This window comes from Tachysurus fulvidraco, chromosome 5, assembly GCF_022655615.1.
Source record: "Tachysurus fulvidraco isolate hzauxx_2018 chromosome 5, HZAU_PFXX_2.0, whole genome shotgun sequence".
In the NCBI taxonomy this organism is placed as follows: domain Eukaryota; kingdom Metazoa; phylum Chordata; class Actinopteri; order Siluriformes; family Bagridae; genus Tachysurus; species Tachysurus fulvidraco.
In genome coordinates, this window is record NC_062522.1 from 26894247 (window position 1) to 27038425 (window position 144179).

Here is a 144179-nt window from a genome sequence, read left to right on the forward strand (position 1 = left end):
ACTAATGATCTTTTGGTTGAAGGAGCAGAAATCCGCTCATCCAGACTCTTAAGACATTGTTAAGTACTTGAATTGTACATCAACACCACTGGCTTCAACAACAAGCAGGAGTGAGATCTTTTCAGCTATGAATTATTAATGACACATGCATTGTTCTGTAATATATCCTTGCAACATTTAAAAATAATCATTAAAGGTTTAAAAGTCATTTAGTCCCAAACATGGTAGTCTTTATAAAGAAGTGAAGAAAAAGTCAAGACCCAAACATGGTAGTCTTTATAAAGAAGTGAAAAATCACTAACAAGTAAACTACCGTAAGCTACAACCATAAGAAGCTACTTACAGTTCTAGTTGACCGAGAGATTGTCCGTTTTTTTTTTTTTTAAAGCTTTCAAAAGGATTTAATAAAATATGACATCATTTCCAGAGTGACACTTTAGTAGCATCGATGTGACGCATCGTGGGATTTTTAGTGAGCACATGTTTCAGCGCTTGAAGGAGTTTGGAACTACTTTGGAGATTTGTGAACTGACAAACTGCTTAAAAAAAAAAAAGAAACAACAAAAAGACTGTTTTGTAAATGAACGGAAAATGAAATCATTTTTCTTTCATTTTTAATTAGTTAAATTTTGTAACTAAATTTGAGATTAAACCCTGGTCTACAAGTAAAGGTTATGCAAAACGTTGGCCAGTGAACTGACTAAACATGTTGAAAGATATTAGAGGATTATTTCTTAGATTCTTAGATGGAGCTGGAGCTGCCAGGTAAGAGGTCAAGAGGAAGGACAAAGAGGAGATGTATGGATGTGTTAAATAATTACATGAAGGTAATTGGTGTGAGAGTAGAGGATGCCGAGGATAGAGTTAGGTGGAAACAGATGATCTCATTCTCCATACGTTAACCAATGAATAACAAACGTCTGAGACATTTTTAACGTTATTTTGCAAAATGTTTTAATTAAACAAGTGTATTTCCAACATACTGGACATCGGTACGGTGCTTAGTAAATTCCTCCTATATGCACCGAAGTTTAAATAGACACACATTTAAATAAAAATGCTCTTACATTCAGACAAATACTTTTAAAAAGCTGGGAAATTAAACAGGCTGTACAGAATAAGCTCTCTTGTACTTATACGAGATACCCATAAGGATATAGTATGACTCGGGCTTGTGGTTAGTTCTGGGTTGGAATAATGTCGATTATTAAACTTAACGAGTGCGTGGCACATTTGGCTGAGTGTTTGACATTCATCACATCTCAAACAGACCTCCCTTGTGTGAGTCCATGCATCTGTGTGTGTGTGTGTGTGTGTCCATCCAGCAGGGGGCAGTCAGTACCTGTATGTCACAAATTGGCTTTTTTTTTGGCAACGTGTAGATAAATAGTCCTGTAACTCCTTTGACACACACTGCCATGTAAAGGCTAAAAATATTCCCTATTGTATCGACAAATTTTATTATAAAAAACAATTAAATTAAAAGGCTACATCTTGTGAACTTAAGTATAAGCTGTGTAAAATCTGAACTGAAACTTCAGTAACAAAAGTGTGCATCACTTATTATCTCTCAGCAGATTACTTACCAGGTATTGGCATGTCAAGAACAGGATATATGAAGAAGAAGTAAACAGGAAATAACAACAATTCAAAAATAAGGGACGACGTCACTGCCCGTCTGCTTGTGTTGGCACGCTGTTGCCCACTTGCTGGCGAGAAATGACCACCAAGTAGACCAGTAAGGATGCTTGGCTCAGAGTGAGGTCTATTTAGGTTGTCAAGGCTCATTTTTGGCTGGAAGGTCACTGCAGGGGTTTGACAAGGTAGAGCTTGTCTCCCTGCTCACTGGTAAAAATGGGGGCTTTCTTGTAGTGCTCCACGAGCTCGTCCAAAGTGTTGAAACGCCGCTGGCCGATGCAGTACATGCCCTCACTGCACTGTACCTTGAAGTGCTTGTTCTTGCCTGATGCCTTCAAGGAGATGGAGTAATCATTTGGCTGAAGGAAGACACACAGAAAAAGACTGCACCATGAACATCACTGAAAAAATATGTTGAAAGTATAGAAAGCAAAGATTTCCAATTTGTTTCCTTTTTCTTTATAGTTCTGCATTCTGTATGTTTTGTTCCTCTCATAAACTCAACGTGGGTTACTGAGAACAGACGAGTATGTGATTATATCATGTTACTTAAAATATTAAAAGCAACAAGTTCTACTTGAGCTGATCAATAAAGCCTTCTATTATAATCTTAGCAGTGCAGTAACAAAACAACATGCATATTCAAAGAATATTCAAGAATATTAAGCTCTAATCTCCCCGCTTACTCACAGAGGACTCGCTGTCACGCACTAGGAAGTCTCCCTCGGCTCCCTTCTCGTTTAGCGTGCATTCGGCCTGGTGCCGTGTCACGCCACCGTAGTACCACTTCTTCCCTGCGAATCTGCCTGTGCGTGCGGGGCCTGGATGCTGCAAAGAATGGGCCGTGAAACTGCTGGCCCCTCCTTCCTGTGCCAGCCCATCTTTCAGTGCCGTCACATAGTTTTTGGGCACGAGGCCCACTTGGCCTTGACTGTTTTTACACCTCCACCACTCAGGGTCATTCTCTGGCTTCTCCAACACATCCATGATTTCTCCTTTTTCAAAATTCAGCTCTTCCTCCGAAGCTGAGCTGAAGGGGTAAAGTGTCTGCACCTTGTGCAATGATTGTGAGCAATGCTTGTCACCTGTACCCGCATCTTCCTCCTCCTCCTCCTCCTCATATTCCTCCTCCTCCTGGACATAGTTGGATGGGAACCAGCCGGCTCGGCCGTCACTGCAGCGGCCGCGCCACCAGCCGTCGCTGCATTTCTCCAACACCAGAAGGCGAGCGCCCTTTGCCAGGCTCAGTTCATCCTCACGCTCTGCCGCATACGCAAACTTGGCCACTGCTGCTGTGTGCTGCTCGTAGATGTGCTCCGCTCCCGCGCCGACGCCGTTCGCTGGACACTCGGCCTCCGTGCTTGGCTTCCGCTTAGTCCTACCCAGACCTGCAATCATAATCCTTTCATAAGTCCATGTTACGAAACAAAATAGAAGTAAAACACCGTCATCTAATACAACACAACAGAAATCAAATAACATGTTGAACTACAACAAATAAAAAAACTGATTTTTACCACAAAAAAAATGAAGCCTCGTCCTTGCCTCTATTCACGCTAACATCTGGGGGTAAACCTGATAATCACTGCATCACACTTTACTAGCAGGGTTTTAGACAGCTTGAAGCATTTGTTTACAGCTCGGTTCGACTATAATGTTTATTCTATACACATTAGGTTATAGATGTAAAAATGGGTGGAACATTTATCTGTGGAATTGGATTTAAATCTTTAAATATAGTTGTGTCCCTTTTGTTGTTTTAGATTCATATAAATCATTAAACGTTAAAATTTGACCATAAGAAGGGTTTCCTATAACACTGTGTCTGTTAAAAGTGCTGGTTTTCTCAATCTACATTAGGATTTTAGGTAAAAAACTAATATTTTAACAAGTAAATATCTTATCTTAGAAAAAGAAAATGTAAGAGCAGTAATGAGAAAAGCTGAAATTTGCAAACTGAGTTACTGTGTAACTCACATAACCAGCATTTGCACTGCCGGTCTCGCATAAACAAGCGCACACCATGACAAGCTCTATTTTTAACCAGTAGATGAATATACGTCTGATGTTCTGTCTGCAGTTAGATGCTTCTGTAGAATGTAGCACGGCGTCAGGAGAAGGTTTTCACTCGTTCACACACACACCAAAGTAATCCAAGTTTTTTATGTGCGTTGGTCTACACACATCTCTCATCCGACTAACCACAACACACAGTCTGTCTTTATCAGCAATCCTCCATTCAGTTACAACAGTTACCGCTCTCTCATTTGTGTAGCACACTGGGTTTATAGCAGCACAGAAAGGTCAGATACTGTATTTTAATAAGAAAGAGAATGATAAGTAATATCACCTTCCCTGAATTTGAATCGTGTAAAGGTTTTCTTGTAACATCACATAGTTAAAGGAAAAAGTCATTCCATTTGACATCGCAAAGATTTTACTCATCATTGGTCACTGACTTTTGGGCTCATTATTGACTTATAATTGACTAATCACATGACTAATGATTACTCTCTGACTGATCACTGGCTTCGTTATTAACCTATAATTGACTGACCAATGACTGCTCTTTGATTATCGGCTGATCACTGACTCATCTGATCATTAATCACTGACCGATCTTTAACCGCTCACGAATTTCGATTCACTTTATTTGTATAGAGCTTTTAACAAAACAAATTGTCTCAGAGCAGCTTTACAGATTTACAGAAAAAAAAAAATAAAAAAAATACTGTGTCTCTAACGTTGATCCCTAATGAGCAAGCCTGAGGTGATGGGGCACGGAAAAATGTAACTAGAGTTGGTAGAAATGTAGGTAGGTAGGTAGGTAGTACAGGTACATAGCAACAATATGCATTTTAACATCTACCAGAAGTGCAAATAGTGCAAAAAACGTGCAAAGGAACAAGTGCAGATATAAATATTTAAATATACGTACAACAATAAAAGCTATGGCAGGTAGAATGTGCATAAGAATAGTATGTGCATAGGAATATATGCTAGTTGTATAGGCAGTACACTGTCCAATAAAAATAGAATTATAAATACAGATGAAAATGATTTAAATGTAAATAATGTCCTTTCTATAACAGTTTATATTTGAGTGAAATTGTGCAACCAAGAGCTCCTGAGGAATTAGCAGGTCAGGATCATTTCTAACTTCAGTATAAACTTAACACCGATTCCTTCCTGCCGAAGTCTTCAGGTGTTCAGTGATGAAGATCCGAGCACAATGATGACAGACGCAACAGCAGTTCACATCTACACAAATGACAGAGCTGTTGGAAGAGCTTGGCTTGTTCAGATAACAGCACATATATTTCACCAGTGTAGAATTTTCTTTGAATGGACCAGTATATAGGTCTGATTTTATACAGCTTACACAACTATTATGGCTCTTTGCGTCTTACGGCTGTTACAGGATGTAAGGACACAGGTTTCATCTAGTTTATACTAGATAACTAGGATGTTAAGATTCAAGATGGCAGCACACTACAAGATGCAGCTGTGGTTAGTTACAACCAGGAATAAACAGATTGTAATGAGGTTATTAGGAATGACTTGTCGTTTACTATTTCCCCTTTACGGTTCCCTTGACTAACATTATTTAATGCTGTAATTAACATAAAAATCCTTGTACATCAACACTGCACAAGCAAGTAACAATCGTAGCAACTGTTCTTTTTTTTAAAACCAGATATTGTACAGTTGCAGTAACCAATATTCTTACTTTCAGGTAGTAAAACGTATCCCTCAGTCCTTCAGGCTGTTTTGACAAGCCCGTTATCACAACATCCTCAGCTTCCTTCTTTTGAGACGTTCTTCTGCTCAACATGGTGGTAAAAAGGTGTTCTTTTTAAGTTACTTTAGCCTTCATCACTCATCAACTAGGTCTTTGCACCCACAGAACTGCTTTGTGTTTCTATGGACCATTCTGTATAAACTCTATAGAGCGTAAATAAACTCTATATTGTGTTTGTCTATATAATCTCAGATCAGCAGTTTCTTCACTTCTATTCTCTACCCTGTCTGGTACTTACAATCATGCCACATTCAGAGACACCAAGATCCCCCTTTTCTCCCAATAGGATATTTTATATGCACATTACCCAAAGGACTGTTTGATTAGTTAACTGTGTGACATAAACAGGGTTATAAGGTGTTCCTAATAAAATGGCCTGTGAGCGTATATACATTGTTATAAATGGTATGTGTGTATATGGAACGGAGAGAAATCATATTTCAAGGCATTCTCTTCAGCATCATTTATCTGACATCAGGTGTCAATATAGCATTGTCCGTGTGTTTGGATAAATGAATCTATTACTTAGATTCAGGACATTTTCTGTCTTTTATTATGTGATCCTGAGAAATCCAAATCTTGTTAAACCACTGACTTTAGAAGTGAACTGATGGAATTAACACAATAAATCTGACTGACAGTAATTCTGTTTCAGCTCAGTCTAAGCTCCTCATCATTTCAGATGTAGTTTGTATTTGTTATGCCCTTCTTTTCTGGCTTAGAAGGATTAAATATCTGATCGATGCTGTCCTTTATCCTTCTCTGATAAAAAACCGGATTCATTGAAATACCGGGCATGAGACAGAATTTTGTTGTGTGAAACATTGCAATAGAAAATCCTGAGATGAATTTAGCTTCTGTATCACAATAATTCAGTTTAACGTTCATTATGAGTTCTATCTCTTCTTACACACTAGGTGGCAGCATCAGAGGTTGTAGCGTAAACAAAGACTACAGAGTCTGTGGTGACTGTGAATCTAACTGTCTCTAAACATGATTAATTAATCATGCAAAAAGGTTAAGCTAATCAGAAGGAAGCCTTTTAATGGCACAATGACCTGGAATGACCGTGATGTGAAACATCAGATAAAAGTGCTGAGATATAGGCACAATCTACAGACAAATAATCTTTCCATATTGATAATGTTGCCATGAAATACATTTCTAACATAAAAAAAATAAGAAATTAGAATCACACATGGCTTACAATACGGTGTATTAATACTGCAGTCGTCATTTCAAAACAATTTTAAATGAGTTTATTTGTCAACAAGGTGAAGCTTGTAGGTCACATACTGTCACCTTGATGTACGTCTCATGCCTATTTGATACGAAAACAAATTCAGACAGAATTATAATTGTAATTAAAATATCGTTTTGAATGTAAATTTGTACATAAAGCTGTATCAGAATTGTTTTGTATACAGCCAGAGACTGGAACTCTCTGGAAGTCTCTACTGTTTAATTAGTTTAAAAAGAAAATCTGATTAAATATTACACAAACCTTGCCACATTATCATAAAGCATAAATATTTATAACCTTGTTTTTGTCTTTGTGATGCACTGATTCAATATTTTCCTAAAAACAGGAGGAATGGAGACCCCACCTGAGGCCCTGTGCATCTGTTGTGTTTTGGACTCGGACTCTCGCTCTGTGGTTCCACACAAGCAAACTGAACAGATGACACTCAGAGGGAGACAGAAGCTCTTTCTTTCCCTTCTTCCCTTCTTTATTTTTCTCAGCAAGGTTATAATTTGGTTTTAACCTGGACCTTTTTTCTAGATAGTGATTTCTGTCATTTTTCCTCCAAACAATATAACGTACTGGTGTGGTTATCAGGTAAGGTTAGTTATTTAAACCTGACGTGAGACGAACATGTGACACAAACAGGTCGAACTTCAGGCAGTGATGAGTAATCAAGTCGTGAAAACACAGCAGAAGTTCACTCATGACTCACTTAGCTAGGTCAGAACAAATCCCTAAACACAATCAGGTGAACATATAAGCCACTGTCTGATTATCATAATGGCAGCAGAAAGGTTTTCATGTTACTTAAGATATTGTGTATTGAGACACAAGAGGCCGCCTGACTCACTGCTGGACACACGACCGGGTGCAAGTTAAGTCTGCGTACAACTTTATAAACTAGTAAGATGCCATTACATAGAACATACGTTTTAAAAAAGTGTCATAAGTGTTGAAGAAGCAGCCTTTATTTCATCACATATGCATTACAGCACAGTGAAAATATTTCTTCATGTATCCTCACAACACTCCTGGAGCAGCGAAGGCTAGGGGCCTTGCTCAAGGGCCCAAGAGTGGCAGCTTGCCAGTGCTGGGGCTTGAACCCTAATTCTCAGATCAACAACCCAGAGCCTTAACCGCTTGAGCTACCACTGCCCTAGGTTAACATATAGAAACCTGGCCAGACATAAGGCAGGACTAGGCTTGGAGAGTTGGATATCAGCATATGATTTTGAGGTTACTGTATAATTTCAGATCTACAAAAACCATCATCAAAATCATTTGGGTATGATTACTTTCTAAATCTGCTTTGGTTATGTAAAATGGTTTCTTAAAAAAAATTCTTATGAAGGTATTGCAATCTGACTTCAGCATAATTGGAACTATTCAAGATTAAAAGATCAAAGAAAATATTCAAAGTTAAAGGAAATTTGAACATCTAAGAGAGAGAGCGAAAGGATGAGAGAGAGAGAGTGCGAGAGCGAAAGAGTGAGTGCGAAAGTGAGCGCGAGTGCGAGAGTGAGAGTGAAAGTGAGAGCGAGTGCGAGGGTGAGAGTGAAAGTGAGAGCGAGTGCGAGAGTGAGAGTGAAAGTGAGAGCGAGTGCGAGAGTGAGAGCGAGTGCGAGAGTGAGAGCGAGTGCGAGAGTGAGAGCGAAAGTGAGAATGAGTGCGAGAGTGAGAGTGAAAGTGAGAGCGAGTGCGAGAGTGAGAGCGAGTGCGAGAGTGAGAGCGAGTGCGAGAGTGAGAGTGAGAGCGAGTGCGAGAGTGAAAGTGAGAGCGAGCGAAAGTGAGAGCGAGTGCGAGAGTGAAAGTGAGAGCGAGCGAAAGTGAGAGCGAGTGCGAGAGTGAGAGCGAAAGTGAGAATGAGTGCGAGAGTGAGAGTGAAAGTGAGAGCGAGAGTGAGAGCGAGTGCGAGAGTGAGAGCGAGTGCGAGAGTGAGAGTGAAAGTGAGAGCGAGTGCGAGAGTGAAAGTGAGAGCGAGCGAAAGTGAGAGCGAGTGCAAGAGTGAAAGTGAGAGCGAGTGCGAGCGAAAGTGAGAGCGAGAGCGAGTGTGAGAGCGAGTGCGAGTGCGAGCGAAAGTGAGAGCGAGAGTGAGAGCGAGAGCGAGAGTGAAAGTGAGTGCGAGAGTGAGAGTGAAAGTGAGAGCGAGCGAAAGTGAGAGCGAGTGCGAGAGTGAGAGCGAGTGTGAAAGTGAGAGCGAGTGAGAGAGTGAGAGCGAAAGTGAGAGCGAGAGTGAAAGTGAGAGCGAGCGAAAGTGAGAGCGAGTGCGAGAGTGAGAGCGAGTGCGAGAGTGAAAGTGAGAGCGAGTGAGAGCGAAAGTGAGAGCGAGAGTGAAAGTGAGAGCGAGCGAAAGTGAGAGCGAGTGCGAGAGTGAGAGCGAGTGCGAGAGTGAGAGCGAAAGTGAGAGCGAGTGCGAGAGTGAGAGCGAAAGTGAGAGCGAGTGCGAGAGTGAGAGCGAGTGCGAGAGTGAGAGCGAAAGTGAGAGCGAAAGTGAGAGCGAGTGCGAGAGTGAGAGCGAAAGTGAGAGCGAGTGCGAGACTGAGAGCGAGTGCGAGAGTGAGAGCGAAAGTGAGAGCGAAAGTGAGAGCCAGTGCGAGAGTGAGAGCGAAAGTGAGAGCGAGTGCGAGAGTGAGAGCGAGTGCGAGAGTGAAAGTGAGAGCGAGTGAGAGAGTGAGAGCGAAAGTGAGAGCGAGAGTGAAAGTGAGAGCGAGCGAAAGTGAGAGCGAAAGTGAGAGCGGCCGAAAGTGAGCACACTTTCAGAAATGTGTGCCTAATACCATTTATATCTGTAAAATCAAAGAACTGAAAGACTTGACCTTTCTTTCCCGTGTCAGATGATTTAATAAAAAATACTACTACATAAACTACTTTAATAGTTTGTTTTTTTAGTTGACAGAGAAAGTGACTGACTTTTGAGGGAGTTAACAGGGAGGTTAACAGAGAACATTTAAGCTGTAGTCTGGATTTTTCATTCTCACATTTTTACATTCTCAATTCAGTCAAATAAATCAATTTTTATTATTTTGATCAAATGTAATCTATTAACATTGTATTTTATGTTCTGCAACAACTCTGGATGCTGTAGTTTTACTGTTTTCTGTGGTATTTTTAGTAAAAATATATTTTAAGTAAATTAAGCCATTTTGAGGTTTGTTCCAGCACCCCGTTGGATTCATTTTGAGATTCAAATGCATTTTTTTAAAACCATAATTTAAAATAATTTTGAGGTAGTGGATAGAAACACAAAAAATATTTTGCAAGTGCACACAAAGTATGATTTTGAATACAAAAATTGTCTCACTGTCTAAATACTTATGTACCTGACTGTCTATGTTTTAAAGCATTTAACTTTAATCTTATTGAAAAAAAGAATTTGATTTAAAGTCAGTTAATCCGATTTGATTTAAATTGTATGTAAATAAAATGTCATAGTTCATATTCAAATCCTTTGGTCAGCATCCAAGCTCCATATCTCTACAGGTCTCTGCATGACTCTGTTCACATTTATCTTCCTTTTCCTGTCTGATGCATCGCTTCCAACACTGATTTATTGTCTATGTCCAGAGCAGCCAAGATTGTAGACCTGAGGCTAGTGATCTAATTAAAAGGAAATGATGAATCCAGTTCGAGTTTATTTGGCATTGTAATGTGATTGTGAGTATATGTACATGTTCACTGAGTCTGCTGCTATATTCAAGTGCTAAAACACTGTCACTGAGTATTTAGGACCATCGATGCTGGAGGTCTCTACATGACACAACAAGACGTCGCTGTGGTTTTCAGAGACGTTCAGCAAATTACAAGCATTCTTTTAACAACAAAACATGTTCTTCACTCAAGTGAATCCTTGTGCTGTTATTGCTTTTGTGGGTTAAAGGCCATGCTGAAGGGCCCAGCATTGGCAGCTTGGTTGTCTTGGGATTTGAACTTATATCCTTCTGTATCAGTCGGTCAGTTTGAATCTACTGCCACAGCTGGGCCTGTGAGCACTTAACCCTCAATTGCACAGCTGTAAAAAAATGAGATTTTAAACAAACAAACAAACAAACAAACAAACAAACAAATAAGGCATCCGCAAAAAAAAAAAAAAAAAAAAGCTGAGCTGCCAATCCTATTCACCTTATTAAACCATTATTTGGCATTTATTGTGATTCATTGGACATGCTTTGTTAAAGGTGTATCTAGACAGCATACTGAAGCCTGGATTAAAGCTTCGTGTTTACACATCAGAGGACTGGCTCATGGTTGTGTCACATGCTAGAGAGAGAATCTCAGCAGTACTTCAGCTCTCCCTAGTTTAACAAAATCCCATCAGCTAAAAGCCAGACAGAAATCTGACATGAAAAAGGATATTTTTAATCTAGAATTTGTCTGCATTATGTAGTCTAATCCCAGCTTTTCGGACAGCTCGTGCTATTATTTAGTCGTAAAAAAAAATCTTCATTCAATCCATCGACTGCTCTGTGTGATTAAATGAGCTCAGTAATTCATTTTACTTTACAATAAAATAGTTTCTCTTTAATTAGTTTAGCCTCCTACCTCCACACCCTTTGTTCTAAACGGTCCTTCAAGGGCAACAACGCACTGATTCTACAGAGATGCATTTCATGAGGGCTTCATTAAGCAAGATTATGACAAATAATGACCGGTAATTAAAAACCAACAATTGCTGTGCAGGTAATTGAGCAATCAATAAAGCTTACCCAGAGTGTCCTTGAGGTTCTTCACCAGCGAGCCTTTCTTCAGGCTGTTTTTTCTCTCCACATAATTAGATGGCACGTAGCCTGTGCGGTTGGCAACGTTGCGGACGCGCCACCACGTTTTCGAGTCGTCTAGCAGCCAGAGGCGCTCGTTCTTCCGGATGTCAAGTTCCTGCTCCTGCTGTGCCGAGTAGTCCCACTTTGCAATCACAATCACCTCCTCTGACATCTTTCATGGAGTCACGCTGAAGATGGAAGAAGTACGGTTAATTCCAGGAAACAGTACATAGAAAAGCCATTAGCATGTACACTATGATCTCTAAATAAGAATATGAACTGCTAGACAGCCCACGAGCACCTGTATCCTTAGCCACCAAACCTAAAGAGCCCAGTTGTTTGTCATCTATTGCAAGCCTGGGTAATTGGCCATGTATGAGCAGTGACACAGATTCGGGAATCGTGACAGCAGGAGGTAAGTGTTGTCTGCCTGAGAAAGGGCAGATACCACTTGCTTAGTTACATACACACATGACACCACAGTTTACTCTACAATCACATGCCTAAAATTAACATCTCATTTATTAAACTTTTTCCTGGTTCCACTTAATCCCTGTAAACAAACAGTTGAGATAGCTTTAGATGTTAAAAAACAAACAAACAAACAAAAAAAAAACAGATCCATGGCCAGAAAAAGAGAAACTGAAAGAGAAAGCAGAATGTGATGCAGAGAGAGAAAGAGAGAGAGAGAGAGAGAGAGAGAGAGAGAGAGAGAGAGAGAGAGAGAGAGAGAGAGAGAAAGCAACAGATGAACCAAATGCCTCTGACAAGAGCTGGCTGATTGAGACGAGGCAATGGAGTGTGATGGGGCCGTGCCACACTTCCTGCCTCAGGGATTCTTACTCACACTGCTACCCAATTGCACTGACAAGAGCAATACGCAAAGTGAGCACTGGGGAGTACAGGAACAGCGGTCAATGCAGGGTCTCCTGCACAGAACATGGCCACTTTGCAGCCCAGCTCTCCTTCCCTCTCTCCCATCATCCCTTTGTGTCTGTCTCGCTCTCTTCCAGTTGGCCCAGCACAGCAGATAATCTGCCAGTCACTGAGCATCACGCCAATGCTGAAGCAGGCTGGCAGGATTATGAAGATTTGAGGGACAACCGTCAAAGACTTCGTGCTTTCTTGCCACTTCTAAAATAAGCAAATCAGTATTTTAACCATGTATATAAAATGCAGCTTTCACACTGGCACTGTAGTGTGAAACAGGGCACGTTTGGAAAGGAAAATTGGTAAAATAAAGGGCAGGACAAGGAAGTTGACCAGGGAGTGGGCCAGGAAACACTCACACTGAGGTACTGAACCCAAGACTGTAGGAGGTGGTCTCGGTTGCACTGGAACTGTGACACGATTCCTGTAAATGTGAACGCAACTCATACTTGGTTCTGCACTTATTCAGGAAGTAAATAAACTGTGTTTTTGCTGATACTGACATCATTAGCTGATACTGACATCATTAGCTGATACTGACATCATTAGCTGATAATGACATCATTAGTTTCCTCAACACATGTATAGCATGAGTGATGGGAATGCTGAGGAACACAGATGAAGTGATGTGCCTTACTGTGCAAAATAGCACCAAAATAATAAGGTGTTCTGACAGAATAAGTGAAACCAGGCCAGGAACAATCACACTTGAAATTACACCACAGCAAAAATGCTTTCCACCTCAGAGTTCGAATCCCAACAACGCCACAACCGCACGTGGACAAAGAAGCAAAGCATGCTGCGCTTTCTGGATGTGAGCTATGATGTTAATTTCTCCACTGTGACACTAGATAAACATAGGCATCGCTGGGCTCTTATATCTGGCAGAGGGTAAATAGAATGTTTGTGAGTGTGTGAAGCGTCGTGCACAGAAGCACAAGCTGATCGATTCAAAACGTCTGTCTCAAAGACTAACTGCTCATTTGAGATCATCCTCATTTTCAACCTGAGCAGCTCCAGCTGTCATATAAACTAATATTATAAAATAATATCTTCTGACAGACTAGGAAGATGAAATATGTATAGAAATGTGCAATACAGAGAAGCGCTAAAGGCTTGGAAAACTCTGAACATGACTCGTTCCAGCAGGGACATCAGTGCTTCCACTGCATATATATACTAATGAATAATAGTCCCCGAAAAACTCAAGTTATGTTATGAGGCCAGTTAGTGCAGCTCTAACAGTAAGTGCCACCCCAATGCCAAGTGCTGAGCTAATAATGGCTATACTTAAGTTAAGTGCAGTGAATTCATTTTCTTCGAGATGAGCATCTGAGACTACGTTTCACTCCAGACTTAAATTGCCCTGAAACTTTTCTATTTAGGCTGATGTGCACCATTCACATTGAAAGCTGCTGAAAATACAGAGGAAATGGCTTCAGCTTCATGTCTATTTGCAGTAATGGTGGTGCTTACAACAAACAAACTTTTGTTTGAGGCACTTTTCCAGAACCAGTATCTCGCTCTGATTGCCTTGCTTTCTAAATATAGCACATGCCATTAGACAGCTGTAATGACAAGTCATTAGCTTCTTCATTGTCTACTGCTGACAAAAACAAGTCGTTGCTGTGATATCGATACAGTTTGCAAAATGATTTACAAATTTAAAAAATGTGATTAAATGAATAAATAAATTTGACAAACATAAATATTTTCCTGTAAGGCTAAAGAGATGATACCTAAACAAAGAGCACCGTGAGGACCAAGAATCTGTATGTCATGACTAAAGACCATCTCCCACCTTTGGGGAGTAAACAAGTAAAGAATCCAATAGCAAAACAACCAAGAGAGGTAAGGTATAGGTGGAGGTATAGGTGTAGGTGGAGTTGCAGGGATTGGCATCTTATATGGGAGATGCCATTTCAGGACAACCTGAGCCATGACACTCCATAAAACCAGGAGTGGCAGGAAAAAAATCTATTACTATAAGTTCATAGTTGAGTAAAATCTAAACAAAAGCAATCAGGGATTTTGGAGTTTAGAGTTTAAAGTGAGAGATCTTATGAGAGCTGTGTACAGAAAAATGCCCTCATGCATCAATGACCTGAAACAACATTGTAAAGAAGAGTAGATGAAATTTTCACCAAAACAATGAGAGACTGATAAAAGTTTACTTCAAATTATTGTTGCTAGAGCTGGTTAATTAGCAAAATAATGCACTAATGATCCCTAGAGGAACTGGAAAACTGTAGAAAACATTAGAGTGCTGGACTACTATTCGGCTGGTTTTAAGTTCAACGAACTGCACTACATTTAAATGAACTACATTTGGTTGATGCTGCTGATCACCGTGAGTACACCATCCCCATGAGGAAGTACGATGGTGGTGTGAAGATGCAAGTGAAAATTCATCAAAATCAGTGAAACGAAAAAGCATGGTGGTGGCCGCATCAGCAGGGACTGGTCAACGGCTCAGGGACGATGGCAAGGCTGATTTAGTCGAATCGAGATGCTATTATTATTAGAAACACTACAGCATCCTTGTCCTCCTCCACCTTAGTCTCATTACTGCTCAACAAGCATTTTTCATGGGAACCATCTCTGACCTTGTTGTTCTTTAAAGGCAGATGTTTCTGTTTAGTTCACAGCCACCCATAATCACCCCTGCAGCTGGAAAACAGGATCGGACTGAGGGCACGAGAGAGCAATTTTGTTTCCGCAAATAAGAATCCCACGACATTCAGCCAAGCTTGTGCTGGGATCTGTTAAGCATAGATTAAGCCCACATGAAAGCATATCTAAGAAATTATCCTATCAAACTAACCCTTTTTCCTTCATCTTTACATCCCTTCTTTCTGTACCTAATACAACGGGATACAATGGAGAACGGTGCTGTGAGCTGGTTTTTCACCAATAAAAAAAAATGGAAAAAAATGGAGCTAGGAGTAAAAATGGATTTGAAATAAATAGTTTTTTCAAACTGCTCCATTTTACAAGATGTGCATCGTGAACCATCGCGTGTTTGAAAGCCGCTTTGAGACAGAGAAAGAGCTCATTAAGAGTCTGTCAGATATAAGCATGAGAAGATCGGTATGATATAATAACCACGACTCACTAATCCTCCTTATCCTCATTGTTCTCAAGTGAAAATGAATACCTCTATCAGTCTTTCTGTCTCTGAGTTGAAAGAGTAAATAAGCTGAATGAAAGGAGAACCGAATGATGTCTTTTTGATTCATTTTGTTTTAGCAAGCCAGAAGAATTGCACTGAAGAGAATTAATGTCTTTATTTTTTCTTATCATTTTACAAAAAAACGTAGACAGCTGTACTTGGGTCTATACTTAAAATTATCCTTCTTTATATTTACTTAAAGATGAAAAAAAACAACCTTTAATAAATACACGCTTCAGATTGTCACTGTGCAGCAATTTATAAACCAATAATCCAGTATATTGAGGCCATATTATATATTAGTCTGGGAAACAGTTTGTAGTTACTCAGCAGTGCAGATGGAAGACAATGCTCTACATGATCATACACGTTAGATTAAATGGTATGTATTGCTAACAAGTTGGGCACATTTTATTATTACTTATTATCACAGTACAGTTAAATTCTCAAATCTGAATGGTCAGAAGTTCCAGACAGTACTTCCAGCTGCAACATAAGTGTTTATGAACTCTTTTTACCAGTGGACAAAAAAATCGCTGTCTGTATAGTTGTGTTCATATTCAGCGTTGAATTTCTTTCCAATGTGCTGCTTAATGGCTCATATGAATGTAGACATGCCAGGTTAAAAGAATTTGTATTCTTTCATGTAGCCTATTAGAGCTATATATTCATAGAAAAGTTCCCCAAACGAAAAAATATCTTGTTCTTGTTCATAGTAATCTAAAATTTAAAGATGTTTTTTTATCACCCACTAAAATCCCAGCAAAGGGAATATCATCTCATATTGAACAGCAGTGTCTTGATCCCTTTTATATCACACTTGCTGTGAGAAAATAATTCATTTCTTTATACTGGATGGAATTAAGTGCCATAAGTTGATCTGAAGGCTAGTGTACCGGTAAAAACTGTTAATGCACTCATTCTTAATAGGTTATTCCCTCTATAGCAGTAGCTCATACACAGGTTTTAATCTAAGAGTAATAATAAACTGTTTTGATGTGGTAAAGTTTTCTTTCAGGTGATGTTTGTGTAAGGTTTATGTAAGGGGTCTCAGTACTTCCCAGCACAAGAAAGTCTACAAGAAATTCTGTCCTGAAGACTTTCTTGTGCTGGGAAGTACTGAGACCCCTTACATAAACCTTACACAAACATCACCTGAAAGAAAACTTTACCACATCAAAACGTATAATCTTTGATGTGGTAAAGTTTTCTTTCAGGTGATGTTTGTGTAAGGTTTATGTAAGGGGTCTCAGTACTTCCCAGCACAAGAAAGTCTTCAGGACAGAATTTCTTAGTAAAATTGTTTCCTTCTTTCTTATCTTTTTTTTTGGAAAAAGAGAGAAAGAGAGAGAGAACTTAAATAAGGGTGAGGTATTGACTGTTTATTGTTTGCTCAAAACAGGAACATAATTTTTCATATACGTTCCACAACAGTAAATTCTGCTATAAGCTGTCAATGAATCTGACATAACATTTATTGATAAGTGAAAATTATTATAGTCAGAAAAATCAGTGTGGTGTAAATACAATGTCGTGCTGGATCACATACCAGCATGGTTCCTCAGACATTACTACTCTTTAGCCTAGTCATTAGTCATCAGGTGACTGGGCCACTGAAACTAGCGGAGTAATTAGTCGTGATTAGTCACGTCTGGCTTGCTCATTAAAGAAAATGGTTAGAGATATATAGTAACAATGTGAATTGTTAAAAGCACTATACAAATAAACTGAATTAGTCCTCTAACTGGTCCTGTAGTCTTGTTAAAAATAGCATAGTTCGTCCATCCGTGAACATAATGCAGTTTAGTTAGATTACTGTCTGCTAGCCAACATTAGTCAGAGGTAGTGTGGGTTTTGTAGTTATTTGTTCAGTGCTTTATTCTACAGTGGATAACCCTGACCGAATATTATGTAATAATGAGTATCATTTCATTATTCATTATAGCACAATTTTATCACCATAATTCGACATGTTTTTGAGCAAATCCTGTAGGTTTTGGGGCTCTGTTATGTGATCAGACCTGTGTAACACTGCATTTACACAAGTACTGAGTTTTAAATGCACCTATTGCAAACTGTTACCCAAATAAAAATGTAAACACTTAAGTTTAGGAGTACCTTACGAATGTGTGTTTGTATGTGCGTGTTTTGGTTTCAGAGAGACAAACGAGGTTCAGACCCAGTCTCAATATTAGTGGTGTCAGTTTTCAGTACTGAGAGCCAGACTGAGCCATGTGACTCGAGCCCCTTGTGACCCAGTTGCTGGGAAAGGTTTAACCCGAAGGCAAAGAGAGTGAGAGGGCAAGGATGAGGGAGTGAGAAAAAGAAATAAGGGGGGGGGGGGGGGTTTGGAGGGAGATTGGGGGCAACATGGGGAGATAGATGCAACACGCAGGAAGTTAGAGTAATGAACCATCTGATACTGAGAAAGTGACAGAGGAAGAAGGGAGAAGTGAAGGAACAAGTGAAGTGTCACACAACTGACATATTGACTTTGCCAAAGCCTGTTGTTTGTCAAATTCTAAATATATTTGATTCTTCACCCCCCTGTTTCATACAGCAGGTCCAAAACACTACAGACAATTTGAGTATGAAATAGTCAAGAGAATATTTAATACCAGTGCTGTTATAGTTATCAAAAAGAGTCCTGTTTTTTATATCATAAGGACTGGCTTCCTCTTCTGCTAGCCCACTGAGGTATATATCCTATGATGCAGTTAGTTCTCCCCCAAGTGTGTTGAGTCCTGTGATGCTGAGATGTGTTTGGAAAGGACATAGTAGAAAGCTTATTCTGATGCAACAGAATTAAATCTTATAGCTATAATTCCACGTTACCGTAAGACAGCACATGTAACATAACAATAAAGTTTCCATTTGAACTTTGTTGGTTCCTTTATGAAATAAAAGCAGAAAAACATGATTTATAATTTTTTTTTACATCACAAAACCCTGAAATTTTAACAGTCACTGGAAAAAAGAAAGTACACCCTGCTTCAGTTTTATGTTTTTATTTATCAGGGCCTTAATATCTATTGTGTGATCCCCAGAAACTTCTAGAAACAAGAAATAATCTCTGATGACAAATAAATAAATAAATAAATAAATAATTAAAAAAAAAATAATAATAATAATAATAAAAAAAAAAACATTCAAAAAAAGCATACTTAGAAATCAGATAGAGAAAAACTAAAGTTCATGCTAATCCACAATAAATAATAGCTTAATTTGCAGTCAAGTGTTGTGGATTAAATGCACAATATTAAATAAGTGAGCAGAAAGTATGAGGATCTCTATTAAAGCAGAGCTTTTAGTGTTCTGCAGCATTCAGGTATGTGTTTACATCATGTCAAGTAAGGACATCAGCCATGACATCACCCCAGAGAAGCAAAGATTGCTGCTCATCAATCTGTGCAGGGTTATAAGGCCATCTAAAAACAACCAATCTACAGTGAGTGAGTGTACAAATGAAGAGCATTCAAGACGGCTAATCTTCCCTGCATTGAGTAACTCAGGTTTGCAGAAATGCATCTGAACAAATCACTAAAACCCTGGAACAATATCCTCTAGACTAATTAGACCTGGGTAACAACAGTGCCATGTTTGTTGTGATACACTTTTTTTTGGTTTATACCAAACACCTCATACATGGTGGTAGATTCAGGCTTATTTTGCATCCATATGGCCTGGGAATCTTACAGTCATTGAGACAACAATGATCCCCACAGGACACCAATCCCAAAAACACTAGGAAGTTAACATGTGATTGTCTGAAGAAGTAAAAATATGAAGGCCAAATCAAAAGTCCAGGTCTTAACCTCATTGAGGTGCTGTGGTGAGATCTTAAGAGAGCTGTGTACAGAAAAATGCCCTCATGCATCAATGAACCAAAACAACATTGTAAAGAACAGTGGATGAAATTTTCTCCAAAACAATGAGAGACTGATAAAAGTTTACTTCAATTTATTGTTTCTAGAGCTGGTTAATTATGGAATAAAAACACTGTCAATAATAATCCTATGTAATTCAAAGCATTTGTGTGTAAATTTTAATTTTGCGAAGTTGTATCCCCAAATCTACGGCCACGACAGTTTACAGATACGAGATTTTGCGTGTTTTTTCAAATACAACTCCAAAATGTACGACTATGACAGTTTACACACACAACGCTTGTTTTCACAACACCTCTTTTTCACACACGAAAACGGTCTGCGAAACAACTGTCAAAAATACGTCATCACGTTCACAGGCATTCACAGGTGAGGGAAGATAAATCGATTCCACGAAGTGTGCATGCGCCCCGCCCTCTTTTAAACCACTGGCTCCGAAATTCACACACCGTTTTCGTTGTGAAAACAAGCGTTGTGTGTGAAAAATGTCATAGTCGTACCTTTTGGGATCCAACTCCGCAAAATTAAAATTTACACACAAATGCTTTCTATTACCTACGACTATTATTGACAGTGTTTTTATTCCATAGTTAATTGGCAAAATATTGCACCCAACGATCCCTAGTGGAACTGGAAAACTGTAGAAAACATTATTCCTTTACTGACAGATATTATGTTAGAACAAAAACAATCCTGGACAATCCTGTCCAAACTACGTATATTCAAGACAAGACAATCAATTAAAGCAAGTGAGATCCCTAACTAGTAATGATTACACCTATAGTCAACTCCAAGACATGATAAGAGGATAAAGAACAAACAAAAAAAAGCACACACACACACACCCACACACACACACCCACACACACACACACACACATACCTGAACTTTCCGAAGTGGAATGCATGGCAGGCTAACACTTGTCTGTAAACATCAGTCTCTTTATACCTGGTACTTTAAGAAAAAAAAAACTACAAAAATAAACATTCCAGATTCACCATGACTGCATTCACAAACTGCAATGAGAAACATACAAGGACGAAGCTTGACTCATGAACTATTTTTCTCCCTGCTGAAAATGTTGTAGCTTGTAATATTTCACACATTTTCTCAGCTTAAAATAAAATAAATAAAAACAGCCAGTGCCATCTGTAGCCTCAAAACAATGGCACACACAAATCCCTAATTTCTACATGGTGTGTGTGTGTGAGGGGGATGGTTCCAGGATTTGGGGAATTGTGACAAATTAAAAAAATTAGATAATGCTTTCATAGTATACTGGTATTAAAGATTTGCCAAAAGATAACATGTCAAACTTGACTGCCATTGTGGAGCTTCTACAAGATCAGTTAATGCTACAATCTGTCAGAAAAGCTCATCATACCTTGGTGTATAATGTAATCAGTATATCAAACAGTAAAAAAACAGTAAAAATGTCTCCAGTGAAACTCTCTTAAAGCTAAAACCTTTCCACTGCCAAATATGTTCTGCTTTATTAACATGGTGTGGTAGGAGTCAAATCTTTTCCTCAAGCTTGTTAGATTTTCACTGTAGCAGCTTCACACATACAAGCATTCAATGTAGTTTCTGCTAATACAAATGAGTCAATTATTAACATTACAACTTGTATGTGTTAGCACCTGAGGCACTTTGCTAAAGCAAGCTGCCAAGTTATTAGCATAACTACTAATAAAACAAACTGCAACAGTGTTATAGATGGCGCAGTGATAAGATTACAGCTCTTACTGTTTAGTCACCTAATGTAAAGCATCAAGAACATTTTTAACACAATAACACAAGCTACAACAGGTTTCATTTACTGTATCACTACTTCACAGTGTTAGCTTCGCTAGCAGAAGGATGATATTCTGCTGTTGATTATATTCCCTCTAAATTGTTAGCAGAGGGAATATTTCCCTCCATTTTTTTGTGAAATAGATTTCATACTCTAAAATTCTCAAAGTTTCTCTGCCTTTCTTTACTATACACTAGAGACCAAACATTCTCCTCTGTGTTTAGCTCATCCGGCCATCCTAAACCCACTCTCACAAATCCCAGAAGCCCTAGTTGTACTGTCACGCCCCTCAGATGTTGTGTTTCTCAGAAGCTAGAACCACAGGAGCAACCGTCTTTGTAGCAACTGCACGAAACGTCAGTCATGTTGATCGAAGCCAAAATTCATGGAGCGGCAGCTGACAGAGTGAATAAGACCGAGAGAGATGAATGAACACAGAAATCATCAGGAGGGAAACAGATGGAGATAGCTCAAGCGAGTCTTGTGAACAAACAAAAAAGGAAAGCGCAAAAAATGAAGCCTGGTGCTCTGAGCTTAGCATCTGATTCACACACAGCTGTCAGAGAAAAGTGATCTTTTCCCTTTTGTTCACTCCAGATATAAATAACTCCAAGAACACACACACACACACAAAGATTTAATTGCCTCCACTGGGTCATTATCTAATCCATAGTGTTATTCACTTAATCCAGAGTATAATCATGTCAGCATTAGAAACTTCACACGATTCATCAAACACCAGTGTGTATGACATGATGCCATGCAGTGTTTCTCCATCAGCTGTCTTCTGTGAGACATCTTGTTAAGGCTGTGCTGATTATCTGAACATAATTTATAACAATACCAGGCTATTATTTTATTTCTGTCTAGGATATATATATATATATATATATATATATATATATATATATATATATATATATATATATATATATATATATATAAAAATAAAAGAATGAAGCCAACTGTAAAACTAGCCATTATGATACCCAAAGTGACACAACTTAGTGAAAGATTTAAACAAATAATCCATCGGTGGATTCACACCTTCACAACCGAATACATTCCTTAACGTTCATCATAACCCTTAATTATGCAGTTGGCAAACAGCCAATTAGATGCTTACAAAGTGGTTCCTCTGTCCTAAACTGAGAAAATCCAGCGGAAAGGCTTTCAGAATAAAGCTTCCTAAACAGCCTACCTGATTACCAAAGGGGCCTACAGAGTCTCAGAGCCAAAATTTACAAAATCTCATCATCTCTTACCATCTAAACTTACACATTCATGTATTCTTATTGCATGCAGGAAATAACAGGCAGACCAGACAGAACAAAAATGTCTAATTCAGATGTTTAAGTACTTGAAATCCAAATCGTCCCCTCTGGTTACTTGTTCCTAGCATTGTGCCTCTGCTCATTTCCATATTTTTGATCAAAAGTTCCTCAGGAGTGAGTGTCAGTCTTGGTTAAAGTCATTAACCACCTCCAACATCCACACCATCTGCTTTGCCTGTAGCTTTGATTTATGTTTTTATTCTTGGTCAAAATTTACCTGTCTAACATTACAAGCTAAGTGTTTCTTTTTGTTTGTTTGTTTTTTACTTTTTGTAGTTTGACAAAACAGAAACGAAGACAGATTTCATAAGGAGAATTTAGCAGACTCACATTATTTAGGAATCTAATATAGTTCCCAAGAAAAAGAATGGTTTGCGGTTTTCCAGGATTTCACTACCACTTGTCAGGAAGTAAATAAACCAGCAGGCTTGTCAGGATTTACTGGAGTATATTGTGAAATCCTATACTAAGTTAAGTATAGTTGAACTATATTAAGTGACGAATTTGAGTTAAACCAGATCATTTTTGATTAAAAAAAAAAAGTGTAAACCAACAGGAGAGTAGTGGAGCTCTGTATAAAATACACTGTACATAGCATTATTAATATTGACACGCTAGATATTCAGGATGGCTTTTCCCTTGAATCTGAAATTCAAATCAAAGCTATACCATTAAACAAGGCAAAAATATACACACACAAATCTGACAGAAAAAGGTGCATTAGGTTTCATTTCCAAAACTATATCTGTTCAAATAAAGTTATGAGGCTACCGTATGTTTATCATTACAGTAACTGCATCTTCTTATACTGAACCCTGCGGCATTGAAATGTAGGTTACTGCAATAATGAATGTCTGTTTGGAATAAAGAATTCTCAGCACAGGTGAAGTTAAGGTATTAGCTGCACGGAAACATCTAGTATTGCGTGTTCCATTCAGATAGGGAAAGAACAAGGTTGGTGTGTACAAGGTTAGTCTCATGTGTGTGTCTGTTCTCATAACATCACCTGAAGGAGCATGGAACATCTGACAAAGCATCAAGGGTATGTCACAATTCATGCATAGGATGATTTGTAGTTTTCCAGCTTTGTAGACTAGTGGCACAGTTCTGTCATATCTATCAGAGATCAGCTCGTGGTGCAACTTCTAAGAAGAGATCCCAAGCTTGTCTGTGGATTTTATGCCAGCGATTAATCCATAACCGGACTTAAAGTGAAGCAAACAACTGCACTCCCCCTGGACGTTGTGGCTTGGAAAAACCTACCGATGTTACAAAATTGCTACGATAATATTTCTAGCTTGAATTGCTTTTCTCTCTGAACACTTCAATAAAGAGTGTGCGTAGTCGCCTACTTCTGGTGAATGGAAAAGGCAGCATGACAAACATAAAAGTGCAGAGATTAATGTTTCAGATTCATTTTGATTTATTTACCCACAGTAATTTTACGTCTTATTGCACGTATTTACGTCTACATGGTGTCACATTAAAGGCACAGTTACTCTCTAAATAATTAATGTAGGATATCTGAGATTGAGTGACAAATTGATAGACAAACTGTTGGCTTTATTATTAGCAGACATCAAATAGACAGTTGTTCCCAGTGACCAATCACTGATCACCCCTGTGCCCAACAACCAATCACTGGTCAACACTGTTCCCAGCAATTAGATCAAAGGGTTCAAACACTGGTCAAATTGTCTCCAACACCGAATCTCTGATCACTATTTTTTCAACAATGTATCATTGTTCACCCAATATCCAAGAGAACCATCTCTGATCTCCACTGTTCCTGTTGACTAGTTCTCACTGTCCCCAACAACCAACCAATCACAGATCACCATTGCTTCCAACGACCAACACTAATTACAACTGTTGTCAACAACCAATCACAGGTCCCCTTTTACCCCTTTTCCACCAAAAAGAACCAGGTGCTGGTTTAGAGCTAGCACTGGTGCTGGCTCTGGTCCAAGTTAGGCTCTGGCTCCGAACCAGCACTCAAACTGCCTCGGTGGAAAAGGGGCAATCACTGATCACTATTTTAGGTCTCCCACACACTTGTTTCTTGGCTACATTACAGTTATAACTGAGAGGACTTAATTCCAACTGTTTTCCTCATACAGAACACATTTTGATAAGCAAACAACTGCACTGACTTATTGAGTTCTCTTGTCTATTTAGCTACTTTCCCCTGAAAAGGGTTGGCAATGCTGCTGTCAGATTTTTTGTGGTTGGCAAGACACGTCGTGTTTGGTGTAAAATGCTATTTGTGAAAGAGATAAAAAGACAGAGAGACAAGGACACAGCATGAGACACAGCATGAGATATGCAGCGATTGCGTCACTCATTAACTGCACTGAGACTTTAACATTCATGCAGTATTCTGGTTACACACTTACATACACACATACACTTCTGGTTTCCTTGTTTGTTCCATTCACTTCTTGTCTCTTTTCTCCTCACACTTGAGTTTTCTCAGTTGTGCGCCGAGTGATCCATCAGCGGTTGAGTACTTTCCTAATAATGAGCTTACAAAACATCCATCATGGCCAAGAAACCCAGTGAAGGAGTGACGTGAGGGCAGAGTCTGGGGATAGGAATCAAGGAGAAACTGGAGCTGGGAGCTACACTTTGTATTCCAATCTGACTGCAATCAGCAAAAACGGATGTTTAAAAATGATCACTGTGTTCTCTTCACAGGATGAATGTGTGTTTATTTGCATATTTTTGTATTGTAGAAGATGACCAAAAGTCCTCACTATGATCACTATTGATAACATAATACAAGATAGGAATCTCAGACCGTTCGTACCCTGTGGGTTGGTCCTTGCACAAAAAACAGGTTTGTATTCTTAAATTGAAAATGCAGCTTTTATAATAAAAAAATAAAATAAAATAAAAAATAAAAAAAAATCACAGATTTATTTATTGGCTAGATTTTCTTAGAGCCTCATTCAAAAGTTGCGATACAACTTGGAGTTGTTTCAGGATTCAAGATGATTATTGTCAGTTGCACAGAAATCAAAGTGGATTTGACCGTACAAAGAGATTCTTCACACACACACACACACACACACACACACACACACACACACACACACACACACACACACACACACACACACACACACACACAAAATAAACCCTGAGTTAATAATTAAGGTGAATTGTTTGCCAAACAGTGTAACAGTCAGTGGGGGTTGTGGGGAGTAAGTTAGTGTTTCAAGCATTTTACAGGATTCTGATAGCATGTGGATAGAAACAGTGCTTTTTTGAGGAAAACTACTTGAATTGATGAAACTGCTAATACAGTATATTATAAATTGTAACAGACGGTAAAAATAAAATACATGAAAATAGACGCATTATTCTTAGTACAACTCAAAAGATCCACACTAACATTATTAGTCCTCAGAAAGAAATGAGCAAAGTGAAATGGAAAGCTATTTTCCTGTGCATTAGTCACTGTAACAAAGATAACTGGTTCCTTGGATCTCCTGCTTACAGGCTCTGTGGCCAGTAGCACAAAAGATGTAGGAAACTTTGCATCTCCAAAGTGGCATGTGTTTTTCCTTAATTCTAAAAATAGTTGGATACCTTTCGTTTGAGTTTTGTTAATGAAGACATCAGTATGTACCAAACCGAGACTGGGTGTGACTGGAATATTTTATCTAAGCTTTATCAGCGCTGCATACTGTACATCCTCCTTTCGGTTTCCTGATCGACAAGATTTTTGTTCTCGTAACACCTCATAGGATGAGTTTTAATACCCATGGTACAAATTTGAGAATTAAAACTCATAGGATGAATTTTAATACTCATGGGTACAAATTTGAGAGTGAATATAAAAGTTGTTAAAATGTATGGCAATAGAAACATCACACTTTTTCGCATGATTACTTCGGTTTATGTGGGTTATGTTAAATGTCGTCTTTTTCTTTTCCAGCTAGGTATAACACACCTTCATTTTCACACTGAGTATGAGGATTTCCCATAACTTTACTGAAATACGTAACCTGTGTAAAAAACGTCGACCCCTGTAAGTTAAAACCTATGTTATGCAGTTATGTTGTCTAGAAGACACAGCAGAAAGTAGGTAGTGCAGATACAAGCAAGTTCTGTGTAAACACTGGAGAGAAATATGCACAATTTCTAACTTTTCTTTTTAATGTCCAGTAAAAGCAAGTAAAGTCATGATACTGAGTAACTAAGATACTGAGTCACTCCTTAGTTTGTACTTTTGCACCCTGTCATACCTACAGTCTAAAGGGCAGGGGGACAAAAGAGTACCTCAGTCTTGCAGTAGACCATGACAGAGACAACAGTCTGGTGGGTGTTGTCCAGGATAGAAAGCAGACTTCATGCATCAGGATCAGGTAAACATTCACAATACCTGTAGATATTCATAAATGGTGCCCTGAGTAACAACTGTCAAATCGTACAACATACAGTTCACTCCAGCTGCAAACTCTTAATCAAGCCAAAAAAACATTTCTGGTCTTTTGAGGCTCTTTACAGTTCACAGGCATTATACAATATGGATTTCCTCAAGAACATGGCACACTTGCTGAAAATCACACAACCATTTCAGAGCTCTACAGCTATAAGTGCATCTCAACCAGAAAATCATGTCTGTACTTTCCTAATACAATGATCTATAAAAGGGGTCATCATTTACTGTCTTAGAGAGCGAATTCAAGCGCAATTTGATGATTTTTCCCTGCTCAGAGACACCTGAATCAACTCACCAGTTAATTACACAACTTAGTAGTTAAGTGCCACTTAAGCCTTTCAAGTGAAACCAAAGTAGCTTGAAAGGTAACTGGAACAATTTCAAAAACTTTTACTCACACAGTTGTACATTCTCTTCATGTCGCACAGGTATTTTTAGTCGATCACGACATTAGTGCGCTAAAACGTGCTCGTCACTAAGCAACATACAATCACAGAGGATCTTATTCATCAAAGCAGCATCAGTCAAATCTGTCTGTCAAGCACGCACACACAAATTCTCCCAACAGTTTCCTTGTTCGACGATTTAATCTTTGGCATCGATGAGATGAAGCTTGTGTTTGGTCGGAGTGCATGTAAATCCGAGCATATTATTTAAACTAGCAGAAAGATTCCATCAAAATCAGTATCAGCATCATGGCTGTTTATTCGCTGGCTGCTTTTCAGAGTGTGATTAAATTTGTCGGTCATTTGTTTATATGAATTTATGTTCTGTTCTTTTGTTCAGGAGGAAAACATAAGCATGAGCATGCCTAAACATTTAGATATAAAGATTTAATTAACTCTGATTTTGGGTTAAATCTGACCTATAAAATGGTTCAACTCAGAACCTGAATATGGACTTAAGTACTGTAAAAAAAAAAAAAAAAAAAAAAAAAAAAAACACACTTTTTTAGCTTCTTCTACAGCAAGAAATTTATTTTACCTACTGTCTATTTACTTCTTTTTGCAGATAGTTTTGCATGAATTACGAGGTTTTAGAAAACACCTTCCATGCACAAACCTATGCAGCAAGTTCCCTGGGACGTAAAAAGAATGTAAGACCCGAGGCTTTGTGAACTTGATTCAAAGTGACTCGTTACAACTGATGACCTTTTCTCCAAAAGAAAATCATGATGCACAGTAGCCATGTAAACTGAAGATATATAGATATGCAAACTGGACGTCTGACAAAGTGAAGAAAGGGGTTTACAGAAAAGAGGTTATTAAAGAAACGTTTCCACACCTGTGACATTGTAATAGTAATTAATGTCTGTGCACAAATAGTAAAAGAGTTTCTCAGCTCATAAGTGATGCACTGACTTGGCTGGATACAGCAGCATGGGGAAGACAAAAGAACTGGCAATGAACCTGTGTAATAAGGTAGTTGAACTTTATAAAGTAGGAAAAGGATATAAAAAAGATTTTATATCTTTTTTTTTATATCTCTTATATCTACACTTGAAAATGCCAGTCAGTACTGTTCTACTGTTCTACCTGACTCTGATAAAGACGTAGAAAATAAGAAGTTCTGTTCATACTAAGCAACGGTCAGGTAGACGAAGGAAGATTTCACCCACTACTGCCAGAAGAATTGTTCAGGATGTAAAGAAAAACTTTACAAACAACTTTGAGAGAAAAACAAGCTGCTTTGGATAAAAGTGCTGGTGTTGTTTTTAAGAAGGTAGTTAAACACAAATTACCTGTATGGACGAGTTGTTAGGAGAAAGCTGTTACTGTGCCCATGCCACAAAAAGGCCCACCTTCGGTACACCAGACAGCACTTGGACAAGCCTCACAGCTTCTGGAGCGAAGTCATTTGGGACCAAAACTCAACTTTATAGGTCACAACCAATAAACACTATGTTTAGAGAGGAGTCAACAAGGCCTACAGTGAAAAGTACACCATGGAGGTGGATATCAAGTTTTGGGGCTGTGTGAGCTCCGGTGCCACAGGGAAGTAAAAATTGATGGCAAGATGAATACAGCATGCTATCAGAAAATACAGGCAGAAAATTTGCATTCTACAGTATGAAAGCTGCACATGGGACGCTCTTGGATGTTCCATCATGACAGTGATCCAAAGCACAAGGCAAAGTTGACCTTTGAGTGGCTACAGCAGAAAAAGTTGAAGGTTCTGGAGGCCATCACAGTCTCCTCACCTGGATATCTTTCAGTCACTTTGGGGAGATCTCAAACATGCAGTTTTTACAAGACAACCAAAAAATTACAGGAACTGGAGTCATTTTGCCAAGAGGAATGAGCAGCTATACCACCTGAGAGAATTAAGGACCTCATTCACAATTATTTCTAAAGACTGCATGCCAACATTGATGCTAAAGAGGGCAATACACCATAGTAAGAACAATGATTATTTCCTGATTGTCGTTTTTGTTATGTTTTGTTTGACGATTGTGCCATTCTGTTATGCTTGTATATTAACTTCAGTCCTATAAGAAATAAAATGAATAAGTTTTGCCCTCTCACTAGAGTTTTCTTTTAAAAAAAAAAAAGGCACACATCTTGCAAATTCTCCCAAGGTATGCAAACTTTTGAGCACTACTGTATATACAGCCTCACGTATAACAGCTGACAACCAACCTGCTAACAGAAGCTTGCGCTACACATGACCGATCTGTGAAACAGAACGGACACCACAGATTTCTGTACGAAGCACTGCACAATAGGGCTGTTAAAACACATCTCACGTATATCCAAATACCATTCAAATCAACAAGAAAAGGGGATAAAGAGCTCATGTCTCACTTTAACACAAATCTAAATCAGATTCCAAATCAAAGAACTAGTGAACTAAATAAGAATTGTGATGTAATCCCTGAACTGGTGCTTTGAAACTGATGGTAAATAACTGGAATTTGGTTGCTATTTGTTTTTAAATTGACATCGTGGCTACTTAACAACAATGAAGTTTAAACTTTAGTGTAAAATGAGACCAATTCCAAACGTCTGAAGCCAATAGCCATCTGAAGGAGCCAATTAAACACAAACATACAACTGAACATGATCCTGACTTTTGTGAGTCATATTGTTGCAAGTCAGGTCAATGAACTGCCCTTTTCCTCTCATGTTGCTAACGTGACTCGCTCATGTCGGTTTCTTCTCTACAACATTAGAAGGATTCGGCCATTTTTATCCACACAGACTGCTCAGGTACTTGTTCAGTCTCTTGTCATTTCTAGACTGGATTACTGCAATGCACTGCTGGCAGGTCTACCTATGAACGCAATCCGTTCTCTGCAAATGATCCAAAATGCAGCTGCCCGGCTTGTTTTCAACCTGCCAAAGTTCTTGCATACCACCCCGCTGCTGCGATCCCTCCACTGGCTTCCGGTAGCTGCACGCATCCGATTCAAAACACTGATGCTGGCCTACAAAGCCAAAAATGGATTAGCTCCCTCTTACCTCAAAGCCCTCATCATTCCTCGCACTGCACCCCGCAACCTCCGATCTACCAGCACTGCTCGACTGGTTCCACCATTTCTCAGAGTAAGAGGCAAGTATACTACAAGACTCTTCTCTGTTCTGGGACCAAGGTGGTGGAATGAACTTCCCCAGAGGTCCGGACAGCTGAGTCACTGGCTATTTTCAAGCGGCGATTGAAGACCTACTTATTCAGGAAACACTTCAACTAGCACTTCTTTCCTTATCTTTTGCATTTAAAAAAAAAAAAAAAAGAAAAAAAAAAAAACTTTGACAATTTTTCATTGTAACTTTGAACAAATGTTTTAAACTCATGGTATCTTAAGTTTGTAACCTAGTGAACCAGCATTAATGTATTCAATATTAAAGATTTAAGCACTTATGTACGTCGCTCTGGATAAGGGCGTCTGCCAAATGCTGTAAATGTAAATGTAAATGTAAGAAGCTTTTATTGTCATATCAACCATATATAGCTGACGCAGTACACAGTGAAATGAGACAACGCTCCTCCAGAACCCTGGTGCTACACAGAACAACACAGAGCTAAGGACTTAAAGTATGTTTATGTAATCGTGTGTAAGTACAAAACACTACAGGACAAATACACAAAATTGCGTTGAACAGTGTGTATACTGTACATTACATAGTGCAAAAATAGAGGAATCTGAACAAAGAGGTTTCTAGTAAACATATACACAATTGTGGAGTAGCAGCAGTTGGAAAATGGAAAACGGGGCAAACAACTTTTTTTTTAGTTTTCATCCAGAAGTATTGGAACGTCGAGGCTAATTTAATTTTGTTATACCCTGCTAACAGTTGGATTTGAGATTAAAAAAAGATAAATGGATCCGAATTTCAGCTTTCGTTTCCTGATAGTTACATCTGCTCTAGATTATGTTACACAGGAATTTCTTGCTACTCAGGTGTGCCCTGTGAAACTGATTGTTCAAGCAATTAATAGCTCTAAATGTCTCTACTCTTTGTTTGATTCCTGGGTTTCACTTATAACGCCTGCATTTATTGTTTAAAGAATAAACTAACATGAATACCAGAGAGCTGCCTATGGTACAGAAGCAAGCTTCTGTAGTAGAAAGGTTAAGGTGAAGGGGAGAACAATCCAATGTTCACAAAAAAGCAAAAATATAGAGGTAACCCAAGATGTAACCCATCAGCATTGAGAATTGGATTGAAATTGAACTACAGAGCCAAGATGAACCTTTACGATGGGAAGGCCAAAGTGTGGCCAGAGGATCTGCTCATGATTCACAACATGCAAGCTAACTGGAAAAGCATGGTGGTTTTAGTGTCTCAGGGATCACTTGGCTTCTTCAGGAGAAGGATCACTAATCATTATAATGTAACTCATGAAAGTAACAGCAAAATGAATTCAGAAGTCTACAGAGACACATTCTGTGAGACAATTTACAGAGAAAGGCATCCAGTCCACTGGGATAAACATCATCATGCAGCAAGACAATGACAAAAACAAAACAAAGGACTTCAACAAAGGAAAAGGTTTTCAGTGGGAAAACATCAGTGGACCATGGACATGACTGACAACGTCATTAACAGAGTCTAACCAAAATCCCTGTTTTCATTCATGACTTACTGTTCCTATACCAAAGGGCCATGCTCACCAAAGGGCCATGGTCTCAGTTATTAGTGACATCTAGAATATCAGTCATTTACAGCAAAAACAAAATAATTGGCCTTGCAGTTCCATACTATCTGAGGGTTTCTTTACACTCCCACTGCCAAGCTGTGGGAAACTTAATGCTTTTTATCTGCAAAGTGATTCCTTTTCAAACACCCTCATAGTCCCACAGAATAATTGGTTTAATTTGGTTCTGTCACTCACATCACCTGAAGAGGCAGCAGCACTCAGTGTCTCCCTGTGAGTCTTTAACTGTAATAAATCTCAGCAAAGCTCTTTCAATTAGCAAGCAAATAAAGTAGGTTGGCTTGATGCTGTGTGTTCATTACACACCACACTTATCACCCACAAAGCAAAACAGAATAGCAATACCTGGGTCCTTTGATTTGGGATTTGGTATGAGGTGGAGTTTTGGATCGTCTGAGCCAGAGTTTCAGATCCCTTAGGAATGTTAGAATTCACTTGCCAGTGGTGGAGATAAATGGCCGTAGGTTCAGGATGATGTGTCTAAAAAGGTGTACCATGTGCTTTATAGCCAACACTATGCAGTATGTAATAACTGATATTTTGTAGGACGGTAATATCTCCAACTGAACTCTAATTAAAAATAGAAAAGAAAATCTGCAGCTGACTTTCAATCCTTAATCAGAATATCAGCAAGCCTGTGTCCACTTTGGCCTCCACCTTTCCTAAACTCCCCAGAGTGGAACTTATGGTGCTTTATGTTCTGAGATGCTTTTCTCCTCACTAGCTCTTACTAAAATGGTTGTTTAAGTTATCATAGCCATCCTGTCAGCTCCCATCCAGTCATCCAGTCTGAACTCACGTTGCTGCCACATTATTGAATGAATATGAAAGAGCACCTAATAAAAGTGGCAGGCATGTTTTTTTATATACTGTATACGAACACTGATTATATAAGCATAGGCAGAAACACCAGGACTACCACAGAATAGATCATTTTTGTGTGATGGATAGCACTAAACTTATTTGTAGCTCATACTTTTAATGTACCATTTGTGTTAATTGTCCTCTAGCCTATCATCAGTGCCACTTGTGCCCGCAGAATTGCTGTCAGCTGGATATTTTTGGTCGATGGACTGCTTTTGACCTAGCAGAGGCCTTCGCTGTGCTAAGAATGGTTCATCATCTAAATAGCATTGCCAGTGGTGGTCCTTTTCCACTGGTGAATGGGGTTGAAGAGAGCTGGCAAATTGTGCACAGTAGAATATTGACTACAGTGAACAGACATATACCTACAAAATGGATATTAATACAAAATGAATAATAAGTACCTGATAAAATGCCCAAATAGTGTAGACTCAAGACATGTGAATCAAATACATTTGCATACATTACTGCAAATACATTTTGTTTTTAATCTCCAGAACATGCATTTTTATGTATTATCAATTTGTACATTTTTAAGTTATTAATTCAAAATAAAAGGAGACCTGTTTCCAGGACTAGTTATGGGGGGGGGGGGGGGGGGTGTGCCTCCTTCATTTAAACGTTTTTTTATTTATCAGATCAAATATGTCGACCAGATAATCAGCTGTGGTGACCCCAAACAGGGAGCAGCCAAAAGAACATCATCATTTATCAGGACCTAAATAACAATTGTGTAGCCTTCACCAATTAAAAAAAAAAAATACACACCCACTTTAATAGGAACAGCTGTACACTTGCTCATTTATTCAGTTATCCAATCAGCTGATGTTATGTTTACTGACAATGGTGGGAACTGCATAAAATTGTGATTTATGCCCTGTAAAATACATTGAAATGAAGAAGGGTGTACTTTATTTTTCCCATGAGAGCAGATTAAATACCCTTGTAAAATAAAGAAAAGGGTATTTGGTTCCTGCCCACATGGGAACTCCACGTCATCCCTGAATCTTTTTGAACAGAGAACTGTTTATTCAGAGGCTTTCCGCTATTTCGACAATACTGTCTTTTAAAATAAATGAGGAGCAACACGTGGCTTTCAGTTCACTTTAATAGGCCTATAATTTGTCCCCTAACTGAAACTTCCAGTAGTGTCTATTTTTAGTAAGAGTCATTCTTTTTTCCTGGCACTGAGTAGGCACTCTAGCCTGATTAAATATTGAGGCACTATTTTCCCCAGATGGTTAATAAAAGATGCATCAGCCACACATGCTGAGCAGCTCATCACTCCACACCCCCAGCTAATGGATTCACATGGTCTATGGATTTCTACAAAGTGGGAATACAGATACAATATGAGAATGTGCACATTGAGGGCAATTTTGTACAATACGATCAATTCCACTGTAATTTAGTTGGTTTCTTGACTAAAGAGCTTGTAAAACGTAACCTCAACATCAGCTGAAATCAAAACAGACATTTTCCAACCTTGTCATCTCAGATTGAGTTAACCTGATTAAAATAAGCAATTCTTTTTTGTAAGTAATCTTTCAATAACTTCCACCACATTGAAGGGTCTCTGTCACCTCACCATCCTCCACACTCCAGCTCTAGTTCAACAAAAACGCTGAGTCAGGTCCTGGCTAGCAGGTAGCTAGCTACACCAGCAGGATTTTCATCTTTCTCTTCTCTCATGTGGTTTGCAATCTCTCTCTTCTCTCATGTGGAAATGCTGCAGGAGAAGCATCTATATCCCCTGTATCACTTTCATAAGGCAAAAAACTAAACCCTCACTGGGCAAAACCAAACTAAAAATCCCATGTTATATTTCCTGCCATTGTGATTCCTGATCAAATTGTATGGATGGATGTTCACCAATCCAGCACTTCTAGAAAGTAGAAAGCTGAGAGGAAACTGAATCAACTCGGTATCTTGTATCGATGTCTGAAGCCACATGAAGCATCTTACCTATTAAAAAACTTTTCAAATAAATGATTTTAAATAGTAACTCACTTCCTTCCTTTTCACTTACCTTGCTGAATCACTCGCTATTTTAAATTAGATTTAAGCAAAATATTTTCTTTTATCCCGGATCGAATCGGCCAGGAAACGCTGCAAATGATGCGTGTGTACATTTCTTTACATTTTTATCTATTTCTTACAAACAGAAAGGTCAGATTACTGGCCATTAACGTCACATACCAGTAAGCCACAGTGATACACCAGACCTTTTGGTTCCTTCTTTTTTTTAAGTCTTTTTTTAAACCCTGGGAGCCTATTCTGATTTAAGATAAAAAAAAAAAAAGAATAATTCATAGGATGGTGTGTGAGCTTGATTACATTTAAATGTTAATTACACCTTGTGTATGTAATATAATCTGTACTTTAAAACACAATGCTCAATTTATTATGCAGCCTGAATGAATTATTCGATATGAATGCATCAAACGCTACAATACACTGTTTCTTTTCAGCCTTATTTTCAGAGGTCTTCGTTATGGAGCCGTACCATAGCAATGTCATGTTTGCAGTAAGCTCTATTAACCCATGGAAAAGTGGTCACACGTTATACAAACTACGCAAAAGGACATATCTCTCTGCCTTTAACCAATCAGGCATTTGAAGTTATAAACATCAGTTCATTAGTGCACCTCTGCACAGGATGCTTACCCATAAACCTGTCTTTGCACTTCCATATCAAACACTGACTCCCAGTTTCAGGACACTACTTCTGCTTTTAAGGGAAGACAAATTAAGGGCCCATGCAATGCCTCCGAAAGAGGTGCATTTAAATTTACAGCAGTTATTGTTTTACACAGTAACAAGTCATTCACATACAATCATCGGAGGTTAAAAACGCAACAAAATTTAACAAAGAAAAATCTAATTTTATAATTGTTAGTACAGACCATGTAAGGAGATCTTTAATATTTTTGGCATGCAGTTTCAGAGCTTTGTAACAGACAGTAAACTTTCCAAAACAAGATGGTATTTAGGAGAGAAATGCCTTAAGTGGCTCTATAACATAAAAAGCTGTATCATTTCTGTTATATATATGTTATATATATGTAATGATATAACGCAACTGAACATGTCTTGTGTGTGACATCAAATTAAAAAAATAAATAAAAGCTGTGATATAGGTAAACAGCAGCTTAGTAGTTAATACGTTTGCCCCTCGCTACCAGGTATGGGGTACGACTCCTGACTCTGCAAGGAGTTCAGAGTCTCCCAGTGCCTCAAGGGTTTCATCTGGGTAGATATGGTAGATATGTGTGAGATTGTGCCCTGTGACGGGTTAACACCCTGTTCAGGGTGTCCTCTGCCTCGTACCCTTTAATCACCTGGGACAGGATCCAGGTTCCCCACAACTCTGGGTCGGATAAGAGATTTACGCATCTCATAATTCTATCTGTAAAAGAAACCTCACACCTATCTGGTGCCCTTAAGAACCATCAAGTCCACTAGTCACTGAGGAGTCTGGAGTCTGTTTCCACCACGTTTCACCTGACTGCCCCTACAGTCGCACGCGCACAAATTCATCCCGGTTTCTTGCTTGTACCGAACGGTCACAGAGCGAAAGGTAAATAACCGACGGTCTTTCACACAAACCGTACACGTTAAACCCCGGCTGTCCCGCCATTGACGACATACAAGCGTAGTTTTTCTGAACTGTGTCAAAACTTTTAGTATTAACAGAAATAAAGCGTCTTAAATCGCCTTATAAAGATGCTGCGATCTTATACGTGAAAAGCACAAAAACCCTACAACTAGAAAAGGTGCTTCGTGTTACAATCCGCTCAACGGGTTTAATATTCGTTATAAAAATCGATAATTAGGACGGCAGACGATTGTTTAGTTACAAACAGCCCCGCAGCGTCGATCTGCTATTGTACTGCTGTAGCTACTAACGTTAGCTACCGCGCGCGCGAGGCTACACAAAGCCGTTCCCTTTTATCTGATCAATATACAGCCGGCAAAGCGAATAAACAACGTATGTCAATCTCGCTTGCGTGAGATAAAACTTTGTAGATTTTATTTGCGTTCGACACAGATCGCACTTTAAATCCCGTCCACTGTCCCGCCAATGCACCTCGTATTAAAGCTGGCGCGCTCGCGCACACGCACAGAGCAGCCGCAGGACAACTTTCCAGCTCGCTGCTATTAGCTAACGTCAGTCTCACCTTTAAGCTCGAGCGGCTTTCGAGCGACAGCGAATATTCAGCGGCTGTGAAGTTCCTGCTCTGCTGCGGATCCTCAACATGCGAGAGTTTTATTGTGAGAATACGTGGCGCTTGTGTTCCCGGTGTTATCCGCAGGCCTCCCGGGACACGTTCCGTCCTCTAAACCTCATCTGCTGTTTCTTCTGCTGCTGCTCCTTCGCCGAGGGCTGCGGCGTGACGTCATCGCCGCCCGGACAGGACCGTCACGCGCAATGTTCAAGCATCAAAACACAAACCACGAAAAGCGACTTTTAATGAACGTGTAGTATTTTATATACGGCAAGTGCTTGGCTGTGTGCATTGCTTGATATCAGAAATGTCTTTAAATAATCATAGCTAAAGTTGGACTTAAAGCTAATTTTAATAAATCATTACCGTCCTCACTTTATCACTAGGTGACACTGAGACTGACTGAAAGACAGACAGACAGACAGAATGACTGACTGAAAGACAGATAGATAGATAGACAAAGACAGACAGACAGATAGACAGAAAGATAGATTACATTCCAATCTATGTAAACAGTTCTGAGCAGTAAAATGACTGAGCTTTGTATAAGATTTTTCAATTGTGTTAAAACAGATTTTTTTTCTTATATTACCACCGGATAACATTCTAATAAGGGATCTCCAGAAATCTGCCCATCCTGTTAAGTGATAATTATGGCAAGACATTTTGAATCTCTTAGCACCATTAGCATCATTATTCAGAGCTGCATCAAGGAGACTGGGAGCTTCTATTACACAGCCAGATGCACTAATAATGCTTTGATTTATGAATATGAATGCAGCTTACGAATCCCTGAATTATGAAAGAGCAACCATAATACAACCTGCTGTTGTGATGCATCATTTATATGCATTTAGTCTGATTATGTTGTGATTTGAATGCGAGTCAGTTTAGAATAATATTTAGATCAAACCTAGCTGTCATCCCCACAGCCAATGCTAACTAAGTGTTAAACCCTTGTCATAAAAATAGACCAACTCTGACTGCAAGAGGGATAGGACAAGTTGGTCATATTTACCAGACTTTCGGCAATTTGTTGATCATATCTATTAAACTTTAATTAACCCTTGTAATTTAAAGTAGTAGTAGCGCCATTAGGTTTCCCACATCTCAGTGTGGGATAAGTTGTAAACAAGATTGATGGACGGTTTGGTTTTGGTACATCTACTTCTACCTGTAAAGGAACCTCACACATTCAAACACAGCTCTCCCACCACTGACAACTTATAAGCGTATCTTCTCCAAACTATGTCAACACAGTATTGTGGCAAAAAATATATAGATATAGATAAATACGTAGAAGCAACCTCAGTTCTATGCCAAACTACTTAAAGGTTTGAAGACTGTGAGAGACCCACTGCTGGGGAATGTAGCCCACAGATAAACAGAGCTCTCACATTATCCTGCTCAGGTGTATGGTAAATCCTGAGTATGGCAGGAACACTTCAGGGCACCATGCACACACCCAAATGGACATTTATCAATCAATCAATCAATCAATCAATCAATCAATCAATCAATCACTCTCTTTCTTTCTCTCACCACACACATACTGTAACCTCAGCTTTGGATTGAACCATCAACCGTGTGAGGACTCTCTAAAGTGTCAATACTACACACTGTTCCACTGTATCTAATCTCAAAATGCATACTGATGCAACTTGTTAAATAATCATTCACTTAATAATCAAGTGGCAATGCAATCAGATCCCTTTTAATATCCAGATTATTTTCATTTTCACTATATTTATAATGGATTCTCATATGTATTTCAAAACTCTTCCCTTTGCTTAATGTTTGAGGTGTTATATTCCTCACTATCCCATGATAAACATGTTTGTTTGTCCCACCCACACCCATCATTACCTCCCAAACCTGTTTCAATTTGGATAATCCAAATGTCAATAAACATTTGTCAACCAATCCATAATCCATTTGAATTTTGTCCCATAAACTTGCAGCACCCCCTGCTGTCTACATACCACACAACAATATTCAAAGGATCCAGAGTTTGAACATAACTCAGACAAGAAAGCACCATATAGTATTAAAATAAATATGTTTATATCATTTATTAAAACTAATAGTCCATGTGCAAAATGCTGCTGTTGCAAGTGTCTCAAGTTCCATGAGAAGAAAAAGATTGTTTCCTTCCACGATGGTTCTACAATTCTTTATCATCTTATGGTTTCAGGTCCAATGTTCATTACACAGTAACAACCTCCAGGCATAAATTTAGCTCTCTTAAGCGGTCATCTCTGGGCCAGCTCCAGTTTTGTTTCAGATGCAGGCAGTGCATCGATGACTTCCCCGCACATGAACTGATCCTGAAAAAGAAATAATAGTTCTAATCAGTTGTGACCTTAGTACTGTAAGGATTTATCTGAATTGGAGATGAGATGAATTCTTGAGGGAAATAATGATGATTCTTTGACATACTAAACAGACTTTATGTTAAAATTAGAATGAATAGGTAAAACTAGGTAGAATCAATCTGGACCCCACATACCCGGCCATCTCCCTTTTTAAACTACGTATAGGGGAGTGAAATCTCAGTGGTTAGGATGTTGCCCTACTTATCAGTAAGGCTGGCTGTGTGTTCAAATCCCACCAAATGCCACCCCTGGGCCCTAAAGCAAGGATCTTAACCCTGCTTTATTTGTCGCATATACATTACAGCACAGTAAAATTCTTTCTTTACTTATCCCAACTTGGAGGTCGGCAAAACATGGCATCCCTGAAAGAGAGGGTTAAGGGCCTTGCTCAAGGGCCCCAACAGTGGCAGCTTGCCAGTGCAGGGGCTTGAACCCCAATACTCCAATCAACAAAGCAATGCCTTAACCGCTTGGGCAACCACTGCCCACTATATGGAAAGGTAAATATTTGCCCTTTGTCCAGAGCTACAGAGCACTAAGCACCAGGACATCCAGGCAGAAGTACAGTTTCTTCCCACAGGCTATTCATCTGCTAAACAATTAACCAGTCTATGAACTCCCCTAGTGCAGTATTGTAAAAATCTGAGAACTTACACCAGAGAAGAACTGCTTAACATCGGGCAGTTCACTCCAGACACTTTTTCACAAACCCGTACATTTTTTTTGGAACTCTTAGATGGAGGAGCAGCTGCTCTCTATGGTACGGGCGCTAGTGAATCTACAACAGAGGGGATTTAGAACTGCGTTCCCATCGATTCACCTGGCGAACGTTCATTTTGAAAACTGATATTTAATACTAAGTCCACAAAATGATTGTCAATGTTAATATGAAGATGTTTGAAGTGTCAGAAAAAGGTTAGCAAATTATACTGCTAAAAAATCGGAAGATGTCTTGATTGAGACAGTTGCTATGCAAGTTCATTCAAGGTGGAAGAATTATTTTCTGGTTGATGAACTATACTTGCTCACCAGCCTGTTATATACAATTTCCATCATTTAGCCCATGTGTTAATGATGATAAATAAACTAGCCCTAGGAAACAACCGTGGAAATGTTCACTTTGAGATTTATTATTATATAATCTATATAGAAAAAGTGTACTAACCATTATAAAATGTCAATTTGAGACAGCCAGAAACAATAAAACACTCAGAACTACTTGCCTTGTCATAAATTACTTTAACAATCAGCGAGCAGCTTGGACAGGTGGCCACCTCCTCACCATTCTCCAAATCCTCCTGTAAAATGATTTATTTCTTTATAAAATTCTTTAGTTACTTGTGAAAAAGCATCTGGTAGATATAGCATATTGAAGATTCAAGAGAATACCAATGCCCAAAATCGATAAGTGGTCTATTGCTCAGTCTACACTATATATGACTAAATGTTTGTGAATGTCTGACACAGTGCCCATCACACCCGTATTGTTGAACCGAGCTTGTTGAACATCCCAATTCATTTTTAGTCCCTCATTTATACTTACCAAAACTGCCAGACACAGGAACAGTTTCTTTCCCCAGGCAATCACCGTGATTAACAACTCACCATAATTATATTCCCTGCTTTACATCTACAAGTACTGCATTATCAGAACTGTCAGTCATCACATTATCATATGTTACACACTACTGCTGCTGCATATTGTACAAAAGCATAATATTACACAATACTGTTATTTGCACTAACATGTACTTCTCACACTTTATGTACATAACTGTCACTGATCAGTCATATATTCTGTATTCATATTTAATACTCATACTGTCTATTGTATCACATCTGCATTGTCTTGTATAGTCTGTATTATCTTGTCTTGTATAGTAGAGTGTTATTTATGTCTGTACTTTTGAGAGTCACAAACAGCTGGAACCAAATTCCTTGTGCGTGTCAACACGCATGGCCAATAAACCTGATTCGCTGTTATATTAAGCGTTTCACCTGATTTTGGAATGTGGCTGAGGGGATTTGACCATAAGAGCATTAGGATTTAGGGATCTCACGTGAGACACTTGGCCCACGTGAGACATAAATTACTTTAACAGCCAGCATTCCAGTTCGTCCAATACAAAGGTGTATAGTGGGGTGGAAGCCAGGGCTCTGTGAAGGAGACTCTACTACTCCAACCTTGAAAACATGTCTTCATGGACCTCTCTTTGTGTATAAGGACAGTGTCATGCTGGAGCATGTATTGGTCCCTTAGTTACAGAGAAGGGAACATCTAAACAGTTTGGGAAGATCCACTATCGATGTGTGATCGTCAGGTGTCCACAATCTTTTGGGCATATAATCAATCAATCAATCTTCCTGTTTATACTTGTACCAACCGGAAGGACAACATGTTCTTTAATAAACACATGAGGAATTTAAGAGAATCTTTAGCGCTAAAGTAGTTAAGACAGCATCTGGGAGTAAACTGAAGGGAATACTAGTGATAGTGTTATTAATCTTCATCATGCCTTACCTTCGTGATAGCAAATCGGTCTCCACAGGGACACGGGAAGTAATACGTTTCTGTTTCTTCGTCGTATTCGAAGTCTTCGATTTCGACTTCGTCGTGAAACACCGACATTTTAAAGTCTAGTTCTTACGGCTTAAAAATGTCTTACTACTCAAGAGGCTTGTGTATCACGCGGCTTCGGCACTAAATGTCGCAGACATATGACGTAAGAGCATTTGTCGCTAAGCGCTGCTGTATTCGGCCGCTAGAGGCTAATGTTTGCTAATAACAAATCAACAATGTTGGTGGTTCTGGGGTCTGTGATATTTTTAACATTTCCTACAGTGGTGGAAATCACAGCAAATATCACATTTATTTATTTATTTATTAATTATTAATTATTATTATTATTTATTATTTATTATTATTATTATTATTATTATTATTATTATTATTATTATTATTATTATTATTATATTTTGGGATCGAATCACCAACGTGGACTCGGAAAGCTCTATGGCTCTAATGTATTATTTAACTATTTAAATTATTTTTTCTTAAATAAATTTGCAGTAACAGGGTCAGAGGAGTGCAAAACCCTGAGAACAGCTGGTATAACGTACTAAAATATATAACAAAGCTGGTCCAGAACTGTGAGGTTTACAACTTAGCATTGAATTAGCTGTGTGACTTAAAATATTAAAATATTAAATTATGTTTTATTATTTTTTTATACTACTACTACTACTACTACTACTACTAATAATAATAATAATGATAATAATAATAGTAATTATTATTATCATTATTATTATTATGCATTTATTATATTATTATGTACATTTATAATAATAATAATAATAATAATAATAATAATAATAATAATAATATGAAGAAGAAGAAAATAAATTAAAGAATCACTATTTACAGTAAGAATCTAAGAAAACATGCAATTAACTATCCACAATATGAGTTAATGTTTGTTTGCTTGTTTATTTGTTTGTTTGTTTAATGCAGAACAGTGTCTGCATTTTTCACATATGCACATAAACAATTAACAATACTGAATATAATATGTTTGGCTCATTTGTATGTGCTACTGTATTTTAGAAAGAGATAATATAATTGCAGTGGGGCTTACTATTTGGTCAAGAATGTTTTAAGATTAATTAGGTCTTTATATTTTAGTTGAAGTATTAAAATTCATTCATTCATTCATTCATTCATTCATTCATTCATTCATTCATCTCAATTAACCTGGAGCAGTAGATCTGGAGGCAAACCTGGACACAAGGTAGGAGAATTCACCCCTGCTCATCTGACATTTATGATCATTGTGATAATAAAAAGTTTAATAAGTGTTTTATAATTAATTATTTGATTAATTGACCTGATTAACCAGTTAACTGACTCATTTGGAAACCTACAGCATGTTGTTTTGCTCAGAACAAAGACTGTAAAGATGTTATTTTTTTAATCTTACTGGTTTAGAACACTCAATGCCTCAGTGTTAAGAATTCTCAGGAAATAAATAAAACTGATGACGTCGATGTGGACCATTTTCCATTTGAAAATAAGAAATTTTCAGCCTTTTAACTGGTTTTTGTATATGTGAGAGAGGGTTAAATTATATTACCAAAATATAACATACTTAACAGAGAAAATTAGGTTAAGAATAAAATCAAATAAAGCACTAACATCTCACTGTCTATGACCTGCTTTTCCTCAACATTCTAAGAACTAAAGAAATTTTCAACAACACATTCAGTGCACTGCCAAGCAACAGAAAAAACACACACACACACACACACACACACACACACACACACACACACACACACACACACACACACACACACACACACAGAGAGAGAGTTTAACATATTGCTCAATTAATGGTCTAAAGGTTTCTATATCTGCATTTTACTTGTTATTACAGTCTTTATTTATTCATATATTTGGTTGGACCACTGACTTATTAAACCTCCATAATAATAAAACAGTCTGCACAGTTCATTGACCTGAAGCTAAATTCACTAAGAATGCTAACCACCCTTTCACCCCAACCTGGTCTGGGCATTATTATGCTCATCAATCAGATACCAAGCAAGATGGGGCACATGATCTAGATTCCTGGAGGTATTTGTCAGGAAGGGTCCACTGAAAATGGCTAGTTATGGACCATGGACCAATCAACTACACAGTGAAGCATGATGGTGGTAGCATCACGTTGTGAGGGCAAGATAGATGCAACAAATACAGGGCTAATTTGAGAAGAAAATGTGTTTTGGCCTTCAAAATTCTTCCAACATATCAACATACTGCAAAATATACAGTGCAGTGTCTCAAATCCAAGAACCTGTGAATGCTCAGTATGCCTGAATCCAATTGAGAACCTGTGCCAAGAACAGAGGGTCTCCATCAACTGAATAAACAAAAATATCAGAATCCAGATATACAATATAATTATCCTTTAAATACAAATATTTTGCACATTCAAATGTAATCATATGAAGTAAATCAATTTTTTCAGACCCAATTAAAACCACTTAAATCCTAGATATTAACACCACAAAATGTGCAAAAGTTCAAGGGGATGAATTCTTAAGGCTTGACTGGAGTTGACGATGGCCATCTGATCCATACACCAGCTGTTCTTTTATGAGGGGCTCCCTTGTGAAAGCAGAGGCTGGACGACTGGAAAGTGGACGTCATCAGCATAGTGGTCAGGACACCCAGTACCTACCATAACATGCCACTCGATGACAAGCATTTAAAGATGTTCTCCTGATTTCTGGGTATCAGTGTTAAGTGTATCAGTTTTTAAGTTATTCAGGAGATACTCACTGCCCATAGTGGTCACATTTGGGTTCAAGTAGCTGTTTTTTGTTGTCTCAGAAACTGCAGATCCAACAAAGAATTGTTAAAAAAATTTCCAGAAAAGGATAACTATATGAATAATGTATTTATTGCAAATACAGTCATACTTCACCTTGTAAATGTGAACAAGAAGCTATCCAGTTAATTCTCACCTCCAAAGAACCACAGTTAAATACAGACATGATGACATACAGTATCTTTATTGTAGCTATGTGTCTTCCGATCATTGTTTACTGCAGACCTCAATTTGGTTGATTGAAATAAAAATATATGTTCTACTGTACATGATTGCATGCTGCCAAGCCTGTTAAAAACCCCTGCTATGCCTGCCATATAGTTTGTCTGATTCTGATTTTGATTCTGCTCAAGGATCTTAAATGCTATTTGTAGAGGGCCAGTGTGACTGCAGGCTTTTGATCCAAACAAACAGAAGTCACACTTCATTAGTTGTAGTTCCAAATTGGTCAAGAATATTCCTCCAGAATGGGCTTCTTTGAACAGTTCGCTTTGTCAATGTTAGTCAGAGACATTCCTGTGCGTAAGGAGTGACCCAATGGCGCACATAGAAATGGGTAGCCAAATTAAACCGAATTACAGACAAGCTGTGGTTCTTTAAAGATAACAGTCAGTAATTGCATGAAAGGCTCTAGAAACATGGATGGATATGTACAGTACAGCTTGTTCTTGATCTGTGACCAAAAAAGTGGGTTTAGTTCAGGGGGACTACTGTTGACCTTTTCAGCTTCTCATTTGCTGCAATGCTAAACAAAGAGCTTTAGCTGCCTCATGTAGACAGCTGCTGAACTTATCTGAGGCCTTATCTCTGGGCAGAACTAGTCTCTTATGACTAGTACAAATTTCCATGAGAAAAGGTACAAATAGCAAATACTAGGAGATGAGGCTTTTATACAGCATCGTTCAATTGATATGTAATGAAATCACTGTCACTTGTTTGGATTCCAACTATTTTTGCAGGAGATCAACTTGTTCTAGCTAAGAGAAAAGAGAAATGGCTATAAGAAGCAACAGCCATAAGAAATCGAAGGATGTGATTATTAATAAAGACTAAAACTTCATTTGTTTAAGTTAACCTTAAGTTGTTTTTTTAAAAAACTTTTTACCTTAAAGACACAAGGCTGTATAATTTGACTGCTTTGCCCATATCTTCAAGATACTGTACACAGATGGCTTTTGTGTTGTCACCTGAGCCTCTGTTTAATTTATGATACTTATTATTGAGCAAGTATTTGGATTTCTGTTGAGTGGAATATCTTTTATTTTTTTCATGCAAAGCTTAAAGAAGTGGATTTGATTGTATACTATTCCAGCTAAGAGTGAAAATGTGTTACACATTCAAATAACAATTATAAATTTGTAATTATTTATGTTTATGATCCCTTGGATTCCCCCTGAATACATATTGTCCCAGTGGATGTCATGTGTTAATTGACAGGGGATGGGTGGGTTCTACAGGAACTACAGGAAAATATTGGCACGCATGATATGTGAGAGAGGTCATAGCCTGGGGGAACTTGATAATGGTGGCTTCCCAGATTAGCCTCTGATCCTTCCATTAGACTATGAAGAACACCGTCAAAGCTGCATTGCTCAATAAATTTGAATATAAGCTCTGTTACAGCATATTGAACTCTTAAAATAATTAAAGTCCAGGTGATTTTTATTTGGTGTTTTTTAGACTGGAGGTTTTATATTTATATACAATTAAACTCATTAGTCTTGTCATGTATTTTCATATTCTCTGTATTCAACTCTATTGCAAAAAGTGAGTTGTCATTATGTTCATGAATTTTATGTAATTATTAGACTTTGAAGGTCTCTTAATTGTCAAGACAATGTTTAGTGCATACAGGAACTTTTTTCTTTTCTTTTCTTTTCTTTTTTTTTCCTATGCCTCTTATTCCTGAAGTGTTAGAAGAATAAACACATCCTCATGCACATATGATGATCTTAAGCGAACAATATTCATTAGAAATATACACTGGGGATTTGCACATGCATGTGTGTTATCACATCATTTGTTAGCAGATACATGCAGCATGTTAGTTCACTTTGTATGTATTAATGGTGTATTTATAGTTAGTTGCTAATGTAAAATTGCCATCCCCATCACGCCACTGCCCTGTGTGCAGGGGGAGTAATCCAATAAAGAGGAGAGACAGAATTGCCCCTCTGTTTCTTCCTCAGATACTAAAGGCAAAGCAAGAAAGGAACTGAGCACAACTGAGAACAGCATCAAACACAGGTATGTACTCTTCGCTTCTCTTCTCTTCTCTTTTCTTTTTTATACTCATCTCTTCTCTCATTGTGTCTCTTCTCTTGTCTTCTCTTCAACAGGTTGTGCTGCATTACTATGCAGCCCGTTACTCTTTATTACAAAAGAGATTGAATGATTTTGTTCCCTGTAGTTTAAACAATTTCTAACAATTTCCACACCACTGTTTACAAGGCTGCACAATAATGGCCAATTAAGTCTGTTTTTAAAGGTGAAAAATCGTTTTTGGACACTTTCTGTAGGCTTGTTGAGTATGATGTTACTCATTTGCTTAAGAACGAGACCATACAATGTCTATGATAATTTGTCTAAAACAGAAAGGGATGCCTTAATTGAATTAAAAAAATGACAGTTCTGTGGTGGTACACCCTGCAGATAAAGGTGGTGCAATTATATTACAAAGTGCACCATTAAATTTATTGGAGCAGTTTTTCAGTGTGCGGGCTTCTTCTGTTGTTTTTTCGTTTATTATTTGTTGCCCAGCACCTGTACCCTAACATTTTTGGGGTTTTTGGATGTGCAGTCCTCCTCCCAAGCGATTAAAGGTGATTTTGACATTTATTAATCAGTAATCAATGTAATTAAACAGAGATGCAGGATGCAGGTGAACCAATCCTCTTCTAAATTGTTTAAATCAGAGCATTGTTTACTTGCATAAATTTGTTTCATACTGAGCACCAGTAGCTGTGTCTGACTTTTTTATTTTTTATCTAATACAGATCAGAGAATCTATTTTGCAGCAGCAGTAAGATCTGATGAATTTTCTCTAATCAGTTTGACTCTCAACCCTGACAGTCTGTCATATAATTCTCTGTTACAGTGAAGGTTTCGTAAATGGTATTTACAGTTTGTTACGTTGACAATGGACATACTGTGTAGATGAATGAAAGGTCCTGTATGCACACTCTAAATTTAGCTTAAACTCTAATTGGCAAGGTAAAAGGGCAAGATTTTGTAATGCTTCAGATCCAGAGAAAAAAATGTCTTGTCAAAGAAGTCTATACTTTTTGTCTATAAAATTATACCTATTTTTGTGTGTAGACAAAAGACTTTAGGGCTTATATGCAAGCCAGGCTTATGTTAACATATGCATCTGATTTTTCTTGCTGCTTTATGAAATTACATCCAACTAAATGCCTATTGCTTCAGCTAGCATCTTGATTCATCCTGTAAATAAAAATAAACAGAATCCTCTTGAATTTTTGTTAAGATTATTTTTAGAAACTGAATTCAGAATTGCCAATTTCAAATTTACAACCCTGTGCTGGGTTTTAATGAATAATGCTCTAATTTACAAACCACCACTAAAAATATTCTGCATCTATCCTTCAAAATCATTTTGGGGGAAAAATAAAGCACCATATAGTTCATGTTTGTTGTGTAATTGTAACTGTTTTTATTTTTTTGCTTGTTTGTGTTAGCTATAATTGGACCCAAAATGGCAGAACATTATGACTGTCACTATTGCAAGGAGTCCCTGATTGGGAAGAAGTATGTTCTGCGAGAAGAAAACCCTTACTGTGTGAAGTGCTACAACAGCCTTTACTCCAACACCTGCAATCAGTGTAAGAAACCCATTGGCTGTGACAGCAGGGTGAGTTGATCATAAAACACATAAGATTTAATTCTGACACTTGTATTCTCTTTGGGATTCTCTTTAAATTTAAACAAACAGCAGAACAATGACCCATGATAGAGGTGAATACTATGAAGTTTTTAAGGCTCTGGGTTGTTGATTGGAGGATTAGGGTTCAAACCCCAGCATGGGCAAGCTGCCATTGTTGGGCCCTTGAGCAAGGCCCTTAACCCTCTCTGCACCAGTGGTGCTGAATTGTGGCTGACCTTGTGCTCTGACCCCAATCTCCAAGGTGGGATATTTGAAGAAAGAATTTCACTGTGCTGTAATGTATATGTGAAAAATAAAGGTTTCTATTCTATTTAGAATGTCAGGCAGACAAATCCAAAATGTAGACAGGAAACAAGTGAAGTCTTACAAACCTACAAACAGCAGGGGCAGCTATAATCCAAATCCAAAGCACATGAATAACTTAATAGAACAAGATTATAAGACAGAAGAGCAACACAGAACAGAATGGGTTGATGGCGTCAGGTGGTAAAACTTTGAGCAATACTTTGCTCCAAACATAGAAACTTGAGGCTTCAAATACACAAACTACTTAAGGGGTGAACTGAAAACAATCAGGAAACTTATAGGACATATCCAAGGACAATACAGGGGAGGAGACAGGACATGAACAGGAGAAATGAACATAAAATTCCATAAAACAATAATTCACAGTATACTAACACAGAGACTAAACCTGTACCAAGTTGAGTGTACCAAGATAATACTCTCTCTCTCTCTCTGTATATATATATATATATATATATATATATATATATATATATATATATATATATATATATATATATATATATTATATATATATATATAATTTCTAAGGTAAATGTATTACAAGTACTTTACTGGTTATTGTAAATATAAAAAAAAATATTAAATATAAATATTAAATTAAATACACTTTATATTTCAAAGGCTAAGACTCTAGGCTTATAAGGCTTAGGTCAATGTAAGGTGGTATGGGCTAAATTAAATCACTAGCCCATGGATATAACCCACTTAGCTTGGGAGTTCCGAAGGATTTAGCCTGGAAATAAGTAGCCCTAGTATAAAATTTGTTATTCTCTGGAGTGTGTGTGTGTGTGTGTGTGTGTGTGTCTTCTTTCTCCTCAGGCTCCTGGTATTAAGGTCAAATTACAGCATAATTAACCTGCAGTGGAGTCATTTAGTCTGACCAGAGTCCTTGGCCTCTTTAACCACCACATCCCTCATACGGCAACCAAAACTCCCCAGCTCACACTGCTAGACCTCAGTCCAGCGATATATTATGTACAAGCACACCCTCGAGCTCATTTGGTCATATCGGCAAATAAATGAAGTTTTTTTCAAGTCACAAGGTTGTGCTTGTGCTGTGTATTCACAGGATAAGACTAATCCTGGATAAAATACCCTCAAGTACCAACAAACACAGCCTAATGACCTGCCATGATGCCATCATGAACCTTATGGTCAGATAATTCATGTAAAATGATTTTGTGTGTACAAATCCATACATTATATTCAGTATTGCTAATAATTGAGATATTTTAAATTTACACTGTACCATTGTGACATAGGCAAGGATCAATAGGACATCCACTGCTGAGAAGTGTAATAACAAAAAGTCTTTTACTTTAGATCTTCAGCAATTATGTAAATTTAACAACCTGTTTGGTTTTGTCCCACATAGGATCTTTCCTACAAGGACCTCCACTGGCATAGCGACTGCTTCCAGTGCTTTAAGTGTAGACGCTCCTTAGCGGACAAACCGTTCTCCACCAAGGATGAGCAGATGCTCTGCACCGAGTGCTACGCCAGCGAGTATTCATCTAAGTGCCATGAGTGCAAGAAGACCATCATGCCTGGTGAGAAAACAAACAACTTTGTCTGAGTAAAATGCCACATATGTATTTGTGAAAAATATAATATCATTCTGATTGGTTAGAAGGTGTTTATTAAATAAAGAATAACACACCAAAGGTCTGAAATTATATTAAGATAATCATGGAGATGGTAATATTTACATTTACAGCATTTGGCAGACACCCTTCTCCAAAAGTGCTTTGAAGTCTGTATCAATGAATATATTAACATACATTAACATACATTAACTCTGGTTCACTAGGTTACAAACTTAGGATACAATCAACCAAAAACTCTCTTCATGTTTTTTAATATATTGTCATTCACGTGCTTAGGATTAGATAAGATCTGTTTGTATTAAAAGCAGAAAGATTGTAGAGCAGAAAAATGTACATTTCCGTTTGTTTCATCTAGTCTTCATCTGTAAGATAAGTAATTTCACTTTACTATTTTCTTCCTCAAGGAGCTGTAAAAGATATCAGTATGGAGGGGGGTGGCTCAAGACACCTTACCCTCAGACTTGAGTTTCAGTTTTCTATTCACCTCTAGACATATTGATTTCCTTTTTTTGATTGTTATAAATAACTGGACTCTCTGGGGGTGGGGTTACATCATATTGTGATGTTTTATTCCTCTTATCACAGCAGTTGGTAATTAATGAGTAGCAGATCATGCTTTTTATTATTTTACAGTAAGATTTAGTTCCTGTTTTTACTAACTTTATAACAGCTACAAACTGTCCTCTCTACCAGTCCTCCTTTGTACAAAGTACTCTGTCCAAAATGTTACAAAATGCTGACACCTTCAGGACATTTGTGTCATAGACGGTCCACCAATGGATGTACCAAACTATGGATGCAAAAATATTCCTGTGTTTTATTCTTTAATACATGAAAACAGTCAGAGATTGCAAAGTATAGGGAGAATAAAACACTCGAAAAACTTCAGGGTGGTAACATGTCCCTCCATTTTGTTGTTTATTATTTTTCTATAACACCATGTCCTGTCATGTTTTATTAATTAGTTATTATTATTATTATTATTATTATTATTATTATTATTATTATTATTATTATTATTATTATTATTATTATTTATTAATATATTGAATGTTCTGTAGGGTGGATACTGATTAAATAAAATCACTTTTTCAGGTTCAAGGAAAATGGAGCACAAGGGCAACAGCTGGCATGAGAAATGCTTCTCCTGCCAGCGTTGCCAGCAGCCAATTGGCACCAAGAGCTTCATCCCAAAAGATGACAGGAACTACTGTGTCCCCTGTTACGAGAAGCAGTTTGCTCTCCAGTGTGTGCAGTGCAAAAAGGTGACACTATCCCACGATAGTGCCAAATGGCTGCTGAACTATAAACCCCAGCATGTCAACATGTTTTAACCACTATCACCTGTGTCTCATCTCACCTTTTAGCTTCTTGTTTTCAGTGACTTTGCATGACACCATCATAAAAACAAGAGTGTACTAAACTAGAGTCCATTATAAGTCCATTATAATGGGATTCTATTGTTCCCATTATAAATTCTATGAATTGTTTGTTTGATTGATTAAACTGATTTCATTAAATGAAAGCTTTCATTAACCAAAAGGCAAGACAAAAGACAATAAAAATAGGTTCTATAATACACAGTATTGTAACATTGCAAATGAATGTTGTACATCATTCCTGGAACCTGCATACAAAACATCCTTCTCCATACTTTAACACAACATACCCTACAAATAAAATATCACATCATAAATTTACACTCCATTTTTGTGTTTCTCTTAGCCGATCACCGCTGGAGGTGTGACCTACCATGAGCAGCCGTGGCATAAAGATTGCTTCCTGTGCACAGGCTGCAAGGAGCAGTTGGCTGGCCAGCGCTTTACTTCTTGTGATGACTTTCCTTACTGCCTCGGCTGTTTCTGCAACCTTTACGCTAAGAAGTGTGCCTCCTGTACCACCCCTATCAGTGGTATTTATTTATTTATTTATAAATGTCCTCTGGAATCACTTAAAAAGCCAGGGCTCCTGCACATAAGAAATTCATTCACAAATTATAACAACAATTTAAATAAACAAAATTGGCAGAATTATTTTATCTTATGAACTTCAATCTCAGCTATATTACTGGAGTTAGTGTCAAACAGATGTCCTGCTGAACTTTATGGCTTTCGACCTTTCTGTCAAATTTGACTGAATAAGCAAGAGAAACATCTTTCAAAACAATTATATCTTTCCTGAAGGCATGGTGGCTTTAGTGTGTTTGCTTCACACCTAGGGGGTCTGAGGCTCAAATCCAGGTGTATTCTGTTTTTCTCCCCTAGTCCAAAGACATGCATGGTAGGCTACAGACATCTCTATATTGCAGTGCTTATTTTGTCTGCCATGGCAAATCATGGCTCCCTTAAAGCAAAAGAATACTACATGTAAAAGTAAAAATATCTATATTTTTATATAAAAAAAAAACCCTGCTTGCACATCCTCCTTGTTTTCCATTCATTCAGCAAGATTCTTGTGAAACATTATGACTATGTTTATGGCTATGTTCTTAACTAGTAGCATTACAACACTGTGAAGCATAATATTTGAGATAATGCAATTGATGTACAAATATGAATATTCATCTATCCTGAAAACTACAGGTCTGGGTGGCAGCAAGTATATTTCCTTTGAGGAGCGTCAGTGGCATCATGACTGCTTCAGTTGTACAAAGTGCGCTGTGTCCTTGGTGGGTCGTGGCTTCCTGACTGAGAGAGACAATATCCTGTGTCCTGAATGTGGCAAAGACATCTGAGCACAGACCATCTGAGCAGCTGACAGCATGAAAGAGTAGGCAATTGATGTCATATGACTATTTTAATATAACCAGCCTTAAATTTTGTCAAACTTTTTGCTGACATATTCTGACATTCAATCTGTAAGTGATTCATGTGTATTTTATATTTAACAAGATACGCCATTATATCATTATGATAGTAGAAGGGGGAAATTCATCAGGCTGGTTAAGCAACCCAAAGTAGTACATGCTTTGTGAAAGGCTTCATGCTGACAATTGTAAGACTATTTTAATTGAAGATATGTTAGATTTCTATTCTTAACACTAAAATAAACTAATAGCATGATTCTGTAATTGTTTATCTGCCGACTCAAGCAGCATCTGTATGTAATGGATGTAAATAAAATAGTCCAAAATGCACTAAAGTGTTTCATGTAAAAAGTCTTCATTATCATAAGTGTTGAAGATTTTTGTGAAATATTGCAGCACACTGTGCATCACTGACGACTACTGATGTTATGCTGGGTCATGGAGCTTCAAAATGTGTTTCGAGAAGCTAGGCCACTTCAGGAGAAGCTCTGACTTTTTTCACTGATGATGAATTTAAGGGTTTATTTATTAAATACTATCCAGATATATAGACCAAACACACAACATACCTCCACTTCACTGTATTATTGTATGCACTGTATGCAATTGATCATGTTTTCAATCAAAAGTAATGAAAGAAAAGCAAAATACTGCACAATAAAAAGATTTACATTATAATCATGGGCTATATCAAATATTATAATGATCAACACAATAATAATGATTTATAATAATTAATTTCTTATATAATTCTTTGACATTTCATCCTATCATCAACCAACATCAATCTCTCTGTGTCTCTCTCTCACATGCGCCCGCACACACACACACACACACACACACACACACACACACACACACACACACACACACACACACACACACACACACACCAATCATATTTAAGAATCCATCAGTCCAGAAGTACAATCTCCATCCATTCTACTGTATATAAATCAGCTTTTATCCTACTGGGTTGTGGGGAACTCGGTGCCTAATCCACAAGACTCAGGGCACAGGATGCTAGTCTGTCATGGTGCACAATCAAACACACACCACAGACAATTTAGAGATGCCAGTTAGCCTACAATGCATGGGGCAAGTCATGGCCTAATGCTTAGAGAGTCTGACTCGTTATCCTAAGGTTGTGGGTTTCAGTCTCAGGCCGGCCACGACTGAGGTGCCCTTGAGCAAGGCACTGAATATCTCTCTCTCTCTCTCTCTCTCTCTCTCTCTCTCTCTCTCTCTCTCTCTCTCCCCAACTGCTCCCCGGGCACCGCAGCATAAATGGCTGCCCACTGCTCCGGGTGTGTGTTCACGGTGTGTGTGTGTTCACTGCTGTGTGTGCACTTTGGATGGGTTAAATGCAGAGAACAAATCCTGAGTATGGGTCACCGTACTTAGCCGTATGTCACTTCACTACTGTCACTACTACTGTCACAGACACACACACACACACACACACACACACACACACACACACACACACACACACACACACACACACACACACACACACACACACACACACACACACAAGCAGGATGTTTACTGAATGAATTTGAATGAACAGGATGTGAATGAATGTGATGTCTGGCGCCATCTGGTGGTGAACATAGAAATGGAAAAACTGGCATTTATAACTGATCAGCTAACATTATTTACTGAATAAATGATTTCTATAACATGTTTGCAAATATTTTTAAACATAAAATAATTATTTAAAGGCAGCTCATGTGGTTATGTTTATTATGAGTTACATGAGTAAACAGAATGAGTTAAGTTTCATAGAGATATATAAGCGCTATACATAGGTTTAATAGTTTGTTATCCTTCTTGGATAGCACACACACGCACGCACACACACACACACACACACACACACACACACACACACACACACACACACACACACACACACACACACACACACACACACACACACACACACACACACACACACAGTGGTGCAAATACTGACCACCAGATGGCACCCTTTCTCAATTATTACACTTCTCTTGTTATCTTTCTTGGATAACAAACTGCAAAGAAAAAGTCTGCAAATTAAAAGTGCAAAGATTTCTCGAAATTTGGCAAAATTAGGTCAATAAATATTAAATAGTTGGAGCAGAATACAATTTTTAAATTTTTTTTATTACTTGAGCCTGTGCCTTATTCCCACCCCAGAACATATGGTGCTTAAAATAGTGTTGATGAAACAGCTGATGAAAGCTGATTGGGTAATAAGTTGCATGTTTAATTAATTAAAGGTAATCGTAAACAAATCTACTCATACCTTTGCACATAGATGCACCATGCCATATTTCAGCTTGATCTATATACGGTTCCTGGAGAAACTCTAGTTCAGCCTCACTCATATGCATGGCCACACCCCCTACTTTGCATATGACGTCACATTCACCTACTGTGTTATAAGGTACAAGGAACCTGTGGAAGAATTTATTTGTAGAATTCACGGTTCATGTAGTTATGTAAACGCTGGTGCTCTTTCCTGAGGAGAAGGTGGAAGCACTTACCTGTTGACCGGGTTTCATTGCTTTCATAGCACGTATTAAAGGAATAATAATAATAATAATAATAATAATAATAATAATAATAATAATAATAATAATAATAATGTTATTATTATTATTATTATTATTATTATTATTATTATTATTATTATTATTTGTGAAAGGTTTTGTTTAAGAATACGAGTCACGTGACCGGATAAAGTTTCAACGTGCCACCGGAAAATCCTCTCTGGCAATAAGCAAGCAGAAGATTTGCGTTTCCACCCATATTCCGACGTTCGCGTGTAAACTGACTGTCAGTGCAAGAGGCGTTGTTTGTCGGAATAGAGGTGGGAAGAAGTAAGGCAGCCGTGGGAAGAGTGGTGAACAGTGAAGTGAACGGAGAGGCCGAGGGCCGTTCGCATCATCTCCTAAAACAACGGCTGTGGCTGGTGGGGTATGTGGTCATTTTCTCTCTTGTGATTCGTCTCTTTCTTGTAGTTACACGCTGACTTATTTACACTGACGTTTATTCAGTTAAAATACTATTATGAGGCTAGTAGGCTAGTAGCAGGCTAGTGTTTTGGTAGCTAGCTGGCTAGTGGTTAGCGAGCTGCTTTACAACTCCTGAGCTGTGCCGAAGTGTCAGTGAGTTAAAGCTAGACGGGATACGGAGGAATAGAGCTGGCGATGAGGGGGTAAGATGGAGAAAAGTGCCCACATGCTACAGGTTGATGTATTCTGATGTATATTGTTGGACAGCAGGTGATCTAGTTGTAGCAGGCTAGTTGGCTTTAGCTATCCAGCAGTAGAGCGTAAGGATGCACCGATCTGATATCGGGACAGTTATTGGCAGAAAACAGGTCGATATTTCTGTATCGCATGATTGGGACAATGGAGATCTGACATTAAATAAAAGAAACGGTTTCATGACACATCAGGTTTACATGACCTGGTTGAGTGTTGGAGATCAGGATTATATCAAAAATGGAAAAAGTCTGTACTGACTGTACTGCTTCAGACCTGATCTGATCTTAGTGTCTGACTAAAAGCATCTATTTAAAAAGTGAAGTGTTGTGGATGTGCTTTGATTTTCAGTTCCTGTTTCTCTTCACTTATTTTCTCGTTCCTCTGCTTTTTATTCCCTTCTGAATCCGGGCCTTTCAGTACTCATCTTTTTCAGGGTGCTGTTTGTTTGGTTGTTTTTGTATTCGTTTTCTTTTGCACATCTTTAAAATCTTAAAAATGTTTAGTCATGCGAATGTGTACTTCTACTCTTCTTTCGTTTTCTATGTGTTTACACTCCATGTTTTCATAGTGATGGATTCTGTAAATCTTTCTCTCTGATTTGTTTGAGAGAAACAACTGAGCCTGTTCACAGACCTGAATCCAGACTCCAACACTGTTTCCTGTTTGTTTATTTGACACAGAATAATCAACGATACTCCAGAAAACTTAAGGACAATTAAAACTTTTAAATTTTAAAGTTAGCAGTCTGATTGGCTGTTTAGTGCACATTAGTTTTAAGTCTTTATGTATCTCTGTTTATTCTTATAAGAATAGAAATAAGAACTGTTAAAAAGATCACTTTTAAGCACTTTCTTCTCATGGTCTGTGTAGATGTGAAAGGCAGCATGAGCGTGAAGGCCTTCGAGCTGGTGCCCGCTGTGGATCGGGAGCAGTTGGCTGGCGAGAAGAAGCATGTCGGTGTTGAGTGCATCGAATGCTGTGGCCAGCACCTGTATGTGGGCACCAATGATGGCTTCATCCATCACTTCCTGTTGGAGGAGCACACCACAGCTAAGGGCTTTCTGTCCTTCAGCTCACAGAAGCTCCTACACAAACAGCTAGGCCTCAAAAAGCCGCCATCTGTGCTAAAAGCTGCCTCGGCCCTGGAGCGCCTCATCGTCTTGTGCGACGGTGTCATCTTGCTGGTGGATATGGTCACTCTGGAACCCGTGGCATCTGGAGGGACCAAACTTAAAGGTGTTACAGTGTTCTGTGTTAACGAGAACCCGGTGAGAGCCGAGCCTTTCTGTGTGGAGATGGCGGTGGCGTCTGTGCGGCGCCGTGCTGTACACATTTGCACTGTGCATGAGGACCGTGTCCAGATCCTGAAGGAAGTAGCCACTCCTGATCAGCCATGCGATCTCAGTGTGGACGGCTACTTCCTGTGCCTGGCACTTCCCACACGGTATGTGATTCTGAACTACAGCTCGGGGGCATCGCAGGACCTATTCCCCTATGACAGCGAGGACAGGAAGCCCATTGTCAAAAGGATTGGCAGGGAAGAGTTTCTCCTGGCTGCACCAGGTGGCCTCGGTGAGTTTAATCCTGAAATATAAAGAAAAAAATCACTGACTGATTTTTCAGGAGCTATCAGGGGAGTCCACAAGCTTTCAAGGGATCTGAGCCTGTTCACATGGAATTTCTGACCGTAACGGATACATGAATAATTAATCACTTAATTTCTACATATGATTAACAAGCATGTGATGGCAAGCACTTTGATTTGGATTGTAGGCAGCAGCATTAGCTTGAAAGTTAACACTTTGGAACCCTATCTGATTGAGAGAGCTCGACTGTCAGTCTCTATAAATAATGATAAGGCAAATTGTCACTGGTGCCACTTTCAGCAGGTTGTCGAACAGCATTGTGGGTAATGTGGGAAACTGTAAGTGGACGTAGACCGACATAACAACAAACGGCTTGGAGTTTTATTCTAAAATACATATTTGACCCCATTGAATATCAAATATTTCATATAAATATTTATACCGAAGTCATTTAGAGTGTATGCTCTTTTAAATGATTATATATTTAATGGTATAGCTTAATGAAAGCCTGTGTTTATTCCATTCTATTCGGTCAAAATGTTTAAAATTTATTCTACGTCGAAGCATTTATTAAAGAAGCACTCTGTCAAATGATGAATCACACTTGTCATGTTCTCTCTCTCTCTCTATGTCTCTCACAGGGATGTTTGCTAACGCTGAGGGCATCTCCCAGCGTGCCCCAGTCAAGTGGTCGGAGAACGTGATTGGTGCAGCTGTGTGTTTCCCGTACGTGGTGGCTCTGGATGACGGCTTCATAACAGTTCACAGCATGCTGGATCAGCAGCTCAAACAGACAGTCTCCTTCAGAGAAGGACACATCCTACAGGACTTTGAAGGTTAGGAATCCATTTTTTTTGTGTCTGCTCCTGAACATGTTATACTCTAGACTCATGCGATATAACAAATCTATGTGAATTGGCACTGCCATGAAGTACAATAATATTTCATTTGATTATATTATTTTGCCAGACCTGGCAACCTGAAAGATGCCCAAAAGCAGACTTTTTTTTTCTATAAAATGAAGGATGAGCTGATTATCCTCAGGAATGATGCACAGGTGTTTATTTATTTGTTTATTGGCAGAAGCAGGTAAAAGCACAGAACTTTGATATAAAAGGATTAAATAGGCCTACAACGAAGTGTCACTAATAACAATTAAGCGGAAGCTTGAGGAAAGGCCATGTATTTTTCACAGCATACTGCATAATGTCTTTACTTTAGTTATCTGTTCTGGATGAGTAATCATTTCTCAGGAGAAGGGAAAAGTAATGTTTCACAAGCCTTCTGTAATCCGTTACTCTATAAACGCACTTGTTAATTAGTTTCCCCCTAATATTAATTTATACTAATGCAGTACAGCGATTCATTAATGTTAACAGCTTCTCTCAAGAGGAGCCTAAATACTGCAGCGACGTCATGAAAGTGTTGCTTTTATTCAGTACAGATACTCGGTCGAGTTCCTGATAATGGCGTCTAATAAAAGAATGAAGCATCCACTATGTACCCAGGCTTCTTTCTTAGCATTAAGTGCTGTGGCTTTTAGGACAAGACTTGACACATGCAGTGAAAGTGTTTTAGGCCCTTATGGGACTTTTGCTTTTAAGGGTGTCACCGCTGCTTCAGGAGGTGTGTATCGATTTCACCATAGTGCTGCAGCGAGTTTCCGTGTAGAATTGATCGATTATGTACAGAGAGAGAGAGAAAGGGAGGGAGAGAGATGGACAATGCTGCAGATACACACTGCATTATTAACACACACTTGAATAAGAATTTACTAGTACGCTCAAATCATGGATTTAGAAATCATCTACATGTAAATCAGTGGCCAGTCGTTCGTACAGGCACCAGCATCGTATCTACTCTCAGAATCTCCAGTCAACAAATGGTGACCTACTTTGAGCTTGTTTTTCTCTCTCTGATTATTCTTGGCCCTCTGTTGTGCCAATCATGGAATACTGTTCCTGTCATGTTCATGATATAAAGCTGCAAGATTTAAGGCTCAACATTTAAGGTTTAGATGTCTTTAACGTTCAGGTCACGCCAGATAGGTTCATCTTTGTGCAGTCGGTCCTGTAGTTTCCTAAAGTTCAGCAAAGAATTTCAAAATGCTTGTGTGTCCTAAACGGCTCAAACACACCAAATGTAATTTCGCTGAATACAAAAATCAATATTATACCACAATGCTGTTGAGTTCTCAATTCTGATTGGTCAGAAGATCTGAGACATTTTGGCCAGTTTTAACACATTATCATTTCTATTGTATCAGCACTCACAAGGTCATGTAGCACATACACACCACATAAATGAATGTTTCTTTATAATATTCATTTCTAAAAAATAAATAAGGTCATAAGGAAAATTCATATCCATATAAAATGAACGTGTTGTGTATTTATTCTGAATTCGTTCCTTGCTACCAGCTGCTTTGTTCGAGCAGTGCTTACCTCTTACAAGTTATAACAATTCTTCTTTTTCACTTTAATCCCTGTGTCCTTCACTGAGCATTACCATGTAATAAGATAATTATAGAGTGTTTAGTTCAGTAGGGAGGTTTGCACAGATTAATATGACACAGCATGGATACAGCAGTATTCTAAGAAAGGCAATGCTTTATGTAAACGAACGACTCATTCTTGGCTCACATCCATTTGAGCGTGAATAATGCTTTATTCAGAGCCAGTTAAAAAGACCAGAACGCTTACAGTTTTGCACTACAGTGTTCGCATACTATAGGATGTAACTTGGCGCTTAGCTTAAAGCTCGACGGTACTCCTTTGGTGTTCTGTAATGCAGCAACGTATGAAAATTATATAAATACGTTAATATTTTGAGATTTATGTTTGTGGGATAGACGTTTTTTTTCTTTTAAGGATAAAACAAACAGGTTTGTTTCCAAAAAAAAAGGAAAATACAGACTCGTTTTCTTTGGATTGTAGCAACAAGGATATAAAAAGGGGGATCTAGCTAGTACAAGATACTACAGCCCAAATGAATTCAACAGTTCTTCAGAAGGAATCCTATTTCCACCAAGCTGCCACTGCTGGACCCCTGAGCAAGGCCTTTAACCCTCAATTGCTCAGTTGTATAAAAATAAGATAAAATGTAAGTTACTCAGGATAAGAGAATCTACCAAATGCCATAAATGTAAATGCTAGGGCTTTAGAGTTGGTTACTCAGCTGTTTAGACATCATGAGGAAGTTAATTCCATCATCTTGCTGCATACCTTCCTTGTACCATGAGAGATGTAGGTACCCTCTGGGATTTAACCTCACAAACACATCCCAGTATTTCGAGTGGACTGGTTATTCTAAATGGCTCTAGTGTTGGCTGCGTGAGGAATAAACCACCACTGGGCATGTTACTAAAGAACATTTTATTCATTTCATTACATTAAATGCTCTGGAACATCCATGACGAAAAGTTAGCTACTGTTATCACTTATGTCATAGCAGCAATGACACTTTTATTTTCTTCTTGCTTGACGTGACAATATTCAGAATTTTTTCTCTGCGTTTAACCCATCCAAAGTGCACACACACAGCAGTGAACACACACCCGAAGCAGTGGGCAGCCATTTGTGCTGCGGCACCCGGGGAGCAGTTGGGGGTTCTGTGCCTTGCTCAAGGGCACCTCAGTCGTGGCCAGCCCGAGACTCGAACCCACAACATTAGGGTTAGGAGTTAGACTCTCTAACCATTAGGCCACGACTTCCAAAACCTGTGTCTGTGATGCATCCACCATAGTCAAAGTCCCAGTGAGGGATCTTACTTTAGAAATTAAAATATAGTAAAACAATTGCATTAATATAACCCTGTGAATTGAATTATAACCAGCACCACTGTCAGAGCCGTCACTATGGGACATTTATCACCACTTTCTCACCAATCCGATTTGAAAATGGCATTGTGATAGAATTTACAATGATCAAATTAGATTAGTGAGCTCATTAGTGCTATCTCATTATGTCTCGTATAATCTCTCTCTCTCTCACACACTCTCTCTCTCTCTCTCTCTCTCTCTCTCTCTCTCTCACACACACACTCTCTCTCTCCCGCTCTCTCTCAAATAGTGTTATCCTTGATCTAAGACACTACGACTTCTTAGGCTCCCTGTACATTCTTATTAGTTTTGTTTTGGTTCTCTGTGGTGGAATGTGAATTTCAATTCAGTTCAAATCAATTTACTTGTATATAGTTTTTAACAATGGAGAATGGAAAGAAAAATACATAGAATAAAAATGACAGTTTCAAATTAAAAGGCCTATTTATTCCTATCATTTATCCCTAATGAGCAAGCCTGAGGCAACAAGTCACTTTAAAACCGGGAAGTTTGTCATGCAGAAACACGTTGCATTAATATTCTCTCTAAGGATTGTAACTCTGATAAAATGTCATCTAAAGCAATTTTTTTTAATACGCAAAAATCTGTACAGTGCCGGTGTCTCCTTGCACTGAGAAATTCCAGAGAATAACGGAGTATTGCTCAAGTTCTGCACCATGGGATGGAGACGATGCTAATACTGATGTGTGAAAAAATAGCTTAGTCTAAATAGCTTAGAAAATTAAACAGGCATGTGTGTATGTAAGGAGATGGTGTATCTGTAGCAAATAGTGTAAACAGTGGTTCTTTTAAATAAAGAATATTTAAAAAAAAAAAAAAAAACTCAGTTTATGGAGTGATGTCAAATCAGCACAGTTTATAGTACATTTTATTTATGGAAATAGCTTCTGTCAAATGTCACGAGGTCGAAACTCTAAATAATTCCACCCGGTAAATTAATGCTTAGGGTGGATTAATACAGCATTATATTTTTTACTTGAACTTTTTGTATGTTTTTTCAAACCTGTGCCAAGTCCATATGTCTGAAGTAGGGCTGGGGCGATATGGCTGAAAACTGTATCACGATATCAGTGTTTCATATCGGTCGAGATCGATAATTATTGATATTTTTATGACCCATTTAAAATAAGGACCAGGAGAAAAAAATATTACATTTAAACATTTTTATTTTACACTTAACCTTCCTCTGATCATAATCCCTTCAGTTATTAAGACAGAAATGTCAACAACCAGGAAAACTCAAATAAATAAAATGTTAACATAAGACTAAAGTCACAAAAACACTTAACAATTATCTCTTAACATTTAAGGTGCAAAGTGAAAGAAAATGTAAGAAATGCTTAATAAAATAGTGCAAAGTGTTAAATATAAACAGAGAAACCTGAGAATTTAGTGCAAGTTTAGTGCTATTGTATGAAGTTCACTAGCTGTTCACCTTCTGGTGAATAAAGTGGTTAATAATATGTGCAGTGTTTTGTAAACATAAATAAAACTGAGGTAGAATGAGATTAGGGCTGTAGCTATCGAATATTTTAGTAGTCAAGTATTCTACCGAAAATTTCATCGAGTTATCAGATAAAATGTATTTTTGCTTAATTAAAGAGCAATATTACATTTACAAGAGAAAATAAGACGGGTCTCTTAAAATGAACAACTAATTGGTTTCTTTTTTTAGAATTTTTTTTAAATGCATAGTATGCAATGCATACAATATTACAAATAAACATTTAGATATTACCCATTGTTTCTCTGTCTGTACTTGTACTGTGAACAATGACAAAGTTGACTGAGAAGAATTAAGTACATTTAAGTGCCAAACATTCTGGGATTTAAATGAATCCTTTTCTGAGATGCAAAAACAAAAAATTAATTACTTTCAAATTACTTTTTTAAAGTATCAAAACTAAAGGCATACATTAAAATAAATAAATAAATAATAGAAAAAACACTGCCTTTAAGTCACACAAATTAACTTCAGAACTAAAAGATTTTAAATCTACAGCTCAGGCATAACATAAGCCTTTACTGTCTTCTTGGAATGATTTGTGGTAATTAAAAGGCAAAATCATGGACAGGACCTTGGAACTAGAGGCCATGCATGGTTTCACACAGAGTGCTTTAAGTATATATAAGCATGGACGACGTGCTGTTGTGGTATGCCAGCTCGATCTTGCATAAAATTTTGGTGTCCACTTTTGCCATTTAATAATACCATAACTTTTGCCTTCTATGTAGTCATATAATATAAAACTCTTCTTGTTTTAAATTCTCACTGAGGGATAAAACCCCTAAAGATGAAATCCTAGAACCGCCCCTGGTCTTATGCCTACCAAAAATCACTGAAATTTTATTTACTTCAATCACTTAAGTACATTAAATATCAGAAAACTACTTTTGATACTTAAGTACAGTATATATCAGATACTTTAAGACTTTTACTTGAGTAATGTTCTAAAAGGTAACTTTCACTTCTACCAAAGTCTTTTTCTAGTACGATACTTGTACTTTTACTCAAGTATTGCTTTCTAGTACTTTATACAACACTGAGAGTTACCAAAGGAATTGTTTCTGCCCTAACTGAGACACATCTGTAATATAAAAAACAAACCAGATACAGTATAGTAACATTGTCTGATATATAAAACCTTCAGAAATATGAAATAGTAGCTGACTTTTCCTATTTTATTTACAATTTCCTTGCTTGCTGCGGCGTTCATTTTCTGCTTATCAGGGTTTTTTTTTTTTTACACTTTTTGGTCACTTCATGCGTTTTCTGTGATCCGATAGCTATCCGATCGTAAAAAGACCAGGTCTAAATGCCCTCCGAAACGGTTTCGAGACGGATATAAATCCGATCGCTTAAACCACTTCAGGAGGTGGTCTGGGACGCATTTCAGATGAAACTGGACAGGTGTAAATGCATGTGGTTGTTCAAGCCACATAAGTCCGTGCTATACTCCTCCCAAAGAGAAGTACGTGACTCGCGTGTCGTGCATCGTGCCAGAAACAAATCTGTTTTCACACCAGCGCTGGCTCCGATCTTTCACCCAGGTGTCTTGTTGGGTCTTAAAATGCACTGCTGCTGCCAGCGAAAATGCAGCAAACAGTAAATGCTGTTTTTTGTAGCAACCGCATACACCAAAGCGTGGTCCATTACCCCGGAAATGAGGTAAAATATATTTGCATTTTGGGCGGGAGTAGAAAGATCGGATTGATATCCGATTCGCCAGGACGCATTTATGTGGCCTAATGTAAATGGATTTCTTTTTAAGAAATCAGATAGCTATCGGATCAGAGAAAACACATGAAGTGACCAGGTGTACAAAGGCCCTCAGTCGCCGGTTACTGAAGGAGAATCTAGCACACCAGCACGAGACAACAATATGGCGCAACCAAACTTGATACTGTTACATGATTGGCTGTTAACGTGTGGCTCCCTATGTTGCTAGGTTACCAGAGAGTGAGTGAATTTGTTAATGCAACATTTTTTATCGCTATCTTTCACGTGTCTATCGGGATACATATCGTTATCATTTTATCGCCCAGCCCTAGTCTGAAGCGATATTTGAACCTTAATTTGTGACGAGCTCAGACCTACTCCAAGTGCTGACTGTTTATCTTAGCATTTAAGTTTTTTGTCTTCTATGTGTGAAGTATTTGAAGACAAGGCCAGAAAGGATAGAATGAGATGGTTTGGATATGTACAGAGGAGGGAGATGCTGAAGATAGAGTTAGGTGGAAAGTAAGGTGATTCCCTGTGGTGACCCCTAATGGGAAAAGCCAAAAGTAGAAGAAGATGATATAAAAAAAAAATAGTGGCAAATTTGTTGACTCAGCAGTTTAATAGCTTTTAGGGCATGAAGGTTTTTTTAGATTCTTAAACTCTGACTACATTTGGAAACCATGAAGCGACAGATGGTGATGATAAACTGCTGGAGAAAGAAAGAATTTACAGTTAATGTAAGGTCTGTCTCGTTTGTTTGCCTTCACAAGGAGTTGCTTGACCTCCTCATGGTATCATAATTCTCCTAGAATTTTATTTTATTTTATTTTTTTTTATTTTACAGTTGCATGCAGTATGCACTTTTAACACTTGACTTATGCTCATACACTAGAGATGGTATGTGCCCTATAAAAGTGTCTTGTGGCCATGACACCCACATGAGCTCCTTAAAACTCACATTGCAGCTGTAGTCCCTCGTTTTCTGTTATCACAACCTCGTTTCTGTGAGGATTTAGGCCTTTAGTTGCATATGCACAAGCACTAAGGGTAAAAATATGACTTACTTTATCATATCGGATTCAGATCAGGGCTTCATGCTTTGCTTTTACTTTGTTGTTATAAGCCATTTTGTTACGATTTTGGACGTAGGCTTAGGATCTTTACCTTGCTAGAAGATTCAGTATAAAATTTCTGCCTGATGGCTTATGCTTTTCCTTCAGAATTTCTAGCTAATCCTCCTCCCTCATGATGCCATCTATTTTCTGAAGTGCACAAACTCCCTTTTCCAAGAATGTTTCAGTTGAGCTAGTTTAGTCCACTTTGGAGTAGGAGGCTTCTTCGTTGTGTCTTTCAGGACATGACAATGTAGGTCTTTCTTAATAATAGATGTAAATACTTTGGTATTTTATATCTCCAACTCTTTTGTTATTGTCTTGGGGTACAGTTGAACCCTTTGGACCAAAGTTTGTTCATTCCAGTGTGTTAAATTGGGTCTCTTTCCCAAACGATAAGTGTTCTCAAGGCCAAAATGCACTGGCTTTAAAGCACATGCCCTTATTCACAAATTTACTCCCAGTTTAACTTCTAATTATGACAGTTGACAAATCAGAATGAATTACATAGAGTTCTAGAAGTTTCCTGTTTATAGAGACAGTAAACCTGGTCTAGGTATACATATAGTGAATTTTATAATATAGTCAAATCTTTGTTTAATTTAGGGTAGGTGTATGTAAACATTTGCTCGCAACCATCCAAAGCAACATACTAGTCAGGGTCATTTGTTAGGCAGTGTAAATTATGTGCATATTTTAGTTGAGATCAATTGTGAACTTGGGAACTACTATACGGCAGTGTCGGGGAACCAGAACAGATTATTTCTGCTATTTCTATTTCCAGTGTTTTAGAGGACATACTGTAGGGTTATATTTAATTGGATACCAAAATACTTCCACTTTAGACCACCTCCACGTCCGGTTGAAGTCCAAGTATGAATATTGTGTGCATTTAGCATTAAAGTTTCTAAAAATGTATTTATTTTTACTTGTAATGGTTGCAAAGTAGTTTTACAGAAATGTAAAAATTCCAGATATTTTATAAACAGATGCACATTCTGTCACTTTTTTACTGGTAGTCATTATGAACCAGATAACTGTTCACCATACCTTATGATGTGAGCTTGTTCTAGTTAGCCTAGAAAATGTATTTCTTTTCAGTAATCTGGTGCTGAAAATTGAGCATTCGTTGTAGTTGCTCATCTTGTTTGGCCGTAACTGAGCTAAGTTTGTGTGAATAACTAGCAAAAACATTTCTCTCCTACCCATTTACAGGAAAAGTGTTGTTGGCTTCCACAAAAGCAGTGTTTGTGCTGGTGCCTCTGCCTCTGGAGCGACAGATCCAGGACCTGTTGGCAGGACATCGAGTGGAGGAGGCACTGACCCTGACCGAAGGTGCACAGAGAAACATTCCTAAAGACAAGTTTCAGGTACTACTGTTTAAATGTTCAGCATCACATTGAGAGATTGCATGCTTGTCTGAGATATTGGCTTGGTTATTGGATAAAGACTGTGCTTGTTTTTATTTCCAGATATTGCACAGAAGGATTCTCCAGCAGGCAGGATTCATCCAGTTCGGCCAGCTTCAGTTTGCTGAAGCTAAAGAGCATTTTAGGTGAATGCATCATTTTCGTCCTGTAATTAACGCAGTTAGCTGCCACTTCGGGGCCCAGATGTTCCAAAATCGACTAAATGCAGTTCATTAACTGCTCCCTTAATCGTCTCTCCCCCAGTGCACCTGACCCAAATGGCTGTGTGCTTAATGAGGGGGACATAAACTTCTCTGATAGCTGAATAAATGGGCCACAGGATGTTTCTGTGATTACAAATTCAGGATCATGTCACAGATGCTGCAAGAACGCTTTTTTTTCTCACAGCGTTTTAATAGCGCTTTAATATTTAATGCTTTCCACTTAATGTAGAGATGGAGATGGAAAGTGTTATGAGCAAAATAATAATGTAAAAAGCTCTTCTGCACCAGCGGCGTTGACTGTGTTTCAATCAAACTGGCATTTGAATAATTAATGGCCTGAGCTAAAACACGTGAAAAGTGTGACACACCTGGTCTTAATATCACCTTCTCACCATCACTACATTGTTAATGTATGAAAAATTCTAATTTCTTAATTATCTCTCAAATTCTTAATCAATTCCCATTGCACTGTGGTGTTCGTATTCTAGCCAGAAGCCATTTTTAGAACAGGTTTTTTTGTTTAATGAGAAGTGGCCCATCATAGATAAGGAGTAAAGCATGACATGAGTGCGTGGTTATAGGACAATAATCCCTGATGGATTGTGATCAGTGTGATGACACGATCTGATAGATTTTCTCCCCTGAAAGCATGTGTTTTTAATTCTCTTAGAAGAACCAAGAATAACATTTTTGTCATTAAAGAGCAAACTGTATTTTCAGAAGGGAAAAATATTAGCGATCCATTCGATATGATACAATCATCCTAAAGTTTACACACTAGATGGTAGAGCTAGATGGTTAAAACTAAATAGTGTAGATGTCTATCATAAAAGTCTGTGTTCTTTAGATTGCAGTATTATAAAGCTGTGATTTGCCTTGGAAAAAAGGTTAAAATGTTTCTATGTTGAGTCTGTAAACACTTTTTCCAACTCGGTTGCAGTAATGCAAAGATGTCATGTAAAGAGTGCTGAAAAGAAATTTGCAGTTACGGCTTACTACCTATTGCTAGAGGGTCCCTTTATAGAAGTGCCACATAAAACTAGTTGCTACAAAATCTTTGCGTTCATTGAGGAATCAAACAGTAGTACAGAAATTTAAATTTAAGGTTAGTAGTTAGGAGAACGATATGAACTGTGCATTTCTCCTGTGTTTTGATCAGAAAGGGACAACTAGACGTCCGTGAGCTGATCTCGCTGTGCCCGCTGCTGCTGCCTGCCTCATCGTCCTTCACACGGTGTCATCCGCCACTGCATGAGTTTGCCGATCTTAACCATCTGGCGCAGGGAGATCAGGAGAAGGTGCAACGCTGCAAGCGCTTCCTTATCAGCTACCTGCGTGAGGTGCGTGCCAGCGAGAGTGCCAATGGATTCAGGCAGGATGTGGACACTGCGCTGCTGAAGCTTTATGCTGAGTCGGGTCACAAGGGCTTGCTGGAGCTACTGGACTCCGACAACTCTTGCCTGCTGGCCGACAGCGCACCCTGGTTGGAGAAACACCACAGGTCAGGAGACTTTACATGAGTGAAACATTTATATTCATGAAATGACTTTTATTCATGTGCCTCAGTAATGATCATTATTAAAAACTGGAAATCCACAGCTTACATCTAAATCGAAAACCTACATTCCCTGGATGGTGTTGATTTGTTGCCTTGCAGATGAAATGTTCATACATCAGCCACCAGAAGCGTAAGCTGTAGCTATACCATCATAAACTGAACGTCTGTTATTTACACTCAGCTCCAGGTTCAGGTGATTTGATTTTTAGGTTTATCCATCCATCCATCCATCCATTTTCTACCGCTTATCCGTGGCCAGGTCGCGGGGGCAGCAGTCTAAGCAGGGACACCCAGACTTCCCTCTCCCCAGACACTTCCTCCAGCTCTTCCGGGGGAATACCGAGGCGTTCCCAGGCCAGCCGAGAGACATAGTCCCTCCAGCGTGTCCTAGGTCTTCCCGGGGGCCTCCTCCCGGTTGGACATGCCCGGAACACCTCCCCAGGGAGGCGTCCAGGAGGCATCCGAAACAGATGCCCGAGCCACCTCAGCTGACCCCTCTCAATGTGGAGGAGCAGCGGCTCTACTCTGAGCTCCTCCCGAGTGACTGAGCTCCTCACCCTATCTCTAAGGGAGCGCCCAGCCACCCTGCGGAGGAAACTCATTTCGGCCGCCTGTATCCGGGATCTTGTCCTTTCGGTCATGACCCAAAGCTCATGACCATAGGTGAGGGTAGGAACGATCGACTGGTAAATAGAGAGCTTCGCCTTGCGGCTCAGCTCTTTCTTCACCACAACAGATCGGTATATCCAACGCATCACTGCAGAAGATACACCAATCCGCCTGTATTGGTCTCCCGCTCCATCCTTCCATCACTTGTGAACAGGACCCCAAGATACTTAAACTCCTCCACTTGAGGCAGGAGCTCTCCACCAACCTGAAGGGGGCAAACCACCCTTTTCCGGCTGAGAACCATGGCGTCGGACTTGGAGGTGCTGATTCTCATCCCCGCCGCTTCACACTCGGCTGCAAACCGTCCCAGTGCATGCTGAAGGTCCTGATTTGAAGAAGCCAACAGGACAACATCATCTGCAAAAAGCAGAGACGAAATCCTGTGGTCCCCAAACCGGACTCCCTCCGGCCCCCGACTGCGCCTAGAAATCCTGTCCATATAAATAATGAACAGGACCGGTGACAAAGGGCAGCCCTGCCGGAGTCCATCATGCACCGGGAACAAGTCTGACTTACTGCCGGCAATGCGAACCAAACTCCTGCTCCGGTCATATAGGGCCTGGACAGCCCTTAGCAGAGGGCCCCGAACCCCATACTCCCAGAGCACCCCCCACAGGTCACCACGAGGGACACAGTCAAATGCCTTCTCCAGATCCACAAAACACATGTGGACTGGTTGGGTAAACTCCCATGAACCCTCCAGCAACCTGGTGAGGGTATAGAGATGGTCCAGTGTTCCACGACCAGGACGAAACCCGCATTGTTCCTCCTGAATCCAAGGTTCGACTATCAGCCGAATTCTCCTCTCCAGTACCCTGGCATAGACTTTTCCGGGGAGGCTGAGGAGTGTGATCCCACAGTAGTTGGAACACACCCGACGGTCCCCCTTCTTAAACAGAGGGACGACCACCCCAGTCTGCCAGTCCAGAGGCACTGTCCCCAACCGCCACGCGATGTTGCAGAGGCGTTTCTCATCCACCCCCGGTGCCTTGCCACCGAGGAGCTTCTCAACTACCTCAGTGACCTCAGCTTGGGGGATCGACGAGTCCACAACCAAGCCCTCCGCCTCTGCTTCCTCAATGGAAGACATGTTGGAAGTACTCTTTCCACCGTCCGAGGATGTCACCAGTTGAAGTCAGCAGATTCCCACTCCCACTGTAAACAGTGTGAGCAGGGCACTGCTTCCCCCTCCTGAGGCGCCGGATGGTTTGCCAGAATTTCTTCGAGGCCAACCGATAGTCCTTCTCCATGGCCTCACCGAACTCCTCCCAGACCCGAGTTTTTGCCACTGCAACCACCCGGGCTGAAGCTCGCTTGGCCCTCCGGTAACTATCAGCTGCCTCCGGAGTCCCCCTAGCCAACCAGGCTCGATAGGACTCCTTCTTCAGCTTGACGGCATCCCTTACTTCCAAGGTCCACCACCGGGTTCGGGGATTGCCGCCACGACAGGCACCGGAGACCTTACGGCCACAGCTCCGTGCGGCTGCATCAACAATGGAGGTGGAGAACATGGTCCACTCGGACTCGTCTCCAACCTCCCTCGGGATCTGGTTGAAGCTCTACCGGAGGTGAGAGTTGAAGATCTCTCTGACAGGAGACTCTGCTAAAAGTTCCCAGCGGACCCTCACAGTACGTTTGGGTCTGCCAAGTCTGTCCAACTTCCTCCCCTGCCATCAGACCCAACTCACCACCAGGTGGTGATCAGTTGACAGCTCCGCCCCTCTCTTTACCCGAGTATCCAAGACATACGACCGGAGGTCAGATGAAACAACTACAAAGTCGATCATCGACTTCCGATCTAGGGTGTCCTGGTGCCATGTGTACTGATGGACACCCTTATGCTTGAACATGGTGTTCGTTATGGACAAACTGTGACTAGCACAGAAGTCCAATAACAGAACACCACTCGGGTTCAGTTCGGGGGGGCGTTCCTCCCAATCACGCCCCTCCAGGTGTCACTGTCGCTGCCCACGTGAGCGTTGAAGTCCCCCAGTAGAATGACTGAGTCCCCGGTCGGGGCACTTTCTAGCACCCCTCCCAGAGATGCCAAGAAGGTCGGGTACTCTACACTGCCATTTGGCCCATAAGCACAAATAACAGTGAGAGACCTCTCCCGACCCGAAGGCGCAGGGAAACGACCCACCGGGGTGAACTCCAACACATGGCTGCTGAGCTGCGGGGCTATGAGCAAGCCCACACCAGCCCGCCGCCTCTCACCGAGGGCAACTCCAGAGTAGTAGAGAGTCCAGCCTCTCTCAAGGAGTTGGGTTCCAGAGCCCAAGCTGTGCGTGGAGGTGAGCCCAACTATCTCTATTCGGTATCTCTCAACCTCCCGCACCAGCTCAGGATCCTTCCCCCCCAGTGAGGTGACATTCCATGTCCCTAGAGGTCCGGAGATTGGGTCGCCGAGGCTCCCGCCTTCGACTGCCACCCAATCCACATTGCACCAGCCCCTTACGGTTTCTCCTGCAGGTGGTGGGCCCACAGGAGAATTTTTTTTTTTTTTAGGTTTATTGTTGGGTAAAAGAAAAGACTTTCTTTTGAATTTCCTCTGGATAATTTGTTGTAGTATCTATTGATTGTATTGAATGCTACGATATTCTACATATCTCTTACTGTGAACCAGTGGATATAGAGCCACTCAAACTGGAAAATGTAAATCAACTAGTTGACCTTTGCCAATCTTCATCCTGACCAGTTTATGCCTACTGTAGTATGGTACCCATCGTGGTCTTTTGCTGTTGTAGCCCATGCTGCTGGTTCGATGTGCACTGTGTACAGAGATACTTTTCTGCTTACCACAATTAAAGTAAAGCACCAGTCTGACATTTATCCTTTTATCTCTCTCATCAACAAAGCTTTTTGGCCTGCAGAACTGCTGCGTGCTAGATCTTTTTTATTTTTCACACAATTCTGTGTAATCTCTAGAGAAATTTGTGCATGTAAATGGATCAGAGAAACAGGATTCTGTTTCAGGTTCTTTATATTTAGTGCACTGTAATGCTGTTTCTATATCTGTATGGTCACTGAGGGGAGCCTGGGTCTGTCGAGGTTTGCTGCTTACAATATAAATCTAGTTGTGCAATGAAATGCCACTCAAAACTTCCAGAGAACATTTGTGGTTCTTCTGCCCACTGGGATTCACTATTGGTTTACAATGAGCCCTTGCTATGCAGGAGTTGTCCCCTTCTGCCCTTGGACTGATTGATGTAGAAGAATCTGCTGTTGCCATGACAACACTAAGATTAAATCGTCCATTAAATGTCACTGTTTGACAGTAGCTTGGCCTTGCTAAGTAATAATTGCTTGTGTGGGAGTTTCAGGCTAATGGTATTTCTTTTCAGGTACTTTGCACTCGGGCTCCTGTATCACTACAACGGCCAGGATGGCGCTGCTCTACAGGTATTTATACATCTACAGGAACCCGTATTTAGACAAAGGAAGGCTACTGACTCGGAATGGACATGGGTATTTAATTACTAATTTAGCATTACAATGTTGACAGCAGTATTAGAATACTGAAATCACTATTTATGTATTCCTACATCCATGAGAATGTATGAACAAGAGCAACGCCTGGCAGTATTTAAACGAGAAAGCAGGACCGCTGTGGAGCTGACGTTACAGCCATGAATCAAGTCTTGCTGTTAGTTCTGATTCACAGAAAATTCTACTCTTATGCAGAATGAAAGTAAGCTTATACATGTTCTTAATGTTAAAGTTCAGCAGAAGGCACATCACTAGCATTGAATCTCATGTTTATCCTAATATAAAAGGTTTATATCAATATAACTCCTAGCTGTCGGTTCTCCTAGCTTTTGTACTCCAGCATTGTCTTGATAAGCCTCACTTTACGGTAGTGATACAAGACGTCTCCCCCAGATGACCAACAACGGCTACAGGATTCTTTTGCATGAAATAAATGATTAGATTCACTGTCCTTTCAACACAAACTTCACCTGTTTTCTCCTAGTTGTGGGTTCAAGTTGTTAATGGGGACCTCCAAGACTCCACACATGCTGATCTGTTTGAGTATGTTGTGGACTTTCTGTGCTCCTGCAAGAACCTGGACCTTGTAATGAAGTATGCAGACTGGGCCTTACAGAAGGATCAGAAGGTGAGAACATACTGTAGTGATTGCTGTATAATCGTAACCATCAGTAAGGTTTTCAGTAGGTACATTGATAGCAATATGGGCATTGGTCCAATCTGTGCTTAATTACATATTTGTACATGTAACATAGTCCAATACTAACTAAGTGAACAATCTGGTACCAGTTGACACTATCCTACTGTCAGTCCTGCTGTGCTGTGTTGCACAACATTTACATTCACATTAAGTCTCTAAGGTGCCCCTTTTCCACCGAGGCAGTTTGAGTGCTGGTTCAAATCCAGAGACTTAATTTAGAACCAGTTCTTTCTTTTTCGACAGCCAAAGAACTGGCTCTGAACCAGGAAAAGTGGTTCTTAAGTAGCACCAAAACGTTGCTGGTCTAGACTTAAGAACCACTTCGGTTAGGGGCTGTGGGCGTTAGTGCCTGGGGGCGGGGCTACAGTTAGCGCCTTTGATAATGTACCTATGTATACTAATGTTTAATACACTTTTACTTTACCGCAATATGATCAGCACACATGATAGTAGGTAGCTACATGCTAAGGCTAACTTTTTTCTGTGTTAATGATAAAATAATGTTATGTATTTTCTCGATTACAACCTCCATTTATATAAATTACATGGAGCTGCACGTACATGTTGGATTCGCTGCGTTTGGATGTTAATGTCGGTTCACAAAGCCATGAACATTAGCAGTAAATCAACATCCGCCATTGTTGTTGTGTTTGTGTTTGCCGCTGCTGCGCTAACGTTGCTGTGTAACGTAACATGTATACAGCGACGTCAGGCTCGGCTCTGTGATGGCTCTCTAGCCGGTGGAAAGGCAAGCCGGTTCTTAGAAGGTTCGTCAGTGGAACCAACTTTGCACTAGCTCTGAACCAGCACTCGGTTCTTTTTGGTGGAAAAGGGGTTTGAGTGAATACATCTCTACTGGTTCATTGGTGCTCTATTCACAGATAAAACCAAATGACAGTCTGTGTTCTAGGAATATAACAAGAGAAGGAAATACATCATCCACATCATCACCACATCCCACACCGTTTCATACTGTACACGTTTGGCACCGAAACTAAACCTCTTAATTCACATGCATAATTGAAATAAATAAGCTATTTCATCTTGAGGAGGTATTCTGTATTTGTCACTCCCATCCTGCTGTTCAAGGCACTGTATGTACTGTATATGAGAGATGTAGAGACAAAAATACTGAAAAAATATATCTGACCAAAATTATCGACTTGGCTTTCTGCAAACGCTATGTTCGACAGATAAGGAGCCAGAGTTACTGAACACGAATGAACAAACAGCTGTAAGCTATGAATAAAGGCAGGCAGCATTTTCAGTACAATGAACGAATGAATGAATGAATGAATGAATGAATGAATGAATGAATGAATGAACAAATAAACAAATAAATAAATGAATAAGCAGCAGTGTGTCAGGGTCTTTCAGTGGAACTGGCATAGAATCTGCAATCATTTTTTTCTCTCTTTATACTTTTAGAGGGAAACAAAACATTATAATTATCAATCCTTATAAACTATCATGACTTCAGTAACCTGCTATATTGTATATGGATTTTTAAAAGAATTTTTTTTTTTGCCCTTTCCTTTTTTGGTAATAGCTTGGAGTGCGGATCTTCACTAAGAGACCTGCTTCTAAAGAGCCAGCCAGGCAGCTGAATCCAGACAATGTGATCACGTATCTACAGAAGCACAACCAGGCTCTAATTTTGTACCTGGAACACTTGGTTCTAGAGAGGAGGATACAGGTTGGAGCTCTATTTTTCTCTGTGTGCTCTATTCAACTGTCATTTACTGATCAGTAATAGTAGGCTACTGCAAAAGGGTATTGTATTTTTACTTATACCTTTGGTTAGATAAAATAAAGCCACTCTCTCCAACCCACTCTGTTCAAATGTTGGATGTGTTTAAAGGGTGTTTTTACTTTTCTTTTCATTTTTGAACAATTGAACATGAATGACTTTGGCTAGTGAGGTACTTTGTCTTAGGAGGAAGTTAAGCCTGATGTGCTTTACTTGCTTCTCACCTTCCTTCCTCTTGAACCTGTCCAGAAAGAGAAGTACCACACACACCTAGCCGTGCTGTATGCAGACCGAGTGCTCACTCTCATCTCTCGAACCTCAACCACAGAGGAGCAGCTCTCTACAGCTCGACAGAAACTGCAGAGATTGCTGAGAGAGTCCAACCTCTACAAAGTCCAGCTGCTACTGGGTAAGGATATGTGTGTATGAGATGTACTGTAATAAAAAAAATTGTAAGAATATAATAAGTACACGCTATTATTTTCTCAAATCCGATTGGTCGGAAGGTTTTCGCAGGTTTATATTAATGCATTCGTTCTACTTCCTTATTGTTTCTATGGTAACGACTGGCGCATGTTCGAGGCTCCAGAATTTAAAGAAACATTTAGTTCTTGATATGGTGAGTTTTTCTGTGTGGGGTTTATTCAGCAATTTTGGAAAGAGTCTCCAGTGCCAACACTTAGTAAGAGTCAGAGGTTGTAACATTATATTTAATGTTTTGGAACTCCCTGTTCTCATTATAGCCCCTCACAAGCCTCTCTTTTTTTTTTTTTTTGGAGCAGGTTATATCAGGTGAAAATGGTATTTCAGCATTGCGCTAATCTTGTATCCGTGTCATATCTGTAGCAAACATTTGACATCCACAGAGAATTTAAACGTTTCCCGTGAATGTCAAACTATTACATTTATTATAGCAATTTTACCTTAATTACAAATTTGTACACATCTACTATATAGATGCTGTCTAATATAATGTCTTTACTCAATTGTGTATCTAGAACACAAAGAAATGTACAGTATTTAAGATGTGAATAAGACTGCAGCATAATGGATGTTTGTCTGAGTAAAGGGGCAGAAAGTAAAGTAAAGCAGATGTAAGATGAAGGTCATCCACATATGAACACTGACACTCGGTCTGTATGTTTCTGTAGGAAAACTGCAGGACTCGGAGCTGCTGTTAATGGAGAGAGCGACACTACATGGTAAGCTGGAGGAACACGATAAAGCACTACATATCATGGTGCACCAGCTGAAGAACACTGCAGCTGCACAGGAATACTGCACATGGGCATCTGAGGCTCAAGATCACAAAAACCGTGGGGAAATTTTCCATCAGCTGCTGCGGGTTTACTTGGACCCGGACGTGCCTGGAGGGCCGCAGACTATGGAGGCTGTAGACTTGCTGAACCGCCACGCTGAGGTTTTCGATGCCACAAAGGTTTTGGAACTTCTTCCTGAGGCATGGTCGTTACCATTGCTCCGCCCCTTCCTGTGCGGCGCTGTGAGGGCCAGCATGCATGCTCGCCACACCTCCCAGATCGCACTGGGGCTTGCACGAGCTGAGAACCTGCAGCTACACCGTGACAGGGTGAGTTTACACTGAGAGCTGTTCTCTAGTGCAACACAATAGGAATATTTTACATGAGTCACTTTATGAACATATTGAGACGTTAATTTTATGGTTATTATAAAGCATTTACACTAGTTTCAGCTTCAAATATAATTAGTACAAATATACAGATTACACAGACACGAATTTGAAACTGACTTGTTTCTAATTACTAACTTAAAAGAAAGCGATTCAAAACAATTCCAAATTTTAATACAAACAGGGCTAGCCATCTATTTACTAGGAATGGTACAGATAAGAGCGAACGTGCCTGCGGTAGCCGACATGCTACACTATCTGTGCTACACTAGTTTAGTTATAGTCTTTTTTTAACTTGGCGAGCTTTGCCTTCTATAGGGGTTTTATTTGATCACTAAAGCTGTGCTGTGAAGGCGCTTGGTCATTTCCAGGTGACCGCTATCCATCAGAATACGTATGAAATTAGCAATGTCTGTGAATTTTAGTCGGGCTGAGAAAAGATTTATACGTAACTTCACTAAAAGATCGATAAGCAACACTCGTTCAGCATCAAGTAGAATTTCATCTTCAACTACTCGTGTCTGGATTAGATGCCTAAATCGTCATTAACTACTTGCTCATCAGTAACGACGAGGTTCGGTCGAATCTCGTGGCCTTACATGCTGAATTCTCAGTAGAGCAGTGATATAAGTGGTAGGGCTGCATTTAAATACCCCTGCTGCCTTAACTCTATACAGTAAGCGAAAAGCAGGAGTGGTGCGGCCGAATTCTCAACGTCCATAACACAGCAGGTGAAAAATACCCAGGTGACCTCCTGCACTGCCCCACAAGGCAGTGGGACTCACAGTGCTTTAGATACTAAACCTTTTCCTTTGTGGTAAAACTGTACTGCATAGCAACGCCTGAGGAAATTGTCAGCTGGTTGAAAGTTGAAACATGGCCAATAAAGAGTGAACGTAGTGTGTCCGGATTTCTGTATTCAGGCCACACACACAGTACACACACATACTGATCAGTACATGACAGTAGGAACTGTCACAGCCCCAGTCTACATAGCTCCATCTCACAAAGCAGTGTTATCATTTACTCATTGACTCGAAGAAGGTTGAGAAATGAGTTTTGCTCAAATAGCTCTTCCCTTTACTCAGGGGTCAAGAGGTCATACTGATAAGAAGGGGAATCTTTAATATGCAAATAATGTGAGCGAAGGAACAGGTAGCATCATACTGCTGTTCTGCAGTCTTACTCCATTTCTGATCTTTCTTCCTTTCAGCTGAAGTGTCGAGGAGGTCCGATCGTCGTGTCTGAAAAAAAAGGATGCCGCCTGTGCCACAACACTTTCAGCGAGCCAGACTGCGTGTGCCTACCAGGTGGCACGCCCGTCCACACACACTGTGCCACCCAGAAGCTTAAGAGCTCGCCGTCGCGGCGACAAGCAGACCACGCCCACACCAGCAATCACACATGAACGTTGCAGGAAGTGGAACGCACTGCAGGGGGATTCTGCTGGTCCTGGGCCTGGAGAGTTGAGACAGGCAGAGGAAGAGAAAGAGTGGGAGCCAAAAACGAGTGCAGAGACGCATCGCACATCTAGAACGAGAACATTCAGAGCAGTTCAGAGTCTACAGAGATGAGTTGAAGCATGTTTGGCCTGAGAGAAAGACACAATTTTTATTTGCGAGAAACTGAGATGCATACGAAAATGAAGCTATTTATTCATGTTCCTCGCCTTACAATTTTTTCATTAAGAACACAGATTATGTTTAACTGGGAGAGTTTTCTTTTTATATATATAAAGAGTCACAGTGAGTGAGTCAGTGAGTCACAGTCAGCGAGTCTGTTATGCTATATTGTTATAACACTAACAGAATGTTTTGCTGGTAATTATACTCATCCTTTCTGATCTAATACGGATCATCGGATCATTACAAGGTGATCAAACTCTCCAAGGTGGATGGTGGATGTTTTCTATAAGCAAATTCCACGCGGTTATACTTGATGGATAAGAATGGATTTTACTTTATATTTTTACACCAAAGATGCTCTTTCCGTCTGTTCCAACAGGGAAACGGTTCTTTACAAAACACGTATCCTTCTGTCCGAATTAAAATAAAAACCACAGTTTATAGATTTTTAATTTCATAGTTAAATTTTCGGATGAAAACAAATCATGAACATGCTTAAGCTAGATTATTAATACGTAGATATTAGGGGTAAAGCACCACAACCCAGACCAGCCAGTTAGTAAAAGCATCACGTTCACATTTAATCCGTTTGTTCTTTCTTTGGTTTTCCACCTACAAGAAAGTGAAAGTTTCCCATCGGCTTTCCACAAATCAAGAGCCCAAGAACCACAATTGTCATTTCTTAAACTGGAATTTTTGGAACGTGGAACGTGGATATTCAAAAATAAATGATTTAATTGCTGGTCTCTAGCTAGCTTATACTGAACATACCTCCTCTGAGAAATGGGAAGCCACTGCATCTTTTTCATACTCGTGCTACATAACCGGACAGTTTAACACACATACTCACACACACCGGAGAACTGTCCTCCCACGATTGTGTGTTCTGTCCAAACAAATTGCAGATATGCATAAGCACATTTCTCTTCGAGTCCTTCGTTTGAGCCGTGAGTCGTGATTTTAAATGCTAAGCTGTGACTAATCTCGTTTTTTTTTCTCCTAAAGGTATTGAATAGCATAACGAATGCAACGGAGGTCTTGCGAGATTATGACTTGCGCTCTACTAACTGCAGTATGTTTCTGAATATATTTTGTGACCTGCGTATGTAGATTGGGAATGCATGGGTGCTTCTGAAGAAGAGAGAAAACGTGTAAGAGACTGGGAGTGAGAGCGACGAGGACGACGTCCCCGGCCAAGACTCGTTCTAAAACCTCAAGCACAGTATAACCACTGCCTACAATGTTAATACACAGATTAATGCATGGGCAGGAACCAAAGACATGCACCTGCTCATGGAGAGACACTGACACCTGCTTATGGACTGCTTCAGGCTCAGCTTTTATTGGATGTAAACATTTCACCGTACAAAAAAAATGGAAAAAAATAAATAAAATAAGTGTTATGCATAGACAACCGGACAAACAAACTTTCACACTTTTAACGTCAAATCTGTTCGATTGTTTTGACAATGTCTAATATCCGGGGCCAGGTTTTTTCGAAAACACTGTAGTGATACGATTATCTTCTCTCTTAGAATGAAGACAGCTTGTTTTTGAGAAACCCGACCCCGAACGTCGTCATGCAACACGTAACCTGGTCTAACATGTAACTCTCGAAATCTCTCTCACTCCTGCAGACGGGATCGGTCTGCATCTTTCTATCCACTCGAATATTTTCTAAACGCATATCTACTCTTGTACATACTGTATTTATAATTGTCTGTCGCTTTGTAAATCGATGGCCGTGTAGTTGGAATGTACAAATGTAAAGATGTCCATTTTAATAAACATGACTGCTTATGTTAATGGTGAGATATTGTGTATCTTTGGGTACAAAACCTGGAACTAATATTTACATTCGTGCAGCCTTAAAGAAGAAGAAAAAAAAACATTTCTGTGAACAATTATGGCACTGATTTGTCAGTAATGTTTTTTCTGTATTTCCATGAAAAATTAGCAGGTGGTGTTGGACTATCGATCGGAAGGTTGTAAAAGCAACGAAAGATATTTCAACTAAAAAAAAAAAGGTCAACTCAGAATTCCATTACAAATGAAATCTCGCACACGACTGAAGTAATTAGAAAGATTAATATTTAAGTGATTGAGTGGATTTTTCAGTGGAAAGACAATCATTTAAAGGCTCAGTTTTATCAGCAGGCCAAAAATACCTCAGATTACATTTGTAGCCACTTGTACGAGTGTTTAGGGCTGGATGATAAAAGGGAACGAGATCAACGGATCCATGTCGCTATCTATAACATTCTGAGCATCGGTATCGTCAGGTTCTGTAAGAACTCTCCAAACTCTAATCTAAATTTCTCTACTTACAGCTGAAGGCTGTAATACTTCGAAGGAGAAAAAAAGAAAGAAAAGACACCTCCTCGTTGGAGGTGTTGTTAAAGAAACCAGCAATCCAAAACACAAGGCATTAATAATCCCAAAGTTGTGCCGTGCCTCTCAGTCTCCCGATCATCGGGCCTGATGTAGGCAGTGTGTACCGAGGCTGAGATATAAACATCAAGGTCAAGAAGAATGTGCAAGAATCTGGGCTCTGCAGAGCCACTTATTACACTGAGGTTTAGTATTAATGGTGTTTGTTAAAGGCAAAGGGTCTACAAGTAATACCCAATATGTGTTTACTTGTATAATAGAGAACACAGCTCACCCTAAATAGGGATATGTAAACCTCTGAACTGGTAACATGAACTCAAAATATCGATACTATGCCTAAAGTCTCGCTGTATGGTTTTCCGTCAGCGTTTCCGTCGTTTTGTTGGTGCTCGGCAAACTGAACGATTTCTCAAACTATTAAATCAAAATGTTGGAGTTACAGCTTCAAGTATAGCAGTATGATATATATTTTTGTTAAATCAAGTTACCCATCTGTAAGTCTGGTATAAATATAATTCCAAGATGAAAATAAAGAGAAGTCCAGATTTTCCAAAGCATGTCAAATATTAAATATTCAAAAAGGTTCATGATGAAAAGCTTGACCTTTGCACTGTGATACTTTGGATAGCACAGACACTGTTTATGGTGACTCTCTAGCAGCAGCTTCTTTTTTTTTTTTTTTACAAACAGTTAAAAAGCTCATAATAGACACATCTTGTTTCATGTCATGTGTCACTGCTCCATTGTCCCTAGTTCAATCCTGAGTTGGAGTCACGTCTGCGCACTATTCTTCCTGTGTCCTGGCTCAGAAATTGCTCCTAGGTGTGGAGGAGTGTGAATGTGTGCTTAAGGTGCACTCCAATGTACTATCCAGACTGTATTCCCACCTTATTTGTCCAGTGTCCCTAAGACAGGCTCCAGATGTACTGTTACTCTGTCAAGGATCAAGAGGTTACTGAAGATGAATGTATGATTGTATCGTCACAGAAAGAGTGTCACATGGCCGACTGGCTCTCAGCGCAGACATAGATGCTGCAGGGACGAACCCTGGGCCCACCGCGTGCCCTCAGCCTGGGCATCCTAAAGCTCCTGGGCACAAATTCATCACAGGCCTCACGGAACTTGCGGATCCTCCAGCAGTACACCACAGGGTTAAACACAGCCTTCATGTAACTGAGCCACAATGCCCCAACACTTGCTGCGTAAAACTCCCTACTTGTGTAGAATTTCTGATTGAAAGCAGCCAGGAGGCCAAGTGCCGTGTGGGGAAGCCAGCACACGGTAAAGCCAACAAAAAGTATAAGGATCGTGGTAAAGGCTCGCGTCTTGAAGCTGACATCCACGTTGAGCGGTGGGGGACGCCTCAGGACCGGTAAACTCACTTTTCCTCCGTGTTCAGGGCTGGGAAAGGTGTGATTGTGGACACGCAAGGCGTTGCGGCGCACCGTGTTTAGGATTCGCAAATAGGAGACCAACATGACGCTCACAGGCACGAAAAAGACAGCGTTGACCAGCAGCAGTGTGTAGCCACGATTAGGGGACTCGATGTAGCCCAAGACGCAGCATGAAGCTTGAAGAGTTGGCACGCTGCCAGCAGCAGGCAACGCCAAGCAGAAGGAGAGCAACCAGGAAGCAGAGATGAGCAAACGAGCGCGACTCGGGGTCAGCTTGTCTTGCCGCTGCACGATAATGAGAAATCGGTCCACGCTGATGATCAGAAGGATGGAAACACCTTCCAGAACAAAGAGCCAATAGAGCACGAGCGTGATGCGGCAAAAGTCCAGTCCGAAACGCCAATCATCAGACACTACGGTAACAGCAGTCACGGGCATGCAGAAGAGTGACAGCATGATGTCGCTGAAAGCCAGCGTGGCTAGTAGCAGATTGATGGCAGAACGCATCGCTGGCTTTTGATAAACTATGAGGCAGACGATGGCATTTCCGAGAAAACCGATGGCGATGATGACCACCATTATAACAGACAGTACAACCTTCAGGCTGATAGGTAAAGTGGAGTTTACAGTTTCCTGAAGCCCAGTGATATTCGTCACATATCTGAGTGTGTGATGTTCTGGTAGGACACATCCTGAACTGACGTTGCAGACCATTGTGATGCTGAAGATGGCAAAACAGAAGCAACTTTAATCCAGTCAGCTTCCTTCTCCTTGTCTATGATTTCCATTCGACATCTAGAGGATTGAGGATAAGAGAGCAGTTCTATGTTACAAAAAAGCTATGTTTAAAAAAGAACACATCAAAGCCTGGCAAGAGTAATGGCATTTGTACCGATAAATCGAATTACATTTTGCAGTGGCTTTATAGCTCCAAAGTTGAACTAATTTTTCTGACTAGAGGATTTGGGTTATTCAAACATTTTCTTCCACCTGAAGAGTTCCGACCTAAATCTAATACTGCTGAAAAAATCCAGCTTGGTATTAGTAAAAATGACCAGTAGATAAAGGGTAAGGTGTGCTGGTCAAACTGGACATTTGTCTTCTCAGGTCCTACATATATATTTTACACTGTGTAATTTCATCTTTCCTTATAGATTACTACTTGCCAAACAGTATGAGATGCTCTCAATAAAATGTACAACAGACTACGCAGCATCCGTCTTTGTCAGATCATTCGACGAACAGCCTACACCTGCGCTTTGTGACTCGGTAAAAGGACAACATAAGACATTCAGTCTTCAAAGTGATCTTAAGATAATAAGTCTCTCTCTCCTGTTCATTAACATGTGGGGTAGCTTCACAGCTCACTGTACAACTCACCAGACAGGTAATGTTATATTCATTTATGTGAGAAAAGCAAGCGTTTTAAACCACTGCTTTAAACCAAAGAAACATCATTCAATGCTGACGAATGACGTAACAGCCGTGATGCTGACACGACTGATGATGATTCTCAATCCAAGAATTATCTGACGACGTGATATTTTTGTCTGATCGTCCTACAGTGTAAATCCGTCTTCAGCTTCTAATAGTCTTACTTTTGTGCTATCTCCTTAAAAATAGCATGTCTGCATACAAGAGCTGAACACCCGACCTGGACGTTTCCATAGGCAGAAGACCTCTGAAGTGATTATAGTCTAAGACCTACAGCGAACATACTTCATAATAACAATGCAGTACCATCTGTCTATGATGCTGATCCACAATCTCATCATGGAGGATGATCTGAGAATGTAGAGTCCTCGTCAGAAGAAATGTCCGAGCACTGAAAACAAAACACAACACACAACTGGTGAAGAGCAGAAACACACACACACACACACACACACACACACACACACACACACACACACACACACACACACAGGTTTTGTGCCATGAAGGAATGAAGATGTTGAATTCCTGTCCCTTGCTGCCAAGGAAACTGGAGAGCAGCTCCATGGCAACAAGAGCTCTCAGGGTGAGAAAAACTACATCCAAAAATAGTGCTAACTGCATAGCTGGAGGCTTTGGACACGCATCACACCTCAGCCTGCAAAAAAAAAATCTACATTTTTAGTGCAATACACACTCTCGTTAGTTGATTTTGTTGAAACAGGATGTCAACAATCTGAATGAAACGCTTTAGGCTATATTATAAACCCAGAGCGTAAAATCCCGTTGTGGTCGGTCACGAAGTCTCGCGAGATTTTAAACCAAGCGTTTTAACCTGGTCCAAACCGCAGTATTGCACTAAACTGTATGTAAAATGACGCTACACCTACGTTTTCGGTGTTGTATGTGTACACATTATGTAGTAAGGTGGTGTGTTGTAGACCTGAACATCGTGTACTTTTAATATTAAACACTCACCTGTGTCTGTTCGCGCTTTACGTGATTTGTAGTCTTGTTTGGTTCCCTGGTAGTTCAGTTAGTTTGCCATTTCCGAGACCCTAAAGAACGACAACCCAGATTAAACCAGGAAAAAAATGAAAATAAAACAGGCGAAAAAGACATTTCTGGCTCAGATTATTCCTCAACAGGCAGCGCGCGCGTTCTGGCTGAATCGTGAGCGCGCGCCGCAGACAACACACAGGGGCATGCACCCGGTTCCTGACCGATAAAACCTTCTTTTAAAATCATTTTATATAATACTCACTGAACTTCTGTGTTTTTTTTCTCCAGTTCCTCTCACCGAGCACCTCTGTTCATCATACAACTAATACGCCTGATTCAGCTGCAAGAAGACTCTCTGTTCCCAGAAGAGTGGTTTGTCGATTCTTTGAATTGACTATTTAGGTGCCGATTCGTATATGCGAGTTTTATTTTCCTGGAAAGGCTATTTTATTTCCATTTGCGCTGTAATGTATACTCTAGTTGGATGCTTTCTGTATTTGACAATGTAAAGCAAGGTATTATTTTGTTTGATTAAAAAAGTCGAATATGATTTCATTAAACTGTGTCGTTTAGGAGAGTCGGCTCGTACGGGTGAGTTGAGTCAAATGATGTGACTCACAAGTCCCATTGCTTATAGTCTGGTAAAGCATTCAAAATGTACTGTAAATACTCCAGAAAGAACAAACCGTTTTAGTTTTTACAAACATAAAGCACTCCGTTGTTGGCACAAGTTGGGTCTTCGATGTCCTCAGTCCATTTTATAAAACATTGTGTCATGTAAAATGTACCACATTTTATATAACACAGCTGTTGTATTCTCGATTCTGACTTATACTGAGGTAACTAATTTGATATAAGACATTAACGCACTTCTAATACGCCACCATTCCTATTAGGCGTGTAACAAAAAGGCAGTCTCTGTCTCTGTGTAGTGCACTAAATGTTTGTTTCCTACGCGTATTAAAACAGGAAGTTGGCCTGTCTGCACCGGAAGGTGTTTTTTCATTTTAAATAAATAAATAAATAAACGTGCGTGGGTGCTGGCAGCGTGGGTTGTGCGAAACGTGCGTGGGTGCTGAAAATTTTACCAATTCTAACAATATATCTAAACTGAATATATAAACAAGGTAACTTTAAAACTGATGCCTTTTTCCCCAAACCAAGAAACTGTTGATTAGGTTAACCCTAAACCACCATCACATCAATAATATTTGATCAGATTTACCCCAGTTTTTGGGGTTGTTGCATTCTAGTACGGTCAGAAAACTTCACAGAACAAGCTATGAAAATCTGCCATAAAGCTGGGGCATGCTCTGAAATGCTGGCAGTTAAAAATAGGGTATTTAAAACTGTAATTTTTAATATACTCCTATGATATACAACCGCCAGAGATATTTTTGTTTGTAGAGAAATATGGTTTTATATTAGGGTTCAGTAAGTGTGTATAATTCCCAGGAGATCAGAGATCTTTGAAATTCCCCCATTCTATCATACAATTTCATTATGCCATCAGAGATTTATGAAATACTCAAACCATCCATTCTGATAGCAGCATTCATGTTCCCACTGAAAAGACAGAGGAAAATGAGAACAATGTCTGTGTTTTGACAACCAGAGATTATACCAGCTCCAGTTGTATTTCTTGTCATGAAGATTTTGGACCTTTATTGAAATGAGGCCAACCCTGGATCCTGAAGCAGCTAGAGATGTACCAGCTCGAGTTTGACTCTTCTTCATGAAGTATTCGGACATTCTACATGCCAACCCCATGTGGTCTTGGAGGACAACAACCTCATACTATGCATAAATCTTATACACACAGATAATACCTATAAACAGGATTTAAATGAAATCAGTTTTTAACTTAAAAAAAAATAAATAAAATCTTTTCCTTTGCTGGTCCTTTGCTTTGTGTGTTAAAACAAAAAAAATATACAAAAAATAACAGCATAGATGAAAACATTTAGTTTATTGCAATATACATGATTCATTTATACAAACAATGCAGACTAAGATATACAGCCAATATATGTGAACTAGATGTTGATGTTGGATCCACAGTGCCTGATACCAATTAACGCTTTTTCCAGGTGAATTTCTTACGTGCTCCAGCCTGGCCAGGCTTATTCCTCTCTTTGACTCTGGGGTCAGATGTCAGCAAACCAGCTGAAAGCAACAGATAAAAATGTTAATGTTTAGGAAGATTTCTATTTTAAATACAAATTGGGATATCTTAATCCCCTGCTAGAGGAACGTTTCACACAGCAGGATTAGCATCCTGGACGGGACAGTCAGAAATAAATGTATTTAAGGAAATGACTGAATAATTAGCAGAAGCAGGACAAACCTTGGCCAAAAAATAATTTTTAATTTAATTCTAATTCTGAAAGATCAGCCAAATGTCAAGCCTATTTTTTGACACTGATGCAAAAGCGTGAGATTCCTAGGCTTGTGTTATACATGACTTATAGCTGTGTGTATGTGTGAGCAAGTGTCATTTGTCCTTCTAAAGAATTAACCACTAGAGGGCAGGTTGGAGCTGAGCCATCCCTGGCTGAAAGGTTTCCATGTTAACCTGTGAAATTTCACACCAACTATTTTGGCATGCATTTGTTTGTCAGTATAAAGTGGGGCATGGAGAGTCATGCAGTAGCCCTAATAACTTTTCTTTAAAATCTGACTGTCAAAAACTGCATCTCAAATTACAACCTACGACCTAGAACTTAGTACTAGTACTTTAAATAGGTTTGTCCATCAGAAGTTGTGTAAGGTAGTTGGTAGAAAACTCACAATAAACAATAGATTCAAAAATCTTTGAGAACATTACACAAGCCAGACTTCACACCCTGGCTAAAAAAAATCCCACATGTTCTATCGAAAAAACAACGAGACCTGTAAACATCAACAATTTGAGAGAACTAGCACAAACAAAAAGAAATTACATATTTTATTCTTTAAGAATGGTCAGAAAAACATACCAAGTTTTCACATGCATGTCTGAAGCTAAGACTGCAACTAGAGAGAAAAGAGCAGCATTTATGAGCAGTGTGTGTGTGCGCTTCACCCTCACCTTGTCTCATGTTCTCTACAACTCCATTAGAAACAAAGCTGAGCAATGTTCGGGAGATTGCCAGCCTCAGAGCTCCGGCCTGGGACGAGTGACCGCCGCCCTCTACGCTGGCCTCCACATCAAACCTTCCCAGCATATCCACAAAGTGCAGTGGGAACATCAGCTGTTGTCTACAAGAGACAAATAATATAAATTCTGTCCATTACACACAGTACTGTCAAAAAAGTAGTACAGTCATGAAAGAAGATTAGTCATGTAAAAATCTCATAGGAATACTCAGATTTCTGGATTTTGAAAGGTTCCTCGTTGAGGATAGACCATCTAATCTCACTAGATGATGAAAGCAGGCTTAAGATGGTTAAAGACTTATAATCCTGATGTAATTGTTATTATTATTAAATATATACCATATCTCACTACTCAAAAAACTATCACATGGTCTCTGAATTCTGTACCATTGTTTATTTTGGAGTTAATTGCTACTTGTTCCTAATAGCAATATTTACAAACTAATTTATTTAGTTCTCTTTTCCACAACGTAACCAAAACACGTTACTATTTTCTGATGAGCTTGCTTTCTGTTTTTTTCTTTTTTTTTTTTCCATTTCTGGTTTTTGATCCCTATCAGGGAAGAGTGAAGGCCAACATGTGCTTCCAGTGAGACATGTGACCTGAGACAACCATCCTTTTACCCTTATTTGTTAACTGACCTCTTCCGCATACATAAGCATCTGTGTTTGTTCCCTGAGTAATAAGATCTGAAAGTAAATACACTAAAAGTTCTCTAAAAAATCTTACCATAATTAAACCAGAAAAATATGCACACAAAAAAGAAAAAAACAGTTTCTAAAGTTTGGGCTTATGAACATTAGATCCCTTGCACACAAAGCACTTATTGTAAATGATCTGGGAAAATAGCCTTACTATTTCTGCCTTACTGAAGTTTGTATATATATATATATATATATATATATATATATATATATATATATATATATATATATATATATATATATATATATATAGAGCACATTAGACACAGTTGCTCCCATCTGTTTAAAGAAGGTTAGAGACAAAACACCTTCACCATGGTATAATAGTCATATTCATGCTCTCTAAGCTAAATTAGGGCACTACACTCAAACTATACAGTGGTTTACAAACATATCACAGGGAGAGCTAGATAACTTATTAGTACAGCTAAATCAACATGTTTGTTAGATCATACAGCTGTTAAATTACATCCCTAAATACTTCAAGTTGGCTGTTATTAAGCACCTCGTTAAGAATCCTAATTTAGATCCTAACAAATTATCAAATTACAGACCTATTTCAAACCTTCCGTTTATGCCTGAAATATTATAATATTATTAGTACTGTGCTAGCATAGTACAAGCATAGCACAGAATCTGAATTGACCTCCAGACTGGACTATTGTAATCCATTACTATGTGGTTGTCCTGCATCTTCAATACAGTTGGTCCAAAATGCAGCTGCCAGAGTTCTTACCAGGTCTAGAAAACATGAACGTATAACCCCAAATTTATCATCTCTACACTGGCTACCTGTTAAGTTTAGACTTGATTACAAACTGCTGCTACTTACGTACAAGGCTCTTAATGGTTTATCTCCCATTTAATTAACCAGTCTTCTAACATGCTACAATCCATCATGCTCTTTGAGATCACAAAACTCAGGACTTCTGTTAGTTCCCAGAATATTGACAGTCTTCAGGGTGTAGACACACTTTCCCAGTTCAAATGTAGATTAAAGACATATCTCTTTAATCAGGCGTATGCATAATACTTCCCATAACCTTGTGCTCTTGTATATCTAATTAAATGCATATTATCATCTAGTGTTTGCTAATATTATGAACAGCAGATTTGTTCCATTTCTACAAATATCACTGTGCTTTAATGTATATAGGACAAATAAATGCTTGAAAAAAAAATGTCTTTTTCAAACAAAAGCCTTCTATTCGTATCTATATCCACTGGGAACACAATTTGTTCGATCAGAATAAAATATTGATATTTGCTTACATCCTCACTCCTGACAGTCTTAGGTTGCATTACATGCCATTTGTGTTACTGCCAATAATGTATTCAGTTTAACTAATTTCACCCAGATCACTGTTATAATGAGATATTTCAAGTTTCAAAGAGCTTCTAATGTTGTGTGTGAACCCTGGTTCTCTTACAAGTCTTATCATTCTTTCTCTGAGCGCAAGGTAGAGCAGACTTGTGCTCTAAAGAGTTGCAGTGGGTGATATAGATGAGGTGGGGCTTTGTTATTAGTTCATGAACATTCTCTCCATTTGCATCTACATTGTTTGTCGGCTTCTGGTATGGTGGCAGAAGGAATACTTTGAACTGGAGGTGCCCAGGACTGGAGCTAAGAACCTTGTCACCATACTTGCATTAAAGTGTATTAACACTACATCACTGATGTGATCCACAACTGCACAAGTGTGTACACCAGGTGCTTCTGAGTCATCTATTCTAAAAGGCAGAGCCTTCGGTGTCTCACACTTCCGAGACCAAGAGAACGTCACCCATCCTCTTTAATGGGTTAGGACTGTGTGATAAGAGCAGGCCCACTACTCACTCAGCTGTGTAATTAACCTTCCTCAAAGACGTACAAAAAGAAGAAAAAACACAATAGAATAGTGAAGAGAAAACTGCTGTGTAAGGACATTTCCTTTTAGCGGCTTTGGCTTTAGCATTCTAAGGAGCATAAAAGCTGGAACAGACTAGAGAATGCATATTAAAATGTTTTATCTTGAGACAACTCCATAACATTTTATCACAAAGTACAATGACATGATTCTGCATAAGAATACTTGTGAAAGAACAACGTGTAAAAGAACCAAACACAACAGTGCCTTCTGGAATAGGACAAATAACCATCCACAGCGGAGTGGAGTCGTGTGTAACTACCCTGAAATATTATTATTTTTGATCTGTTCATAGCTACGTTCCCTCACCAGATGTTTTTTTGCCACAGACACAGAGCACGCACAAACAGGGACAGATACAGGGACAGGGACGAATACAGGGACAGGCAGGGACAGACAGACACGGATTGACAGACATAGACGGACAGACACACACAGAGACGAACACAGAGACGAACACAGAGACGAACACAGAGACGAACACAGAGACACATACCTGTCCTGAAGACTCGGGAAATACTGAACATGGTTCCTGCCATTGATTGTGATACAACCAGAGCCCCGATCTCGGAGCGTGACGCTGGCGTTGGATGATTTTCTCCTTCCTGTGGCAGAGTGAAAGGGCAGTGAGAGCGTTTGTGTGTGAGTGAGAGAGAGACACACAGGGAGAGACACAGAGAGCAGCACCTCACTATAATAATGTAATGTTTTAGTGCAGGTGTAAAATTAATGTTAATTTTTTAACTTAAGTGATGGTGAAAATGAATCATGCTGTGTGTGTGCGCATGTGTGTGCACACGTGTGCGTGTACCATTGGCCTGACTGAAGGCCACGCCATCTTCACTGTGCTGTAATGCGGGTATCTCTTGCTTGCTGGACTGAACCTCCAGCTTCCGGCGGAAACGCTGAACAAACTCTTCCTCCATAGAGCAGTAGGGCATGGACAAGAGCCTCTCCATCAACTGCAGGAACCGAGTATACTGCGCGCGTGCGCGCACACACACACACACACACACACACACACACACACACACACACACACACACACACACACAGCAATAGGAAAGAAACAACACATTCCATTAGACTTGACTTGAACTTTTTAAACAGTGCCCTCTTGTGTTATCTTTAGGAAGTGTTTCACCGAAGAGTTTAGAAGACTGTATGATGGATGTTGAGCACTTACATCATGATCAGAGATATTCTCTACCAGTAACTGCTCCAACTCCTCCTTTAATAACCACCGGCTACCGCTCAGAAATCTGAGAACACACACACACACACACACACACACACACACACACACACAAAATGTTAACTCTCAAAGTATAAATGACATCAAACACATTTAACTATACCACCTTTTCCATGTCCCTGTAAGACCAGTACACCCCTGAACCATCAAATCTGGGTACTAAGCAATTTATTTACTTATAATCGTCTCTGTGTAGTGGATGGACTAATCTAATCAGCCAATCAGGTGACAATATTAATACAGATTAAAGACAAGTGTTTCTGATAACGTTCACATCAAACATGAGAATGAAAAAAAAAATTAAGTGTGATTTCCGTGACACTGTGATCGTGCATGGTTGTTGGTACCAAATGGGCAGGTTTGACTATTTTATACCACTCTGGTGTTTATATTGCATGGTATAACAGATCTGTTGATCAGAGAGGACAGAGGAAAATGGACAGATTGGATCGAGCTGTCAGGAAAAATACAGTAACCCATATAATTACTCTTTACATCTGTGGTGAGCAGAAGAAAATCTCAGCATCTCCTCTAAGTGTCCATAATAGTGTGGATGGTTAGTGTAGTGGGTATTGTTAATTGTGTTCCCACTGAATAGCAGCCAGGTAGGAAAACATTACCTTAACCGAAATATCTCTCTTTTTAGTATATATTTCAACCATAAAACACTACACCGAAAGACTCCAACACCCTGACTGTCCATGTTTCACATATATAAAAAATAATGAATACAACCATGATTTAGAAATAGGGTCATAAGAGAATCTTCATGTTTTGGTGCTGAGGTGCCGCCTATGTTGCTTTTACCTCCAGATTGACGTAAGATTCATCTTATTTGAACATCGTCATAATGTTACAGACGTCCTATATCATTAATCTAGCGTTTGGGATCACAGAAAACTTTTTCCCCAAAATGCATTGAGAGTCACTGGTTTACAGAAATGTGTACATATTTAAGTTGGGATGTAAAAAAAAAAGAAAAGAAAATCATAGGAATTGAGAGAATTCAGCCTCAGTGACATCTGGTGGGTTTTTCCAGACCACACGCACAGAGGCTAGAACACATCACAAGTTTAAAAAAAAATCATAGTGTTTCCCCCCCAAAACTGTACATACTGTATATTCAGAAATGTCTGACTGTGGTACTCACATCTGTTTTGTGTCTTGACTAAAAAGTCCTTTACTTCTCAACTTGTCTTGATATTTTTCGATGGCCAACACTTTCCCAAACATATCCTGGAATCAATAAGGATTTCAAAGCGTAAGAAAAGGACGAAACATACTGATTTTTTTATGTTTGATATTTCACAAGGAGGTCAAAATTCAAAAGTGAGACACAGCTGTGGAAAAATGCACTCGTTTATAGAGTTCAAGTGGAAATGGACCCTTTAGCATGTATGAATAAACAAAAAAAATGTATTCGAGAATTTCTTGAAAGGAAAAAAAAATGAATTTTTAAATCCCCCTTTCATTTTAGACAACACACACATACGAACGCCGACACACACATACAGGGATCTCAATTATGAAGGCAGATCCCATCTCGGTCTCTTCAGCCCTGGCTGGATTTAATTGTGTGTGGGGGGAAATTGAATTGGGGAGCACTTGGGCCATAACCCCTTTCTCTCTCTCTCTCTCTCTCTCTCTCTCTCTCTCTCTCTCACACACACACACACACACACACACACACACACAGAGAGAGAGAAAGAGACACAGAGCTTCCCTCCTCCCGGCAGGAGGAGCTGCCATGCAGAGCCGGATGGCGTCCTCGGGCATTCTTGTCTAAATTGGCATCGCGCCCACGAGCCTGGAGTGCCCGTCAGGCGTCATGGCGATGAAGCGAAGCAGGGCAGGGTGCGTGCGTGCGTGTGTGTGTGTGTGTGAGAGAGAGTGCGCGTGTGTGTATGCGCGCACACGCGCATGCAGCTCACGTCGGTCCTTTCCCCTCGGCCGCGCGAGAATTCATTTCCCCCCGCAATTATTCCGCAGCTGTTTGTTTAATTCCATCCTGATAGAGTGCGTCTAATCCACCGGCGCTCGCCAAAAAAGCAAACATCGGGCAAAAACCAATTTTCAGTGCAAAAAAAAGAGAGAGGAGTAATAGAAAAGAATAGACAGAGCGAGCGAGAGAGAGAGAGAGAGAGAGAGAGAGAGAGAGAGAGAGAGAGAGAGAGAATGTAAGATGAGTGGAATGCACATAACACATTTGTAAAAAGTCGGCCATAAAAAGAAGTCGTAGAAATTGAACCAAGAAAAGGAAAATAGGAGTTAGACAAGAATCAAGGCCACTTTCTGGTGTTATGTACGATAACGCACTAGATTTTGTATAAGCTGTGAGATTTTTAATAAATCAGACGAGCACACAATACAGCATCATGTCTACAAGGTGGGTTTTAAAGCAGCAATTGAAGAAATAATACAATTGCAAATAAAACAACATCCAACATCTTTGTGCATTAAAGAGACTTATAATATGGCCAGCAATCCAAGAACAGGGTCAGTGTTTTGTCCAAGTTATTGTGCAAGTGTAAGCCATATAACAATCATGTGGCAAATAGTGAGTACTTTTCATTACACACTAATATGATCATGATCCCATATCGGCAGATATTCGGTCATGTAAACGGTAGAAGACTAACACAGAATCTGAGAGATTATTTAGTGCTGAAACATAAATGAAATAATTAGACTAAAGTCTAGGTGCTGAAATGTAAGAGACAGACAGAGTTACAGGTGCACAGTTACTGCAGACGTCCGTTTTACATACATCCTGTGTTTTGAAAGAAATTAGATTACTGTCTGGACCATACGTTTTTCTAATTCTATATATAAATAATTCTAATTAGATTCATTTAAATTATTGCCAGTCAGATTTTTTTGTTGCAGTTATCCGATTATTACGTGCATGCAAAAATATTGTGTTGTGAATTAACATATTTTTCATTGTAACTTGGTTAAATTTACAGATCATCTTTGTGTACATTTCAGTATATTTTCAATTTTTTCTATATGCTTTGGAAAAAAGGCTTGCTCTGTAAGAGTGTACAGATGCATTACAAATTGGAATTTAAAATGTAAAAAACATAAAAAATGTATGGTGCGCCTGTGTAATTGCGTTTGTGTGCATGTACGTGTGCGTCTGCGTTCTTTCCCTTTCCTTCTTGTCCCAGTAAAATATTGCTCTCTGCTGGCTGGGGAGCTGTACGTTATTTTCTGATTTGACATACCGATTTAAATGAACAGCAGGGGTCTCGGATACTGCCGGGCAAAAGGGGAGAGGCTCGGGGGCTCGGGCAAGTCGAGGACAATGCCACATTAATCAACATGCACACGCAGATCTGCACTGCTATGGCGTCACGTCTTAGCCCAAGGTCGAGTCCGGAGATAAATGGCAGAGGAGAAACGAGAAAGAGGAAGGTGCAGGAGGAACGTGAAAAAAGAAACTTTGAAAAGGATTTAGCTGAGGTGACAAAGAGCTGGTTACAGTGCAGGGATGTCTCTGGGGTTCGTTTCCCAAATCCTCAATGCACAGCTGTACCTCTCTAACACACTAACACACATGCACGTCTGAAATAGCACAAAGCTCAGGCATGCCTAGTGAAGTGTGTTCTGCGTCCTGCTGTAAATGCGATTCAGAGAGGTGAGACGGGAACAAAAAAAAAAAAAAAAGTAAACAAACCTGGCTCCTCTTTTAATATCGCTCTTTCTCTCTCTCTCTCTCTCTCTCTCTCTCTCTCTCTCTCTCTCACACTCATGTATAAGATGTAACATTTGTTTTTCCAATCGTTCCATACAACTCAACCACTTCCGTTCAATTTTTAACAGGTCTATTAAAATAATTGATCTAAAGAGCATGATATTTCAGATAATTGCATTGCACCATTTACCACGGTCTTGATATCATATTGTTCATTTGCCCAGGCCTATAGAAATCTAATCTACAAAAGCCTTCTTAACAAGCATTTACAAAAAAAAATTTCCAAAAAGAAAAAAAGATTCATATTCCCTGTACACATCCTGATGTCCCGTCTACTTCTGTGTGCTTTTCTGTTACCCAAAGCCTATTTAAACATGTTCATTTAAACAACAAACCTGAAGAGAATTCTCTGTCACAAGACAAACTCAAAGCAGAGATCGAGTGAGAGAAAGAAAACAGGGAAAAACACAGAAAGGGACACAGCGACCATTTGAAAAATGTTAAACCAAGTTCTTAACCTTGGTGTCACTGGAAACATGAATGGTCACAGTGCATATTTACTACACTTTATTTCATGTCTATTCTATGAATATTTTATAATGATTATATTAAATAATAATTTACATTATCTGATTATTTGATCAGCCTTATTTCCTAGACTGACTAGTTTTTACACTTGACCACTGCGGTGTTGCATCTAACACCCTGTAATGTTCATCAAAGCCTTTATACTTGACCCTCGGTGCTCACTGCAGTTATTTAAAATGACTACAGTACAAGCTTCTCTCTTTTTTGCATGAGGTAGTCATGGTCATTAGTTAGCAAAATTACAAAATGTGATAGTCATGATACATTATGCGGTGTAGTGATTTGGGTAAGTTTTCAACTCTTAAAACGGGGTCACTGGCCAAAATAATTTGAGCATTCTTAGTCTCTTTATACTGCACATGGACAACACCCAATGTGAGTCAACATTAGGACACTATACTCGCAGGTACAGAGTCTCCTCTTATAGTACCGGAAGGTCAAGGTCAGTTTTGTTTCTGAGGACATTTGAAGTTCAAAAGATGAACGAGATTCATTTCCTGATATTTACCAAATGTGTGTCAAAAAACTTTGGCACCTTTGTTGGCAGATTCTTTGGTGAGCAGACATATAGGTACAATATGTGGTTACATATTCCTAGCTTACAATAACTGCATCAATTCTTTTTTTTATCATGCTTTTCTAGGCTTATATTACAGATTCTTTCAGTTTTCAGCCCCAGTCTCCTCTTTAGGAGATACAATGCTGCTCAGTCGGATTAATGTCTTGGGCTTGACTTGGTCTAAGACCTTCCACGTTTTCCCCACAGACGAAGTCCTTTATTGTTGTGAGCTAGTGGGACTTTTTGCTTTGCTTATTAAGCCACGTCATCCTCGCATGAAGCTAAACTGTTCGGCTAAGACATCCTGGCTAAGTTCTACTAAAAGATTATTTCAGCTAAGTGTGACGTTAACTCATAATATAGAACTAGAGACTTACAATAATGAGAAAACGATCAGAATTGTAAAATACTCATTTGCAACTGTAAGGGAAAAGGCAGTTGTGTGCAAAAAGCTTGCAGCTGAGTGATAATTTGTAATTGCAAGATAAATCTGTTACCTTTTTTTTCCTCAAACATGGCATAAACGAGCTTTCATACGCATTACACACTCTACAGAGGTGCTGATACTGCTATGACAAACTCTAGAAAACATGGCAAATGAAATTGTACTTCAAAATAATATTTAAAAAAAAAAACAATTGAAGCAAAAGTATGTTATGAGTGCTGTCTATTACATAGTGGTTCCTTCATGTTTGTGTGATGAAAAGGTTCAGTCTGTCGGCTCAAAAGCGAGGTTCACGACTTAACATGATAAAGTCAGTGTGAACTGAAAGCAACTGCCACTAGAAACAACTGCGTATCTTTCACACCAGAAAAGCGTTTTCAGGCAAATCCTGTATTGATTCGGTTCAATTCAGTTTTTTTTTTGTATAGTGCTTTTAACAATGCACATTGTCTCGAAGCAGCTTTACAGAACATGAAAGGTTTATGTAAATTTATCCCTATTTATCACTAATGAACAAGCCTGACTCTCTTGGATGGTATGAGGAAGAAACCTTGAGAGAAACCAGACTCAAAATGAAACCCCATCCTCAGTTGAGTGACACCAGAGACAGTGATTAGAAATAATATCCTTTCTACAGCCATATACAGCCCATATGAATTTATTAATTGCTGTATCTTCTGAACCTCTGGCTCCTCTGCCCATGTTTGTAAAAGACTCTGATAGCTTTTAAAATTGACATACGGACAGACCGAGTCAGCGAGATAGACTGACAAAAGCATTAGGTCCGAGATACACACACTATAGAGAAAGACAAAGAGATACAGGAAGGCTGAGACTGAGAGAGAGAGACTGTACTTACATGCATGAGGGAGTAGTAGGCTTGCTTCCCAGTGTAGAAAAGATAGTGGAAAGGGCGTCCGTCCTCGCCCCACTGCACCGCTGCACAAAAACACACAATTTTACACAATTTATAATTAAAGCATTGTGTTAATTTTCAGTTATCACAAAAAACAACAAACAAAAGCTTCATTTACATACCAGCCTGCTTCGGGAAGATCAGATCTGGGTGCTGAAATACAAATATAAATAAAGACAAATGTGAAACTACGCGTGTGTGTGAGAGAGAGAGACTTAGATAGAGTTAGATAAAGAGTTAAACCCTACCTTCATTATAGGTCGAGCTCTCTTTTCAAACAGACCAGAGGGGAAGAGATACGCTATACACCTCTGGAAAGGGAAGAAAAAAAACAAAAACAAAAACCAGGAATTACTATAACCTTACTGTCATTAATTCAATTCCTCGCTACTGTATTTGCACGTTCCCAGTAAAAGACAGCAGAATATCACAACGACAAAAGACAAGAGGCTTATATTGTCACATGAACGACATATAGCTGAGGCAGAACACAGTGAAATGAAACAATGTTCCTTTAGGACCCTGTGCTTGATGTATAACGGCTCAGCCATGATAACTGCATATAGTTGAATATTGCAAATATATTGTGCGATCGATTATCAGTGTCGGGGCAGTTTTAACATCGTTACCCTTCAAATGATAAAAAAAATAAATAATAAAAAAATGGCCATTTGTGAGGAAAAAAAGAAAAACAATGGAGAGAAAAAAAAAGGTGAAAAAGAGCGGGATGAAGTGAGATGACAGCAGATGCAGTGGGAAAGGACACGCAGTCATGCATCACACTGTCAAAATGGGAAAATTAGAGGCAGTGTGGTGAAATGAGCACAAGCAAAAAACAAGAACAAGAAGCAAGCGGGAAGACAGAGGGAGGATGAGAGAAGGGGACGGATGCAAGATGCAGTGACAGATGAAGGCAGCACCTGTTAATACCTTGAAATGCAATATGGTGCAACTCCCTGAGGGAGGTGTAGCCTTATCACACTGTTCTGCAAAACACTGCTGCCTAAACTTCGTACAAGGTGGCCAAACTTTGTCTGATGTTGTGGCAGACTTAACCACAACTCCACGCCCAAGCTCAAACCACCCCTTTTATAGAACTTTGTCAGGGTTGTGCAGTCATTTCAATTATAGACATGATGTAATATATTCCTTTAAGGCTATGGCCAAGATATAATATATAAAAAAAGTGTTACACAGGAAGCAATAACAACAGTTAGTTCCTGTTCCAAAGTGAGCAAGTGTTTCTAATAAATGCTGTCCATTTAGGCAACGCTGAATGGGCAGTTCTTTAGGCTACCCAATCTCCAACAACAGAACCAATAAACTCCACGACTGCAGAAACTCTGAGCAGAAGACAGTATCAGGATGAATCAGGCAGATCCGGAGTGAAGCCACAGCAGTAGAAGTGTGTCCGGATATCAAGTCTTGAGCACACATATTAGTTTTGCGCCGCATAACTCCGCACCGTACTGTACTTCACTCGGCATTTGTGAGCATTTACACGTCCAGAGGCTCCAGAAATTGTTATCCAACGTCTGTGATGTCTTTTGTGTAGACCCCAAGTCCCAAATTTTAACCAAGGTAGTTTATTTTAAATGTAAATTACAGCAACATACTGAGCGACAGTAATACTGTACATGTATGGAATAAAAAAAAATGTATTCCATACATTTTACATTCTCGCTGTAATCATAATAAATGCTGTCACTTGCAAAAACATAAGAATTCAGGCCCATCAATACTTGCCACACAGAATGATGTGTAAACGCAAGGAAAAAAAAATAGAATAGACAGAATAAAGTGAATAGAATAAAGTGTTTTTGTGACTTCACAATCTTTGCACTGGCTCACTGCCACATCTGCTTTCACGGCAGAAGTGGTAGCACAGCTCAGCTATCGCTTAATGGATGTAAACGAGCTGGCGCGAATGTGCAAACGAAATGAAAAGTTCAACAGTGCAGCTCTTGCATGTTGGAACCCATAACCATCAGTGCTGCTTTTAGCACAGTTGTCACTAGTCTTGGCATCACGTTCTGAAGACTTCCACCCCACCTGACGGGTTCAGAAACACAGAGCAAGACCGAAGACACCATGCACGTGTGACGGTGAAGGGAAGGCAGGTGAAGAGAAGGTGAATTACTTCCTGCTGGCACAGCTGTCCCACACCTCTGCTGCGCTCGCAGGAACGTCGTGTCGGCCAGAGTTGGCAACCTGTTCATTGCTCCGCCTCGCTGCCCGGCAGTCCAAGCCATTCCCTGCTCGTCTGGCAGAGGCTTGGTGGGTGTCACTGCCTCTTAGCCACGCTGGCACTGAAGACTCAATTCATTAACGATAGTGGAGGATTGGGGATAAATGCAAATTGGGCACATTTGGTGTGATGAATCAATTATGGTCCAGTGAAAGGACGAGAGAGAAGCATTAAAGTATCTTTGAACATCACTGTCTTCCCGTGACCGCTAGAGAGGCTTCAAATTGGCGTCTTCCCAAAAGCAAAGCTTTAGGCATTATGGCAGGATTGGACCAAGATCCCAAATGAAACCGTAGCTGAGCCGAAACTGATTTCAGAAACTCCTTTATGCCTTTCTGAAGCACCAGGAACATCGGCTAACAGAAATCCACCTCAGACATAATAATCAGTTGTGATATTATTAACAAATTGCTCCATTTTTTGATCACGCTGTGGCTCTGACATCTGGCTGTAACACAAACTATAGGTTTTATTATTTTACCTGTAATATGTTATTTTTCCTATTTAACAGCTCATACATAGAGACTTGTTTGGCAGATGTAGCACAATCGCTGATGATAAACTGATTAAAAAAAAATTTTGCTGTTTAACAAAGTAAAAAAAAAACAGAACTGTCGTTGAAGAGGTAAAGCTTTCTGAGATGTATATGAGATTTATAGAAGGAGCCTCAAGTGTTAGTGCGTTATTCCTTACGTATCCAACATATTCAACTTACTTATCAAAAACTACTTTCAAATTCTATTCTTAAGGCAAGGGGTTCTTAACTATTTCACAAAGTTCCCTCGGCATGCTTTTTTAAACATAATTTAACTACACTACTATATGGAATATTATTTAAACAAGTATATACCGTAATAATTGATCCAAAATGCAGCTGCCCGGCTTGTTTTCAACCTACCAAAGTTCTCGCATACCACCCCGCTGCTGCGATCCCTTCCGGTAGCTGCACGCATCAGATTCAAAACACTGATGCTGGCCTACAAAGCCAAAAATGGATTAGCACCCTCCGATGTACCAGCACTGCTCGACTGGTTCCACCATCTCTCAGGGTAAGAGGCAAGTATGCTACAAGACTCTTCTCTGTTCTGGCACCAAGGTGGTGGAACGAACTTCCCCAGAGGTCCGGACAGCTGAGTCACTGGCTATTTTCAAGCGGCGGTTGAAGACCTACTTATTCAGGAAACACTTCAACTAGCACTTCTTTCCCTATCTTTTGCATAAATAAATAAACAAACAAACAAACCACAACCTTTGACACTTTTTCATTGTTTTAAACTCATGGTATCTTAAGTATGTAACCTAGTGAGTCAGCATTAATGTATTCAATGCTAGAGATTTAAGCACTTATGTACGTCGCTCTGGATAAGGGCGTCTGTCAAATGCTGTTAATGTAAATGTAAATAATTGGGGAATTGACTGAAGTTCCAGAACTTTCCATCCTGAGAACACATTATGGATGATGGCATTAAACCAAGTCCCCACAGCTGCTGATATTGTGTTTCTGGTTAAAATCATGCCTAGCAAAACTGTGAGACATATCAGAATATTTATTAAGCATATACTTACAAAGAGCTCAAATTTACCCAGGACATGAGAACCGGGTTTTGCTCTATACAGCGCTACAGTTTTGTTTATTATTGGTGGCTGTTTAAAAAAAATGATATAATTTGAGATTTTCTGCTAATATACTGCACACAGTAATGCTAATATACTTTTAGCATTACTTAATTTTTTTTATCTAAGCTAACATAGGAATACAGAACTAATGGGAAAACAAGAAATAATTTCGCCCTTCAGGATACAGGACGAATTTCTTCATTTTTTGCCTGAACAGAAACACATTTCAAAGTTTGTTTTAATGAACAGGTCTAGCAAAGTACACAAAGTGGCCTATGATGGGAACGGCTCCAAAAAACCAGAAAGAAACGGCCAAAACGCCTCATTTTATGCAGAGAGGGTTGGCGTCGCCTTCAGCAGATGTACTCCAAAGGCCACTAGCTCTAGCTTTTAACTAATGACAGTTCTGAATGTGACAAAAGCTTGCAATTAGCTTCTGCCATTTTAACCTGTTTAATGCGTTGAGTTGTGCTGTTTGAGAGGAAGAAATCAAGAGACTGGATGAGGTAGGAGTGTGGATTTTCTAAATATTTCCTGCCAGTCACTTCTTAAAGCTTTTTTATATTTTGGTGAAGTACATGCACTTATTTTTATATATACATAGGAGCTAAATTCACTGATCTATGGTTAATAATAAAATATGAACCAAATAAACATTTGCTTTTTATAAATGAATCAGGAGACAAAGAAGCCAAGATCTGGGTTTTTTTGACAGTGGATATTTTATGGCACCGCTATTAATAAGGCAAGATTGGTTGACAATAGTTGGTGCATTGGATGATTACAGAATTTGCCTCATCATGAGGTTGTGACTTATAATCAGGAAAAACTCTGAATACCTACTCAGAAACTCAGGAGCGTCTCCTCAACTCAAATCAACACACACATTTGAATGGCTTATGCTGTATACGCAACTATTTGATTCAACATACAGACATATTAAGCTGTTAAATCTCTAACATTGCTCACTGTCTTGAGAAGGAAATTGAATTCATCATCAGTCATTACAGATAGCTGGCTGGCTGCTAGCAAAAGTAAACATGGAGGCAGTTGTGGTTTTCCAGATCATAGCACTGTGGGTCTGCTACGACTGTGTGAAAATGTAGAGCAGAAGGTACTGCAGACATTTTCAGTGTTACTTTTACATGTTATTGTTGGCTGAATGAAACATGGCACTGGCCTGTGTTTAGCCCATGAGGAGACACAGAAGATTTGTATTTTCTGTTTCTCAGTAACAAACTCCATGTTTTTCTGTCTTGTGTAGGAACCACTGTTCATATCCGTTATAACGCAAGTGATAAGTGAAACTAACTTTTTTTCGCAGATGTTCCACCACATAAAACCTAACAATAGATGGAACACAAGTGTAATGTGTTGTTTATGAATAAATAACCAAGCCAAACTCGCTACCAATCTCACCAACAGACCAACAATTGTATAATCAAATCAGTTACAGTGATGATTCTATAGAACTCGTTCTGGAGAATCTCAGCTGGATGAAGTGACAGACAACCTGAAAACAAAACGCCTCTCCTGTCCACTACAGATGGCAAACTTGTTTTCAATTGTTATTGGAAGAAGAGGAATAAACAACGATTTAGGAAAGTAATCAATTTCAGGGTGGTACCAGTCACATCACACCCCATTGTGTTATACACCTTAAACACATAACACAACATACTGTATAATAAAAAATAGTGTCATTGCTAAATCACAACAAAGTTGCTGCTTATTTCATTTTTTAACCCCCATCCCATATTATACAACTATGTTTTCATTTTAGCCAACATTTCAACTGAGAGCAACTCAGACACTTAACCAGATCCTAAAGCCCTTGGTTTGTTTTCTTCAGAATTGTTTTATTTTATCCTGTGCTGCTTTTTGCATTAATAATACACATTTACACCAAGACGAAGAGTCATAATTATTGCCAAATATTAAAGTCAGACTTAGCAGTAAATTGTGCAGATTACAGATACAGTGTCTGATGTGGTGTAGATCTCACGAACCCAAACTAAAATGCCACTTACCTATATGTCTGATCCAATGTGATGCCTAGATATTATAAGACTCTGCTCATCTGATCAACAAGTGCAAAACCCAAGTTCTTTCAACACAAGGACTATAAATATCTATAGCAGCAATGTGCTTCTTACATCTATGTCCTCCTGCGTGAATGTCTCAGGATCTTCTCCCATCATGTTGGCAAGGTGCCGTTTGCCGATGTTGAACTCATCTATTTGTTTCTTAATGTATTCCTCTGAGAACTTTTTAGGCCCAGCCGCCGCCAGGTTCTTCCTCCATGCAGCTGATGACACACAGATCTGCCTGCTGATTAGCTGCAGAGATAAAAAATAAAAATAAAAAAATGTTAAACGGTAACTTGAAAAGATTGAGAAAGACTGTAATTAGCAAGATATTTGTAATAAATACATGTGGCCATGCACATGTTTCACATAAATAAAAAAAAAGCCAGTGTTACAAAACATGAAATAAATTAAATAAAATAATATCTGCATAGATTTTAAACAATTTTATCATCAAGCACATTTATATTTGCCATGAATGTTGGATTGAATGGATGTTCTTTTCTTTTTTTTAATATTCACTCTGCTTAGGGATTCAATGCTTTCCATTTTCTGAGAAAAATGTATAGATAGCTAGATAGTAAGAAAAAAGGTTGGCTTCTGTTGAAGAGACATGTTTAATCTATTTTAATGGAATACTCCATGTTCCTGTACATCTTGTAGACTACTGTATAGATGATCTAGCCTACTTTAACATATAATGTGATAAAACAAAAAAGCTCATTTCTGATTGCTTGCTCAACACCATGGGGTCTTTGCCCAGATTAAGGCAAGCAGAGGGCTCATGTCACATTGTCACCGACAGAGAAACTCTCAAACGCCTTCTTTCGGACACTACCATCTATCTGCCACAGAAAAGATGATGATACGAACATCACAAGAAGGACAAACCAGCTAACTGTTAGCCACCATTCATTAACATCCATCAGACCAACATGTATATGTATAGCAACCAAAAAACAGGTCTTTCAATTATTTTCCTCTTATAGTGAAATACTGCCCATTTGTTAACAGTCTTACACCCTCTTCTGACCGCCTGTGGCTCCTGACAGTCATCCTGTAGCCAGACTTCTTTTCCACCTGATGTCTGGCCATTATACTGGATGTTTCTACATCAGTGTATAATTTACATTTACCTCCCAATCCAACCTGACACCCTGCATACAATACTGGCTGTGATTTACTATTATAGAAAACTCACAACAGCTCATAAACATCATACTAATAACATTTTTTTAATCCACTGACTCATTATTAATAACAAAAAAAATCCGCACATTGTATTTTTAATATATAAAATATAAAACTATCAAAAATATCTAAGTAAAAACATTAGGTAGATGTATTTACATTTATTTTTTATATATTAACCTTCAGTATCCTTTTGTAATTCCAAAGACTTTACAGCTTTAGTTTGTTACCAAGAGACAGCACAAGGGCATCGCGGGCTGCGTCCAAAACTGTACATTAGGGCACTAAACAGAAGGGCCGAGTACAGCGTCCCTGCGCACTATTCTAGCGCACAACCTAGTGTTGATACACGTGATTTGGGACGTGACCTGTCATTTACAAGCATCGCTGCTAAACCACTACAACACGCGACAAGCCAAAACAGATTTAGCTCGAAAAAATTCACACAAATCATTAGAAGCGCTTTTTACCTGTCGGTTCATGTTTGACGAAGAAATAAACGAAGTCCAGCTACATTTGCCACATTTTGATAAAACTGTCAACACGACTCTACTACTGGACGCGGCCATGTTGGATAACAGGCGCACGCTTTCACCGGAATTAACCGATCGTTTGTGTTTACGTCACTTCCGTTTTTTAATAGTCGTTTTAGTATACTCTTACGTGTACAAGTTTTAGGTCGTATTTTATTTCTAGCACCTGACTGTAGTTTGAATTTGCAATTTAAATGTTAAATTTTATATAATATTTAAATTCAATTTGTCTTACAGTGACGCCTACAATGTTATATCTAATGTTTAATTGTTTCTTTCTGGACATTTATGTTTGTTAAACCTCGGCATTTGTGATTTTTTGTTTTCAGCAATAATTAATATTATTTTTTATTACCAAAAAGTAGCTTTAATCACTTTAACACCCTAATTGCAGCCACAAAACTACAATATTCATAGCCCCATTACTGCAGATGTATGAGCATCATACAATTGTATATGTAGTTTATTTATTTATTTATTTGAATGTGATTGATTTTTCAGTAGGTTGCTTAATTTTCAAATTTATAATGGATGTAACTATATCTAAATGGATAAAAAAAACACTATAAGCTAGTACTTCATGGTGCCACTTTGCATCAAGCTGCATCACACCACCTCACTGTTAATAATTATTTCCTTTAACACCCCATATACCGTGTTTTATTCTTTACATAATAAACATATAATGTTTTCTCTGTTCTTTTTAACCTTTTGAGTCACGGTGTTGTTTGGTGAAGCTCACAATTTAAACTTAATTAATGTAACTGCAAGCTGATTGTAACTTCAGGCTGTATCCAAAGTAAGTTTTAAAAGCAGTTCTGTGTTTCTGTCTAAAATTCTGATTCTCTTCTCTGTTTAGATATTTATAAGCAACAGCAATCTCAAGGCTGTGCTCCATAGGCATGTGCTGTGTTACAGATCAATGCTCTGCCATTACATGTACCACCGTGTTGGAGCTGGAGCTTGTACTGAGACATATTCATCAAGTTGAATGGCTGCTTGCCTCTGGCTCGTGCTAGACCACGTGCAACGCTCGTCAGTGCCATGATGAACTGTGTTTGTGCTCAGACTTTAGCTACAAGCACGTTGTGGCTCTCAAAGACAAATAGACCTGACCTCTGGTCTCTAATTCACTGTAGGGGGTTAAGGGGGCTAGGCATAAATCATACATTAGCTAAGACCGAACTGAGATAACACAGGACAAGCAGGCATGGTGTTTGTATTTTGTGTGGCTCGAGAGAAGTTTCCTTTAGGTCTCTTGGGGAAACTGTGAAACTATACACCTGTGTTGGAGCTGAACATTTCCCAGAAACCGTCCATGTTTGTTTAAAGGTTTAAAAGAATTCTTTTCCATTAAAAAAGAAAAGCAGAAAGAAAGGTGGTTCCAGAGAGTAGAATAAAGTATGAATTTTGCTACTGACTCTTGACTTAATGAAATGAAAAGTAATTATGTGCTTGTGATGTACACAAAAAAAGAGTTAGTACCAGATTACTGAAAGTATGAGTTCTGCTCAATTCACTTTATTTCGTTACACTTCCGTGCCAGTTTGATTTTTAGGATTAAAAATTAGTATTGCAGACGTCTATGGCTTGGTTGTCTTCTCTGAGGATTAATCAGCATTCTCCTTCGCTCAAGGAATTTTGGAAACGTGGGCTCAGTCCAGTAAGCAAGTCATTAATACTTGAAAGGCAAAGGAAGCGTGTCTGTTTGGAGAACATGAGTGGAATGCCAGAATCCGTGGAATGAATTGTGGTTAGCGTTGCCATTTGAGAAGCATTTGAATATTAAAAAAAACGAACGAACAAAGTCAGAGTGAGAGAGATCTGCTGAGCCTTTAGTGGTCGTGGTTCAGAGCTTATTGTAATCACAATTTTCACAGTGCTTTACAGCGATTTCCTAATATCCTTACTGGCTCGTGCCAGGATAAGCGCATCTCACCGTCTCGCCTTAAAGCTGTTATACTACTTAGCTCTGCTGAGTTATGGCCAACACAATCACAATCACAGGGCAGCATGCTCAGAGCTGCTTTTCCGCTAGCATTTTTCTACCATTCATGCACAATTCAGCCCTAAAAAACCATCTCAATAACAAAAAATACTGAGCTTTAGCCAAGAACTGGAGTGAACTAACGTGAACTCGATTTGGCTGCATCAGGATAAAAGCATAGTTGTGGATTAATTGATTACACTAGCATTAATCTTAAGCTTTTAAACATGAAATACATCCATAAACAGATGTGATTTTCGGGGGAAATTAAGTTGGATATCAAGAGATTGGGTGAATCAGTTGTGATATTATACTAGCAAACTTTCATGTGAAGGACACAAACCATGATGCTCTTGAATACTCGATTCTGATTGGTTTAATGAATTTTCTTTTAGAGCAGCTCTAAGTTTGGCTGTATCGTTTATTTCTATTACTGTCCTTGTCTTAATATGTAGTGGGTTCTATAGCAAGAACATACACAGAGACTATAAAGAGGATGTTGACGTGAACTATAAAGGTGCGTCCCAAATCGCATTATTGTGCACTATTGTAAGCATTTTGGAGTAAAATTCCAAATATATATATATATATATATATATATATATATATATATATATATATATATATATATATATATATATATATATATATATTTCAAAAATAATAATATGTCTATAAATTTATTTTCCAGCATTCAAATGATATGTATTATGTGCATTAGTATATTTCTGTTTAGTTTAAATAAACAATGTTGTTCCATTTGAAATGATGCTACTCTCAAACAGTAGATGATAGAGTACATAGTGCATTGTGTGTAGTATGTCATTAACGACGCAGACTATATACACTGTGTGTGTGTGTGTGTGTGTGTGTGTGTGTGTGTGTGTGTGTGTATATATATATATATATATATATATATATATATATATATATATATACACTATATAGTATAGTGTGTGTATACACACACACACACACACACACACACACACACACACACACACATGAAATGTGTGTGCATGTGTCTTTGTCGTTGGTGCCAGTGAACTGTTCTTGCCCCAGGGCCATTCAGCCAACCTGCACCCCCCGTCCTCTGATGACTCTGCCCTGTGTGAACCAGCACATGTGCCTAAGCCAGCGATGATTGGCTTCTTATCTGCAGGGAGTGTTGCAGAGGGAACACTGTGATTGGAAAAAAAGCAGCCGCGGGACACGAGCGAGGGCCACATGGTGTCCTTGCCTCAGCATGGAGCCGTCCTGAGACCCTGAGCACGGTAATTCACGCAAGACCTGCACTGCCCAGGAGACAACGACTGAATAATACCTTCCCTACACACACACACACACACACACACACACACACACCACACATCACACACATCAACTAAAGCCGGAAGGGAGAAAAAAACACAAGGACAAACAAATGATATGTATCTGTAGACACAAAAGGACAATCCAGAGAGAAAATGCTTGGATTAGCTGTGTGATGGTATACCAGTGTGGTGGTGTAAGCTGATAAGAGAAACTAAAATTGGTATTTTTTAAATGTTATTTTATAACAGTCAGACCTTTTTTACAACATGCAGCACAACCCTAGATTAAAAAGTAAAAAGGCCAATGTATTGTTTTAAATAAATATTTTATGTCACAAATTATGACAAAAGAAATGACAGAGAAATTAAATGGAGAGGATGTAATGGTAAAAAAATTTTTTTTATCGTTTTTGTAAAATTTCAGAAACGTTAAACAAAATGTTACCATTCTATCCTCTCCACTTACTTTCTCTGTCATTTCTTTTGTCATAATTTGTGACATAAAACGTCACCACATATTCATGGCCATTATTTATTTAACTGTTTCATAGACATGTTTTCCCTGCTGTTTCCTACTGCAGAGAACACATAGCTCCAATTTCTTTTAAGAATTATTCTGAGCAAAAAATTGTTGATGTGTAGCCTAATCATCCTAATCATAATGCTTATACAGCTCTCCTCATCCACAGAGAACACTTAACACAGCTTTCAGTATCTGCCCTCAATGCAAATCGCTCCTCAGGTTATCTGAAAGTGACTCCTGGAGAGTTGGTTTTTAATTGATAGCAAAAATGCTGTAATAAATAGAGACGTTGGGCTGAGAATTGGAGAGAAGCCGAACTGCCAGCCGATTACCTGCTGGACTCGGGCCTCATCAATATCAGCCTAATTACAAAGCAGTTGTGGCAGTGTGTGAAACCAAACGAGCAGCGGTAGATTGGGATGTGGCTACGGCTATCCACAGATATTAAGGATTTTTGGCTAGAGGAAGAGAAGGAGAAGGAGGAGGGAGCTACCTAAGTATCACTCTATATACTATGGTTATAAAGGAAAAATTAGATGATTTAGATCAGATGTGTGCTCAGCTCATGCCAAAAATATCAGCTATCATCACATCATGCGATCGACAATAACAACCAATCATAGTGAGATGACTAGCTTGATTATGTGAACAGTATCTTTCTTTTTCTATATGTCATGTATTTCCTTCTGTTTTAAGAAAAAAAAAACTGTCCCTTAAAGTTCATTACAGACTGCATATAGTCATGTAAGAGTCTCTCTCTCCCTGTATGTCTCTCTCGTCCTCAGATGGAACCATTTTTCTGTCTGAGCGTCCCCCTCTTTCCCCATCCCCACACACCCTCTTCACCAGAAGAGCTGCTGTATTGGGTTTCCATCCTGAGACAAGCTGAGGGTTACTTCCCTATTTCCCATGGATAAAAAGACCAATGTCTCTCCCCCCCTCCTCTCCAGTCATGTGTCTAACCTTTTTTTCCCCCAGGTGAGTGTCTGAGAAGGAGGGGCAGTGAGAGGAAGGAAACCATTACTGCGCAACGTGGTGCGAGGGGCCGTGGGATGCAGCTGCTAGACGCTTGGGAGGAAGAGGTCCTGGATCCCAGACAGGACGAAAGTAACCCTAGACTCTGGAAAGAGCCGAGAGCGACCGAAGAAAAACTTCCTTTAGCGCCTCATCCCGCTGCGCGTTCGCCTCTAATGGCCACCGGGGTTTCCCATGGGTCCTTCCACTGCCTCCTACCCTCAAAACTGCTTACATATTTAACGTTCTCATGTTTTGCTCCATGAACATAATTGGCTCCTGATGTCGCTTTGCAGAGAAAGGGGAAAAAAATCATCTGAGAAAACCACGTACATAGTTTGGCATGGCAGATGTGCAAAAGAAGCCCCCTGTCTAATTATAAACACTTTGAACAACAAAGCAGCCACTGATGATCTCGATGATGATGATGATGATGATGATGATGATGATGATATCAGTGAAGAAATCACTAATCAAGCCTAAAGAGCAGTCTCTAAAAGAGAGGAGGCTAATAAGAGTCGAGTCTGAAGACCATCCTTTCTCTGATGAGAGGACAGGAGTTCTCTAGCTACCGCTCAACATCTGTGGAGGCAATTTAAGCCCACCGTGAAAGGTTAAACCACTAAAATCTAATATTTGCCTGGAGGGGGTCAAAGCTCCGCAATTACCAGGTCCACTCGGCCCGGGCTAATCAGCTGACATTGGGCGCTTGACGGGTTCCTGATCAGAACTCCTGTTCTTCTCGCTCACTCTGTTTACTTATTAAATTCCATCTTGCGTTCAAGGAGCCATGCAGCAAGCAGCCACACTTCACAGAAACTCCAGTTAATCAGTAGTTTTGCTCTTGGCCTGTAAAAGGAAAGAGCTAAATCTGGCAGTTATTAACACATCCACTGCTTGACCAGATAACACAGACCTGCAGCTGGTAAAAACACTGGCATAATTAAAAAATCTTTTTTGTTAGCAAAGTGTACACTTTAAAAGAGTTGGTTGAAACATGCTCAGCTTGGTACTTGTTGCTGTTTTTTCCCATCTTTGATACCCTTAGCCCCTTGATTGAAATCAAATATGGGATTAGCATATAATGCTTTATGATTGTCTAGGCTACACCCCTTTTTGAACAAGGCTTGGGGAACAATTACGGTAATTAAATGTGCCCGTGCTGGAAAAAAAAAGATAATTATGTCCTTTGTGTATTACACCAATTAATTACTATTATTTCAGGGAATAAAGCCTGTAATGACTTGGGAATGAGCACACAGTGTGGTTACTTATGTAGTATGAAGGAATGTTCTTGCAAAGTTTTTTTTTGTAATATTTTGGTTTGGCTTTAAAAAAAAATCCAGCAGGTTATATTAGGGGAATTACATATCATGGCTCCAGGACCATCATGGCATATACAGAACACCACAGGGTTTCTGTAAACCAACTATATAATGTGCAAATATCATTACAATTATTTAAGTCAGGATGAGTTCTGGTTAATCTAAGGGAGCAGTCAAAGTGCTCAGAGAGACATCCCCCCACCCCCCACTGCAAACCTCTGGAAAAAATAAATGGGACTGAAAATAAAGCTAATGTAAAAGCAGTGAAAACTGCTGTGTTTCCTGCTTCTGCATACACTCGCTTAGGTTGTCAGTAATCGAGGGTGGTCAGTCCTGAAGGTGGTGTGTGTTTAAGCACGCTAGCCCTTAACTGATGACCCGGATGAACCTACTAACTCCCTCCTGCTATTCTCAATTCGCTGCTTTCCAAATTGCAAACACTGAGTTTAAAAGCTAAGCTAGGAACATGCCTCTGTGCTGTGGTTTCAGGCATTAATGCCTAAACTGAAATACCTGTGCCCAGTCATTAGTAATCTATTAAATCCTGCAACCTGAAATGGTTAACAATGCAACCCTTGGAGCTAAACAGAGCTCGGCTCGTCTCTCTATCCCAAATCCCTGCCTGGTTAATTAGAAACTAATCCCAAAAGACACCTCCCTCCTCCCCATCCATATACACATATATACACGCTCTCTGTTTCTCTGAATATACAGTAATTCCATCAGCAGCATGTCCTCATCCTCCCCAAACATATCGCCTAATTAATGCACATATCAGAAAGCACATGTTTATCCAAGCTCAACTCTGTGTAGGTCTACGTGTGTTAGTGGGTGTCATTGCATGCTCGTGTATGTTTTAAGACTGGTCCTTCCCTTGCAAGCGATATTGACAAACCCATCAGATGAGGTGACAGCTAAAAGTCTTTCATACGCCTGAAGATGTCAGCAGACTCCAGAGGACATGGCCATGTCACCATCGATTCTCCAGTCATCCTTCCCCTCTCGTGCTAAATGTATTCCTCTTATTCCTGAGCGAGGCTGTTTAACATTTGGGAGGAGACAGGCCATGTGGAAGCTGCAGATTTGAGTGATTAATGGAGCTTCGGTAGTCCTCGGTCTGAGAAATGGATCTTACGTGAGATGGTGGTTCAGACGAGGGTGCAACGGTGGCCAAATGACTTCATCCACAAGTCTTAACAAAGTAAATTCCACCAGCAGATAACTTTGGTCTTGAACAAAATCATGCCTAAGCATCATACACTGACATGAAACACATGCTGTCAAGCAATTCTAGACCACTGATATGAACTGGCTCATGAAGCATTCACATTTAAGTAACACTGCTCTAGAAGTACATTGAAGAAGTATATATTCATTGATATTTTAACTGTGCAGAGTCTCATTTGTGATGTTGGCTTATGTTTTAAACCATTCACTTTCCTTGTTGTCTTTATATTGTCTTTAGAAAAAAAAACTTTAAACGATCAGCATGATTATTTATTTGTTTATTTAATAATTACATATATAGAACAAATAAAACAGTTTAAACCTATCAATAATTAATCATCAGGTCATTAATTATAGCCCCACAATGCTGGAGATAAAGTATCCCATTTTTAATTTCCAACACAATAATCAGAGTCATATTGCATCTTACAGTTGTTTGGTCCTGTGCAGAAACTATGAAATGAATCTAAACAACATCGAGCACTGAGCAAAACTTGTCCATGTGCAGCGTCCGGCTGTCTGTCGACGTTTATACGATATCCAGCAGGTGTCGCTGTTGGCCCGTAAAAGCGTAAAACTAACACTGTGGCAGCTCACAATGTAAATCACATATTTCTTAACATCATTCATATATGTAGCAGGCTGTTTTAAAGACTTAAGGGAAATAAAATTACATAGTATTCATCTGTATTAACCTACAGTTTCATAATTAATGTGCAATAGTAAATGGCAATTTTCTTAGCATTTAAGTCATTTTTCCTTGTAAGCTAGTCTTATTTTATTCCAAGCCTATTTTTATTTAGCAGGGCACATCAATAGCATATAGTATTACCCCATAATACATAAGTAAAGTTCATTGATTTCTATCTCTTGAATACTTTGTCAGTTGTTGGTTATAGTTTGACTGTTGTTTATTAATAAAGAGGATTAGCGTCATTAGGATCTTCACATATATATCATGTAATCGGTATGTAAGTATTATAAAGTGTATTGTACTATTATTATTATTATTATTATTATTATTATTATTATTATTATTATTATTATTATTATTAGTAGTAGTAGTAGTAGTAGTAGTAGTAGTAGTAGTAGTAGTGGTATAACTACTAAACTAATAGAATATTAACTACTAAAATATAACTTACTATTCTGATCAGGAATTTAAAACGTCTCATTATATTCAGAAGTTTTTGTTTTTCGACTTTTATTATAGATTATTTTACAGCTGTCTGGCAAAACAACCAGTGATAATAATAATAATAATAATAATAATAATAATAATAATAATAATAATAATAATAATAATTATTATTATTATTATCGTTGTTGTTGTAACAACAACAACAACAACGATAATAATAATAATAATAATAATAATAATAATAATAATAATAATAATAATAATAATAATAATAATAATATGTGGCTATGAGTAAAAAAATCTACCAGTCAGGCGAATCTATAGAAACAACAGGTATAAGTTATATATCAGCTTAATTATGTTTAAATAGCTAAATGTTACTATTAAGTCTTGCTGTATTACATAAGTACATAAGTGTTATAAACAAGCACACAGGCCTTTTACGCGCTTCCAATGCGACCCTTTTTAACGGACGATGTTTAAAATGCTAATACTGAGAGGTGCAGGGAAAGGGATGGTATATATATATATATATATATATATATATATATATATATATATATATATATATATATATATATATATATATATATATCAGGCTGTTTGGTTTGTTCACCAGTAAAACTAGACGCAACCCCAAAAAAGTTGTTCTGCTTAAGTTCAGTTTTCCCAGTCTAGGTCTTTAATTCTTTTCAGCCTCACTACTGCATGAACACTTTATTCTGGAGGGGAAAAAGCCGAAAAAAACAGTTATTCTTTCCAAACATCCTTAACATACAATAGGCCTTATTGTTCCATGAGCCGTCTTATAAATATTGGTGAGCTTTTTCCCCCCTGTAATATTCTAAACTGTGTTTTCCGAATGAAATGATCCCCAGCTCCGGTTCATTGGCTCGTTTCTCTCACCTGTCCTATTCTATAGAAAGAAAAGCCGGCGCGTCGCGTCACCCCGCTGCATATATTAATATTTGATTAGCGCGAGCCGGCGAAGGGCACGAGGCAGCCAGGCCCCGGGAGTAGATGCCCCCTCCGAAGGGGGTATATGATCCGAAGCGTGCAATTTCACCCTCTCTCCATGCCTATCCCGTGGCAGAAGGAAGGTTTTTTTTTTTTTTGAATGAGGTGGTGTTAACGACGAAGAATATAGCTATATCGGTACACTAGGCCTATTTGCGTTTTGCGTTTTTGCATTAAAAGGAGGCGCGCGACAGCTCATTAGACACCGTAAGAGTGCTGAGTGACAGTCGAGGATCCACAGCACTCCATCTAAACAGGCTAGAATCCCGATGAGAGCTCGCAGAGCTGATTATAAGTAACTACGAAGGAAAACACAGGAGTCTTGGATGTGGCCCATAATGTGTAACGAAAAAGGACTAAATGCATAATAAAGAGTGCAGATCTATGTTAGTTAATCCGCTGAACGCGGCAGGCTTTTTTCTTCTTCTAAGATAGAGCACAATAAAAACGCTTTTGTCAATATTATCTAATATTTCTTCAGTTTGTGCAAATGTTTCCTGACTGCTGTGTCGTTATGTTTGAACATAGGTTGGTTTCTGAGGATATTAATCAGGGTTCCCTTGTAAAAAAAAAAGAAAAAAAAAGAAAAGAAACACCCGAGTTGTGTACATCAAGATTATTATTATTATTATTATTATTATTATTATTAGTAGTAGTAGTAGTAGTAGTAGTAGTAGTATTGTTGTTGTTGCTGCTGTTGTGTTCTTTATAATAATAATAATAATAATAATAATAATAATAATAATAATAATAATAATAATAATAATAATAATAGCAGGTGAGGCTGCTGTACTATTTTAATGCTGTTACCTTTATGTTTCATATTTTACATAACGTCGTGATTTATACCTGACGTGAACAGCACCAGTTAAAAAGCAAATAAAACCCACACTGATGGTTAGTCGAAAGTTTTCGCTGCCCAAAAGTACTAGACGCATTTGAGGGTTTTTTCGGGAGAACAGAATTGCAAAAGCAAACATATAGCTGTTGATATTTGAACAGTTCTTTAAATAGCATTAAAACGTTCCAAGTTTTTATGTCGGAAGCTATTTCTTCATGCATGTTATTATAAAGACTATATGCTCACATAGGGTTGTGCTTTATTCTGACTCTAGTCCTATTTGTGTCTTTTTGTTGTCTTTTTTTTGACATTGTTGAATGCTGACTAAGGTCACATGATTAATATAGATATTAACCTGTGTTAGGTCTAAAGACACCTATTATAAAAAAAACAACAACACAATACTATTAAATCGTGCTACGCTACACACTCATTGTCACTGTGCTGTCCATTTATTTTTGGCATACTAAGTAACACGACCAATTTAATTCGATTAAATCATTAAAAAAGTAAAGTTTTACTGAAGGAACAGAGTTCTGGAGACTCATAAAATAAAGTGTGCATATAATTTTAAGTTCTTAAGTTCTAGTGGATTGGAGTTGGATCCCAAACATGCGATGGTGCGACGTCAAACTTTAATCCTATGACTATTTATATATTATATTTATTCTTTTTATATTTCCTATTATTATTTTTTCCTTGAAAAGAGGGACAAATCTAGAACCCTTAAGAGTTCTTGTGCAGGAGTTCTTAAGAGTCCTTTTGCAGGAACCATTAAAAAATATATGTAAAACACTACAATATACGATAGGATCAGAACCTTAACTCTACCAAGAACCTTTTGAAGAACCCTTGTACATCACAGTCAATAACTTCCAGCAGTGGTTCCCATGGTGCGAGTTTTAAACAGATGACCATTCACACCAAAGCTCGTTTTGTAATTTATAAATGAATATAAAAGCATTGCATACGTAGCACTTGTAAGCAACTGCGAGCAATAGTTTCTAGAATCCATTAAGACGCAAAGTTTAAGCTTCAAGGAAAGCAAACCTAATAAAATGACCCTGGGCCACATCGAGCCATAATCTTCTAATTCAGTTTAATGCACAGTTTTATCCACAAACAACTCAAACTGGCACAGTCACGTTGTGACAAGTGCAAACAACCAAAGTGGCTTGGAATTACGTGTCTTTTTGTGGATTTTAATTATAAAACACACTCTTTTCTCATTCATATACCAAATCAGCTTGAATGTCAGATTCCTATTACTGGGCACAAAGAGTGGAGATGCATAGGCTACTTCTATAACGTTGATTGAATTCAGTTGCTTAGCAACTAGTGTATGGGAAATCATCCGCGAAATTCAAATTTTTGGAGAGTTGGGGATTGTGCGTTTTGCTGAATAGTCAGCTGAAAATAAGTTGAACGATAAGCAATTTCGCCCTTTTCTCACTTTTTCCCTTTCTCTCATTTTTTAAAATTTATGTACTCAAAATACGGTATTATTAAAAATGTATATTAACAATTCATGATGCTTACACCTTCCAGTGTTGTGCTTGTCATTTTTTTTCACCAAGCTTAGTATTTTTTAATTAAGCCTATTTTCTATTATATCCTGCATGCAAAAAATAAACAAACAAACAAACAAATAAATAAAATACTTCACAGGCCTTAAAAAACGTGCACCAAAACGAGTTGTGAATCTGCACCAATCATAAAAGCCTTCAGTGTTTTCCTTGTTATGCTAACTTTATTGGATTTTTGATACAGTTGTAAACTTGGTATCTATAACTAACAATGCGATTGAGTTGTGTTACATTATCCAATAAATTTTCTAAACAACGAAAATGTAAACAAAACAAAACAAAGACAAAACTTAAAAATAAACGTATGCTTATTGCATGTGGGCTGTTAGATATGGGAATGTAAATATTTTGGTGGAGTGCAGGATGCATGTTCACATGAAGTCTAAGAGAGAGAGAGAGAGAGAGAGAGAGAGAGAGAGAGAGAGAGAGAGAGAGAGAGAGAGAGAGAGAGAGAGAGAGAGAGAGAGAGAGAGACTTCTCAATGGTTCCAGATTTTAGCACTTTGCATGTGCATTTTGTTAAGATATTCAAGAATTAGGGCTAAATCAAATAGAGGAAAACTATCACAATGGAAGAGAAGCAGCAATCAGGCATGAAAGGTATAGGAGGCCCAGTAATTTCATTGCTTTTGTACAAACTAATATGTGTACTGCGCTCAAACTCAGCATCATTTTCGTTCCACGACTACAACATTATCTGCTCAGTGCTGATATGCAGCTACAATACCATAGAAAAATATAAACGTCTATCTTTGCGTTTTAGCGATTTAATGGGTGCAACTTGGCTTTGACAGCTGTGATAAGAAACCAGGAATTACAACTCAGGTGCACAGCAAAAGCGAGCAACTAAAAGCTAAACGGCTGTAAACACTCCACCTCGGACAAGCCTTCAACTTCTGCCCCCGTGGGATCGAGGCCCAGTAAATAACCCTCACTGCTGCTACACAACATGGCGCAAAACAGACAAGAGCACATCTCTGGAAAAGAGTATAAAATATAAAATATTTACCCACGAAATGGAGTGATTTAAAAAGCCATGCTGCATTATAAAATAATTTAATCATAAACACGTCTCTCCAAAAATGGCGTTTAAATGTCGAGTTGTTAGCATCTACACAAGAGGCCCAGATGAATTAGCATTGAAGAATATATTTTTCATTCAAATAAATCATTCTAACTGCCACATTATTAGTTTAGCTCATTTGTTCATGTCTTCACAAAAAAAAACCCTCAAATAAATAAATAAATTCCACTTGAAACGTTCTATGTGTTTAAACATCTGCGGTTTTATGCAAAACACACAATCATCATTTTTTTGTTCATTCTAACAAATTTATTGTTCTCAATCATCTCTTACGGAATCACTACTAAAAATTAAATTACAATCAAATCATCACATCAAAATACCCTTTGTTGTCTACTGCCAAAGACTGATCTTGATTTGTGCTCGTTCAAAAAAAAAAAATACAAAAAAAAAATACAAAAAATTCAACGAAACAAATAAACAAATTGTCAAAAAAAAAAAAGGTAGAGGACATTTTTTTACACAGTTATGAAACGGGGAGAAATAAATTACTGTCTGGAATAGTTCATATGTATCCCGAATAAAATATTAAAACAAAGCATTTGAATGAAAATATAAAGTAAATAATTCCGATCAACGTCTGATCTAAGGAATCTATATATTGCCGGCTTTACATAGTCTCGTTTATTAAAACCTACCAAAGAATACTGCTTGGAAATGGCAGCATGGAGAACATCCACAGCTCCCGCAGAGGATTTCAAATAAGTGCAGCTGAGGAACCGAAGTCTTTTCAAACGTCTCTCTTTGATTTTTTTTTGTATTTTCTTCAAAAAACAAAAAACAAACAAAAAAAAAACCATCCGTGTGACGTTAAGTCCTTTACATAAAAACGTTCACAAAATATGATCTTAGAGATCTGAAAATGTGAGCAGTTTTAAGGGGTTTTTGTCTGTTGTGTTTAGAAGGACTGGAAGGCAGAGGAAAATATCCCATTCCGTGTCTTTTGTGAAGAAAAAAAAAGAAAATATATTATAACGTGCAGTCTTCTCTGCAAAAAATAAGTCGGAAGCGTCGTGGATGCTGTTCTTTTCTTCTCTGTCGAAATTTCATCCCCTTTTCTTTTCTGAGGGTTTTAACGTCCCATCTCAATACATGCAATAACCTGCTTTCGGTTCCATCTCATAAACAAGAGTGTGTAGGGGTAGTGGGTAGGGAGGGAGGGGGTGGCATTTCATTTTCAAATGATTTCGAAAATTTTCCAACTTGATGTCAATGCGCCAGAATTACCTGATGGAACGAACGTGTGGTTGTTGTCACCTTCTGGTCGCCCGCCTCGTTCGGCCCGTTTAAACTTGCATCTTTTAAGTAATCTACTAAAAAATGTCCCTGAAAGAAAAAAAGCAGACAACCTTTTAGGTTAAAGACATTTACGGGCCTGGAAGAAGGTTAAAGCGGGGCGATATTGGGGAAACAAAAGGGTGATTTTTTTTGTTTTGATTTTTGTTTCTCTCTCTTTCTGATGAAAAATATATAACACATCTGCAGTCTCATTCCTATTTACCTCACAATCACAGTATCAAAATGTGTTTGCTATCTTCATGATAGTCTGTGTCAGATTAGGTGTATATATAAAATATGTTTTTTTTTTTTTTTTCTTAAGTCTTGTTTATGCTTGCTCTACGTCTCACTGAACATTCGTTTGCAGTCCATGGAGGGGGGCGGTGTGTCTGCACTCACGTTGCCGACCTGCGAGTACACATCGTCCGGCGTTGGGGGCACTCCGGGCGGCGTCATGCGCTTCTCCTTCTGCCTGCGGTTGCAGAACCAGACGCGCACCACCTCCTTTTCCAGCTGCAGTGTGTCGGCCAGGGTGCTGATCTCCTGCGCTGACGGCTTAGGACACTTGAGAAAGTGGCTTTCGAGCGCGCCCTTGACGCTCACCTCGATGCTTGTGCGCTTCTTGCGTTTGCGGCCCTGAGCCGCAATTTTGTCGATGCTCGTCGGACTTCCCGTGCTCGAGTCGGCCTCCTCCAGCCACTTGTTTAGCAGCGGCTTGAGCTTACACATGTTCTTGAAACTGAGCTGCAGCGCCTCGAAGCGGCAGATCGTGGTCTGAGAGAACACGTTGCCGTAGAGAGTACCGAGCGCGAGGCCCACGTCGGCCTGCGTAAAGCCAAGCTTGATGCGCCTCTGCTTAAACTGCTTGGCGAAGTGCTCCAAGTCGTCCGAAGTCGGCGTGTCTTCATCCGAGTGTGCCTCGTGATTGCTAGGACCGTGGTGGGCCTGCTGCTGGTGGTGCTGGTGCTGATGCTGCTGGTGGTGGTGGTGATGGTGATGCTGATGGTGGTGATGGTGAGGGTGAGAGTGCGGGTGCGCGCCGTGCTCCAGCTCTGGTGTGCCGCCTCGCACCAGCCCAGGGTGCACGAGACTTTGGCCGCCACTCAGCATACCGTTTACAGTGAAGCCACCGGGTTGCGAGTAGATGAGCGATTGCTGCTGCTGCTGTTGTTGTTGCTGCTGGCTCGCGGTAATGGCGGAGATGTGTGCGGCAGCTGCGGCGCCGCCCCAGGGAGCCGCGTGCGCCTGGTGTGGACCTAAATGCCGGTGATGCAGCGTGCTGGAAGTGTGCAAATCCTCGCGCGCCGTGTTGCTCTTCACATCCTGCTGTTGTTGCTGCTGAGACTGTTGCTGTTGCTGTGGACTGGCCGCCATGCCTACCGGACTCGTTGACCAAGGCGAGGCAGCCTCGGCGGCTGCTACAGCGGCAGCGGCGGCGGCGGCGGCCGCGTGAGGCAGCGACGTCACCCATTGGTGTGCGTGGCTCAGCATGTGGCCGCCGTTGCTCGCTGCCGCCATCGCCCCCTGCATGAAGTCACTCTGCACCATTTTCACCGCCGACTCGCCTCGGAAGCCACCGGAAGACACCGAGGTCGCCGCGCCGCTGCCCGGCTGCATGCCCGCACCTCCTGAGTCCGAGTGTACTATCGAACCCGACGATAATATACTACTGCTGGGCAAATACGGATTGGAAGCTGCCGTGGCCATTCCGCCAATCTTATGAACAGCAGTTGATTAAAGCCCCCCTCCCTTTTTTTTGCAGAAACTTTCTCTCGCGCGCTTTTTTCGATGCAAGCAAACTGTATCTCATGAATTATTCAAACTTTAAAAGTCTGAGTTGGGTTTCGGGGCGAACACCATCGAAGTGCGGAGCAACAAATGCCAAGGAAAAGTATAGTGTGCACAGGTATAGGATGTAAAAATATCCGTGATCTATACTGTGCAATTTGAATATTCGTACAATTCAAACATAATAGATGAATAAAATGATAATTCCTATTTTCCTAGCCAGTGTCCGAAAGCCCTCTGAAGTCGTAAACAGTCTTCCTTGTAATCGCTTATGTTGTTTTTGCAATTTCTTGTGAAAAACAAAAGAATTCTCAGCGAAAAAATCTCCAACAAAAACAACAACAATAAAAAAAAACAATAAAAAAAACAAACAAAACAAGAAAACTTTGCCCCGTGAGGAAACTTCTGCTGGTGGATCACGGTGATATTTTGTCCTTAAAACCGTCCAAACGAACCCACGTCACCAAATGGAAAGATATTAAACGTGGTTTTTATTCGCTCCTTTTGTCATTTGGCCGCTGAGATTTCTCTTTCGCCGGTTCCCCCTTTTCTCTTTTCTTTTGCAGATTCTTTTATAGTGCTGTAGCGTCTCTCGTCTCTTTGTTCTGTTTTGATGTGTTTAAACCTGCCAAGCCGCTCCAGCTGAAGTACAATCCACTATTACAGTGTGAGGCGACGTCGCAAGGCTTCTTCCTCATTCGCTTGCTCTCTCTCTCTCTCTCTCTCTCTCTCTCTCTCTCTCTCTCTCTCTCTCTCTCTCTCTCTCTCTCTCTCTCTCTCCCTGGCAGTTAGCTCCGCTCTGTCCCTCCCTCAGCGCTTGAGGACACGCGACTGTTTACCCTGCGCCGCGCGCGTCCTCCGCGTCTTTCTGCCCCCCTCCAAAATACGAGGAAGTCGAGCGCATGCTTCTTCCTGATTGGACGACAGCCGCTTGATTGACAAGTCTGGAATAGCCCGCTTCAGGCGGAGACCCCCCCTTCCAGTGATTTCAATTGGCTGTTTTTGAATTCAAGTAAATAAATCAAGATGCATAATGTGCGTTAAATAAAATAATAAAAAAAACAACAACAACACCACCCATCGGAATAGATAGGCATGCCTTTCCCTGTACGTTTTTTTTGCAGCGTATAAGACAAATAGATGTGTTTTATTGATCCCGAATGGATCAATGTAAGCTTGTGGTATGTAGTTGGCATATAGATTTCATATAGAAATGAAGTGCAAAACTCTATAGTCCAATAACTGAAGATATTACAACGCTAAAAAGATGAACATAATGAACACAAGGTACTTTACAGAGCTGGAAATAGATTAACTTTTAATGTGAGAGGAAAGTAAGAGACGTGGTTCAAGTGTACACAATGCCACATGATAATTTATTAAACAGAAATGAACAAAACTGTATGTTTTGACAGATAGGAATTGAATAAGTAGGTAAACATAGACATGAAACAGACATAAAATTAGAGGTCACTAAATGTGGTACATACTCAGAAATAACTATAATAAACTGTACTTTCCCTTAATTGTCTCTATGCACCTTGTTCCTTAATGAATATGCGTGACGTAGGTGTAAGCTTTATCAGTGATCCTTATAGCCCATTAAGCTTATGTACGTTAAATTATATTTAAAGGTACAAAAGATACATACGAAAAGTCCAAAAGTTGTACTTTTGATAGTACCACCCCAGTGGCAAGGAAAACCTTCATACCTTAATTTATTTCACTTTCTGACGTAAGGATCTCAACCCTCCTGGGATTGCACTCAAAGGGGCACTTGCTTGTGGCATCTTTAGAGTTAAATCCAGACGATGATACCAAGTGGAAACGCAGCGCGCGGCGCGGGCAACCCCACTGGAACAGGGTACGAGAGAAAGTGGCAACCAAACCGAGGGCAAATCTAAGCAGTCCTTTGAGGATTCGCATAAGACATGTCTGGTAATTCGAGTAACAGTACCAAGGAACGACATGCACGCCGCACATGCCATCTATTCATTTTACAACTGCCTGTTTCAACATAGTCCCCTACAGGATGCAAGCAGGGGCATAAATGAACGTCAAATAATGAATTGGAGCTGGCACGCCTGCTTGGCAAAAAGAGGCCAAACAAAGCTGATGAGCACGAGACGATGATTTTCTCTCGTTAATGTGCTGTAGAAAGAAAGAAAAAAACCACCATTCCCAAGTAAGACTAGATACAAATTCACAAACTAATTGTAATAGTGCACTAAAGGCTATTTCAATGGCTAGTAAAGGATAGGAAACATCACGTTTAATTTAGAGACAGCAAATTAAAAAGATCGTACAGATTTCCTGAAATGCACTAGAAGAAAAAGACAGAGGGAGAGAGACAGAGAGAGAGAGAGAGAGAGAAAGAACAGCACATTCCTCGTGTGTCCCAGCAGGTTTAATTTGAATCAGACTAAAATAAAACGAGAGAACCTCGAGGATTTGTTTACACTGAACGCCAGAGCAGGGCCGCTGCCATGGGGCCGTCTAGTCATTAATATACAGGAGGCTTTTGGGGCTAAAATATATGTGTTTGCGTTTTTTAGCGCGTGCTTTCAAAAAAAAAAAAAGAAAGAAATGAAAAAAAAAGCAGCGTCTCGCGTGGCTGTGAAGAAACGCGAGAAAAAAAAAAAAAAAAACAAGAGAAGGAGAGTGGAAGCGTGCACGCAAACGGCCAAGTTTTGAAGTTTAAACGTAATCTCAAATGCATGGTGTTTGTTATTTGTTTGTTGACGGGACAAGGTCCCCACGTTCCCCGCTGAGGACGTCATTTGTTCTTGGTGCAAGCAAGAGAGGGGGAAAATCCCCAAGTATAACAAGAGACGAACAGTTAGTGCTGATTTTCATTTGCATAAATTTTCATATATTTTAGTGAAAATAATAGCGGTGCCGAGGAGAGCTCTCAGCTCAGTCGAGGGAGAGCGAAAATCTTAGGAAGGACCACCAGATCGGATGGAGACTACACGGTCACTGACCGAAACGTGCAAAAAACATCATTTGAGACTTTTTTATGTACTGGATTGGATGCACACGGTAAGTGATGCACATTTCACATGTTTTTTGGAATGTTAGTTCTTATGAAATTAGGATTAGACATTCAATAGTGTGTGTGTGTGTGTGTGTGTGTGTGTGTGTGTGTGTGTGTGTGTGTGTGTGTGTGTATATATATATATATATATATATATATATATATATATATGTTTATGTGTTTATATATATATATATATATATATATATATATATATATATATATATATATATATGCTTTTAGCTAGACATAATCAATAGGGCATTGTGGTTAAGCTGCACGGTTTTGTAGTGAACGTCCTGTACAGAGAGGGCAATCAATCAAATCTAAACAGGACACTCTCTGTGGAATTTCTCCCGTGGACTAGTGTGCATGTGGCAATGTGGCAATGTGGCATAGCAAACCCGTCCGCATGAATCGATCCCCTGCTCTTCCCTCGTGACGAAAGTTTGACGAAACTTACGCATGCTGCTCTTTAAGAGCTATCGGCTTATCGGTTTCAGAAGAACGGCAGTAATACATAGGTTTTATAAGCGAGAATGAGGAGAGATTCAGGAGGACAGATCTGTGTGCTCACGCGTTAAAAAAGAGAGGAAGGTGTGTGCATGCGCAGGTGGACGGAAACATCTATAACATGTCCATGATATATAGTGTGACTGGTTAATCAACATGTGCAGATTTGTTGTTAGAATCTATTTTGCAATATGTATATAAGCCATCACGCGCTTTTCACTTGGGTTAACTGCGTCCCATCTCTCCCCCAAATAAAGCCCGCTGGTTGCATTGCTGAACTGTGCGCTTGGGTTGCCATGGTGAGTGGAAGAAAAGAGGGAACACTGGCCGCATTAAGCTATATGTTTGTGCACTGGAGTCGAGATGAAAGACCTTTGGCGAAGCCAAGATGATCAAACTGACCCCTCACATTCGTTTTACTCAAACGCGTCGCTTTTTGCACTCATCTGAACCGAGCTGCTGGAAAAGCTGCTTTTGGATTCTGAAGGCTTAAACCCAAATTGACACTCAGTGACGTGAGGCGGCGCGTGCACGTACCAGCAGGTGGCGCACTTACTTGCGAGAGCGCGCGTGATTGGTGAGTGAAGCCTTATTATGAATTGATAGTATTTTTTTTTTCTTTTAAAAAAAGGTGAACAAAATATCCCTTGCATTACTGAATCGCACAACTCAGAATGAACATCGAACAAGAGGCAACATCAGAAATCCCTGGTAAACCTAAAGAAGATTGCAGTCACATTAAATACATTAATGTAGCCTATGCTTTCGAAAATAACCTGTTTCTTCCAAATCGAGCTCAGACGCACGAACTGCGAGGTATTTCTTACATTAAGGTTGATCTATTTTTCGTAGCTTCTAACAAAATCCTCAAAATGTAACATATAGCACATGTAACTGTTTTATTTAAGAAAACAAGATCAGTTATTTCAATGATAAAAGGTTTATATTTCTTATTTATAGCCGTTATAGTAAAACAACTAAATAAAGTTAAAGAAAATCGCATTTAATAATAATAATAATGCAAAAAAAGTTTAGAATAAAAAAAGGTTTTGCACCAAGATACATCCTGGTAAAGTACACAGCTTAAGAGCATTTTACAAATTTTGCCAAAATATTTCAAATTTGTTTTTTTTGTATTATTTACAAAAAAATATTTATTTATTTTTATTTATTTTAAAGAATACTCTCCCAATGAATTATTTAAACTGGGAAATAAGTTGAAATCTCCAATTAATATCAACAATAAGTTTTTTGTTTGTGTATTTTTTTTATTTATTTAAAAAAAAAAGGCGCACAATGAACAAACAGATAATTATATTCCTGAACACACTCACACACACATACACACACACACAAAAAAAAACCCTCAAATACTATTTGCATTCCTTCGATCTTCTGTAAATCCACCTTTTAGGAACGAAAGCCCAGCGGGAATTAAGATTTAAAGTAATGAAATAAAAGATATTCTCGAGTTGTGCTCGTGCATTAATAGTGTATTAATGTAAATATCTGATGCAATAATGTGCATCGAAATGGTTTGATTTTGGTTCGTCATAAGATAATGTGATGCATTATAATCAACCGCGCATTGTTAACATGTTTGCATTTCTAATGTAGTCATATATATAACATGAAGGAAGAAAATGTCTATAAGCCATGAATAATAGTCACAACGTTAGTAGTTAAATATTGTGCTAACAACGCGCTTTTACAGTAAAATAAGTTTTCTTTGTTATTATATAGATATTGTTGAATAGATCAGTTGTAACAATATTCTATGAAGTAACAACAACCACAATAATAATAAAAGTAATAATAAAATTAATAATAATAATAATAACAATAATAATAATAATAATAATAATAATAATAAAAACAACAACAACAACAACAACAACAACAACAACAATAATAATAATAATAATAATAATAATAATAATAATAATAATAATATGTTGCACTGCATTGTTGTTGTCACAATGTGGAAAACTTTTCATTACACAATTCCTCTTTTTTTTCTGGCATCCAAGTTTTGGCTGCATTTTTTCCACTTGAGCTAACAGGTGATAGAAGCTTATGGCTGCCAATTAGAGTCATCACCCCTTACCTTTGTCAGCATCATTTATCATGGTAATATCATTCACAATTTAATCATTTTCTAGAACAGTAGAATAAAGGCATAGCCAATATTTTTAGTGCTTAAATCAATTTAAATCAAACTGGATTTGATCTCATTGCAGTTTCGTCTATAGAGTATAACTTGTGTGTTATTATACTATAGTACTGTAGTAGCACTGTCTATATATACAATACATATGTCCATTCCCCATTTTAAATTTAAAAGCAAGTGAGGAGATGATTCTGATAAATGATCATAAGTTTATAACATTAGTTAGGTCTATTAATTAAAACTAAAATGAAAAAAAGGGTGTATATCAAATTTATATTGACAGGCTGGCTAAATTTGATGGAAAAAAGCAACATTTTTGGTAAAGTTTTCAATTTTCATACCGTACATGAAAAACCCAGATCACCACGTCATGAACTTATTTCTATATTGGAAAATCAATGTATAATGTGATAATGTTCTATTGTTGGCAAATCTACTATTGAGCAGTGCTTCATGCCTAACTTGATTGTTATATGAATAATTCATGGTGGCCAAGTCACAAGCAAATGCTGTGCGTATATATTTTTAAGAGTTTGGTGGACTAATCAGTTATCACTAATGTGGAGATCGAGATCTACTCAGGTTCATACTGACCACAGACTGTGACAGCAGTATCTGAAAAGTGCAAGAGTTGTGTTTTCAGTGGAAAAATCCTACCAACATTAACAACATACATCAAACTGATGATTTTATTATCATTCATTTTGAGTGAGACCTCTTGTAAGACGGATAGAGAAAAGCTTAAGAAAAAAACTCTTGTGGATCACAGGTGTAGGAGTGTGTAGCAAATCTGTTTAGAAATATTTCACTTGCTGATGCAATGCCTCACTGCTAGTGTACGGATGGGTGTACTGGTTGTGCTTGAGTGGGAGATAAAAGATAAGTCAGGAGCAAAGCTAAAATGAGAAAAGGTGTTTCTCAGCATGCAGCAGAAACATTAAACAGGCCTTGATCATCTCCTCCATGTCAGTATGGACCAAATCACACTCTCCAGAACATCCCTTTCTCTGGTTAACTGTGTCATCTTGTACTGTACACATACCATTACATTTAAGATCGACATTCATCAATACTTCTGTTTATTCAAGTCTCATTTGCCTTAATCTTTCTATACTTCAGAGTTCAAAAGGTGAGCTGTGATGTTTCTGTTGTAATGTAGCCAACTAACTGTGTGTAGCCCATGCTTGTGGCTCCTGTGTTTTTGTTTGTCAAACAGCGCCCGATCCCCCAGGAGAGCGGTTTGTGGTAGCTCCCTGCTCAGGATTATATTAATCAAAGCATTTTATTTCCCCAGAGATGTGATGGCACGAAACACCCCAAATCCCAATCAAATTGGATAACAGAGAAACAGAGCTCACTGAATGACCTCTCTGCCTTTTTCACTTCTCTTTTCAGGAGGAAGGATGGATCTCCCACAATTCCAGTTTCAGTACAGAAAATAAAGCCTGTGTTTGTACTAATGCTGAAGGAAGGCAACAGGCTTAGTTTTAGCGCGTGTTAGGATTCTGTTTTAAACCAGTGCTTCTCGAAGTGGGGTCACCAACGGGCCTGAAGGTCCTTTATTTTATTTTATTTATTCTTTTGTGGAAATAACATCCCACTATTATTCAGGTCACCTGTGAAATCTTTGAGTATTTTCCCCATATTTGATTCTCATACAAGATTCATTAACGGCATTCATTTTTGTTAAAATTTTTATTTTTGATGATCACATTTTATTCATACAATCACATGGCCAGAAACTTTGCATCACTTTGAAATTTTCCTTCAGAGATGTTTGTTATTATTGTAGTCCTTTAGATTGAGCTATTGTATGGACTGATTTTAACAGAAAGTTTCATTATAAGTTTTTATAATAAGTAATTTCTGTAAGTTGAAATTTCAGGGTTTGGTTATGTTAGAATTAGGGCTAGGGAGTCTGAGAACTACTAGTTTTGATGATATTACAAGACTCTGTAAAAGTATGAATATATAAGTGCCTGACTGAGGGGAAAATTAATAAAGTCAAAATTTGTACCCAGAATGAAGTATAGAAATAATTACAGACTAGCTATGGATTTGTGTTACAGTACTGTCCAACATACTTAGCCATTAAATCAACCAATGGGCCTGTCTGAAAAGCTCAGTGTGAGCCAAAAAGAGTTTGAATGGAGAACATTTACAATGCAAGGGCCTGCTGAAACCCAAAATAGGCTTAATGTGCATTCAGGAAACTGCCCCAATGTTGTCATGCAGTTCAAATAAGGCAATATTTAGCTAACTTCCATTTCAGAAATAATGCTTTAAAGAATAAATGCATTTAGTTATTTGCAAGGAAAAAAACTGAAGCATTTGCAGTTCTGTCAGCATAATGACTGTATAATAAAGCTGGCATAAATACAACTAGCAACATATAGTCTATTACAGGTAATGCAAATAAAATAAAGGCTATAATTTTTTTGCTGCTACATTATATCAGTAGAGCTGGCATGCAGCGTGGGAGATTCATGGGGAAAATCAAGGAGGAAATGTCGGCCTCTTTATGGCCCCGGCACACAAATTCAGCACTCTTTCTCCCAGGCCAATCAGGGATAAATGATGGGCTCGCTGCTGGAGTTAGCTACATCCACTGTGTGCTAACACTGTTGGAGCTGCGTTGCTGGCAGCTACACTGCCTAGCTAGTCTTTTAGAAGGAGCTGCATGCTGATACGAAGTGATGGTTCATCATAACCTGCAAATGAAGTGAAATGCATCGTGGGACTTGTGCGTCTTCTCTGAGAAAGCAGGGAAGGAAAGCAGTTTCTTTCTAAGCGCTCTGTTTTGTTTGGCATCAGTGTAGTCTGGTGACTCATGAAGAAGAAGAAGTAGTGGGAAATATGTTCTCTTTGAATCGCTGAGTTTACTGAGTGTGTCAGTATGTGGATAGCGTCGTCGTATTCCCGTATGTGTGACCATGCTCGGCGGTTGGGAGGCCTTGATTCATGCGCACGTTACGTACTTTTGATGCTAATAACCCTCTCTGTGTTCAAGCAACGCCCGGGCCCATTTGTATAGAAATGAGTTTGCATACATCTTCTGCGCTTCGTGCTTGCCTCATATGTTCTCCCATAGCTCATACGCACTGGTGCCATATCCCTCTTTCCTTCCTTCTCTCTTTATGCACACACATACCTGCGGGGCAACAAAAGCAACATTGAGTAGCGTGTTAACTTCTGTGCCAAGCTGCCCACCGCATATTACTCAATACCTGGCTGGGGGACACAGGCCCAACTCATTTATAGGACGCTATATTTTTATCATCTGAGCTAACTTTTATTTAAGAAATGTGCATACAGGGCACGTTTAACAACATGGTGAGACTGAATAATAGCAAAGGCAAGAGGAACATATGTGTCTCATGTATAAGGTGGAAAGGTCAATGAGTACAATTTGCAGTACACATGGTAATACCTCTGCAATATTACTGCTGTGTGTGTTTGAAGGTGACAATGTAAATTGTAGCTCTGATTACATACAAAGCACACAGGTTTTCTGAATATGAGATGGACATTAAAAGTTCCCTAAAAAGTTGCCTTGAATTGTTTAGTAATCGAAAATCATTCGGTCTGTATTTGTACTCTTCGAAACTCCCACCTATCAGAGTAAATAATCCCACATGCCACTACCTCAAATCTGTTGGTGCGATCTTTTCCCTACACTCATACACAACACCCTCATACTGAATATCCTTCTAACACACGTTCATCTTTACAGTATACTGATGTACAAGAGTCATAATTTATACTAACTGTTTTTTTTAGCCTCTTTCATGTCTTCCCAGGGACTTGTTCCTTTTCATTTTCACCTCACTATGGATCTAATTCCACATCTGGATTTCAATCAAGCTGCTTTCCAACAACATGCATTGTTAAAAGTGCTGTACAAATACAGCTGAATCAAACTGAGTGGAAGTGGTTTCTTTTTGTTAAAAAACAGTCGATAAAGGGATGTAGAAGAGTGCTAAATATGCGTCATGATGAGGGAAGAGCACATCCCAGAGGAGCGGGAAGATACTATAAACAGAGAATTAAACATGACACAAAAGAAACATCAACAACAACAACAACAACAACAACAACAACACAAATTAATATTCAGCAGAACAACAAGAAAGCAGAAAAAGGCACATTTTAAGGCTTATTAATACATCCTTCTTCAAAGGCCTGAGGGAATCTAGGTAGATTATGGCTCAATAACTAGAAACAACTCAAAAGCAACTCTCTTATTTCAATCTGTATTTGTAGGTTTTTTTGTCTCACTGATATGATGAAAAATCAATTCGCAGATTTACAGTAATGCATAATTCATGTATCATAGAGCTGCTCGACGTGTTTACGGTAAACAACTACTAAATGGAACCTCATAAACGGTGAACGGAAACAAATGTTCATGTTTTGATACATAGCGTTATATGCAGTCCATGTACCCTTCTAGCAGCTTCTAATAGAGATCCTGTCATCTTTTTTTTTTGCAGAAGAGGACTGCCCTCCTTCACTCCCTCCCTCCTTCCACTAGCTCTCGTCTCTCCATCTCTTGCCTTCCTTCAGGGACTGGGGCCTCTACTAGGGACCTAGGCTTACACTACAGCCAAGGGACAGCACCATGGCCATGCTGCAAATACATACACATATGCATGCATAATCTCTGTCTCTCTCTCTGTCTCTCTCTCTGTCTCTCTCTCTCTCTCTCTCTCTCTCTCTCTCTCTCTCTCTCTCTCTCTCTGTCTCTCTCTCTCTCTCTCTCTCTCTCTCTCACACACACACACACACACACACACACACACACACACACACACACACACACACACACACACACACACACACACACACACCTCTGTCCTCAGCTCACACTAGTACTGCAGCCTTTCTCCTGCTGGCTATTTTTCTTTTTTCTTTGAGAGACTATAAAAAATATGCAAATGCTATTGTTAAAGAAGAAAGCACAGACATTTGTTTCTCCGCGCTTGTAGCGAACAAGGAAGGCAAAAAGAGAAGATTTTCACATTTGTCTTTTTATGAAGACAGACAGAGAACGAAGAAACATGCACGCTAGATGACCAGGTAGGTTATTAAAATTAGCTCCCAAAAGCAGCCATTGCTAGTTATTATAGTGTCAAGAGCACCTCTCTGGGGCTCTCTTTCATCATGGACGTCAGGCCTTAAACACATGGCATCAAGCGCTTAAAGAGTGCAGAAAGTACGGAGGCACATTTGCAAAGCCCTCATGGTGCCATCTACACTTTTTGAAGTGATTACGGAGACGGCTCAGATCAAAGGCTCTGACAACTCAGAGTGCCCGCCAAGACTGAGCCGCACTAATCGTGCCGAAGACTCGAGCAACAATGCAACACACGCAGAAAAAAGATTATCAGCGAAGGGAAAACGTCTGGGGAAGTAAATACAGGATTAGATCTATTTATTATTATTTTTTTGCAATTCAACAGCACTGATAAAGCAGAGGGGATCAACAAAAAGTGATAGATAAATATTAATTATCAGAGGTTGGGGAGGAAATATGATGGAAGAACAAAAATGTTTTACAGTTAGGTAGAGATCAGATTCTGAACTCAGCTACACGTAAGGCCTAGTAGTCATACTTGGAATAAAATTCCTTCTACAACATGTATTCAGATCACATACTTTTGCATGATTACATTAAGGTTAAGAGCACAGATTTCTTTTCCAATGGCTCAAACGTAATACCTGGAAGTGTGTGGAAATGTGTGTTTTTCATTGTTTTATTTTATTTATGCGGTTCCATTTCCATTCCTTTTGACTATAACTGAATTACCCAGAGTACAACATGCTCAATGGCTGCAATAACACTGCGAGACCGTGCATGACTGTTACACTTATTGTTTTTAAAGCAGTAATATGAGAATGTAGACAAAACTTTAGATATTATACAGGACATACAGAAATAAAGAAATAAATGCATATTCACAGTACATGAAGAGTGTTAATAATATCTATAATAATATTAATAGGTCTAATTTTCCTTTACTGTAAATGCCTGAACATATTGACAGGCAACTGCAGGTTAGAGACCATCAAGGTAAACTCCCACCTGACCCCTCGGTCACATCTTGTGCCATGCTTTCCAACATTTCTTTTGTGTTTTTTTTTTTTTTTGTGATAGTTCCCTTTGTGGACTTTGTAATCTTTGTACACAGTGCTGCTGCGTGAACAATAAAGGTTTTGTGAGCTCAAGCCATCTCCTCTCTCCGCCTGCTGTTTACTGTGTCACTCGGAGCCACTCTCTCGCTCCGTCCTGCGAGGTCTGGAAACTTTCCAGAACCCTCGGATTCAAAGTGGTCTCGCTCTCTGAACAGGGGCCAAGACAACGAGCCTTTCACCACAGCGGACGAACTTCTAGTGTCGCCAGCCGCGGAGAATGAATCTGCTTTTATCTGCCAGCCCAGTGCAGTACAATGAGTCTTCCTGTGCACGTAAGCATGAGACAGCAGAGAGAGAGAGAGAGAGAGAGAGAGAGAGAGAGAGAGAGAGAGAGAGAGAGAGAGAGAGAGAGAGAGAGAGATGGATGAGTTGTATAAAAAAAGCTGAAAGAGTTCTAGCTGCAACACACAAACACATTCAGAGAAAGGAGGAAAAAGAAGGAAGAAGGTGAGTGATTAAAGGTAAATTGTACCAAAAAAAGCATGTACAGATAATTATGCTCCCCAAGGTACAAATCTTTTTAAAGATCCATCAAATGTGTACAGCTTATACTAAATATATATCTATATTTCTGAAATATAGATGAAAAGGAAAACCATATAGGAAAAGTACAAAAGAGTAGAGCAGATTAAAGACTATCAAGACAAGCAGGTGAACAGAGACTTTATTTATTGATTGATTGATTGATTGATTGATTGATTGATTGATTGATTGATTGATTGATTGGAAAATTAAGGCTATGACAATCCCCCAATCTAGGATTGGAAAGGCAAAGAGATGTTCATTATGAAACAATATATAGGTTTATCTACAACACAGACAGTGAACAGAACTGAACCTGAGAGTCTCAAATGTTGGTATAAAAAGGGAGAAGACGTCTAGTTAAACACTACGCATGAGTTTGATCCCTAACGCTAAGACCCGATTAAGTCAGATTAGAGGTTAATTCACAGAGCCTCCACGTAAAAGGAATAAAAAACTGCTGATGCTATATGTAAAAAAGTAAAATATATAACTGTCGATATAATGTAGTTTTCTGTAAAGAAAGATTTATTCAGTATTTATAGAAGGAGTCTCCACTTTGAGGGCTTTCAGTCAGTACATTTTGCACTTTCTTGAAACTTGGTCTTAAAAACAAATCTTCAAGTGCTATATAATAAATGACAGCAGTAGCTAGCTTGTTTCACGGACCTTCCTCAACATTAAACATCACTAGAAATTGATAAAAAAGGCTGATTTCATTCATTAATAATATGAAATAAATAAATCCTTTGCTTTGACATATGCATTATTACAGCACAGTGAATACTTTTTTTTTAACATATCCCAGCTGTGGAGGTTGAGATTAGAGCACAGGGTCAGCCATAATACAGCGCACCTGGAGCAGAGAGGGTTAAGGGCCTTGCTCAAGGGCCCAACAGTAGCAGCTTGTTAGTGCTAGGGCTTGAACCCTGATCCACTGATCATCAATCTAGAGCCTTAAACACTTGAGCAACCACTGTAAGTGTTAGCTTATTGCTGTGTTATAAGAGTTGTCAAACTCAAATAAACTGAAAACTCTTTAAATCAAAATATGGGTGGCCCCGAAAAACAAATCCATGTCATGCGGTATACCTTTCAAAGGCATTTGAAACATATATCCAGGGGTATATGATTTGCTAAATATTCTGAATTTTGAAATCTGTGACATGGATTGTTCTGGAAGAGTTGTGTTTTTAATTATATATACTATCTATATATGTACCTCAAGATTTGTGCTTTATGTCCATCATATTATCCATACGATGTGTACTGTGTGTGTGTGTGTGTGTGTGTGTGTGTGTGTGTGTGTGTGTGTGTGTGTGTGTGTGTGTGTGTGTGTGTATTCACAAAACAGCTTAGCCAGTGAGTTATTGATTACCTGATCATTAGTAGTGACTAGTGGAAAAGTAACTTCTTTGCTAACGCTGTCAACACTGGCGTAACCCATCTGAACACTCTTCAATGAACGGCCATCGAGTGACCAGGCCCGCTCAATGACCCCTACAGTCTCTAAGGCCCGCTTTATCGGCTAACACGCGTCTGACTGATCATCTGCCACTACAAGATGCCTTTTCTGCTAAACAGCCACTGATACCTTCAATAATCATTAACATGCTTTTACAACTAAGTATTCTAAAGATACAAAACTGACTGTAATAATATTTCATTCTTCTGAAGAATTTTATAACAAAAGGTTTAATAACTGGTTCAGCCCACACTGTTACAACGAATTGTATGAAATCTAAACTTCTAAAGGAAGTTAAGGAATTCAGAATACTTATGGATAGACAGCTAGATACATATTAATGGTTTAGTATTGCAACCACTTTAATAGGTACACCTTTTTTAACACCAATACACTTGCTCATTTATGCATTTATCTAATCAGCCAATCATGTGGGAGCAGTGTAATGCATAAAATCATGCAGATACAGCTCAAAAGCTTCACATCAGTACAGGGAAAACTGTGATCCTGGTGACTTTTGGCATGGTCGTTGGTGCCAGATGGGCTGGATGTGTGTATTTCAGAAATTGATGACATCCTGCTATTTTCACACAAAATAGTCACTAAAGATCAGCACAGAAAAACATTTCAAAAAATCCAGTGAATGCAGTTCATTCGGAGAAAATAGATCTTAGAACGAACAACATTTTTGCTCTTAAGATGGATTGGTGACAAAGTAAGGCTGCAGCTGGGCACAAATTCACACAATACTGAACAGTTAAAGATCGGAAGCCTGGAATAAGATGAAAAATTTCAGCAATATATTTAATGGAAATGATAAGATAAATGCTTACTTATACAATAAGTATTGCACACGATTCCTCATCAATGCCTGATCATGAAGTGTGATAAAATCATCTTTATTGTATTCAGTAAAGAGTAATATGGATGTGTATGGAGATATGAGTAAAGAGTAATAGAGTAAAGAGTTTCAAAAGTGATGCAAAGGAATAAAATTTAACACAGCTTCACAACATTCGTCACAAATGAAATAAATACCGTTCGTGAGAAAGGACTCTGACTTTTCAGCAGGAGTGTCTGTTATTTTTCTTGCAGACATTATTACATTGAAGAGGTGGTGGAGAATATTTGCTACTCAAAGCCCAGGAAATTACTTTACACTGTTATAGCACACACTGCAGAGGGTCTATAGTGGCACAGTTCTCCCTTTTGAGCAATTAGACAGTCCAGAATTAGACCTTCTAGTTTGCTGGTGTGTGTATGCCTGAGAGAGAGAGAGAGAGAGAGAGAGAGAGAGAGAGAGAGAGAGAGAGAGAGAGAGAGAGAGAGAGAGAGAGAGAGTAAATGTGTGTGTGTAGTGTGTGTGTAAGTGAGAGGGATAAAGAGAGTGTGGCTCTGCTCATGGAGTGAATGAAGCGTTTCGCTGGTTGAGTGTTTTCTCTCTCTCTCTCTCTCTCTCTCTCTCTCTCTCTCTCTCTCTCTCTCTCTCTCTCTCTCTCTCTCTCTCTCTCTCTCTCTCTCTGTGTGAAGGAAGCACCCTTCATTGGATTGTGTGGAAATGAACTCGACAGAGCGGTGAGTGTGTTGACCCTGCACTGCCCTCACTCTTCTCATCACAGTGTGAGACTCACACTAGAAACTTCCTGCCTGATTTCACCTGTTCAGTCCATTAGACATTTAAAACGCTTCTAACAACTCAAATACTCTACAACAGTGATCCCGTAAGGAATAAAATGCAACAAGACATGTTCTTGTAGCAAAAATAATCACCAGCAGGGTGGTGTGCATGATTATTTACCTATAACAGCATACACTGCAATACACACACACACACACACACACACACACACACACACACACACACACACACACACACACACACACACACACACACACACACACACACATTATATATATATAGTGTGTATTGTAGTTTTTATCCTATTATCGTTACAATTTAATGTCACAGAACGTTAAAGAAACAAATTAGATCCTGTTATCGCTGTAAACATTCGTTCCATTGTCAGTTTTATCACTATTAGGATAGGATTGCTTAGAAATATATAAATACGAGATAGACAACAAGAAAATAAAACAGAGAAACTTTTAAACTCTCATTTCTTACCACTACCCTGTGCTGTATATCTTACCTTTGTCTGTTCCAAACAAGGGATTCGTTCCAAAATTGCTAAGTAAATATTCTAACTCTTAAAGAAAATTTCGCCATATTTCACCTTATGATCAGTGTTTACAACACAAGTGCCCGTGTAAGTTGTTACTAGAGTGTAATCCATGAAGCCGGAATGAATGTCTGAGTTGTCCCTGTAGATGCCATATGACCAATCTGAATTGAGAATTCAATACTTCTCTGTGGGATAAACAGTGATTAATGCAGACTCCAATCTCAAATGTGACAGACTGAAACGCTGGATCTTTTTAGGATTTCTTATAAGCCCTTCAGAGGAATGAATTTACAAAAGACTTTAGATGAGTACCATATGTCTGCAGTATGCCATGTATGTGGAATAGAAGATGTTATGGTCTGTGGATTCTTGCAAATCGAAACACTAGTAGAAACTCAGAATAAAGTTGTGGCCTGTGTAGCCAGGAGAAGCTTGAGCAGAGGCAGATTGCACGAGGAGGAAGTGTCTTTGAAGGAAGTAAGTTGTGGGTTTCTCTCCCTGGCCATCCGCCTGTTCCACCCCGAGTGCCCTTCCCCGCTGGCACAGGTGCTGTTGCTCGCTTCAATTTGGCTCAAAGGCGCACTTGAAACGGCACGCCTGTCACTGCCAATCTGGAGCTGCAAGACGGAGCAGAGGGGAAGGGGGCCATCGGAGTGGACAGAGAGGATAGCAGGGAGGGGAGGTGAAGAAGAGACAGAGCCCACCACACCTCCCTTCCTCCACTCTTTGCCATCTCACCCCTACACCACCCCCCCTTTCTCCTGCTGCTCCTTTCCTCTCCCGAGCACATGTTCACCGTAGGCGCACTCACCCAGAACAGCACAAAGAGAGGTCAGGACAGTCAACAAGTTATTTACTGCCGAGGAACGCCGCGTCTCCAATCTGCTTCTGGGAAGAAGGAGAGGGAGGAGGGGCAAAAGGCATTATGTAATGAAGGAAGATGGTTTTTATAACGCCTCAGGTCTGGCTTGTGTTCATTTTCAGATCAAGCATCTAGTATCATGCATCTCACACTCCTTTTATCACCTTGTTAGAAGATCTTCCCACTTCTGTTGATGATAAGAAACATTTGATAAGACTATTTGACATAACACATAAGACAAATGCAATTTTTGACATTGTTAGTTATTCCGATTTGTGTTCAGTTCATTTTTGCCCTCAGGGTAATCAAGGTTAAAAAAAGGGAGGAAATCAGTGGAGTAGTAAAAAGAGAAAAAAGATTCTACCATGGGTGATCCCTAAACATCTAAAGCCCTGTTTCCATCAATACTGTTTGTATTTCTGGTCTATGGAATCATCCCCAGTCCTATTTGTTTACTCCTCAACCCCAGAGAGATCAAATCAACATGGCTGCCTACAGCATCAATAGTACAAATACATTTTATTTTGATCATTTTGTATTAAATGATTTAAATATTTACTATTATCTACTAATATAGATTAATCGATATATTAACACAGACATATTACTTTGTGAAATCTAAACAGTTCACTGATGTGACACGTAAATTTACACTATATGCCAAAGGTTTGCGGACATCACACCATGACAATTATATTTTCTTGTTGAACGGCATTCACTAAATTCCAGGGGTTTCTGTGCAGGCCACTCAAGTTTATTATCCACATTAATTTTTGGCAAACCATGTTTTTACGTACCATGTTTTGTGCACAGGGGCATTATTCTGCTTTGGGAACATATTTGTGCTTGGCTCCTTAGTTCCAGTGACAGGAAATCTTAAAGCTACAGTTTACAAAGCCATTCTAGACAGACTTGTGTGTTTTTGGGTGTGATGGACATGTGGCCACATACTTCTGGCTATACCATGTAAACCAATGTTAGGTAGCTAGTTTGTTGCTAACAAAAGAAGAACATGGCGAATTACCTCTTCTGAGGCAAGCTGTATGCATCAACCCTCTACCTAAGGACTTTCAAAGAGCAACTGTGCTGTATAGCTCCATTGTGGGCAGAAAATCTCTGAAAAGGCCAATGTTTACCCAGCATTACTTCTACAATGGATTTCTAATTAATATATCATTAAACATCATTAGAATATGATGTACTGTCATGTCAGTTCTGCTCCCAAGAGGCATTGTGGCCTACAAACATGGACGCCAATGACTCTAACTCATGGCACTCATGCTCAAGCTCACCTGATTACTGATCAAACACACCTGGACACACACAATATAAATAGCACACTCAAGTATTCGGTCAACTTGAAGTATTGCTCAGTGTTGTCTCGTTTCTGATATACCAGGCCTTATTCTTCATGTTTGTTTGTTTGGTCTTTGTCTTTGTTTGTCCCCTGGTTTCTGAAACTACTGCTGCCTTGGTTTGTGCATTTGTTTATTATTGATTTGTGTGTACCTACGTTTGCCAACCATTCCTGCCACCTTACAGTATATGTGAAAAAGAAGCTCTTGCTCTTTTGTGTTTAGGACCTAACAGTAAATCCTGGCACTTATCCCTTATGATTGAGATTGCTAAATTTGATTTATTTTGTTGTAACGTGATTGTAACTGCACTGATGTCCACAATTCCAGATTTATGAAACACACCTCATATTTTAATCCAAAGCTGTTCTGTGCTCTTGACAGTGTTGGTCTATATATTACATTATAACAAAGTGTTTTCCTGTTAGAAACATTAACAAAATAGAACCTTTTAAGAATATATATGGATTCATAAAATATACAAAAGAACCTTTGAAAAAGCATTTTTCAAATAATAAACAGAACATAAGATTTAACAGTACTCATGTATTAACATTAGAATGAATAACATGCAAATCTTTTCTGCTTGTTCTGCTCTATGAAGCACTCTGAACACGCAGCTTGTTTCTCTGGCAGCTCCAAACTGCCTTTATGTGAAGGAAATGTGGCTGCAATGAGGGACAACAAAGCAGATTGTCAGATTACAGGGAGCATCGCGATCCAGGAAATGTTTCCTCATCAGACAGCCAGCTCTTTAACTGGTGTTGTCTTAGCCCCGGGCTACAGCCCACTGTATGCTTGGGAGCTCTTTCAGGGAAGACATGGGAAGAAGAATGGTGAATTCAAATGGGGCTGAGCATCTTGCAGATGTCGCACATTAGCCCTTTACACTTATAAACTGGTAGCTTGACTGATTCTCATCCTTCACTATGTGGTGTGTGCTTTGTGTGCTAAAGATTATGGTGATGTTATATGGGTAACTATCTTTAAAATTCTTCCAAAGGGCAAAATGCTTTGGAATCCAAAATTCTTCACTAGCACTGACTAGCAGAGAATTCAGAAAATATGGAATTCTACATCATAACTCAGTCTGAAGTAATGTTTGTCTCTTCCCAGTATAGCAGCATGGTATTGATATCAATATTGGTCACACACAACATCACTGCAAATATTTAAGCGCACACAAGTAGTAGCTGAAATTTAATATTAATTCAGCATTACTGATATGTAGATTTTTTTTTACTTTATAGCTATTTATTTTATTATTATAGAAATATATATACTGTAAGCCTGTCTTTCCCCCTTGTACCCTGCACCCCTGTCTTAGACGGTCTCTTTCCTCTAGTTGTTCAGATAGACAAAGTTAGAAATTGTTGACATAAAAAAAAAAAGGTGTCATTGATAAGATGAAATATGAAGAAGTTTGCTGGCTTTAATTAGTTTAGCTACTATTCCACCCAAGTCTAGCTGCTGTTGGACTGATGTAGTTCTGACTGATCTAGGTCTGATCAGCTAGATACACCCTGACTAGATAAAAAGTAGGTTGAATAGTTAAATCCAGCCAGCTAGAAGTAGCCTGTTCAGATTCAACAAACTTAACCAACCAGAACCAGGCTGAATAGATAAACCCAGCTTGACAAGCTAGATTTAGCCAGACCAGCTAGCAATAGCCTGTCTTGCTTGAACCAGTTTGACCAGCAGGAACATGTCTGACCAGGTAGAATTAGCATGGGCAGCTATATCAAACATGTCTGACCAGCTGCAATCTTAAAACCCAACAAGTCTGGCAATCTACAGCTTGAACTATTCTGACCAACAGGAACGAGCTTGACCAACTAGGTCCAGCCTGACATCTACAACCAGCTTGACAGGCTAAAACCGGCAAACAATTATACCCAGCTACAACCATACAACCAAACAAATCTGGCATTTAAAATCTAGCCTGACCAGCTGTAACCGTTAAACTAACCAAGTCTGGCAATCTACAACCAGCTTGTAAATGTCTAAAATTCCGCAAACACCATAAAACCTAACTACTGTGACTATCAGAAACTAGATATTTGTCCCAAGTACAATCTCTAGTGAGACACAAAATTTTCACAGATATTACCTGAACTGACTTCTGACTGGCATCCATGCAATATGCACAAAAATGCATACTGTGCCACATCACACAAATCACTTTAAGTGCACAGATTAAGCAGTGATGTTATCTGGCATCTGTCCCCTCTGACATTAAATCTTAACATCGCTGGTATTCATTTAAAGTCTCTAGAATGAGTGGATAGTGCAAGTAAAAAAATGACCTTGACTTTGTTGTTATGCTTAGACTCAAAATATAAAACATTCCTGAGTACTCATGGTCGCAGTACTTTTGAGGTGTTGAATAGCCACTGTTAACATCTGCATAGTCATCAGCATCAACAGACAGTCTGGCACTGCTCAGCGTAGCATGACCATGGAAAATCAACCTGTCATGCACCGAAGACTAGTGCCAACTGAAACCTGTGCCAGGGCTTTGGCCCAGGTTGCAGTGGCATGGCACAGGCCGTCCTCGAGGTGGCATTCTTCTGCATGTATTTCTGAGAATGCCAGGCACTGGTGGCAGCCTAGCAGCTTCAGTGGTAAGTCAGGCGAGTGGAGGAACCTTGCCTTTCATCCTCGGGCTTCAAACAGAGCCAAAATTGAGTTTTTAGCCAGTTTCTGCTACTCCCGTGAACACAGCCCGCGCACCATGGCTTTTTGCCTGAAGCAGCAGCGGGGAGTCCTTTCAAAGGCTCCCACACACACAAACACACTCACAGACACACACACAAAACGCATGGGAGCCTGCACAGAGGACACTCACAGAATTATTTTCATGTGCATTGGAGAAGAGAGAGAGAGTTTTG

General features: G+C 39.1%; 7 protein-coding genes and 1 long non-coding RNA gene across 15 annotated transcripts; 2 read left to right on the forward strand and 6 right to left on the reverse strand.

The window, feature by feature from the left end:
* Positions 1 to 924: 924 nt before the first annotated feature.
* nck2b (NCK adaptor protein 2b) lies at positions 925 to 37438 on the reverse strand. 3 transcript variants are annotated; one of them, XM_027133670.2, is made up of 4 exons: positions 20316 to 20340; positions 11390 to 11631; positions 2329 to 3026; positions 925 to 1997 (listed from the first exon to the last, which is right to left on the reverse strand). In XM_027133670.2, the coding sequence occupies exons 2-4, from the start codon at positions 11613 to 11615 to the stop codon at positions 1803 to 1805; spliced, it is 1119 nt and encodes a 372-aa protein (XP_026989471.2). In that variant the 5' UTR covers positions 11616 to 11631; positions 20316 to 20340; the 3' UTR covers positions 925 to 1802. The 3 variants fall into 3 exon arrangements, with proteins under 3 accessions (XP_026989471.2, XP_026989470.2, XP_026989469.2); XM_027133669.2 differs by lacking the exon at positions 20316 to 20340 and adding an exon at positions 11745 to 11989; XM_027133668.2 differs by lacking the exon at positions 20316 to 20340 and adding an exon at positions 37218 to 37438 and having other exon boundaries at positions 926 to 1997.
* A 1884-nt stretch (positions 37439 to 39322) lies between these two features.
* dph3 (diphthamide biosynthesis 3) lies at positions 39323 to 42391 on the reverse strand. The gene is made up of 3 exons (XM_027133346.2): positions 42162 to 42391; positions 40864 to 40938; positions 39323 to 39592 (listed from the first exon to the last, which is right to left on the reverse strand). The coding sequence occupies exons 1-3, from the start codon at positions 42267 to 42269 to the stop codon at positions 39518 to 39520; spliced, it is 258 nt and encodes an 85-aa protein (XP_026989147.1). The 5' UTR covers positions 42270 to 42391; the 3' UTR covers positions 39323 to 39517.
* A 4350-nt stretch (positions 42392 to 46741) lies between these two features.
* Positions 46742 to 53989, forward strand: fhl2b (four and a half LIM domains 2b). Of its 3 annotated transcripts, XM_047813128.1 has the most exons (7): positions 46742 to 46800; positions 47223 to 47280; positions 48732 to 48904; positions 50622 to 50796; positions 51949 to 52118; positions 52579 to 52765; positions 53436 to 53989. In XM_047813128.1, exons 3-7 carry the CDS (start codon positions 48749 to 48751, stop codon positions 53585 to 53587), a joined length of 840 nt encoding a protein of 279 aa, XP_047669084.1. In that variant the 5' UTR covers positions 46742 to 46800; positions 47223 to 47280; positions 48732 to 48748; the 3' UTR covers positions 53588 to 53989. The 3 variants fall into 3 exon arrangements, with proteins under 3 accessions (XP_047669084.1, XP_026989146.2, XP_026989145.2); XM_027133345.2 differs by lacking the exons at positions 46742 to 46800; positions 47223 to 47280; positions 48732 to 48904 and adding exons at positions 49875 to 50221; positions 50316 to 50400; XM_027133344.2 differs by lacking the exons at positions 46742 to 46800; positions 47223 to 47280; positions 48732 to 48904 and adding an exon at positions 49875 to 50400.
* LOC113634411 lies at positions 50542 to 56176 on the reverse strand. Its single transcript, XR_003438506.2, has 3 exons — positions 55956 to 56176; positions 52606 to 52821; positions 50542 to 50793 (listed from the first exon to the last, which is right to left on the reverse strand). It is a non-coding gene; the product is annotated as an uncharacterized LOC113634411 (long non-coding RNA).
* A 195-nt stretch (positions 56177 to 56371) lies between these two features.
* On the forward strand, positions 56372 to 81562 carry tgfbrap1 (transforming growth factor, beta receptor associated protein 1). The gene is made up of 12 exons (XM_027133404.2): positions 56372 to 56629; positions 57793 to 58494; positions 59150 to 59344; positions 67900 to 68054; positions 68157 to 68239; positions 69477 to 69818; positions 73889 to 73946; positions 74518 to 74661; positions 76283 to 76429; positions 76733 to 76892; positions 77635 to 78071; positions 79345 to 81562. Exons 2-12 carry the CDS (start codon positions 57807 to 57809, stop codon positions 79537 to 79539), a joined length of 2604 nt encoding a protein of 867 aa, XP_026989205.1. The 5' UTR covers positions 56372 to 56629; positions 57793 to 57806; the 3' UTR covers positions 79540 to 81562.
* LOC113634450 (high-affinity lysophosphatidic acid receptor-like) lies at positions 80463 to 86954 on the reverse strand. 3 transcript variants are annotated; one of them, XM_027133406.2, is made up of 4 exons: positions 86664 to 86954; positions 85954 to 86033; positions 85282 to 85366; positions 80463 to 84336 (listed from the first exon to the last, which is right to left on the reverse strand). In XM_027133406.2, exon 4 carries the CDS (start codon positions 84253 to 84255, stop codon positions 83143 to 83145), a length of 1113 nt encoding a protein of 370 aa, XP_026989207.2. In that variant the 5' UTR covers positions 84256 to 84336; positions 85282 to 85366; positions 85954 to 86033; positions 86664 to 86954; the 3' UTR covers positions 80463 to 83142. The 3 variants fall into 3 exon arrangements, with proteins under 3 accessions (XP_026989207.2, XP_026989210.2, XP_026989209.2); XM_027133409.2 differs by having other exon boundaries at positions 86848 to 86886; XM_027133408.2 differs by lacking the exon at positions 86664 to 86954 and adding an exon at positions 86240 to 86653.
* Positions 86955 to 87927: 973 nt separating this feature from the next.
* On the reverse strand, positions 87928 to 106955 carry mrps9 (mitochondrial ribosomal protein S9). The gene is made up of 11 exons (XM_027133405.2): positions 106801 to 106955; positions 105209 to 105391; positions 99436 to 99498; positions 99310 to 99340; positions 99131 to 99210; positions 94133 to 94218; positions 92914 to 92989; positions 92539 to 92707; positions 92224 to 92332; positions 89048 to 89217; positions 87928 to 88143 (listed from the first exon to the last, which is right to left on the reverse strand). The coding sequence occupies exons 1-11, from the start codon at positions 106897 to 106899 to the stop codon at positions 88052 to 88054; spliced, it is 1158 nt and encodes a 385-aa protein (XP_026989206.1). The 5' UTR covers positions 106900 to 106955; the 3' UTR covers positions 87928 to 88051.
* Positions 106956 to 120146: 13191 nt separating this feature from the next.
* pou3f3b (POU class 3 homeobox 3b) lies at positions 120147 to 123796 on the reverse strand. Of its 2 annotated transcripts, none has more exons than XM_027133401.2 (2): positions 121607 to 123796; positions 120147 to 121246 (listed from the first exon to the last, which is right to left on the reverse strand). In XM_027133401.2, the coding sequence occupies exons 1-2, from the start codon at positions 122903 to 122905 to the stop codon at positions 121130 to 121132; spliced, it is 1416 nt and encodes a 471-aa protein (XP_026989202.1). In that variant the 5' UTR covers positions 122906 to 123796; the 3' UTR covers positions 120147 to 121129. The 2 variants fall into 2 exon arrangements, with proteins under 2 accessions (XP_026989202.1, XP_026989201.1); XM_027133400.2 differs by having other exon boundaries at positions 121598 to 123795.
* Positions 123797 to 144179: the final 20383 nt, after the last annotated feature.

Coding starts and splice junctions, on each gene's coding strand:
- nck2b (XM_027133670.2), bottom strand. CDS start 11,615: ATGTCAGAGGAGGTGATTGTGATTGCAAAGTGGGACTACTCGGCACAG. Junction 3,027..11,389: donor GAACCTCAAGGACACTCTGG/GTAAGCTTTATT, acceptor TTATGATTGCAG/GTCTGGGTAGGACTAAGCGG. Junction 1,998..2,328: donor TGCGTGACAGCGAGTCCTCT/GTGAGTAAGCGG, acceptor GTCTTCCTTCAG/CCAAATGATTACTCCATCTC.
- dph3 (XM_027133346.2), bottom strand. CDS start 42,269: ATGTCGGTGTTTCACGACGAAGTCGAAATCGAAGACTTCGAATACGAC. Junction 40,939..42,161: donor ACCGATTTGCTATCACGAAG/GTAAGGCATGAT, acceptor ATCATTTTACAG/GAGGATTTGGAGAATGGTGA. Junction 39,593..40,863: donor TTAAAGTAATTTATGACAAG/GCAAGTAGTTCT, acceptor TTTCTTTTTCAG/GATCAGTTCATGTGCGGGGA.
- fhl2b (XM_047813128.1), top strand. CDS start 48,749: ATGGCAGAACATTATGACTGTCACTATTGCAAGGAGTCCCTGATTGGG. Junction 48,905..50,621: donor CCATTGGCTGTGACAGCAGG/GTGAGTTGATCA, acceptor TGTCCCACATAG/GATCTTTCCTACAAGGACCT. Junction 52,766..53,435: donor CTGTACCACCCCTATCAGTG/GTATTTATTTAT, acceptor TGAAAACTACAG/GTCTGGGTGGCAGCAAGTAT.
- tgfbrap1 (XM_027133404.2), top strand. CDS start 57,807: ATGAGCGTGAAGGCCTTCGAGCTGGTGCCCGCTGTGGATCGGGAGCAG. Junction 58,495..59,149: donor GGCTGCACCAGGTGGCCTCG/GTGAGTTTAATC, acceptor TGTCTCTCACAG/GGATGTTTGCTAACGCTGAG. Junction 59,345..67,899: donor CATCCTACAGGACTTTGAAG/GTTAGGAATCCA, acceptor ACCCATTTACAG/GAAAAGTGTTGTTGGCTTCC.
- LOC113634450 (XM_027133406.2), bottom strand. CDS start 84,255: ATGGTCTGCAACGTCAGTTCAGGATGTGTCCTACCAGAACATCACACA.
- mrps9 (XM_027133405.2), bottom strand. CDS start 106,899: ATGGCCGCGTCCAGTAGTAGAGTCGTGTTGACAGTTTTATCAAAATGT. Junction 99,499..105,208: donor TCACGCAGGAGGACATAGAT/GTAAGAAGCACA, acceptor TTCCCTTTCCAG/AGGTGTATAGCGTATCTCTT. Junction 88,144..89,047: donor TGTAGAGAACATGAGACAAG/GTGAGGGTGAAG, acceptor TGTTGCTTTCAG/CTGGTTTGCTGACATCTGAC.
- pou3f3b (XM_027133400.2), bottom strand. CDS start 122,905: ATGGCCACGGCAGCTTCCAATCCGTATTTGCCCAGCAGTAGTATATTA. Junction 121,247..121,597: donor TGTACTCGCAGGTCGGCAAC/GTGAGTGCAGAC, acceptor TTTTTCTTTCAG/GGACATTTTTTAGTAGATTA.